Source organism: Anomaloglossus baeobatrachus, chromosome 8, assembly GCF_048569485.1.
Source record: "Anomaloglossus baeobatrachus isolate aAnoBae1 chromosome 8, aAnoBae1.hap1, whole genome shotgun sequence".
NCBI classification, from domain to species: Eukaryota; Metazoa; Chordata; class Amphibia; order Anura; family Aromobatidae; genus Anomaloglossus; species Anomaloglossus baeobatrachus.
Window position 1 is genome coordinate 245880777 of NC_134360.1, and position 108245 is coordinate 245989021.

The 108245-nt window shown below is 50.3% G+C and overlaps 1 protein-coding gene across 1 annotated transcript; it reads left to right on the forward strand.

Moving 5' to 3' along the window:
- The first annotated feature begins 10856 nt into the window (after positions 1–10856).
- On the forward strand, positions 10857–106088 carry ZSWIM5 (zinc finger SWIM-type containing 5). The gene is made up of 14 exons (XM_075321187.1): positions 10857–11357; positions 91269–91625; positions 91704–91852; positions 91944–92094; positions 93964–94137; positions 98139–98315; positions 98566–98712; positions 100260–100397; positions 100560–100820; positions 100948–101083; positions 102588–102745; positions 103033–103196; positions 103293–103374; positions 105078–106088. Exons 1-14 carry the CDS (start codon positions 10868–10870, stop codon positions 105938–105940), a joined length of 3447 nt encoding a protein of 1148 aa, XP_075177302.1. The 5' UTR covers positions 10857–10867; the 3' UTR covers positions 105941–106088.
- Positions 106089–108245: the final 2157 nt, after the last annotated feature.

A 108245-nucleotide genomic window follows, 5' to 3' on the forward strand; every position in this document is an offset into this window, starting at 1 on the left:
AGCCTCAACTAAAGGGGGTGTTCAGGACTATAGTATTGATGAGCTTTCCTTAGGATAGGTGAATAATATCAGTGTGGTGGAGGTCCGACATCCGTGAACTCTGCGATCATTAGAGGGTCTCATGTCAACCAGAGGTGCACAGCGTAGCGATACAGGACTGCACAGCGCCATACATCGTTTAGTGGCCATTCTCAGGTACTGCAGCTCATCTATTGATGTTTTGCAGAGGGGACACTACCGTGTCCAGAGATGCGCAGTTCTGGCTCTGTACATTACCCATTTCCACATTTGTGTCCTTTTTGTCTATTTTTTGTGGGGTTTTTTGCTTGTTTTTATATTTGTTGTGCAAATCATTTTTCAACATGCAACGTATTTGTTGTGCAAATCATTTCGAGACATTCTAGTGGAACATGCAACTTTTTTTGTTGTGCAAATCGCTTTGCAACATTTTAATGGAATGTGCAACTTTTTTGTTGTGCAAATCATTTTGCAACATTTTAGTGGAATATGCAACTTTTTGTTGTGCAAATCATTTTGCAACATTTTAGTGGAATATGCAACTTTTTGTTGTGCAAATCATTTTGCAATGCTTTAGTGGAACATGCAACTTTTTTGTTGTGCAAATCATTTTGCAACATTTTAGTGGAACATGCAGCTTTTTTGTTGTGAAAATCATTTGGCAACATTTTAGTGGAACATGCAACTTTTTTGATGTGAAAATCATTTTGCAACATTGTAATGGAACATGCAACTTTTCTGTTGTGCAAATCATTTTGCAACATTTTTGTGGAACATGCAACTTTTTTGTTGTGCAAATCATTTTGCAACATGCAACTTTTTTGTTGTGCAAATCATATTGCAACACTTTAGTGGAACATGCAACTTTTTTGTTGTGCAAATCATTTTGCAACATTTTAGTGGAACATGCAGCTTTTTTGTTGTGAAAATCATTTGGCAACATTTTAGTGGAACATGCAACTTTTTTTATGTGAAAATCATTTTGCAACATTGTAATGGAACATGCAACTTTTCTGTTGTGCAAATCATTTTGCAACATTTTTGTGGAACATGCAAAATGATTTTCACATAAAAAAAGTTGCAACATTGTAATGGAACATGCAACTTTTCTGTTGTGCAAATCATTTTGCAACATGCAACTTTTTTGTTGTGCAAATCATTTTGCAACACTTTAGTGGAACATGCAACTTTTTTGATGTGAAAATAATTTTGTAGTGGAACATGCAACTTTCCTGTTGTGCAAATCATTTTGCAACATTTTTGTGGAACATGCAATGTTTTGATGATAAAATGCTGCAAAAAAAGACTGAAGACAAAAAGAGAATTTTTTATTTTGTACAAAATTCATGAACCGCATGAGCAGCTTGAAAGAATTTGGCACAAAAAAAGCAATTAAATGCCACAAGAGAAAAAATGAAAAGTGATGAAGCAAAACAACACTCAAATGATAAGTCGGCCCATTGTATACAGTAATCCCTCACCTATAGCGGGAGTTATGATCTAGAGACCCCCGCGATAGGTGAAAATTCCGTGAAGTAGCAGAGTTATGTTTACATTATTTACCTGTATTTTTTGTATTATAAGATGCACTTTTCCTCCCAAAAATTTGGGAGGAAAATAAGGGGTGCGTCTTATAAACCAGATTTAGCTTACTGGGGGGTGGCGGAGAATGGTGGCAGGAGGCAAGGACAATGCTGTGGACTGTGCGCTGCGGAAGGTGAGGCAGGGGCCATCCTGAAATGTTGCGGGCTACAAATAATGGTGGCCGAAGTCAGCGCATGCGCAGATGGCGCTCTCGGCTCAAGATCTCATCAGCGCACGCTCCGCCTCTGGCCCATTAATCTCCCAGCAGCAGATTTAAGGAAAATTGCGCAAAATGGCTACATAAATATGTGCCCCTGGCAAACAGCGAGAACAAGAAGACTGCCGCCTCTCAGCTGTAGAGGGGTAACTCATGAAGGGTTTTGGGGTCCTGGCACGGATTCTATGGGGGTGCGGATTGTGTGTAATAATGATCCCGTCTCCTCCTGCCCCCCAGGGCTCAGTTCCTGGGTGAGCCGTGTGTGTCCGGCTGAGAGCTATGTAATCTCTGTATCAGGGAAGTGGGGGTCTCGGGTCACTCACAGGACGTGGGGCTGAGTCGGGTGGGTCATGATGACAGGTCTCCTCCACACAACTCCATCAGCAAAACCTAAGAGGGCAGGAAATGAGGAGAAAACAAACGCAGCAGAACAGAGCTATGATTGGCGGCACCATAGTGGCCGCAGGTTTCACAATCGCTTCCGGGCCCCAAAAAATAGAGGGCCCCATATAAAAAGACCAATACTATCATAAACCCATGATTATGGGGGGGCCTGTAGGAAATATTGCATTGGTACCCACAACTTACTCTAATGGCTCCAACCCATGACACTTATGGAGGAGGAAACGTTCTGCCTGACCCCAACAGATCTCGCTGTTATCAGCTGCGCGGAGGTGACAATTACTATGAAAGCGAATATGGAGCAGCCGCAGCGGTGATCCAACCTGGGGTCACACAGGTCACTAATGGGAAAAATGACTAAAAGACCACCACAGACCCCTCAGAAACCCCCGCACCAAACGCGCAGTAACATCCACAGAGCAGAATACTGGAAAGGACGGGAGAGAGCACTGTGTGCTCAGAACGAGTATCACACATCTTAGGGTTAGATACACAGCTCAGCACACAGTATCACACAGGAGAGGATTAGATACACAGCTCAGCAGACCGTATCACACAGGAGAGGATTAGATACACAGCTCAGCAGACAGTATCACACAGGAGAGATTAGATACACAGCTCAGCAGACAGTATCACACAGGAGAGGATTAGATACACAGCTCAGCAGACAGTATCACACAGGAGAGGATTAGATACACAGCTCAGCAGACAGTATCACACAGGAGAGATTAGATACACAGCTCAGCAGACAGTATCACACAGGAGAGGATTAGATACACAGCTCAGCAGACAGTATCACACAGGAGAGGATTAGATACACAGCTCAGCAGACAGTATCACACAGGAGAGGATTAGATACAGGTCAGCAGACAGTATCACACAGGAGAGGATTAGATACACAGCTCAGCAGACAGTATCACACAGGACAGGATTAGATACACAGCTCAGCAGACAGTATCACACAGGACAGGAGTAGATACACAGCTCAGCAGACAGTATCACACATCTTAGGGTTAGATACACAGCTCAGCAGACAGTATCACACAGGACAGTATTAGATACACAGCTCAGCACACAGTATCACACAGGAGAGGATTAGATACACAGCTCAGCAGACAGTATCACACAGGATTAGATACACAGCTCAGCAGACAGTATCACACAGGATTAGATACACAGATCAGCAGACAGTATCACACAGGACAGGATTAGATACACAGCTCAGCAGACACTATCACACAGGACATGATTAGATACACAGCTCAGAAGTGTCACACAGGAGAGGATTAGATACACAGCTCAGCAGACACTATCACACAGGATACGATTAGATGCACAGCTCAGCAGACACTATCACAAAGGACATGATTAGATACACAGCTCAGCAGACAGTATCACACAGGAGAGGATTAGATACACAGCTCAGCAGACAGTATCACACATCTTAGGGTTAGATACACAGCTCAGCAGACAGTATCACACAGGAGAGGATTAGATACACAGCTCAGCAGACAGTATCACACAGGATAGGATTAGATACACAGCTCAGCAGACAGTATCACATAAAACAGGATTAGATACACAGCTTAGCAGAAGGTATAAGACATGATAGATTTAGATACACAGCTCAGCAGACATGATAGGATTATATACAGCAGACTGTATCATGCATCATAGCATTAGATACATAGCTCAGCTGACAATATCACACATAATAGGATTAGATACAGTGGCTCAGCAGGCAGTAACACACGATAGGATTAGATACAGTAGCTCAGCAGGCAGTATCACATATATGCATGGGATTATTTTTTCTTTGAAACTGAAGAACAATACATGATGGGAATGTGGCAGTGTGTTTTTCTCATCAGACTGTATCACACATTGTAGGCTTAGATACACTGACTGGGTCCATTGTGCTGAAGACCAGAGAATAACAGCAACACTGAGTAAACCTGGGAGAGATAAGGGACAGAGGAGAATGTGGCCGGACAGGGGGGCTCATTACACAGGAAGGTGCAGAGGGCGGAGGGGCCGGGAATGTCTGGGGCTGCTGAGCGGGGTCATCCAGGGTCTCCATTCTACACCCCATGTTTACACACACAGGGGCCGCCCTCCCCAACACTGAAGGATATGACATATGACATCCTGCTCAGAGGATATGAGAGGAGGGGGGGTATGCTGCTGCAGATAAGTGTGTCCCTGCACCAAGCATGTCAGCAAATCCAGGGAAATAATAGCATTAGATTGTGAACCCCTGAGAAATGGGATGATACATTGTGTGTGATGGGGGATCAGATTGTGAGCTCCTGGGGACAGGAATAATAGGATTATGCTGGGTTCACAGTCATAAGGTGCTCCAGACTCTGCTGACCACTACATCGGGGGAAGGAGCCATTCACTCTATAAAAGTCTAAAACAGCAAACTATGAATTATCACATGTGGAATGAAATACTTAACAAAAAAGTGTGAAATCTGAAAATATGTCTTATATTCTAGGTTCTTCACAGTCGCCACCTTTTGCTTTGATTACTGCTTTGCACACTCTTGGCATTCTCTTGATGAGCATCAAGAGGTAGTCACCGGTTATGGTTTTCCAACAGTCTTGAAGGAGTTCCCAGAGATGCTTAGCACTTGTTGGCCCTTTTGCCTTCACTCTGCGGTCCAGCTCACCCCAAACCATCTCGATTGGGTTCAGGTCTGGTGACTGTGGAGACCAGGTCATCTGGCGTAGCCCCCATCACTCTCCTTCTTAGTCACATAGCCCTTACACAGACTGGAGGTGTGTTTGGGGTCATTGTCCTGTTGAAAAATAAATGATGGTCCAATTAAATGCAAACTGGATGGAATAGCACGCCGCTGCAGGATGCTGTGGTAGCCATGCTGGTTCAGTATGCCTTCAATTTTGAATAAATCCCCAACAGTGTCACCAGCAAAGCCCCCCCACACCATCACACCTCCTCCTCCATGCTTCACGGTGGGAACCAGCCATGTAGAGTCCATCCGTTCACCTTTTCTACAAAGACACGGTGGTTGGATCCAAAGATCTCAAATTTGGACTCATCAGACCCAAGCACAGATTTCCACTGGTCTAATGTCCATCCTTGTGTTCTTTACCCAAACAAGTCTCTTCTGCTTGTTGCCTGTCCTTAGCAGTGGTTTCCTAGCAGCTATTTTACCATGAAGGCTGCTGCACAAAGTCTCCTATTAATAGTTGTTCTAGAGATGAGAAGGTGTGTCCAAACTTTGGGTCTGTAACATATATATATATATAGGGACGTCAAACTATATACAGTGCTGTGCAAAGGTTATAGGCAAGTGTGTAAAAAATGATGCAAAAAATGTTATAAAAAAATGATACTCTGATATCTGCGATCCGATGTCTTATTCCAGAAAAATCCACATTTTTCTAATATGTAAATGAGTTGTTAAGATCTATAAGCTGAACATACTGTAGATCTCCCTGAGAATCTGCCTCCAGTGATTATTTTATATGACTCATGGCATTACCAGTGTGAGACATGTAGGTCAGGAGAGCAGACTGTCAGTCATTACATGTCTCACACTGGTAACACTTCCCTTCATATAACAGCCTCTGGTGGCAGATTCTCGGGGAGATCTATATCCGGCCCATAGATCTTAACAGCTCATTTACATATTAAGAAAAACTTGGATTTCCCTGAAATAATACAGCAGATCGCAGATATCAGGGTATCATTTTATTCAGTTTCCTATGACCTAGATGCCCCTATACATGGCTTACAATGGCTGATCCTATGTTTGATCCTTCTTTTTAAGTAATGAAAAAAATTGTAAGAATTTTTTTTTACGTCGCTATTTTCCGATACCAGTAACATTTTGATATTTCTGTTCATGGGGCTTAGTCTTTGTGCGGCGATCTGATGTTTTTCTTGATACCAGTTTTGTGTGCATATGATGCTTTGAATGCTTATTATTACTTTTTTGGGGAGTGGAGGTGACTTAAAAAAATGCAATTTTGGAGTGTTTAATTCTTTTTTTCTCTTTACAGCATTTACCAATAAAGTTAATGAGGTTCATATAGTAATCGATTGGACTTTTATAAATGCGGTGAAACCAAATATATTTTTTCCTTTCTTTTTAATGGATGAAAAGGAGAATAATTTGTATTTTTATATATTTTTTTTAATTTTATTGTCTAGGGGACTTGCACATGGTATCAGTTATACTATATACTGCAGTATATTGTGAAAATATCCATCTCCCATGGAGCTCAGATTATGGTCTATGGTCTCTGCAGACTCCAGGTGTCAGAGTGTCACGGGGGCGACTGGGGTTGGTGCGGGTGGGCACCTGCGCACATCCATTTAAATCCCACAGTCAATGATTGATGCTGGCTATGTAAAATAGCCGGTATCTGCCTCATATGGAGGGAGCTCAACTTCTGAGCCCCCTCCACACCTGCGGACCCTTTCCCAGGATGTTAATGCACATCTTTTTTCTCACCTGCCTAAAACTTTTGCACATCACTGTATTCAGTAGGTGACATGTGGGGGTCCTGGACCATATGCTAAATAGGGGCTCAGGAGCTTCAATTTACACCTCTGTATGTTACTATTCAGGAAGGTGTCTGTAGTACGATCCAGTCTCACAAAAGTGAAGTTCCCGTGTCTCCAGCGCTCGCCCTCATTACACTATTTACACGCCACATATGTAACTACTTAACCTACAAGTGGCAAATACACTTCCCGGCACTGAAGTGACATGTGACCTCATTATACAAACACGAGACGCACAACGTCATCGCCCTGATAAGGAGAGAAATAAATACGTGTGATGAATTTACTCCATTTAGTTGTTACTTTGAGCTCCTGCATGTGTTACAGAAGCTGAGTGACAACCACTAAGTGCAGCCACTGACGAGTCCAGGAAATGTGTCACCCGGCTGCCCACGATTTATAAAGCTGTGTATATGTATAGCTTACTTGATGAGCTATACATACCTGGTTCTGTATATATACCTGGTGCTGTGTATATGTATAGTTCACTTGGTGAACCAAAACCAAAAGTTTGGACACACCTTCTCATTCAAAGAGTTTTCTTTATTTTCATGACTCTGAAAATTGTAGATTCACATTGAAGGCATCAAAACTATGAATTAACACATGTGGAATGAAATACTTAACAAAAAAGTGTGAAACAACTGAAAATCTGTCTTATATTCTAGGTTCTTCAAAGTAGCCACCTTCTGCTTTGATGACTGCTTTGCACACTCTTGGCATTCTCTTGATGAGCTTCAAGAGGTAGTCACCGGAAATGGTTTTCCAACAGTCTTGAAGGAGTTCCCAGAGATGCTTAGCACTTGTTGGCCCTTTTGCCTTCACTCTGCGGTCCAGCTCACCCCAAACCATCTCGATTGGGTTCAGGTCTGGTGACTGTGGAGGCCAGGTCATCTGGCATAGCACCCCATCACTCTCCTTCTTAGTCAAATAGCCCTTACACAGACTGGAGGTGTGTTTGGGGTCATTGTCCTGTTGAAAAATAAATGATGGTCTAACTAAACGGAAACCAGATGGAATAGCATGCCGCTGCAAGATGCTGTGGTAGCCATGCTGGTTCTGTATGCCTTCAATTTTGAATAAATCCCCAACAGTGTCACCAGCAAAGCCCCCCCACACCATCACACCTCCTCCTCCATGCTTCACGGTGGGAACCAGGCATGTAGAGTCCATCCGTTCACCTTTTCTACAAAGACACGGTGGTTGGATCTAAAGATCTCAAATTTGGACTCATCAGACCAAAGCACAGATTTCCACTGGTCTAATGTCCATTCCTTGTGTTCTTTAGCCCAAACAAGTCTCTTCTGCTTGTTGCCTGTCCTTAGCAGGGGTTTCCTAGCAGCTATTTTACCATGAAGGCCTGCTGCACAAAGTCTCCTCTTAACAGTTGTTCTAGAGATGTGTCTGCTGCTAGAACTCTGTGTGGCATTGACCTGGTCTCTAATCTGAGCTGCTGTTAACCTGCGATTTCTGAGGCTGGTGACTCGGATAAACTTATCCTCTGCAGCAGAGGTGACTCTTGGTCTTCCTTTCCTGGGGCGGTCCTCATGTGAGCCAGTTTCTTGGTAGCGTTTGATGGTTTTTGCCACTGCACTTTGGGACACTTTCAAAGTTTTCCCAATTTTTCGGACTGACTGACCTTCATTTCTTAAAGTAATGATGGCCACTCGTTTTTCTTTACTTAGCTGCTTTTTTGTTGCCATAATACAAATTCTAACAGTCTATTCAGTAGGACTATCAGCTGTGTATCCACCAGACTCTGCACAACACAACTGATGGTCCCAACCCCATTTATAAGGCAAGAAATCCCACTCATTAAACCTGACAGGGCACACCTGTGAAGTGAAGACCATTTCCGGTGACTGCCTCTTGAAGCTCATCAAGAGAATGTCAAGAGTGTGCAAAGCAGTAATCAAAGCAAAAGGCGGCGACTGTGAACAACCTAGAATATAAGACAGATTTTCAGTTGTTTCACACTTTTTTGTTAAGTATTTCATTCCACATGTGTTAATTCATAGTTTTGATGCCTTCAATGTGAATCTACAATTTGCAGAGTCATGAAAATAAAGAAAACGCTTTGAATGAGAAGGTGTGTCCAAACTTTTGGTCTATACTGTGTACATATATAAAATATATATACATATATATATATACACACACTTGATGCTGTATACCCATTGATCATATATTCATATATACCTGGTGATATCTATATATCTATACAGATATATATATATATATATATATATATATATATATATATATATACAGTGCTGTACATAAATCTGGGGCTGTATATATTTATACTATTCATGTTGACTATATAAACCCAGTGGTCTATATATATATATACACACACACACACGCCAGGTGCTGCACTTATATCTGGTGCTGTATATATGTATGATATACCAGTTGATTATATCAGCCCTGTAAATTATATATAAACTCAGTGATAATATATACCTGGTGCTATACATATATCTGGTGCTGTGTATATTTATAATACCTGGAGATTATATATACCCTGTGACTATATGTACTTGGTGCTGCACATATATCTAGTGCTGTATATATGTATACTATTCCCGTTGATTATATATACCCGGTGACTAATGTATATACCTAGTGATTTATGTATATACCCAGTGCTGCACATATATCTGGTGCCGTATATATGTATACTATTCCCGTTGATTATATATACCCGGTGATTTATGTATATACTCAGTGCTGCACATATATCTGGTGCCGTATATATGTATACTATTCCCATTGCTTATACCCGGTGATTTATGTATATACTCAGTGCTGCACATATATCTGGTGCCGTATATATGTATACTATTCCCATTGCTTATACCCGGTGATTTATGTATATACTCAGTGCTGCACATATATCTGGTGCTGTATATATGTATACTATTCCCGTTGATTATACCCGGTGATTTATGTATGTACCCCGTGATGCACATATATCTGGTGCCGTATATATGTATACTATTCCCGTTGATTATACCCGGTGATTTATGTATATACCCAGTGCTGCACATATATCTGGTGCCGTATATATGTATACTATTCCCGTTGATTAAATATACCCGGTGATTTATGTATATACCCAGTCCTGCACATATATCTGGTGCCGTATATATGTATACTATTCCCGTTGATTAAATATACCCGGTGATTTATGTATATACCCAGTTCTACACATATATCTGGTGCTGTATATATGTATACTATTCCCGTTGATTAAATATACCCGGTGATTTATGTATATACCCAGTGCTGCACATATATCTGGTGCCGTATATATGTATACTATTCCCGTTGATTAAATATACCCGGTGATTTATGTATATACCCAGTTCTACACATATATCTGGTGCTGTATATATGTATACTATTCCCGTTGATTAAATATACCCGGTGATTTATGTATATACCCAGTGCTGCACATATATCTGGTGCCGTATATATGTATACTATTCCCGTTGATTAAATATACCCGGTGATTTATGTATATACTCAGTGCTGCACATATATCTGGTGCCGTATATATGTATACTATTCCCGTTGATTATACCCGGTGATTTATGTATGTACCCCGTGATGCACATATATCTGGTGCCGTATATATGTATACTATTCCCGTTGATTAAATATACCCGGTGATTTATGTATATAATCAGTGCTGCACATATATCTGGTGCCGTATATATGTATACTATTCCCGTTGATTATATATATACCCGGGGATTTATGTATATACCCAGTGCTGCACATATATCTGGTGCCGTATATATGTATACTATTCCCGTTGATTATATATATACCCGGTGATTTATGTATATACCCGGCCCTGTACATCTGTGTACATTGAGCTCTGGGCTTTGACAGCTGCTGAGTGTCACATTCCTCCCCGGCTTCCTGGCCTTTCTTGTCACCAGCCAATCAGCAGCCTTCTTCACTGCGCGTCCCCGACTATTGACCAATGAAATAACAGTTTCTGGAGAGGCAAGCCAATCAGCGGACGTATTTGCGGTGCTCGCGGACGCGCTGCTCGGGCCCGGCGCTTAGTCAGTCAGAGAGCGCAGAGCGGACATGGCGGAGGGTGAGAGAGCTCCGCCGCCGCCGCCGCTCCAGCTCCCCCCGGCCAAGCGGCTGTGCTCCCGGAGCTGCCAGCCCCCCCAGCAGTGTCCGCAGCAGCGAGGGGCCGCCGCCCGGCCGCTCTACCAGCCCGAGTCTCTACTGGACTGCGCCGCCAAGGCGGTGGCGGAGAAATGGGCCTTCGAACGGGTGGAGGAGCGGTTCGAGCGGATACCGGAGCCTGTTCAGCGCCGCATCGTCTACTGGTCCTTCCCCCGCAACGAGCGAGAGATCTGCATGTACTCCTCCTTCCAGTACCGAGGAGAAGAGCCGGGGGCCCCTGCCGGGGGGCCTATAGGAGGGGCCCTGGGGCCGGGCCAGAGCTCTACCCTGCCGGGCATCGGGGGGCCCGGGGCCCCGGGGACCGGAGGAGGCGAGGGGCTGCCGTTCCGTCGGGGGATACGGCTCCTGGAGAGCGGCTGCGTGGAAAACGTCCTGCAAGTCGGTGAGTGGCCCTAAGACTGCAGGGAGGGGGCCCCAGTGCTGGAGGAGGTGACCACAAGGATGGGGGCCGGGACCAGGGAGTGCTGGGCTGGTCCAGGACCCCCGATTCTGGCTGGATCAGGTCAGGACCGTTTTCTTCTAGTTCTGAGACCGGGTCAGGACCTCGGGGAGATGCTCGGCCCAGTTTGGACCACAGCTCGGTGGTTGGACTGGATCAGGGCCGTGATGAAGACTTAAAATTACTTGATCATGTTGTTGTAACTGGTGCACGACTTACTGGCTGCATAGATTGGTTTAAGACTCTGATTGGTTGTCAGGACCCTGGTTTGTTGTCAGGACCCTTTTATGACCCTAGTTGGTTGTCGGGACCTTTTTAAGACTCTGGTTATTGAGACCCTTTTAAGACACTGGTTGGTTGTCAGGACCCTTTGAAGACCTTGGTTGGTTGTAGAGACCCGTTTATGATCCCGGTTGGTTGTAGGGACCCTTTCAAGACCCTGGTTGGTTGTCAGGACCCTTTGAAGACCTTGGTTGGTTGTAGAGACCCGTTTATGATCCCGGTTGGTTGTAGGGACCCTTTCAAGACCCTGGTTGGTTGTCAAGACCCTGGTTGGTTGTAGGGACCCTTTTAAAACCCTGGTTGGTTGTAGGTACCCTTTTAAAACCCTGGTTGGTTGTAGGGACCCTTTTAAAACCCTGGTTGGTTGTAGGGACCCTTTCAAGACCCTGGTTGGTTGTCAAGACCCTGGTTGGGTGTAGGGACCCTTTTAAGACCCTGGTTGGTTGTAAGGAACCTTTTAAGACCCTGGTTGGTTGTCGGGAACCTTGTAAGACCCTGGTTGGTTGTAGGGACCCTTGTAAGACCCTGGTTGGTTGTCGGGAACCTTTTAAGACAGTGGTTGATTGTAGGGACCATTTAAAGACCCTGGTTGGTTGTCGGGACCCTTTTATGATCCTGGTTGGTTTGTAGGGATCCTTTTAAGGATCTGGCTGGTTGTTAGGACAATTTTTAAGACCATGGTTGGTTGTCAGGACTCTTTTAAAGACTGTTGTCTGGACCCTTTTAAAACCCTGGTTGGTTTTCGAGACCTGTTTAAGACCCTGGGTGGTGGATGAAGCCTGTATAAGACCCTGGTTGATCACCAGAACCCATTTAAGACTTTGGCTGAGGGCTGGAAATGGTTCAGGACCACGGATGAATTCTGTTCCAGATTAAGGTCCACTTTGCTGGTAATGTTCATCCCATTCAGGACCACGGACGATTGACAGAAGCAGGTCCAGGCGTTGAGTGATGTGACAGGGAATGAAGGGCATGGGATGAGTTCAGGGGCGTTCTGGTCGGGCTAGGACAGGTCAGCGGCTCGGAACAAGGACAGGGGAATCTGATTGATTTTGCTCGTGAACATTCAGAGCATGGATGAGTAATGAGATATTCAGCTCTGTAAATGAGGTGTGGGACTGAGCCTGGGGACGGTGAACTAATCACCGCTCAGGCTGCCTATAATCTCCCTGACAGGTTTCCCTCCAGAGCTTCCTGTCATGTGAACCTTTTGATGCTTGTGTCTGGATCAGTCCTGGATCTTCTGACCCTGTTAGACACTGTGTCCTTCTCTAAAATCTGTGAAATTGATCTTTGTTTTAGAATAGCCTGTAACGTGGATTATATTATCTATTGTCTGTGCTTTATTTTGCCTTTTTATTGTAGGGGGGGGGGGGTGATAGGATATAAAATATTGAGTTCATCAGAATATTCATTGCGTATCCTTCCTCTCTGATGATTTTGTCCTTGATATTCCATTATAATCCTGCATCGGGCAGATCTGCAGGTCCATGTATTTTTTTATATAAATATTTACATTGTATATATTTGTTGTTTTGCTTTCTATCTTTGTTACAATCGATTAGAATGTTCCTCATCACCCTCATCATACTCATCATCATCCTCATCATCATCCTCATCATCATTCTAATCATCATCGTCTACTCCTTCTAAGCATTTTTGTAATTATGTTTGTTTCCAAGGAAGCTTTTGCTAATAAGTGACATTCTCCAGACAAGCGAAGAGATTATCCCCCCTCCCCTCCACCTTATCAGCAATGGATTGACTCTAACAGGCTTTGTAGGGTAAAATCCCCAGGCCAGACAATCACAAGGCTGTCAGCCTGACAAAGCAATGACTGCTCTTGCCTGCAGTGTCAGAGGGCATTGGAGCTCTATCTGGCCCTTTTCCTGGGGGGTTGGGGGTGCAGAAATCTAATTGAAGTGGTGTTATTATTTTAGTCTCTGATGGCGGCCAGCTGTTTATCTCTCCTCAGTCTTTTTTTTTTTTTTTTCGGGTTATTTTTTGAGATGGAGTAAATCAATTCATTGGGGGCGATCACTGCTAGAATTTTACATTGTTTATTTTCAGTTATTGGAAAAAAAATGAATGAATGAATGCGGATGGATGAGTGGAGCGTTATTAGTATTGATTCCTCTATCGCCCGCTCTGAAAGTCACTAATTCGGCGAAATCTACGCACGTTGGTGGCCTTGAAGTACCACGTATCACTCTTACCAAGCTGCAAGGTTGGAAATATGTAGATTGTCAGCGACAACCTCACCTAAAGATCCCACTCGTGGATAATGACTGTCAACTATCAGTCAGAACTGATCATTGATTTTACAAAATGATTGATTCGTCATTGGTTATTGATTCATTATAGTCATCAACCCTGAATCAGTGATGAAGCCAGCGCCGCATCATTTACTTTGCATTTTCAGCATCTGAATTTTTTTTTTTTCTAGTATGGGCTGTAATAATAATAATAATAATAATAATAATAATAATAATAATAATAATATAATAAGTTTTATTTCTATAGCGCCAACATATTCCGCAGCGCTTTACTTGCTGTCTATGGAGAGTGACAGTTCGCCAACTAATCCATTAATCATCGCTCTATATCTTTAAAGGGAAAAGTGCAATTAGATATCTGCAAAAATCTGTGGGATACTTGTTTGATTGGGGGTTTATACACGTCGTCCTCGGCTGTTAAGTGACTGCTGATTGGCTACATGAAAACCGATCAGCGGACATTTACTGGCCTGTTTAGACAAGCCGACCACAATTCTGTGCCCACAGAACGATCGTTACTACTATTGCTGAGAACGGGGCTTTAAAGGGAACCTGTCAGGTGCAATATGCACTCAGCCACGAGCAGTTCTGGGTGCATATTGTTATTCCCTGCCTAACTGACCCTGTATACACTAGCCTAGATAAAGAGATCTTTACTAAAGGTATTTCTAAAGATTTTTAATCATATGATAATAAGTGTGGGGACTAGTCCCATGGGGTTGCTTCCCTTGCTAGCCCCTGCGGGCGTACTAACATGCTAATGAATGCGCAGCATCACAGGATGCTCTCACTCACTTCTCCGCTGCCATCACCGACCGATGCAGGATTTCGGCTCAGTGCGCATGACCCCGGACTTCCGTCATGCACACTACTTCAGTTTGAAGCCAGGACACGTACACCCGGCTTCATAGTGCGCATGACCGAAACTCCAGGATCATGTGCACTGAGCCGAAATCCAGCGTCTGGCGGCAATGGCAGCGGAGAGGTGAGTGATATCATCCTGTGATGCTGCACATTCATTAGCATGATAGCACGACCACAGGGGTGTACTAACATGCTAATGGGGCTGAGTAGCCAGGTTAACTAACGTCCTTGGGACTAGTCCCCACACTCATTAGCATACGATAAAAGATCTTTAGAAATACGTTTTCTAAAGATCCCTTTATCTATGCTAGTGTATACAGGGACGGTTAGGCAGGGAATAGCAATATATACCCAGAACTGCTCATGGCTCTAGGTGCATATTGGACCTGATAGGTTCCCTTTAAAATGCCTCATTGTGTTGGGCTTATGGCCATGCACATGGTCCACCGCTCCATTTATTGTGTGTTGGACTACCGGAGGTGGTTGGGTACGGCGCTCGGCTTTTCCCGGGAATGGAGCATTCATTGCTTGACCATTGCTACATTTGGATGGGGGATTTCAGATCTTCTCTGGATCAATGGGGGTCTCAGCAGTCGGACCCTCACCTGTCAGATGGAAGCTGATGACGTTCAGGGTTTGGAACAATCCCTTTACTCATGGCGTGGTAAACACCAGTGGTCTCTAATCTGTGACAACCCACCCTGCAGCCTTCACTGGAGATCTGCATGTTGGAGACCGCCGAATTGAAGCCTCTTAGGACTTTGTATATAAAGTCATAGCGATTGTAACACACAATGAGGACATTTGTATCATCATCTGATATCTCGCTCTTGTCGTAGGCAGGGCTCCCCCTCTAAAGTTTCCACTTATGTAATTCCCAAACGCCCCACCGATGGGAGCCATGAAAGGGTCACTTGTTTATAAGCAGACACCCTTCCTATTTTTTTTTCCAGGGTTATGGAATTTCGTTAACTTCTTCCAGAACCCAAAAGCCCCTAAAAATCTTAACATTTGGCTGCAAGTATCCAGGGGGAGGGAAGGCGAGAACTCCAAAGCCTTCTCCCTCCATCCGCTGAAAAACTTTTAAATGCAGTTTCTTTCATCCCTCAGAGAGGCTTTTTTTTTTTCTCTAAATTCCCAGTACCAGATTCAAAGGGATTTAATTAGGCATTTAGAAAAAAAAGAGGAACAAAGCGGCTCAGAAAGAGGCCATCAGCGTTTGTAGTGTGCGGGGCTGGCTGTGTGCAGGGGATGTGCAGTCACAGGCGTTTCCACGCTGCTTGTGCCACCATCCAGGTTTCCGTAAATGATCTCTGCTTCCGACGATCACCTCCGCCGTGGCTGCCGCTAACCACAGACCACACACAGGTCGCACCACTTAGTAATTTGGGGTTTACATTCAGCAGTTTTAGCCCCAGTCACCTGGACGTCCAGGGTCTTGCTCAGTTCAAGTTTTGCAGGCAAAAGGAAAAATTGTTAAAAAAAATAAATTTATATATTGGTTACATACTGGGGGTTTTGTGCTGCTTTTTTTCAAACATTTTGGCAAAACTGTTGCATTTGCTGTTCATTAAAATAGCATAAAAAAATCATGAATAAAACCGAATAATGTTCCTGGACTCGAGTCTGCAAGTATTCCCAACGGGTCGTGATTCATAGCTGCGTGCACATCAAATAAACTTTATGTATGAGTCGTATCAGTCTGACCGGAACAGGATGCTATATTATGGCAGTATAAGGAAGTGCCTTATATTTCAGCATTTTATAGAGCACCATAGGGCGGTACAGCAGCTGACGTATAACCTACAGAGCCACTTCCACAAAGCCCTAAATTGTAAGGCTGCTTTCACACAGCCGGTTTTTGCAGTGCCGCTCAAAAACCTATGCAACGGATCCGTTTTTTCCGCCGCATCCGTTTTTCCATGCAGCCTGATACTGAGCATGCTCAGTGCAAAAAAACGCATCCGGCGGCAAGATGCGATCTTTGCCGCATCCGGCGTCCATAGGCTTACATTGTAAATTGGACCACATCGCGCTGAATCTGGCGCGATGTGTTTTTTTCGCTGCACAAAAAACGTGCCAGGCAACGTTCTATCTGGCTGCCGCATGGGCTAAATATACCGCATCCGGCAAAAACCGGACGCAACGCAAGGCCATGTGGCACAATACGGCGCTAATGCAAGTCTATGCGGCAAAAAACGCAACCGGCGGCAAAAAAAAAACGGTTGCGTTTTTTCTGCAAAGCGCCGTATTGTGCCGCTCAGCAAAAACCGGATGTGTGAAAGCAGCCTAAGCTCTTGTGGTCACAATCTTTGTTACTAGAATTGTTATTATTAGCAGATTTTTGCGTGCCTTTTTAGAGCTTTTGTAATTCTGGATTAAAAAGCATAAAACAAAGGGAAAGCATCAGTTTTTACAATGTGGTTACTTCCTGCATATTGGCGTAGAAATGTTTCATGTATAAAAAAAACTTGCGCTGTTTTGCATCAGTTGCAATCCATTGTGTGACTGATGCAACGGATGCTTACAGATAGTGCCACAAGTGATGCGACTGATGCTGCAAAAAAAGTGATCCGTTGCAGCTTTTTTTTTTTTTCCGGAATGTACTCATCTGAGCATGCTCAGTTAGTAAATGACGGATCCGTCAGAGGAATCCGTCCAGTGACGCATTCTAACGGATTCCACTCTTATAGGCTTCCATTATAAAAACGACGGATGCCGACAAAATCCTGCACATTGCGTTTTTTCGACGCTCCGAAAAACGCTACAAGCTGCGTTTCTGCCGCCCGATGGTTAGTCATTCCACGACTGATCCGTCACGCGGCAGATGCAACACAAGGCCATCAGTCGCAATCCGTCGTCCATTCAAGTCTATGGGGGAAAAACGGAATCCTGCAAAATATCAAGGCAACGGATTGCAACTGATGCAAAATGACGCAAGTGTGAAAGAAGCCTTACCTAAAACGGTACTGCACAAAAATGCAAAAAAATATGGACAACGTTTACACCCAGCCTGAGGCTAAGTTCACACACGGGTATAAAAAGATCATCCGAGTTTCATCCGGGAAACACTGGCGATTTCTTTTTTTCTCAGTTGTCCTTCGTGTGCAATCCGTTTTTTTTACAACAGCTGTTATTAAGCGTTTATAATTCCTATGTATCCGTATAAATCAGAAGCTACACGGTGGCGCTTTATGGAATCCAATGTTTTTTCCTCCTCCATAGACTTAAATGGGTGAGTCTCATCTGACACATGGAATAGCGCACGCTGCCACTGTTTTCACGTGTAGATTCGTTTTGTGCAAAAAAAAAAAAAAATCGCTCATCTGCACTGCCCCATTGAATAGCATTGTTTGTTTTTTTTTCTGGACTGAAAATACGGTTGTGTGAACTTGGCCTTATGGAAATATTTGATAAATAAGGGGGAGGGCACAAATGCGTCTGGAGCGCGCCGATGTGTTCAATGGGCGCCCAATTTAGTGGTTAAATAATGTTGCGGTTGGTGGAGCCGGTAGGTTTCCATCTTTATAGTCTCAGATCCTTATGGCCGGTGAATTGGGAAACTGAATCTGGTGAAGCAATTGGCTCAGTAGTGAGTGCATAATGTGAATAAATACTCTTCATAACCTCTTTCTAAAGGAAAAAAATACTCCGATACTGGAGGTTTTTCCATGTTTTTGTATTAGATGGGATTGGACAAGAAAAAAACAGTAACATGCATGGAGCAGCCTGCAATCTAAAGCTGCCGACAGCTTCACGATGGGCCCAAATAATCTCCTGACAGCAGATCAGACGCTGGGTCCTGAATATTGAGCAGCACTGATTGTCAGCAACCCCCGGTGGTCACATGGTCATAGCTGCCAGGATAGCTGGCATGGGGCCCAACGACCGAGGGGCCAATGTCCCCTGTGATATAAAGTGTGGTCAGTGGAGATGAGTGAGCGGATTGCCATGCTGCAGCCATGATATTGTGATGGGCCTAGAAATCACAAGAGGCGGCGAAAAGTGCAGCAGGTGGTTTTGCGGGGATCCCGACCACGGATTACGGTCGTGGCCTCTGGACAAGGGTCCGGTGAATCAATTAGCTCAGCTCTAGTGGTTAGTGATGAACATAGGCAGCAGAAGGGGTGTACAAAATTGAAATATCTGTACATTAAGGGTTTGACTGTTTTCAATAAAGCGAGTGAGTCGCTGCCAGACACTGGATATGAGCAAATACATTGATAGGTCCCCGGTAGTAGAAGGTTCACATGGCGGAATATAGACCGGGCCGATGAGTAAGGGTTCTGTGAATCAACTGGACACTTAGGGGTACTTTGAACGTTGCGACATCGCTAGCATCGGCTAGCAATGTCCAGCGCGATAGCACCCGCCCCCGTCGCACATGCGATATTGTGTGATAGCTGCCGTTGCGAACATTATCGCTACGGCAGATTCACACGCACTTAGGCTGCTTTCACATATCAGTTTTTTGCCATCAGGCACAATCCGGCAAAAACATGAAAAAAAGGATCCGGCGTTTGCTGCCGCCAGATCCGTTTATTCCCCCATTGACTTTCATTAGCGCCGGATTGTGCCGGATGGCCTTGCGTTTCATCCGCATTTTTGCCGGATCCAGCAAAATTGACTTGTCCGGCGGCCGGATGAAACGTTGAAGTAAACGTTTTTGTGTCCGGCAAAAAAAAATGGATCGCGCCGGATACGGCGTGTTTTATAATGGAAGCCTATGGACGCCGGATCCGGCAAAAAACGGATCCGGCTGCCGGATCCGTTTTTTTAAACTGAGCATGCTCAGTATCACACCGGATCTGTCAAAAAACTGAAGGAACTGATGGAAAAATCTGATGTAACTGATCCGATTTTTCACCGGATCCGTCGCATCAGTTTTTTCGCCGGATCATGCCTAATGCCAAAAAACTGATGTGTGAAAGCTGCCTTACCTGCTCGGCGACGTCGCGGTGACCGCCGAACAATCCCTCCTTCAAGGGGGAGGTGCGTTCGACGTCATCGCAACGTCACTAAGCGGCTGGCCAATAGAAGCGGAGGGGCGGAGATGAGCGGGACATAACATCCCGCCCACCTCCTTCCTTCCGCATTGCCGGTGGACGCAGGTAAGGAGATGTTTGTCGTTCCTGCGGCTTCACACACAGCGATGTATGGCGCTGCAGGAACGACAAACAACATCGTACCTGCGGACGCACCGACATTATGGAAATGAACGACGTGACACAGATCAGCGATTTTTGACTGTTTCAGGCTCGTTCATCGTCGCTCCTAGGATTTACACATTGCGATGTCGCTACCGGCACCGGATGTGCGTCACAACAACCGTGACCCCGACGATATTTCGGTAGCGATGTTGCAACGTGCAAAGTACCCCTAAAATTCGATATTCCCGATCCTTCTAGCAGGAAAGAGTTGGGAGTCTCCCTATACATATCGGTGGTCGCCCGGCCTTGCCAAAATCGTCAGCTTTGGCTGATTTATGTGTCTGTGATTTAGGTTACTACATAGCCCCTTTGGTATCTCGCTTACAGTCATCATCATTCTTCCTCTGTGGCATTACTGTGTGCATTATTCCTGTGCGATGACTGCCCTGACTGATGAGTCAGTGAATCAGCCGCTCCTGAGACACCAGAATGCCGGCATGTGTCATCCTCATATATCTATGCTGTGATGTCACAGGGTAGTTGGTGACTTCTTCTGTCTTACTCCACTGCTGTAATATTACAGTATGTGTTACCCATGCGCTGCCTGTACCCCATAATCCGGAGGGCCTGCATGGAGCGTGTTTTCTCTTCTGGAGACGCTTCCATCCTGTGCGGGAGAACGCGTCGTCTGTGCACATGATCCAGATTACGGACACAGCGTATTTTCGCTGTATCTCCAGCTCAGAGCACTAGCTTCTACCCAAGAATAAATTGACATTCTGCGGCTTGGAAAGCCGTGCCACAGGTCAGATACCGAGCGTCTAAAAGGAAGCACAAGGGGCAAGAGATTTCTATAAATACCATCCACTGTGCGTCTACTGTACAATGTAGCGTTTTTTACATAGTGAAAACACTTTGCATCCAAAACGCTGGTAACACTGATTGTGTGCACTCACCCTTACTATAATTCTTGTGCTCTGATGTCACAGTGTGTATTATCCCTGTACTGTGACATCACTGGGTGTATTATCCCTGTACTGTGACATCACTGTGTGTATTATCCCTGTACTGTGACATCACTGTGCGTATTACCCCTGTACTGTGACATCACTGTGTGTATTATCCCTGTACTGTGACATCACTGTGTGTATTACTCCTGTACTGTGACATCACTGTGTGTATTATCCCTGTACTGTGACATCACTGTGTGTATTACCCCTGTACTGTGACATCGCTGTGTGTATTACCCCTGTACTGTGACATCACTGTGCGTATTACCCCTGTACTGTGACATCACTGTGTGTATTATCCCTGTACTGTTACATCATTGTGTGTATTATCCCTGTACTGTGACATCACTGTGTGTATTACCCCTGTACTGTGACATCACTGTGTGTATTATCCCTGTACTGTGACATCACTGTGTGTATTACCCCTGTACTGTGACATCATTGTGTGTATTATCCCTGTACTGTGACATCACTGTGTGTATTACCCCTGTACTGTGACATCGCCGTGCGTATTACCCCTGTACTGTGACATCACTGTGTGTATTACCCCTGCACTGTGACATCGCCGTGCGTATTACCCCTGTACTGTGACATCATTGTGTGTATTATCCCTGTACTGTGACATCACTGTGTGTATTATCCCTGTACTGTGACATCACTGTGTGTATTATCCCTGTACTGTGACATCACTGTGTGTATTATCCCTGTACTGTGACATCACTGTGTGTATATTATCCCTGTACTGTGACATCACTGTGTGTATTATCCCTGTACTGTGACATCACTGTGTGTATTATCCCTGTACTGTGACATCGCTGTGTGTATTATCCCTGTACTGTGACATCGCCGTGTGTATTATCCCTGTACTGTGACATCGCCGTGTGTATTATCCCTGTACTGTGACATCGCTGTGTGTATTATCCCTGTACTGTGACATCGCTGTGTGTATTATCCCTGTACTGTGACATCGCTGTGTGTATTATCCCTGTACTGTGACATCGCTGTGTGTATTATCCCTGTACTGTGACATCGCTGTGTGTATTATCCCTGTACTGTGACATCGCTGTGTGTATTATCCCTGTACTGTGACATCACTGTGTGTATTATCCCTGTACTGTGACATCACTGTGTGTATTATCCCTATACTGTGACATCACTGTGTGTATTATCCCTGTACTGTGACATCACTGGGTGTATTATCCCTGTACTGTGACATCACTGTGTGTATTACCCTTGTACTGTGACATTGCTGTGTGCATGATTTCTGTACTGTGACATCACTGTGTGTATTATCCCTGTACTGTGACATCACTGTGTGTATTATCCCTGTACTGTGACATCACTGGGTGTATTATCCCTGTACTGTGACATCACTGTGTGTATTATCCCTGTACTGTGACATCACTGTGTGTATTACCCTTGTACTGTGACATTGCTGTGTGCATGATTTCTGTACTGTGACATCACTGTGTGTATTATCCCTGTACTGTGACATCACTGGGTGTATTATCCCTGTACTGTGACATCACAGTGTGTATTATCCCTGTACTGTGACATCACTGTGTGTATTATCCCTGTACTGTGACATCACTGGGTGTATTATCCCTGTACTGTGACATCACTGTGTGTATTACCCTTGTACTGTGACATTGCTGTGTGCATGATTTCTGTACTGTGACATCACTGTCTGTATTATCCCTGTACTGTGACATCAGTGTCCATGTTTTCTCTGCACTGGCTCAGAGTGGAGTCCTGTTTCAAGTTTTGTTCTAGGGTCCCATGGTTATTTGTTATGGCCCTAATAGAGGTAAACCTGGTCATCATGGCAAAAAAATCCAACCCTACCGCTAAATTAAAATGACATGAGTGCTCGCTATAAACCCTTTCTTGCCCCTATAGACACAGTCCCGTCCTATCTGACTCTTGAGCACAGTGCTGCAGTCGGTGAATCCATCAGATAAGGATGATATCGCACGGCAGAGTATCTGTGAGCACAAGGACGATCCTCCGATCTTCATCACCCTCGCTGTCTGCCTCTGCTGGGATCCTCCGATCTTCATCACCCTCGCTGTCTGCCTCTGCTGGGATCCTCCGATCTTCATCACCCTTGCTGTCTGCCTATGCTGGGATCCTCCGATCTTCATCACCCTCGCTGTCTGCCTCTGCTGGGATCCTCCGATCTTCATCACCCTCGCTGTCTGCCTCTGCTGGGATCCTCCGATCTTCATCACCCTCGCTGTCTGCCTCTGCTGGGATCCTCCGATCTTCATCACCCTCGCTGTCTGCCTCTGCTGGGATCCTCCAATCTTCATCACCCTCGCTGTCTGCCTCTGCTGGGATCCTCCGATCTTCATCACCCTCGCTGTCTGCCTCTGCTAGGATCCTCCGATCTTCATCACCCTCGCTGTCTGCCTCTGCTAGGATCCTCCAATCTTCATCACCCTCGCTGTCTGCCTCTGCTGGGATCCTCTGATCTTCATCACCCTCGCTGTCTGCCTCTGCTGGGATCCTCCGATCTTCATCACCCTCGATGTCTGCCTCTGCTGGGATCCTCCGATCTTCATCACCCTCGCTGTCTGCCTCTGCTGGGATCCTCCGATCTTCATCACCCTCGCTGTCTGCCTCTGCTGGGATCCTCCGATCTTCATCACCCTCGCTGTCTGCCTCTGCTGGGATCCTCCGATCTTCATCACCCTCGCTGTCTGCCTCTGCTGGGATCCTCCGATCTTCATCACCCTCGCTGTCTGCCTCTGCTGGGATCCTCTGATCTTCATCACCCTCGCTGTCTGCCTCTGCTGGGATCCTCCGATCTTCATCACCCTCGCTGTCTGCCTCTGCTGGGATCCTCCGATCTTCATCACCCTCGCTGTCTGCCTCTGCTAGGATCCTCCGATCTTCATCACCCTCGCTGTCTGCCTCTGCTAGGATCCTCCAATCTTCATCACCCTCGCTGTCTGCCTCTGCTGGGATCCTCTGATCTTCATCACCCTCGCTGTCTGCCTCTGCTGGGATCCTCTGATCTTCATCACCCTCGCTGTCTGCCTCTGCTGGGATCCTCCGATCTTCATCACCCTCGCTGTCTGCCTCTGCTGGGATCCTCCGATCTTCATCACCCTCGCTGTCTGCCCCTGCTGGGATCCTCCGATCTTCATCACCCTCGCTGTCTGCCTCTGCTGGGATCCTCCGATCTTCATCACCCTCGCTGTCTGCCTCTGTTGGGATCCTCCGATGTCATCTTCATCACCCTCGCTGTCTGCCTCTGCTGGGATCCTCTGATCTTCATCACCCTCGCTGTCTGCCTCTGCTGGGATCCTCCGATCTTCATCACCCTCGCTGTCTGCCTCTGCTGGGATCCTCCGATCTTCATCACCCTCGCTGTCTGCCTCTGCTGGGATCCTCCGATCTTCATCACCCTCGCTGTCTGCCTCTGCTGGGATCCTCCGATCTTCATCACCCTCGCTGTCTGCCTCTGCTGGGATCCTCTGATCTTCATCACCCTCGCTGTCTGCCTCTGCTGGGATCCTCTGATCTTCATCACCCTCGCTGTCTGCCTCTGCTGGGATCCTCCGATCTTCATCACCCTCGCTGTCTGCCTCTGTTGGGATCCTCCGATGTCATCTTCATCACCCTCGCTGTCTGCCTCTGCTGGGATCCTCCGATCTTCATCACCCTCGCTGTCTGCCTCTGCTGGGATCCTCCGATCTTCATCACCCTCGCTGTCTGCCTCTGCTGGGATCCTCCGATCTTCATCACCCTCGCTGTCTGCCCCTGCTGGGATCCTCCGATCTTCATCACCCTCGCTGTCTGCCTCTGCTGGGATCCTCCGATCTTCATCACCCTCGCTGTCTGCCTCTGCTAGGATCCTCCGATCTTCATCACCCTCGCTGTCTGCCTCTGCTGGGATCCTCCGATCTTCATCACCCTCGCTGTCTGCCTCTGCTGGGATCTTGCGTCTGCCCCCTGGGGTGGTAGTGCCTCACCTCGGCTTTCGTGCAGGGCACTGTTAGTGCAAGCTGCCGGGACTTGCTTGTAGAACATACTTTTCATAACTTAACCCCTTTCCTGCCCTAAGCGTAAAGAACAGGAGACGCGACGTGACGCTGGGTGGGCGCAGTCCCAGTAGACCACAACATTACACAAGTGCCAATCCCAGCTTGGCGCATGGTTTTATTAACAGCCCCCTCCCCCGGCGCTCCGCATTATGCTCTGTATACACAGCGACTCCGCGGCTGTATATATAAGAGCTGGCTTTTCTTGTTACTGCTCCCTGGAATGTATTTTTTTTTCCTCTTGAGATTATCGGAATAAGGTGAATATCGCAGGATTAGCGCCTCCGCCTTCCAAAGTCATATATCATACACAGAAACGTCTTAATAGCGTGCGATTCTCTTATCTCCTTCCTCACAAGTGAAAGGGACGGCGCAGACGTCCGGCCAGATACTTTGTAGTGGAGTGGATAATGACAGAAGGTAATTTCTTCATGTATTTGGTGTCTGCAGGCCGGAGGGATAATCTTACCGCCTGGTAACAGAATAGCGCAGCACATTACTGAAGCTGAGCGATACTGGACAAAGGAAGATTTATCAACATGGCGCATTTGGCGCAAGTTACCGGAACGCGTTTCTCTTCCTGTCGAACGTCAACGGCAAAAATGGCGCCAGATGACATTAAATCGGGACTGAACCTTTGATCTTACGTTTCACCGCTTTGTTGCATTTTTTTAACTGCTCCACCAGAACTCGCGTTTCACAGTTTCTACAACATAGATTTCGTTCCATACGTGTGAACGCTTCCGCAGCAGGTGCATCGTTTTCTGCAAACCTGATCCAGATGGGTGACGTCTAACCTGAGATCTCGTATATCGTTTTATTACCCGGTTTACCAGAAACCAGATGTATCGCAGCAATTAAAACCTGACAGAACTTGGGTACAATCGTCGATTGATCTTTTGTGTTGTCGGCGTATTGAGCAAAGTATTTTTCAGGCGCGGGCGTTTCGTATCTCGGCTTACCATGATCACTGATGCAAGTGGGTGATGGAAAATTGTCGCTTGCACAATATTCCGCAGATCAGACCTACACGTTTTCTCCAAAAAGGTTACCCGCACCCCTGTGAGTCACCAAAGCCCTAGTCCACAGTCCCCAGTCATTAATCATATTCTAAAAAGTTGTAGTTATTTATTTTTTTTATTTTACAAGATCTCTGCTTGCTTTCAACAAAAACATAGGACATATTTATTCCCACCCAGAAGCTGAAATCCTGCTCAGGCCAATACAGGAGATAGATTACTATATGTTTCAGTTTATAAAACGCACTGGTTAGAAGACGCACCCCAAATTGAGAGAAAAAAAAGAGTGAAAGAAAAGGGGGGGTGCATCCTGTAATCCAGTGGTGTCTTACCGGAAGGGGGCGGCAGCGATGGTGGAGCGGGGTCACAGGAGACAGTTTCTGCCCCTGGCTGCGGTGGGGGCTGTGCTGTGCTGGGGCGGCTGTGCTGGGGCTGCAGGCAGTGCGGGCTTCAAAGAAATGGTGACTGGAGTCAGCGCATGTGCAGTTTGAGCTCTCGGCTCAATGAGAAGCAGAGATCTCATCTGCGCACGCGCCACCTCCGAGTGCCATTTTCCTTAAGTCTGCTGCTGGGAGATCAATGGGCCAGAGGCGGCGCCTGCGCAGATGAGATCTTGAGCCAAGAGCTTCATCTGCGCACGCGCCAATTCCGGGCGCAATTATTTGAAGTCCTGACCGCTCGCAGGCACAGCCCAGTCGCCGCAGCCTCAGCCTAGCCGCTGCAGCCCCCACAGCCTAGCCGCTGCAGCCCCACCAGCCCACCCGCCGCAGTCCCAGCCCAGCTGTCACAGCCCCAGCACCAGCCACCGCAGCCCCAGCCCAGCCACCACAGCCCCAGCACAGCCGCCCCAGCCCAGCCGCCACAGCACCAGCCCAGCCGTCGCAGCCCCAGCCCAACCACCACAGCCCCAGCCCAGCCACCCCAGCCCAGCCACCACAGCACCAGCCACCACAGCCCCAGCACAGCCGCCCCAGCACAGCCGCCACAGCACCAGCCCAACCGCCGCAGCCCCAGCACCAGCCGCCGCAGCCCCAGACCAACCACCACAGCCCCAGCCCAGCCGCCGCAGCGCCAGCCCAGCCGCCGCAGCACCAGCACAGCCACCCCAGCCCAGCCCAGCCACCACAGCACCAGCCACCACAGCCCCAGCACAGCCACCCCAGCCCAGCCGCCACAGCACCAGCCCAACCGCCGCAGCCCCAGCACCAGCCGCCGCAGCCCCAGACCAACCACCACAGCCCCAGCCCAGCCACCGCAGCACCAGCCACCACAGCCCCAGCACAGCCGCCCCAGCCCAGCCGCCACAGCACCAGCCCAACCGCCGCAGCCCCAGCACCAGCCGCCGCAGCCCCAGACCAACCACCACAGCCCCAGCCCAGCCGCCGCAGTGCCAGCCCAGCCCAGCCCAGCCACCACAGCACCAGCCACCACAGCCCCAGCACAGCCGCCCCAGCCCAGCCGCCACAGCACCAGCCCAACCGCCGCAGCCCCAGCACCAGCCGCCGCAGCCCCAGACCAACCACCACAGCCCCAGCCCAGCCGCCGCAGCGCCAGCCCAGCCGCCGCAGCACCAGCACAGCCGCCGCAGCACCAGCACAGCCGCCCCAGCCCAGCCACCACAGCACCAGCTGCCACAGCATCAGGCCAGCCGCTGCAGCACCAGCACAGCCGCCCCAGCCCAGCCGCCACAGCACCAGCTGCCACAGCACCAGCCCAGCCGCCGCAGCACCAGCCCAGCCGTGCCAGCCCCAGCCCAGCCGCCGCAGCGCCAGCCCAGCCGCCGCAGCACCAGCCCAGCCGCCGCAGCACCAGCCCAGCCCAGCCCAGCCGCCCCAGCCCAGCCACCACAGCCCCAGCACAGCCACCACAGCACAAGCCCAGCTGTCACAGCCCCAGCACCAGCCGCCTCAGCCCACCCGCCCCAACTCCGCAGCATTGTACCTACTTCCTGCTACCCCTCTCCACAACCCCCCGATAAGCTACATTCGAATTCTAAGACGCACCCCTCATTTACCTCCCAAATTTTTAGGAGGAAAAGCGTTTGATAATCCTAAAAATACAGTATGTTCATCTGACAAAGAATTATTCAGACTAAACACATTGTAACACACCTTTCAGCTGTGCGAGCAGCTCCAGCTCAGGATAAGGGCCTCTGGATGTAAACTATCAGGGTTTCTAAGATAACACAATGTATAATAGATATTTGCAGAACTTTCTCATTACTTAATAATAATAATAATAATAATAATAATAATAATAATAATCAGGCTTGGCTGGACCGACCCTTTAAGAATCCAATTAGGGCTTTAAATGCTGTGCACCCCTCCCCCCCCCCCCCAAAAAAAAAATTATATTTGTTAATTTACACAAGTTGGGTAATTCCTTTTGAACTAATTGGTTTCTGAGCAGCTTTCTGTTTACGAGATTAACCCCTTTCATATAACAGCAGTTTGGCGAGAACCCTTTATAGCTGTCCGGATGATTAGGTGTCCTGATTATGGAGCAGCAGATGTGGCCGTACGTGGTTAATCCTGCCCGAGGTAACGCAGAGAACGTCACATATCGCCATCCGAGTAGTAACCTTCATATCCTTGCGGCCTGATTTCTCAGATCTGTTGACTTTTTTTTTTGAGTAGAAACTAGATTTTGGACCATATTAAAGATATATGTGATAATATCTCTGTATGGCATCAGCTCCATTTTTGCGTGACTCTCCCAATGAGGAATAGGGGAAAGTAGGATGGGGCATGTTGAAGTTCAGCATGCCTGATCCTTGTTTCCATGGAGGATAAGCTGCCGCCAGAGGGATCTGGCAGCCGCTTATTTCCATTTCTTTATTGAGATCAAATGCATGCTCATCTGAATTGAGAGTGCATATGTATAGGGGTCAGGAGGGAGCTATCTAAGTCGTATGGCCCATCTCTCGCAAGTGTGACTCCGGCCTAAGGTGTGAAGTCTGATGTTTGACAATGAGGTGGAGCTAAGCCGTTGTCTATTTCCATGGGCATCCAGCAGCATTTACACTAATGACTGCCCCCGCGCTGCACGCATGGCGTCTGGATGCTTTATGAATATGGAGCGCAGTCAGCACCATATTTATTCCCAAAAAATCTAGTCCTGTCTAATGCATCGAGCTCGGATGTGCATGAATCATTTGCTGTATATAATTAGATATGTTTTTATTCTTAACTTCAAAGCTTTAATAAGTAACAAGATCCATTGCCACAAGACCAGCAAAGCAGCATCGATCCGCCAGTGATTAGGATTTGTGCTTTCTCGGGTAGCCGGTAATTAACGGGTAAACCTAATCTCACAAAATTGCTGTTATCTTGAGCATTCGGAATAATTTGCGGGCCGCTCCTTATCTATGAAAGATGGATTACCAGTGTTTAGGGAATGGACTCAGGGGGGGGATGTGAAGAAGAAAGTGCGTGGAATTTAATTAAACGCCCAGAGATTATGAATATGGATGAACTTTGGGATTGTCGCGTCTCCAACCTTTGGAATAGAATCAAGTCGCCAGGACAGATCTTTAATCTGAACACATTAACCATAGTTACTGGTGTAAGTGGCAGCGGAGCCGCCGCCTCTCCTCCACCGGATTCACTATCGGTGCTCCCGACCCGGCCGGAGCCACCGCCTCTCCTCCACCGGAGTCACTATCGGTGCTCCCGACCCAGCCGGAGCCGCCGCCTCTCCTCCACCGGATTCACTATCGGTGCTCCCGACCCGGCCGGAGCCGCCGCCTCTCCTCCACCGGAGTCACTATCGGTGCTCCCAACCCGGCCGGAGCCGCCGCATCTCCTCCACCGGATTCACTATCGGTGCTCCCGACCCGGCAGGATTACATGTACTGCTATCAATGCGAGTGTCTTATATCCTTATAGCTCAGGCAGTGTTCAGATGAAGTCGTGGATATGTCCCTTGGGAGCGTTCTGCACCTAACAAAGCACTCAGCAGTCAGAAGTATTAAAGGGGTTTCTGACTTGTCCAAAAATTGGGCAATGGGGGCAATTTGCATAAAAAAATGAAACACACGTTACTTTAAATTTCCTTCCATTATTGCACCATTGATCCTATGTTTGGGAACTGATGTCTAAGAAGTAGAAATCTGCGGCAGACCCCATCCAGTATCCAAAAGTGCTTTATTCCATTATTAAGTGCAGTTAAAAGTAGCAGGGATAGAGCTGGGTGCAGGCCTCCTTGTGGACGACGGCCGTTTCGCACTTCCATGTGCTTCAACGGGTCCCTATGTTTGGGTACCGCTGAGGCCATTGATTATCTGCAGTGGTCATGTTAGGGTATTCACACAGCAGTTTCTGCTTTTCATATATTCCCCTTACATAGTCACTGGTGTGCATACCTTCTCTCCATATAATGTTAGGGACATGACAGTCCGGCGGGCAGCACTGGAACATCAGCGCTGACCAACAACAGATTGATCAAGAGAGTAATGTGCCTCATTATCCTAAAGGGAATCTGTCACCACATTTTTGATCCCTCATCTGAGAGCAGCATAATGTAGAGACAGACCCTGATTACAGCGATGTGACTTACTGAGCTGTTTGCTGTCATTTTGATAAAATCAATGTTTTCTCTGCTGCAGATCTGGAAGTTATACAGAGCTCATGAATATGCTGGACTACCTGCAGGACACCAAGTAGTCCTGTAATGATAATATCCTTTTGATTAAACTGATTTTTATCAAAACTATACTAAGCTGTTGAGTAAGTGAAACACCACTGGAATCAGGATCTCTGCCCCTACGTTATGCTGGTCTCAGATTAGGTGGCAAAAACCTGGTGACAGATTCCCTTTAAATTTCTTCTCTTGGACCAATTTCAATACCTGTCATTGATAAAGGCTTGATACAATTGTATCCATCTCTGTCCTGACTTGCTACATTTCACTTGTACTTAGTATACATTGTATCAGTCTGGAGTAAAGGAAGATGGTGTAGACTGGACACCACTACTATCCCTCAGCTGTGAGCAGTATCTGATCAGACTAGGCCCGTGGTACCAAAATGTCACAGACACCGAATTGCAACACAAAGTGCAGTATAATGAGTGTTTTTTAGATCCTGTTATAACTTATTTTTTGGAATTTTTTATATGATGCTGTTTTTTGTTTTTTTTTTATCATACATTGTGTTCTCTTAATACATTTACTTTTTAAAATTTGGGGCCATCCCCATAATTCCACCCAGCAGAATGCCGCTCCCTGTGATCGGAGAAGACTGCATTGCCAAATAATTGTCACTTGCTTAATTTTGTAAAGTTTGGTTTATTCGATTTTTACCTTTTTTTTGAACATTATTGTCTAGAGATTGTCGTGAAGCCAAAGCACTAAACACGGCTTCTGACGGAAAAGCCTCACAACGTATAAGCAGAACTATACATTGAGCAGGAAGGATGGGTGCAATCGCTGGCACTAATGAATGCTGGTTTCTCGGTGCCCCCTGGTATGTAGCGCAGGCCTGTACTCCCCCTCGGGTCCCTTCTCCTGCTCTCCGCTCTTCTACCTATCCTAATGAGTTATGGCAACAGCTAGTAAGGGCTGGGGGGGACTGTGCGGCCGCTCTGACCCACTTCATGGACATCCTCACCGGAAAGCTGTATGAGAGCAGGACGCCGCTGACAGCTGGGTTTACGCTTTTCTTATCCATAATCCCGGGCAGTTCAGCCATTTGCAACATGAAGCAGCAGCCGCCGCAGCACAGCGGCGTAGACATTGATTGTTGTCAGGGATCATATATGATGGCAGACAGGCCTGCGCCCCCCGCACATGACAGCCACATACATTAATAAAGACTTCGGGGACAAAAGCTCCCACACTGCCAGCTCTGAATGACAGACAGATGTCTGCTGATTGCAGCCGGGAAGCCATTGATGCCCACATGCAGAATTAGACATTTATAAATTAGCGGTTTTGTTGTTTTTTTTTTCCCCCAATGTTGGTTTGCAAAAAAACCCAAACCTTAAAATGAAAGGATTGGGAAGATTGATCTCTGCAGTTAGCCGCCGGTCGTCTTTTATCACGGGAGTTGCATGTCGGCTGTAGGGGTTAATGAAACCCATCTGAAATAATCCCAATGCATTGGGTGAAATAATTGCATTTGGTTATGCTTGGACAGCCTTAATTAAAGACGTGGCCTGAGCTTTCTATGAAAGGAGACGTGATTTACTTGGGGATCTCCGTGGAGGCCGGGGTTCCAGGATTCTTCATTCCATATGTGCTGGATCAGAGCACTGGAGCGGAAGAAGACCTAGGCCTAAATATATCGTGTATATATATATATATATATATATTATATATATACATACACACACACACACACCGGTATATATATATATATGTAATATGGGGGTAAAGTATCCTCTGATGTCTCTTGTTCCCATAGTCAGATTGCCGCTTCATTCAGCCAAATCGCTATCTGTTTGTTCGCTAAGTAACAGATACCCCTTTAAAACAGATGGACCCATACAATCTGCTGCTGATTTTAATCTCTGCCTCATTAGTACACATGTATGATCTTCAGTTCAGCTGCATTGTCTATTTGAGTCTGGGGTCTAAAATCCATGTTTCAACAGAAGCCCCATGCTTTACACTGCAGCTCTGTTCTTTATTTTATTTTTTTTTCAGATTGTTGTCTAAGAACAAAAGTACTGCAGCAAATCAGTATATCGAGGGCTGAGGATGGGATGATTATGTAATATATATAGCTGAGTGTATGCATGTGTGTATGTCCGCTAAAGGAATCCGCACCGTCGCCTTTACAATCACGAAATTTTGCACAGACGCCCCATGTGACTCAGAGAATGTCATATACTATGTTTTGACAGGAAAATTTAACCCTGCGCTTTACAGTAAAGGGTGCTTTACACGCCGCAACATCATTACCGATATATTGTCGGGGTCACGTCATTAGTGACGCACATCCGATGCGGTAGGGACATCGCAGCGTGTGACACCAAGCAGCGACGATCAACGATCGCAAATTATTTTTATTTTATTTATTTATAAATCGTTCAAAAACGAGGATCGTTGACACATCGATCCTTTCCTTAAATATGCTATGTGCCCACGCTAGAATGTCCCTGCGGATTTTTTTGCCTGAAAATCCGCGACTTTCGCGGCAAATCCGCACCCGCGGATTTGCCGCGGATTTTTTTTTTTTTTTTTCCCCATTCAAAGCCAAAAATCCGCACCAAATCTGCACCAAACAATTGACATGCTGCAGATTTTTCCGGATCAAAATCCGCGGCAAATCCGCCGCGGAAAAATCCGCAGCATGGGCACAGCATTTCCAAAATGCCATTGAAATGGCTTGGAAGTGCTGCTGCTGCAGATTTTCGGCAAATCCGCGGTAAATCCGCGGCAAAATCCGCGGTAAATCCGCGGTAAATCCTGTAGCGTGGGCACATAGCCTAATATCGCTGCTGCCACAGGTACGATGTTGTTCTTCGTTCCTGCGGCAGTACACATCGCTGTGTATGAAGCCGCACGAGCGACGAACATCTCCTTACCTGCCTGCACCGGCTATGCAAAAGGAAGGAGGTGGGCGGGATGTTACGTCCCGTTCATCTCCGCCTCTCCGCTTCTATTGGCTGGCCGCTTAGTGACGTTGCTATGACGTCGAACGCACCTCCCCTTTGAGGGAGGGATTGTTCGGCGGTCACAGCGACGTCGCTGTCAAGGTATGTGCATGTGACTCTGCCGTAGCGATAATGTTCGCTACGGCAGCGATCACCAAATGTCGCACGAGCGACGGGGGCGCGTGCTAGCAATCGCTAACGATGTTGTAGTGTGTAAAGCACCCTTTACTCTCCAAAAAGCCTGCCTCCATTAAAGTCAATGGAGCTGTGAGCTACAGGATATTAATAGGAGCTGTGATTGGTTGCTGAAGGAACAAAGAAATAAGATGTCGGTGGAGAGACGGATAGAGAGAGACAGAAATAGACAGACAGATAGAGACAGACGGGGAAAGAGACAGAGACAAGGAAAAAAACAGGGAAAGACATAGACAAGGATAGTGACTGGGAAAGAGACAGGGAAAAAGACAGGCAAAGAGACAGAGGCGGGCAAAGAGACAGACAGACACAAAGAGATAGAGAGAGACAGACACAGAGATAGAGACAGACAGAGACTGATACAGAAACAGACAGAGACAGACACAGACAGACAGACATGGGTAGAGACAGAAACACAGAGACAGACAGGGAAAGAGACAGACAGAGACAGACGCATAGAGACAGACAGACAGAGACAAACACATAGAGAAAGACAGAGACAGACAGACAGAGACTGGGAGGAGACAAGAGACAGTTATTATCCCGGGCAACGCCGGGTACTACAGCTAGTATAATATAAACGGAAATTATAAAAACGATTATTGCTTTTTGAGGAGGAGCCACAATAAGGAGGAGGAGCCTAGTGATCTGTCCGTTTAGGTTCCCAGTGACGCAGACACATCCATCATGAGTGATGACCCGATCCGTGGCAGCACTGGAAACGCAAGTTGCCATTTCATTTTCCAAACAGTATTTAATGTCGTCAGCCCCCCCCCCCACCCCCATTGAACAGGCATAAATGGTTTTCTAAAAAAAAAAAAATCCATGCAGCTCCAAACTGAAGGAAAATTGGAAATGTGAACGTAAAAATAAAATGTAGAACCCCCGGGGGCTGTGGAGTTCCTGTCTGGTGTGATTAGCCATGGCGGCCCCCCAGGCTCCTGCATCCAGGACCTCAGGAGAGCAGTGCCCTGCCTGACACATCAGCACTTCCAGCGCCCGCACCGCTCTCCTGACAGGTGGCATTTATTTCGGGTTATTTTGGGTGCTGCGTATGGTCCACAGATTTTGCTGTAGAGGAGCCTGGAATTGCATTAGACTCCGGCTGACCACATTCACATGGGAGGCGGATGGCTTTTCTGGGAAATTTGTGGCTTTTGTTGTTGAAAGCCTGTTTTTAGGTCCAGCAGCATGTAAATAACACACCCCGGCCTTACCATGGAAACTAAGAGCAATGCAGGGCCTGGTATATTCATCCTGGGCTGGGAGGAAGGGGGGGCTGATAACTGCGAGAAGCTGTGAATGGGGAGGATGAGAGATAAGTGCAGGTTCCCTGCCAGAAGAGAAGCTTTTTGACACTCTCTGCATCACAATAGGAACAATATCTGTTGGCCTTGGAAATGAGAGGTGGCAATTGTAAAGCAATGAGTGTTGGACAAACCCCGGGAGAATATCGCTCTTCAGTATCTGAGAAAGGCTTTGTGAGGCCTGCGCTCATCAGAATGGTTCATCGGCTCCCCTTGCATCGCTCCTGCTCCTTTCAGACTTGTTTACCATCACACACAACATTTCCCCATCGTCATCTGATACGGAGGGCGATCTGAGAACTCGCGACCGAAAGCAGAAACGACGGATCTCCCTAAGACCAGTAGGACATCACGTGACCTCAACAGAAGGCACCAAAAGCCGTCATGTGTCATGGGAGTCCACGGTGGGACCGAGCCACCAGGCCACCATTTATCACCTCACCTGTGGCCTGTTCTTGGAAGAACCTAAATCTTCCACGGGAAGAAGGACAAGGCATTTTGCATTTCAACATATAATAATAATAATAATAATAATAATTTATTCATTTATATAGCGCTATTAATTCCGCAGTGCTTTACATACATCAGCAACACTGTCCCCATTGGGGCTCACAATCTAAGGTCCCTATCAGTATATTTTTGAATTGTGGGAGGAAACCCACGCAAACACGGGGAGAACATACAAACTCCTTGCAGATGGTGTCCTTGGTGGGATTTGAACCGAGGACCCCAGCGCTGTAAGACTGCAGTGCTAACCACTGAGCCACCACAAGACTGCAGTGCTAACCACTGAGCCGCCGTGCCGCCCAAACATATCGAATCTTCTGGCGGCGTCTAATTCCTCTTGCCCTATTGGCAGCAGATGAAACCTCGGCCGATCTGTACATGGGGCAGTCGGGAAGAAAAGCTGACGACTGAATGAGCCGCGAGTGTTTGCTCACCTTTAGTGCGTCTACAGGGGATTGTATGTAAGGAGAGGACCCCAATATTGGGCACATCCTGATCTGCAGTTTGAGCAATGGGGAATCTTAGCACTGAGTACAAGCGTGGTGCAAAAATCTGCACATGTTCCAACATTTAATCTGCTGCGATGGAAAGATCCCCCTTTGTTTCGCCGCCACAGACAAAGCAATTGTCAGGCCACTCCGCTATACCCTAATGATGGTAATATCTGTGATCGCCCTATTCTGAGACCTGCATGGACGGGGTTTTGTGCTCGGCTCCCCCCCATGACATCCCACGTGGTAAGCCTTAAATATAAATATACATATATATCATCTCCATACGGCTCCAGTGATTTGCTGATGCCTGCAGCCTGGGAACAAAGGAGACCAACCACAGCCCGGCCTCGTAGAGCCTCGTTCTCTTTTGAACCCCCCCAACTCCATTCAGCCCCCCCCCCTCCTGCTAATTAATGTAATTACTACTCAAGTGAATATTCATAAATGACTCTGGCTTTAATTTGTCTGAAATGACAGGCTGCTCACCCCCTGAATGATTGAAGAGGTCCGCGATAATTCCATGTGATTAGGCTCTTTCACCTCTGCTTTCCGCCTCTGTTAGTTTCATTACATTCAGTGTTTGTTTAAACTGCTCACAGGAGAGCGTCCTCACCCCTGCAGAACCCCCACAACTGTGCCGGACCCCCACAACTGTGCCGGACCCCCACATCCCTGCAGAACCCCCAGAACTGTGCCGGATCCCCACAACTGTGCCGGACCCCCACATCCCTGCAGAACCCCCACAACTGTGCAGGACACCCTCATCCCTTCAGAACCTCCACAACTGAGCAGGACCCCCACATCCCTGCAGAACCCCCACAACTGAGCAGGACCCCCACATCCCTGCAGAACCCCCACAACTGTGCAGGACACCCTCACCCCTGCAGAACCTCCACACCTGAGCAGAACCCCCTCACCCCTGCAGAACCCCAACAACTGTGCAGGACACCCACATCCCTGCAGAACCCCCACAACTGTGCAGGACACCCACATCCCTGCAGAACCTCCACAACTGTGCAGGACACCCTCACCCCTGCAGAACCTCCACACCTGAGCAGAACCCCCTCACTCCTGCAGAACCTCCACAACTATGCAGGACCCCCACATCCCTGCAGAACCTCCACAACTGAGCAGAACACCCTCACCCCTGCAGAACCTCCACAACTGAACAGGATCCATTCACCCCTGCAGAACCTCCACAACTGTGCAGGACCCCCACATCCCTGCAGAACCTCCACAACTGTGCAGGACCCCCTCATCCCTACAGAACCTCCACAACTGTGCAGAACCCCCACATCCCTGCAGAACCTCCACAACTGTGCAGGACCCCCTCATCCCTACAGAACCTCCACAACTGTGCAGGACCCCCTCATCCCTACAGAACCTCCACAACTGTGCAGGACCCCCTCATCCCTACAGAACCTCTACAATTGTGCAGGACCCCCACATCCCTGCAGAACCTCCACAACTGTGCAGGACCCCCTCATCCCTACAGAACCTCCACAACTGTGCAGGACCCCCTCATCCCTACAGAACCTCCACATTCCTGCAGAACCCCCACATCCCTGCAGATCCTCCACAACTGTGCAGGACCCCCTGATCAATGCAGAACCTCCGCAACTGTGCAGAACTCCGTCTTCCCTACAAAATCTCCACAACTGAGCAGGACATCTGTGCAGTATTTCCACAACTGTGTAGAATCCCCTCATTGGTGCAGTATCTCCACAACTATGCAGGACCCCCACATCCCTGCAGAACCTCCACAACTGTGCAGGACCCCCTCATCCCTACAGAACCTCCACAACTGTGCAGGACCCCCTCATCCCTACAGAACCTCCACAACTGTGCAGGACCCCCACATCCCTGCAGAACCTCCACAACTGTGCAGGACCCCCACATCCCTGCAGAACCTCCACAACTGTGCAGGACGGACCCCCACATCAATGCAGAACCTCCACAACTGTGCAGGACCCCCACATCAATGTAGAACCTCCACAACTGTGCAGAACTTTCTCACCACAGAAACATTTTTACAACTGTGTAGGACCCCTCACTCCAAACATCCATAACTGTAAAGATGCACCCTACGACATTGCAGGTGCGATGTCAGTGGGGTCAAATCGAAAGTGACGCACATCCGGCGTCGCTGGCGACATTGCAGTATGTGAATCCTTTTTACTACGATTAACGAGCGCAAAAGCGTCGTAATCGTATGATCGGTGTAGCGTCGGTCATTTCCATAATTTCGGAAGGACCAATGTTACGATGTTGTTCCTCGTTCCTGCGGTAGCACACATCGCTGTGTGTGACACCGCAGGAGCGACGAACATCTCCTTACCTGCCTCCACCGGCTATGAGGAAGGAAGGAGGTGGGCGGGATGTTTACGTCCCGCTCATCTCCGCCCCTCCGCTTCTATTGGCCGCCTGCCATGTGATGTCGCTGTGACGCCGCACGACCTGCCCCCTTAGGAAGGAGGCGGGTCACCGGCCAGAGCGACGTCGCAGGGCAGGTAAGTGCGTGTGAAGCTGCCGTAGCGATAATGTTCGCTACGGCAGCAATCACAAGATATCGCTGCTGTGACGGGGGCGGTGACTATCGCGCTCGGCATCGCTACCATCGGCTTGCGATGTCGTAGTGTGCAAAGTACCCCTAAGTCTCAACAGCCGTGCAAAGCCTCCTGACTAATGATGAGCGAGTTTCTAAATACTCGGATTTGCGATGCTCGTAACAAGTGCTGTCTATGCAGTCTGAATAGTGTGCAATGCAAGTCACTGGGGAATACTCGCAATATAACGAGTGCCGCATATTCAGGTTACTCGTTACATTGCGAGTATTAGACAGTACTCGTCACAAATCCGATTATTTGGAAACTCGCTCATCATTACTCCCGACTCCTGCAGAATGGCCTCGCGCTGCACAGCCCCCAGTCCCTGCAGAAACCCCTCTCCCCATTAGTCACCACTTATTCTTGCAAGACCCTGTCTCATGAATTCAAGGCCCCCTCAGACCCTGCAGGACCCCGGCAGCATTGTGACCCTGCAGGACCCCGGCAGCATTGTGACCCTGCAGGACCCCGGGAGCATTGTGATCCTGCAGGACCCCGGCAGCATTGTGACCCTGCAGGACCCCGGCAGCATTGTGACCCTGCAGGACCCCGGTTTTCCGCTTGGGGTGTTTTTTTTTCCAGGCACTGATTGCTTCATCTTCCTCTCCTCATCCTTCCCTGCTCCTTCACTTTACACCTTCTCTCCGGAGTCTTCGCTGCTTTCCTGCCACTTCTCACTTTCCCATCATCTTGTCACATTCCTCAGGGCTTGGGGCCTCCCCGCCGCTTATTACAGTGCGACTTTTTATTAGCACATTGATTCTTCCCTATTGTCCAGGACACATGTTACATTGTGCAGGGTAAATGCCTGCCATTATTTACCGAGCCGGACGACTCGGGGGCGTGAGATCTGTTCACATTACATAGGTAACAGACAGCCAATAATGGCATTCTTCACTGTGTCTATGGGGTCGTCACCCACATTTCCCCTGGCTCTTTATAGTCAATGACATTGCATTGTTATACAGAGGTCTCACTCTCTGGTGAGTGGCTCCAGTGGTCGTTAAGTCCGCAAAATGCACCAAATACCTGTGTGTCCATGATCAGGGATCTGTGCAGGGGATGCAAACAAGGGCCAGAGCCATTAACATGGCAGGAAACAGGGCCTTGTACTGTTTGGCACATAAGGATACATTGTGATGAGCCACAAACCCTAACCTCGCCCAGTTTTGTTGTGCGCCCTCTCAGACACTGTACCCCTAGTGAAGCCCTTTTGTCTCCCTATTCACTATGGTACCCCTTACATTGCCTCTTACTGCGTGAGGAGGCATAATGCCATATCATGCCCTCAGTGCCCAACCACAAGACCCCTATGAGGACCACACAGTACCCTTCACACATGATGTCCCCAGAAGGCCCCTAATACAGTATGATTCCCACACAATACCCCTCATATATGATGTCCCCACAAGGCCCCTCACACTATGATGCCCACACAATACCCCTCACACATGATGTCCCCACAAGGCCCCTCACACATGATGTCCCCACAAGGCCCCTCATACTATGATGACCACACAATTCCCCTCACACATGATGTCCCCACAAGGCCCCTCATATACTATGATGCCCACACAATACCCCTCACACATGATGTCCCCACAAAGCCCCTCATATACGATGATGCCCACACAATACCCCTCACACATGATGTCCCCACAAGGCCCCTCACACATGATGTCCCCACAAGGCCCCTCATACTATGATGACCACACAATTCCCCTCACACATGATGTCCCCACAAGGCCCCTCATATACTATGATGCCCACACAATACCCCTCACACATGATGTCCCCACAAAGCCCCTCATATACGATGATGCCCACACAATACCCCTCACACATGATACCCCCACAAGGCCCCTCATATACTATGATGACCACACAATACCCCTCACACATGATACCCCCACAAGGCCCCTCATATACTATGATGACCACACAATACCCCTCACACATGATACCCCCACAAGGCCCCTCATATACTATGATGACCACACAATTCCCCTCACACATGATGCCCCCACAAGTCCCCTCATACAGAATGATGCCCACACAATTCCCCTCACACATGATGTCCCCACAAGGCCCCTCATATACTGTGATGACCACACAATTCCCCTCACACATGATGTCCCCACAAGGCACCTCATATACTATGATGACCACACAATTCCCCTCACACATGATGTCCCCACAAGGCCCCTCATATACTGTGATGCCCACACTATACCCCTCACACATGATGTCCCCACAAGGCCCTTCTTATACTATGATGCCCACACAATACCCCTCACACATGATGCCCCCACAAGGCCCCTCATACTATGATGACCACACAATTCCCCTCACACATGATGCCCCCACAAGGCCCCTCATATATGATGATGACCACACAATACCCCTCACGCTATGGAGGCCGCCATGTTGTGGGCGGAGCGAGCAGATATTCCAGGTGAACTCAGAATCGGGTCACAGGCCTGAGGTGCAAGTCGCCGGCTCTAGTGCAAAACGGAGGGGGAGAAAGCAACTTCCAAATAAGCAGGGACGGAGGAGCAGATCGTTGGCGGCGCTGAGCGTCTGCCCCAGGGGCCGCCCGCAGCGCCTTCGCTTGGATGGAGACTCGTTCTCTTTCCTCTTCAGCAATCACTTAGCTTCCATGTCCTCACGTCCCGGTCGTACTTGTCACATGAAAGGCTGCGGCCTCGTTCATCAGTGGCATTTACATGCACGAGAGGCTCCTGAGTGTTTGTTGTGGTCCTGTACTTGGGGCCTCATTCATGGCTGCGTCCGTCCTCCTCGTCCTCGCTCGCTGCATTACATCTCTCTGATTTGCCCCCTTGTTTCTGCCTGCACAGACCACTTGAAGAACAATCGCTCAGATTGGAACCTGTGAGCGCTAATGAATGCAGAGTACGAGGCTATATCAGGCTGCTCGTAACCATTTATGTGCTGGTGCCACAGTGCGCAACGTCTGGCTGTCATCCAGCTTTCCTAGACTACAGAATGGCAAAGCTGCAAGAATATGAATGGGAGAAGGTGGGTATAGCTGCAGGGGCACTGGGTGGGGTCCTCGCAACCTGGGGGGATCCACATACTGCCCTTGCTCAGGAGTTCACTGCATACCTAGAAAAATGACCCCCGTGGGTCCCTGTAGTTGGCACTATAGATATACATGGCCACTCCTGATTATATTCCCACTCATGGAGACTGGTGGAGGTTTGTGTTGTCACCATCTTGTGGCAAAATTTGAGAAGAGTACGGGGCGAGTCTCTGCATAAATCCTCACGCCCTAGGAACAGCGGCTGCCCGGCAAGCTGGGGATATAATAGATTAAAGGCAGAAGTAAGAAGATTTCTTGTTGCTGGGGATTTGCCTTATCTATTTCCTTTATATCTTTCTGACCAAAAGCAATTAAAATGATTTCCTTAAAAATGAAAAACATTTTCCTTTGATCTCATCAACCAAAGAAGAAAAAACAACACAAAATAATCCCCGTAAGTTCTGTACCTCCATTGGTTATGACTCCCAGGACCCTGGACTGCGAGCGTCCTATACATTGTGCTTGTTGTTGGGTTATATCAGATCCCCAGACTCTTCCCTCCCAGGTTTCAACTTCCTGCTGAGCTTGTGCCTAGCATTCAATCAGAACAAGCAGAGCTGCAGTGTAAAGCATCATTGAAGGACAACAACGGAGCTTGAGTCAGTGGAGAAGAGAGATGGGATTTACACTGTTTCAGAGTCCAATAGGCAGAGCTAAGTGGGAATCATTAATTCTAATGGAGCACAAATAAAAGGGACGGGTACCTGTCACGGGATGTAATATGTTAAGCAACAAGAACAGAAAAAATGGGCATCTGAGCGACTGGGACCAAATTGTGGTATCTGGACTAGTGATGAATGAGCACTACCATGCTCGGGTGCTCAGTGCTTGTAACTAGTGATGAGTGGGCACTACCATGCTCGGGTGCTCAGTACTTGTAACTAGTGATAAGTGGGCACTACCATGCTCAGGTGCTCAGTACTGGTAACTAGTGATGAGCGGGCACTACCATGCTCGGGTGCTCAGTACTCGTAACTAGTGATGAGTGGGCACTACTATGCTCTAGAGCTTGGTACTCGTAAATAGTGATGAGCGGGCACTACCATGCTCGGGTGCTCTGTACTGGTAACTAGTGATGAGCGGGCACTACCATGCTCAGTACTGGTAACTAGTGATGAGCGGGCACTACCATGCTCGGGTGCTCAGTACTCGTAACTAGTGATAAATGGGCACTACCATGCTCGGGTGCTCAGTACTCATAACTAGTGATGAGTGGGCACTACCATGCTCGGGTGCTCAGTACTCATAACTAGTGATGAGTGGGCACTACCATGCTCGGGTGCTCAGTACTCGTAACTAGTGATGAGTGGGCACTACCATGCTCGGGTGCTCAGTACTCGTAACTAGTGATGAGTGGGCACTACCATGCTCGGGTGCTCTGTACTGGTAACTAGTGATGAGCGGGCACTACCATGCTCAGGTGCTCAGTACTGGTAACTAGTGATGAGCGGGCACTACCATGCTCAGGTGCTCAGTACTCGCAACTAGTGATGAGCGGGCACTACCATGCTCGGGTGCTCAGTACTCGTAACTAGTGATGAGTGGGCACTACCATGCTCAGGTGCTCAGTACTCGTAACTAGTGATGAGTGGGCACTACCATGCTCGGGTGCTCAGTACTCGTAACTAGTGATGAGCGGGCACTACCATGCTCAGTACTGGTAACTAGTGATGAGCGGGCACTACCATGCTCGGGTGCTCAGTACTCGTAACTAGTGATAAATGGGCACTACCATGCTCGGGTGCTCAGTACTCATAACTAGTGATGAGTGGGCACTACCATGCTCGGGTGCTCAGTACTCATAACTAGTGATGAGTGGGCACTACCATGCTCGGGTGCTCAGTACTCGTAACTAGTGATGAGTGGGCACTACCATGCTCGGGTGCTCAGTACTCGTAACTAGTGATGAGTGGGCACTACCATGCTCGGGTGCTCTGTACTGGTAACTAGTGATGAGCGGGCACTACCATGCTCAGGTGCTCAGTACTGGTAACTAGTGATGAGCGGGCACTACCATGCTCAGGTGCTCAGTACTCGCAACTAGTGATGAGCGGGCACTACCATGCTCGGGTGCTCAGTACTCGCAACTAGTGATGAGTGGGCACTACCATGCTCGGGTGCTCAGTACTCGTAACTAGTGATGAGTGGGCACTACCATGCTCGGGTGCTCAGTACTCGTAACTAGTGATGAGTGGGCACTACCATGCTCGGGTGCTCTGTACTGGTAACTAGTGATGAGCGGGCACTACCATGCTCAGGTGCTCAGTACTGGTAACTAGTGATGAGCGGGCACTACCATGCTCAGGTGCTCAGTACTGGTAACTAGTGATGAGCGGGCACTACCATGCTCGGGTGCTCAGTACTCATAACTAGTGATGAGTGGGCACTACCATGCTCGGGTGCTCAGTACTCGTAACTAGTGATAAGTGGGCACTACTATGCTCTATAGCTTGTTACTCGTAACGAGTAGGTCGGATGCTTGGATTTGTGTTAAGGGGGTTTTACACGCAGCGACATCGGTACCGATGTCGCTTGTGAAAGCACCCGCCCCCGTCGTTTGTGCATCACGGGCAAATCGCTGCCCGTCTCACACAATATCGCTAGGCCCCGTAACGGGCTTACCTGCCTAGCGACGTTGCTGTTGCCGGCGAACCACCTCCTTTCTAAGGGGGCGGTTCGTGCGGCATCACACAGCAGGTGTCCAATAGCAGCGGAGGGGCTGAGAGCAGCCGAAAGAAAGTGACGCCCAGCTCGTTGCCGGCGGGACGCAAGTAAGCTGTGTTCGTTGTTCCCGGGGTGTCACACGTAGCGATGTGTGCTGCCACAGGAACGATGAACAACCTGCGTCCACAACGACCAACGAGATTTTGAAAATGAACGACGTGTCAACGATCAACGATAAGGTGAGTATATTTGATCGCTAACAGACGATCGGAGCTGTTACATGCAACGACGTTGCTAACGAGGCCTGATGTGCGTCACAAATTCCGTGACCCCAACGACATATCGTAAGATACGTCGTTGCGTGTAACGGGGCCTTAAAGGGGGCTTTACACGCAACGATATCGCTAACGAGATATCGCTTGGGTCATGGAATTTGTGACGCACATCTGGACTCGTTAGCGACGTTGTTGCGTGTAACAGCTCCGATCGTCTGTTAACGATCAAATATACTCACCTTATCGTTGATACGTCATTCATTTTAAAAAAATCGTTGATTGTTGTGGACGCAGGTTGTTTGTCGTTCCTGAGGCAGCACACATCGCTACGTGTGACACCCCGGGAACGACGAATAACACCGTACCTGCGTCCTCCGGCAACGAGGTGGGCGTCACTTTCTTTTGGCTGCTCTCCGCCCCTCTGCTTCTATTGGACGGCTACCGTGTGACGTCGCTGTGACGCCGCATGAACCGCCCGCTTAGAAAGGAGGAGGTTCGCCAGTCACAGCGACGTCGCTAGGCAGGGAAGTCCGTGTGACGGGGACTAACGATATTGTGCGCCACGGGCAGCAGTTTGCCCGTGACACACAAACGACGGGGGCAGGTGCTTTCACGAGCAACATCGCTAGCGATGTCGCTGCGTGTAAAGCCGCTTTAAGGAAGGAGAGTCGGTCATCCTGAGGCCAGGTCTTGGGCGTCCATGGGTCATTGATGACGGGACTGTAGGCTAGTCCTGCACAGCAGATCCGGTAGCACAAATTGCTGACATTTTTTATGCCCGTGTTGACTTCCGTCCATCACTAAAAGTGGCTACATCATATCTGGATCACGGATCAATGAATGGATGCGACCTGGGCTGAGAAATCACATGTACTTTTGTTATGTCTGTGGCACCTGGATATTTTCTGAAAAGAAGACAATCCAGCGGAGGCAGAGTGATGCCATGGCAAATCTAGGGTCCGGGAATCATTTGGATGAGATGTACCTAACTAAACAACCCAAGTGCCCCTTGTTACAGGCAGGAATATTCCTTAATGGCAGTGCCCTCTATCAGGATAATGCCCCTGGTGGAAACTATTCAGGAGGAACATAACAAAGAGATCAAGGTGATCATATGAGATCTCAATCCGTTTGAGGATCTTTAGTGGAAAACCAGTCCGATCCATGGAGGCCGCACCGAGCCACTTCCAGGACTTATATTATGCTGCTAATGCCTTGGTGCCAGATACCGCAGGGCACCTCCGAGGTCTCCTGGAGTCCATGCCTTGATGTGGGGCACAATATACATTACGCAGGCGGTTTTGATTGTGCATTGTCGTGCCCGTATGGAGGCGCTCGCACTTTGAAGCCACCATCTTTATTAGGGTATGTGCGCACGTTGCTTTTTACCTGCTTTTTACCTGCTTTTTTGCTGCTTTTTCTTCTGCGCTGTTGAATGCCAAAATGGATGTGTTCTTCTATTCAAGCAAAGTCTATGGGAATTTGGGTTTCTTGTTCACACTATGTTGTTCAAAATGCTGCCTTTTTGTGGCAGAACTCTGGTCAAAAACTCAGCTTTGCAGTGCAAAACCCAAATGGCAAAAACAATTGACATGTTGCTTCTTTGAAAAGCTGAGTTTTTGACAAAAGTTCTGCCACAAAAAGGCAGCATTTTGAACAACATAGTGTGAACAAGAAACCCAAATTCCCATAGACTTTGCTTGAATAGAAGAACACATCCATTTTGGCAATAAACAGCGCAGAAGAAAAAGCAGCAAAAAAGCAGGTAAAAAGCAGGTAAAAAGCAACGTGCGCACATACCCTTAAGCTAATTGCGCGCACACAAACCTCCAGATGCTGAACGAGCGAAACCCGACTTCGGTCTCCCATCCGGCCAAAAGCCGCAGATAAAATTTCACCCTCTGCCTTTTATCCGGCTGCCTCCTCTGGCTTTTCGGGGCGGCTCTTCTTGGGTTACAGGCTGCGACATGCGGGCAGCCTTTCATTAATGCTCGCCAGCAGGTCTCAGAAGAGCAGCCATGGGAAGTGTGCAGAGTGCGGTCACGGGGAATCGAGTTGCAATTTTCCAGGGATTGCTAATGCAGAAAAGCTGTTGTGAGGTTGGAGCAGGATTCCCATTAACTCCATGTCCAGGTCACTGGGGCTTGTAGTCCTCATTGCAGAGATGCTTTATGAAGTGGAACGTTATACTCTGCATAGGCAGCCAGCCGCCAGCTCTTATACACGGGGGTCACCTTTATGCTTCCTGCACCCGTTATAGGATACATTCTCCCTTTGTACATTATTATTGGTTTCCATTTGATCCATCAGATCATTTTCATTGTATTTTTATCCCCAGTAATTGATTATTGATCAGGACAATATCCATTCTCCACCGCTCCCAGTAACCACACACTGATCTAGAATGTGATATGAAAGGTGGGGGCTCATCCCAATTCCTCAGGACATTACTATCCATGCTGATCGATTTTAGTCACATTTGTCAATGGACAACCAATAAAGCCGCCATCATGTCACCCATCCGTCCCATAATGCTGAACACCCTGGAACACTAAGGGAAGGGGTCAGTGCTACATAATTAGATGGGTTTTTTAACATGGGTCTTAGGCTAAGTTCACACATCCTGTGTTTTCAATCCGTCAGGTCCGTCAGCAACGGATCAGTCATTTTCAAGATGTCAACTGATGCAACTGATGTGTTTTTCACAGGATTCCTTTCACAGGAATCCTGTGAAAAAACGGATCAGTTGCGTCCGTTACATCCGCTGTGCGTCCGTTTTTTGACGGATCAGTCATGATCCGTCTGTGTTTGGGACAGCCCAGTGGGCGTGCCAAGCATGCTGGGCATGCTCAGAAGAGCATGACGGAATCCTGCGCTGGATTCCGTTGTAAGACGGATTACGACGGAATCCAGCACCATAGACATGCATTACAAGCTTGACGGATGGCGACGGATTCCTGCGCGGCGCGTTAATTTTGACGGCCCGAAAAACGTTACATTCTGCGTTGCTCCCCGCTCGGCGGTCAGTCAAAAACGACGGACCGCGACGCAGCGGATGCAACGCAGGGTCATCAGTTGCAATCCGTCGCTAATAGAAGTCTATGGGGAAATACAGGATTCCTGCAAAATATTTTGCAGGTTACCGTAATTCCCCAAGGCGACGGATTGTGACTGATGCAAAACACAGGATGTGTGAACTTAGCCTTAGAAAGTTGTTGGATGATCCCCCCCCCCCTTGCTGTCTTAGCAGTAATTGGCAGCCATATTGGTTGCTAATGGTAAAAAGTTTAAGCAGATGAGGTGAAGGGATGATGTGGGCCGGGCGCCTGGTGCACGAGCCCCTGGTGTGTGCCGTGTTGTTCTGCGTCCTCAGCGCTCGTACATTTTGTTGCATCAGATCGGGCTATTTATATTCTCAGGGAAAGACTCCTTAGGCTGCAATATTAATGAAGCATCGTCCAATTAAGACAGATGAGGCCTCTGTTGTAAGGTGCCTGCTTAGTGCGGCCGCAGGTACTGCTGACTACAAGGCTCCCCTCCTGGGGACACGAATAACAGGTCTCCGAGTTCTCTGATATTAGATGTTACAGCGGCTTCACATCCACTCGGAGCAGAAAAAAAGATTAAAAGTCCTCCCAAAATCTCAGTCCTGCAATTGTCTTCTATTCACATGCCCTCTCTGCTTCTGGGAAAGCTGGGTGACAACCAAAACTTCCACAAAGGTTGTCAGAGGGTCTCCCCAAGGTCTGCCTATTATTTAGCAAAGCCTTCCCTCTGCTCTAGTGATGAGCGGGCACTACCATGCTCGGGTGCTCGGTAGTTATAACTAGTGATGAGCGGGCACTACCATGCACGGGTGCTCAAAACTGGTAACTAGTGATGAGCGGGCACTACCATGCTCGGGTGCTCAGTACTGGTAACTAGTGATGAGCGGGCACTACCATGCTCGGGTGCTCAGTACTCGACTCGTAACTAGTGATGAGCGGGCACTACCATACTCGGGTGCTCAGTACTTGTAACTAGTGATGAGAGGGCACTACCATGCTTGGGTGCTCGGTAGTCGTAACTAGTGATGAGTGGGCACTACCATGCTCAGGTGCTCGGTAGTCGTAACTAGTGATGAGTGGGCACTACCATGCTCAGGTGCTCTGTACTCGTAACTAGTGATGAGCGGGCACTACCATGCTCAGGTGCTCAGTACTCGTAACTAGTGATGAGCGGGCACTACCATGCTCAGGTGCTCAGTACTCGTAACTAGTGATGAATGGGCACTACCATGCTCAGGTGCTCAGTACTGGTAACTAGTGATGAGCGGGCACTACCATGCTCAGGTGCTCAGTACTGGTAACTAGTGATGAGCGGGCACTACCATGCTCTGGTGCTCAGTACTTGTAACTAGTGCTGAGTGGGCACTACCATGCTCGGGTGCTCAGTACTCATAACTAGTGCTGAGTGGGCACTACCATGCTCGGGTGCTCAGTACTCGTAACTAGTGATGAGCGGGCACTACCATGCACGGGTGCTCAGTACTTGTAACTAGTGATGAGCGGGCACTACCATGCTCAGGTGCTCAGTACTGGTAACTAGTGATGAGCGGGCACTACCATGCTCGGGTGCTCAGTACTTGTAACTAGTGCTGAGTGGGCACTACCATGCTCGGGTGCTCAGTACTCGTAACTAGTGCTGAGTGGGCACTACCATGCTCGGGTGCTCAGTACTCGTAACTAGTGATGAGCGGGCACTACCATGCACGGGTGCTCAAAACTGGTAACTAGTGATGAGCGGGCACTACCATGCTCGGGTGCTCAGTACTGGTAACTAGTGATGAGCGGGCACTACCATGCTCGGGTGCTCAGTACTCGACTCGTAACTAGTGATGAGCGGGCACTACCATGCTCGGGTGCTCAGTACTCGTAACTAGTGATGAGCGGGCACTACCATGCTCGGGTGCTCAGTACTGGTAACTAGTGATGAGTAGGCACTACCATGCTCTGGTGCTCTGTACTCGTAACTAGTGCTGAGTGGGCACTACCATGCTCGGGTGCTCAGTACTCGTAACTAGTGCTGAGTGGGCACTACCATGCTCGGGTGCTCAGTACTCGTAAGTAGTGCTGAGTGGGCACTACCATGCTCGGGTGCTCAGTACTGGTAACTAGTGATGAGCGGGCACTACGATGCATGGGTGCTCAGTACTCGTAACTAGTGCTGAGCGGGCACTATCATGCTCGTGTGCTCAGTACTCGTAACTAGTGATGAGCGGGCACTACCATGCTCAGGTGCTCAGTACTCGTAACTAGTGATGAGCGGGCACTACCATGCTCAGGTGCTCAGTACTCGTAACTAGTGATGAGTGGGCACTACCATGCTCAGGTGCTCAGTACTGGTAACTAGTGATGAGCGGGCACTACCATGCTCGGGTGCTCAGTACTTGTAACTAGTGCCGAGTGGGCACTACCATGCTCGGGTGCTCAGTACTCATAACTAGTGCTGAGTGGGCACTACCATGCTCGGGTGCTCAGTACTCATAACTAGTGATGAGCGGGCACTACCATGCACGGGTGCTCAGTACTTGTAACTAGTGATGAGCGAGCACTACCATGCTCAGGTGCTCAGTACTGGTAACTAGTGATGAGCGGGCACTACCATGCTCAGGTTCTCAGTACTGGTAACTAGTGATGAGCGGGCACTACCATGCTCAGGTGCTCAGTACTGGTAACTAGTGATGAGCGGGCACTACCATGCTCGGGTGCTCAGTACTTGTAACTAGTGATGAGCGAGCACTACCATGCTCGGGTGCTCAGTACTTGTAACTAGTGCTGAGTGGGCACTACCATGCTCGGGTGCTCAGTACTCGTAACTAGTGCTGAGTGGGCACTACCATGCTCGGGTGCTCAGTACTCGTAACTAGTGATGAGCGGGCACTACCATGCACGGGTGCTCAGAACTGGTAACTAGTGATGAGCGGGCACTACCATGCTCGGGTGCTCAGTACTGGTAACTAGTGATGAGCGGGCACTACCATGCTCGGGTGCTCAGTACTGGTAACTAGTGATGAGAGGGCACTACCATCCTCGGGTGCTCAGTACTCGTAACTAGTGATGAGTGGGCACTACCATGCTCGGGTGCTCAGTACTGGTAACTAGTGATGAGCGGGCACTACCATGCTCGGGTGCTCAGTACTCGACTCGTAACTAGTGATGAGCGGGCACTACCATGCTCGGGTGCTCAGTACTCGTAACTAGTGATGAGTGGGCACTACCATGCTCGGGTGCTCAGTACTGGTAACTAGTGATGAGTGGGCACTACCATGCTCTGGTGCTCTGTACTCGTAACTAGTGCTGAGTGGGCACTACCATGCTCGGGTGCTCAGTACTTGTAACTAGTGCTGAGTGGGCACTACCATGCTCGGGTGCTCAGTACTCGTAACTAGTGCTGAGTGGGCACTACCATGCTCGGGTGCTCAGTACTCGTAAGTAGTGCTGAGTGGGCACTACCATGCTCGGGTGCTCAGTACTGGTAACTAGTGATGAGCGGGCACTACGATGCATGGGTGCTCAGTACTCGTAACTAGTGCTGAGCGGGCACTATCATGCTCGTGTGCTCAGTACTGGTAACTAGTGATGAGCGGGCACTACCATCCTCGGGTGCTCAGTACTCGTAACTAGTGATGAGTGGGCACTACCATGCTCGGGTGCTCAGTACTGGTAACTAGTGATGAGCGGGCACTACCATGCTCGGGTGCTCAGTACTCGACTCGTAACTAGTGATGAGCGGGCACTACCATGCTCGGGTGCTCAGTACTCGTAACTAGTGATGAGCGGGCACTACCATGCTCGGGTGCTCAGTACTGGTAACTAGTGATGAGTGGGCACTACCATGCTCGGGTGCTCAGTACTGGTAACTAGTGATGAGCGGGCACTACGATGCATGGGTGCTCAGTACTCGTAACTAGTGCTGAGCGGGCACTACCATGCTCGGGTGCTCTGTACTCGTAACTAGTGCTGAGTGGGCACTACCATGCTCGGGTGCTCAGTACTCGTAACTAGTGCTGAGTGGGCACTACCATGCTCGGGTGCTCAGTACTGGTAACTAGTGATGAGCGGGCACTACGATGCATGGGTGCTCAGTACTCGTAACTAGTGCTGAGCGGGCACTACCATGCTCGGGTGCTCGATACTCGTAACTAGTGATGAGCGGGCATTACCATGCTCGGGTGCTCAGTACTCGTAACTAGTGATGAGCGGGCACTACCATGCACGGGTGCTCAGTACTTGTAACTAGTGATGAGCGAGCACTACCATGCTCAGGTGCTCAGTACTGGTAACTAGTGATGAGCGGGCACTACCATGCTCAGGTGCTCAGTACTGGTAACTAGTGATGAGCGGGCACTACCATGCTCGGGTGCTCAGTACTTGTAACTAGTGCTGAGTGGGCACTACCATGCTCGGGTGCTCAGTACTTGTAACTAGTGCTGAGTGGGCACTACCATCCTCGGGTGCTCAGTACTTGCAACTAGTGATGAGTGGGCACTACCATGGTCGGGTGCTCAGTACTGGTAACTAGTGATGAGCGGGCAATACCATGCTCGGGTGCTCAGTACTGGTAACTAGTGATGAGCGTGCACTACCATGCTCGGATGCTCTATACTCGTAACTAGTGATGAGTGGGCACTACCATGCTCTGGTGCTCAGTACTCGTAACTAGTGCTGAGTGGGCACTACCATGCTCGGGTGCTCTGTACTCGAAACTAGTGATGAGTGGGCACTACCATGCTCGGGTGCTCAGTACTCGTAACTAGTGCTGAGTGGGCACTACCATGCTCGGGTGCTCAGTACTGGTAACTAGTGATGAGCGTGCACTACCATGCTCGGATGCTCTGTACTCGTAACTAGTGATGAGTGGGCACTACCATGCTCTGGTGCTCAGTACTCGTAACTAGTGCTGAGTGGGCACTACCATGCTCGGGTGCTCAGAACTGTTAACTAATGATGAGCGAGCACTACCATGCTCGGGTGCTCAGTACTTGTAACTAGTGCTGAGCAGGCACTACCATGCTCGGGTGCTCAGTACTTGTAACTAGTGCTGAGTGGGCACTACCATGCTCGGGTGCTCAGTACTCGTAACTAGTGCTGAGTGGGCACTACCATCCTCGGGTGCTCAGTACTCGTAACTAGTGATGAGCGGGCACTACCATGCTTGGGGCTCGGTACTGGTAACTAATGATGAGAGGGCACTGCCATGCTCGGGTGCTCAGTACTGGTAACTAGTGATGAGCGGACACTACCATGCTCGGGTGCTCAGTACTGGTAACTAGTGATGAGTGGGCACTACCATGCTCGGATGCTCTGTACTCGTAACTAGTGATGAGTGGGCACTACCATGCTCAGGGGCTCAGTACTGGTAACTAGTGATGAGCGGGCACTACCATGCTCGGGTGCTCAGTACTGGTAACTAGTGATGAGCGTGCACTACCATGCTCGGATGCTCTATACTCGTAACTAGTGATGAGTGGGCACTACCATGCTCTGGTGCTCAGTACTCGTAACTAGTGCTGAGTGGGCACTACCTTGCTCGGGTGCTCAGTACTGGTAACTAGTGATGAGCGTGCACTACCATGCTCGGATGCTCTGTACTCGTAACTAGTGATGAGTGGGCACTACCATGCTTGGGTGCTCAGTACTCGTAACTAGTGATGAGTGAGCACTACCATGCTCGGGTGCTCAGTACTCGTAACTAGTGATGAGCGGGCACTACCATGCTTGGGTGCTCAGTACTGGTAACTAGTGATGAGTGGGCACTACCATGCTCTGGTGCTCAGTACTCGTAACTAGTGCTGAGTGGGCACTACCATGCTCGGGTGCTCAGTACTCGTAACTAGTGATGAGCGGGCACTACCATGCTCGGGTGCTCAGTACTCGTAACTAGTGATGAGCGGGCACTACCATGCTTGGGTGCTCAGTACTGGTAACTAGTGATGAGTGGGCACTACCATGCTCGGGTGCTCAGTACTGGTAACTAGTGATGAGTGGGCACTACCATGCTCTGGTGCTCAGTACTCGTAACTAGTGCTGAGTGGGCACTACCATGCTCGGGTGCTCAGTACTCGTAACTAGTGCTGAGTGGGCACTACCATGCTCGGGTGCTCAGTACTGGTAACTAGTGATGAGCGGGCACTACGATGCATGGGTGCTCAGTACTCGTAACTAGTGCTGAGCGGGCACTACCATGCTCGGGTGCTCGATACTCGTAACTAGTGATGAGCGGGCATTACCATGCTCGGGTGCTCAGTACTCGTAACTAGTGATGAGCGGGCACTACCATGCACGGGTGCTCAGTACTTGTAACTAGTGATGAGCGAGCACTACCATGCTCAGGTGCTCAGTACTGGTAACTAGTGATGAGCGGGCACTACCATGCTCGGGTGCTCAGTACTTGTAACTAGTGCTGAGTGGGCACTACCATGCTCGGGTGCTCAGTACTTGTAACTAGTGCTGAGTGGGCACTACCATGCTCGGGTGCTCAGTACTCGTAACTAGTGATGAGTGGGCACTACCATGGTCGGGTGCTCAGTACTGGTAACTAGTGATGAGCGGGCACTACCATGCTCGGGTGCTCAGTACTCGTAACTAGTGATGAGTGGGCACTACCATGGTCGGGTGCTCAGTACTGGTAACTAGTGATGAGCGGGCACTACCATGCTCGGGTGCTCAGTACTGGTAACTAGTGATGAGCGTGCACTACCATGCTCGGATGCTCTATACTCGTAACTAGTGATGAGTGGGCACTACCATGCTCTGGTGCTCAGTACTCGTAACTAGTGCTGAGTGGGCACTACCATGCTCGGGTGCTCTGTACTCGTAACTAGTGATGAGTGGGCACTACCATGCTCGGGTGCTCAGTACTCGTAACTAGTGCTGAGTGGGCACTACCATGCTCGGGTGCTCAGTACTGGTAACTAGTGATGAGCGTGCACTACCATGCTCGGATGCTCTGTACTCGTAACTAGTGATGAGTGGGCACTACCATGCTCTGGTGCTCAGTACTCGTAACTAGTGCTGAGTGGGCACTACCATGCTCGGGTGCTCAGAACTGTTAACTAATGATGAGCGAGCACTACCATGCTCGGGTGCTCAGTACTTGTAACTAGTGCTGAGCAGGCACTACCATGCTCGGGTGCTCAGTACTTGTAACTAGTGCTGAGTGGGCACTACCATGCTCGGGTGCTCAGTACTCGTAACTAGTGCTGAGTGGGCACTACCATCCTCGGGTGCTCAGTACTCGTAACTAGTGATGAGTGGGCACTACCATGGTCGGGTGCTCAGTACTGGTAACTAGTGATGAGCGGGCACTACCATGCTCGGGTGCTCAGTACTGGTAACTAGTGATGAGCGTGCACTACCATGCTCGGATGCTCAGTACTGGTAACTAGTGATGAGCGGGCACTACCATGCTTGGGGCTCGGTACTGGTAACTAATGATGAGAGGGCACTACCATGCTCGGGTGCTCAGTACTGGTAACTAGTGATGAGTGGGCACTACCATGCTCGGGTGCTCAGTACTCGTAACTAGTGATGAGCGGGCACTACCATGCTCGGGTGCTCAGTACTCGTAACTAGTGATGAGCGGGCACTACCATGCTTGGGTGCTCAGTACTGGTAACTAGTGATGAGTGGGCACTACCATGCTCTGGTGCTCTGTACTCGTAACTAGTGCTGAGTGGGCACTACCATGCTCGGGTGCTCAGTACTCGTAACTAGTGCTGAGTGGGCACTACCATGCTCGGGTGCTCAGTACTGGTAACTAGTGATGAGCGGGCACTACCATGCTCGGGTGCTCAGTACTCGTAACTAGTGCTGAGCGGGCACTACCATGCTTGGGTGCTCAGTACTGGTAACTAGTGATGAGCGGGCACTACCATGCTCGGGTGCTCAGTACTGGTAACTAGTGATGAGCGGGCACTACCATGCTCTCGTGCTCAGTACTCGTAACTAGTGCTGAGTGGGCACTACCATGCTCGGGTGCTCAGTACTCGTAACTAGTGCTGAGCGGGCACTACCATGCTCGGGTGCTCAGTACTGGTAACTAGTGATGAGCGGGCACTACCATGCTCGGGTGCTCAGTACTGGTAACTAGTGATGAGCGGGCACTACCATGCTCGGGTGCTCAGTACTGGTAACTAGTGATGAGCGAGCACTACGATGCACGGGTGCTCAGTACTGGTAACTAGTGATGAGCGTGCACTACCATGCTCGGATGCTCTGTACTCGTAACTAGTGATGAGTGGGCACTACCATGCTCTGGTGCTCAGTACTCGTAACTAGTGCTGAGTGGGCACTACCATGCTCGGGTGCTCAGAACTGTTAACTAATGATGAGCGAGCACTACCATGCTCGGGTGCTCAGTACTTGTAACTAGTGCTGAGCAGGCACTACCATGCTCGGGTGCTCAGTACTTGTAACTAGTGCTGAGTGGGCACTACCATGCTCGGGTGCTCAGTACTCGTAACTAGTGCTGAGTGGGCACTACCATCCTCGGGTGCTCAGTACTCGTAACTAGTGATGAGTGGGCACTACCATGGTCGGGTGCTCAGTACTGGTAACTAGTGATGAGCGGGCACTACCATGCTCGGGTGCTCAGTACTGGTAACTAGTGATGAGCGTGCACTACCATGCTCGGATGCTCAGTACTGGTAACTAGTGATGAGCGGGCACTACCATGCTTGGGGCTCGGTACTGGTAACTAATGATGAGAGGGCACTACCATGCTCGGGTGCTCAGTACTGGTAACTAGTGATGAGTGGGCACTACCATGCTCGGGTGCTCAGTACTCGTAACTAGTGATGAGCGGGCACTACCATGCTCGGGTGCTCAGTACTCGTAACTAGTGATGAGCGGGCACTACCATGCTTGGGTGCTCAGTACTGGTAACTAGTGATGAGTGGGCACTACCATGCTCTGGTGCTCTGTACTCGTAACTAGTGCTGAGTGGGCACTACCATGCTCGGGTGCTCAGTACTGGTAACTAGTGATGAGCGGGCACTACCATGCTCTCGTGCTCAGTACTCGTAACTAGTGCTGAGTGGGCACTACCATGCTCGGGTGCTCAGTACTCGTAACTAGTGCTGAGCGGGCACTACCATGCTCGGGTGCTCAGTACTAGTAACTAGTGATGAGCGGGCACTACCATGCTCGGGTGCTCTGTACTGGTAACTAGTGATGAGCGGGCACTACGATGCACGGGTGCTCAGTACTCGTAACTAGTGATGAGCGGGCATTACCATGCTCGGGTGCTCAGTACTTGTAACTAGTGATGAGCGGGCACTACCATGCTCGAGTGCTCAGTACTGGTAACTAGTGATGAGCGGGCACTACCATGCTCAGGTGCTCAGTACTGGTAACTAGTGATGAGCGGGCACTACCATGCTCGGATGCTCTGTACTGGTAACTAGTGATGAGTGGGCACTACCATGCTCAGGTGCTCAGTACTGGTAACTAGTGATGAGTGGGCACTACCATGCTCGGGTGCTCAGTACTGGTAACTAGTGATGAGCGGGCACTACCATGCTCGGGTGCTCAGTACTGGTAACTAGTGATGAGCGGGCACTACCATGCTCGGGTGCTCAGTACTCGTAACTAGTGCTGAGCGGGCACTACCATGCTCGGGTGCTCGATACTCGTAACTAGTGATGAGTGGGCACTACCATGCTCGGGGGCTCGGTAGTCGTAACTAGTGATGAGCGGGCACTACCATGCTCAGGTGCTCAGTACTGGTAACTAGTGATGAGCGGGCACTACCATGCTCGGATGCTCTGTACTGGTAACTAGTGATGAGTGGGCACTACCATGCTCAGGTGCTCAGTACTGGTAACTAGTGATGAGTGGGCACTACCATGCTCGGGTGCTCAGTACTGGTAACTAGTGATGAGCGGGCACTACCATGCTCGGGTGCTCAGTACTGGTAACTAGTGATGAGCGGGCACTACCATGCTCCGGTGCTCAGTACTGGTAACTAGTGATGAGCGGGCACTACCATGCTCGGATGCTCTGTACTGGTAACTAGTGATGAGTGGGCACTACCATGCTCAGGTGCTCAGTACTGGTAACTAGTGATGAGCGGGCACTACCATGCTCGGATGCTCTGTACTGGTAACTAGTGATGAGTGGGCACTACCATGCTCAGGTGCTCAGTACTGGTAACTAGTGATGAGTGGGCACTACCATGCTCGGGTGCTCAGTACTGGTAACTAGTGATGAGCGGGCACTACCATGCTCGGGTGCTCAGTACTGGTAACTAGTGATGAGCGGGCACTACCATGCTCGGGTGCTCAGTACTCGTAACTAGTGCTGAGCGGGCACTACCATGCTCGGGTGCTCGATACTCGTAACTAGTGATGAGTGGGCACTACCATGCTCGGGGGCTCGGTAGTCGTAACTAGTGATGAGCGGGCACTACCATGCTCAGGTGCTCAGTACTGGTAACTAGTGATGAGCGGGCACTACCATGCTCGGATGCTCTGTACTGGTAACTAGTGATGAGTGGGCACTACCATGCTCAGGTGCTCAGTACTGGTAACTAGTGATGAGTGGGCACTACCATGCTCGGGTGCTCAGTACTGGTTACTAGTGATGAGCGGGCACTACCATGCTCGGGTGCTCAGTACTGGTAACTAGTGATGAGCGGGCACTACCATGCTCCGGTGCTCAGTACTGGTAACTAGTGATGAGCGGGCACTACCATGCTCCGGTGCTCTGTACTGGTAACTAGTGATGAGCGGGCACTACCATGCTCCGGTGCTCAGTACTGGTAACTAGTGATGAGCGGGCACTACCATGCTCGGGGGCGAGTACTCAGCAGAGTAGTGCTCACTCATCACTAGTCATTGTGTCTAGCACACTAGGGGTCACTCAGCTTTCCCAAACGCCATAGTAATGCAGCAATACTGAAAATACCTGTATTGAAGGTATAATATAGGTCAGATTTAACCCTCGCTGCTCTGGATACCCTCTACCCTCACGTTACCATGGTTGTGGGGGGGAGTAGGTTTATTTGCTCTGATTGAGGATTGCCCCATAATTGCAGATTACCCAGCAGCAGTGGATCTGGAGGTCACTTGTCATTGGTGTGTGCCCCTCCGGTCCTGCCCGTCATGTGCCCGCTCATCTGCTGTGATCGCCTCCTGTTACTGTGGTGCTGAGCCCAGGATGGCAGAGCACTGTTGCCATGTCACTCCACAGCACAGGCAGCGGGAGCGTAATCCGTTCCGGGCAGGACAAGCTCATCCATCTGCCTGCGAGGACAGGACGCTTCTCTGGTTTGCTGGTGACTGTAGATGCTATTAATTCCACCTTCATTTCAAGGTCAGAGAAGGCGAAGCAACATTTACTATAGGGCGGGTGCAGGGGCGGACAGATCAGTGGTGCCACAGGGGCCGGAGAGGTCAGGGGGCCCCCAACACCTCCAAAGCAGGTGGAATTGTGCATTATGATGAGTTCTGGGACTGCACGGGCCCATATAGTGTCCTTACACCGGGACCTCTCCTGTCTGTGTCCTCCAGGGCCAAGTGTGAACAGCGCCAACCTGCTGCAGTCAGATGGGAGGTATAGTACACTATATAATAAACCCCTATTACATTCATCATACCCAGCACTGCGGGGGTAGCCACTGCGCAACCCGAAACGCCAGATAACAGGGAGCAATAGAGTTTATTAATTCATCTATCTGAGGCCCTGTGCACACTAGAAAAAGGATTTCTTGAGAGTCTGAAATATTAACGCACTTGCGTTCAAAAACGCACCGAAAAACGCATATGTTTTTTCCGCAGGTTGGTCCCTGCGGTTTTTTACCATTATCTATGGCAAAAAACGCAGGTACCTGCAGAAAAGAAGTGACTGCTCATTCTTTTTCTCAAGAAATTCTGCAGAAAGAATGTTCTTGTGAAAAAAAAAACGCAGTGTGCGCAGCATTTTTTTTTCCCCATAGCTTTTGCTGGGGAATGTCTGCAGAAAGGTTATAACCATTTTCTCTTCTGCAACAAAAACAAAAAAAAGCAGGTAAAAATGCAGTGTGCGCACAGGGCCTTACACTCACTTTCTACTCTGTCTGACGAGCTTGCCCATTGATGTCAGTGGTTCTGTAAAAAAAAAAAAAAACATCAAAAAGATGCCAACCTGATTAAAAAAAAGCACTCATCAAAACAAACAAACAAACAAACAAACAAACGGCTAGAAGTGTGAATTGCACCATAAAACGCATAGTAATAAAGCTCACTCAATGTAGAAAGAAGTTCAGTAAGTTTCTATTAACACTTTGGCCCTGGTTCATCACTTTTTTTTTTTAAGTGATTTTTCTTTTATACTTTGTAAAACTTTTTACTTTGTAAAAAAGAAAAGCTTTTTTTGTGCTTTACATTTTTTTTTTATATTGTCCGGAGCAAAAAGTGACTGGATCCTTGAAAATGTCACATATTAGTCTTCAACTGTGCAAAAAAAAAAAGAGGTGCAAAGACCATAATGAATCGGAGCCTCTGTGTCTATCTTCTTTATTTTTTTTTTTTATATAGCGCTAACATATTCCGCAGCGCTTTACATATTCATTCCTCAGGAACACTGTCCCCATTGGGGCTCACAATCTAAATTCCCTATCAGTATGTTTTTGGAGTGTGGGAGGAAACCGGAGTACCCGGAGGAAACCCACGCAAACACGAGGAGAACATACAAACTCCTTTCAGATGGTGTCCTTGGTGGGATTCGAATCCAGGACCCCAGCGCTGCAAGACTGCAGTGCTAACCACTGAGCCGCCACAAGACTGCAGTGCTAACCACTGAGCCGCCACAAGACTGCAGTGCTAACCACTGAGCCGCCACAAGACTGCAGTGCTAACCACTGAGCTACCACAAGACTGCAGTGCTAACCACTGAGCCACCACAAGACTGCAGTGCTAACCACTGAGCCACCACAAGACTGCAGTGCTAACCACTGAGCCACCACAAGATTGTAGTGCTAACCACTGAGCCACCACAAGATTGTAGTGCTAACTACTGAGCCACCACAAGACCGGAGTGCTAACCACTGAGCCACCACAAGACTGCAGTGCTAACCACTGAGCCATCACAAGACTGCAGTGCTAACCACTGAGCCACCACATGACTGCAGTGCTAACCACTGAGCTACCACAAGATTGTAGTGCTAACTACTGAGCTACCACAAGACTGGAGTGCTAACCACTGAGCCACCATGCCACCGTCTATCCCCCCAGTGGTAACATCTCTGCGCTGACAGGGAATGCACTGTCCTGACATAACAGCTGAAGGTTCGTTACAGTTGGATCAGTAACATTTGTAGCAGATTTGCTTTTCCTCTAATGATCTTCCAGCGGTGAGATGACGAGGCCCAGAGCGGATTTCCGGGAAGCTGTGAAATTCCATCTTTTTCTCCTCTGCGTTCATTTAGAGAGATTACTCCTAAGACGAGGCATCAGGGCAGGGATTTGGCAGCGAGCCTGTCACTCATTTCCTCGCCGGGCTTTGTTGTTGCCATGTGAATAGTTGTCCAGAGCCAGAGGAATGCACATAAAGCCTTCGCATAGGGCAGATCACCGCTGGGGGCATTGTACGAGGAAACTCTGGGGCATCTCAAAGGCTTCTGTGACTATAAGTAGGGAGTTCCCGAATGTCTGGATTTCTGTAGGTCGTGGCTTTCAGGACGGACACGGTTCCCTTTGCACATACATCACCATCAGACTCCCCCGTGGCACCATCATTGTCCGTCCTTCTGTCTACGTATCCATGGTTACAGACTACAAACAACCCCGTGTAGTCGGATTCTGCAGCCCCATGTTACGCTCTTCCATTTGTGCTATAGCAAGAAATGGGGTAAGAGGGATGAAAGGATCAGGTGACCGCAGGATCAGACTACACAGTTATATCTATATTAGATTTTATGACAGGGTGTTGATCCAGGGAACTAGTCTGATTGCCGGATGTGGAGTCAGGAAGGAATTTTTTTCCCCATTGGAGCTTATTTGACACATTGGTTTTTTTTTGCCTTCCTCTGGATTAACATGTTAGGCTACGGGTTGAACTAGATGGACTTAGAGTCTCCCTTCAACCTTAAAAACTATGAAACTATGAAGTTTGTTTGTTATCTGTTACCATGGCGACAGGTGCAAAACAAAAGGACATTTTAATTAGGACCAAATTTGCTTCATTTTTTTGATAGGTGTTGACAGAATTGATGAAAATGGACTTTATTCCAGTGATCCAGAAAGTCTGGAAATCTGTCAGATAGCTGTAACATAAGGAGAATGAGCGAAAGTAAAAGAAACAACGAAGGAAAACAAAGGGGACCAACTGCGCGGTAACATCTAACTACCGGTTGCAAAGTGATTAACGTCCCCGCAGATTCCCGCGTTTTTGTCCCCTGTGATCCGGTTTGGGAACTGCCGGTCTGCAGTGTATTCCTGCTGTTTAATTAACATCATTCGGAGGAGGAGGTTGTAAGAGGCCATTCTAAGTGACAAGGAGCCTGGGACTCGGCCCCAGCGGACCGAGCGCTCCATCGCCCTGAGCATCCGCGCTCACTGGCTCCGGCTGGGCTGATGCAAGAAATGGAAACAGATCGTGTCAGCCGAAGACAGGAGCCAAGCGTCCTGCAGGGGGAGCTGCGTGCGCGGGTCCGGCGGCTCCCCTAGATCACACCAGCAGGGTTAATGCACCTGATTTACTGGATTCTTCCCTTTTCAAATACAAAATATCTTCAGTAAATATTATTGATCATGTTGCAAGTTATGACTGCAATTTTTAATTTTTATATCACCTAGGATAAGCTAAAGGCCGCTTTACACGCTGCGATATCGGTACCGATATCGCTAGCGTGGGTACCCGCCCCCATCGGTTGTGCGACACGGGCCAATCGCTGCCCGTGTCGCACAACTTTGCCCAGACCCGTCACACGGGCTTACCTTCCCTGCGACGTCGCTGTGACCGGCGAACTGCCACCTTTCTAAGGGGGCGGTTCGTTCAGCGTCACAGCGACGTCACAGCAGCGTCACTGAACCGCCGCCCAATAGAAGCAGAGGGGCGGAGATGAGCGGGACGTAACATCCCGCCCACCTCCTTCCTTCCGCATTGTGGCCGCACTGGCCGGGACGCAGGTAAGGAGAGCTTCCTCGTTCCTGCGGTGTCACACATAGCGATGTGTGCTGCCGCAGAAACGAGGAACAACTTCGTTACTGCTGCAGTAACGATATTTGAGAATGGACCCCCATGTCACCGATGAGCGATTTTGCACGTTTTTGCGACGATGCAAAATCGCTTATAGGTGTCACACGCAATGGCATCGCTAAAGCAACCGGATGTGCGTCACAAAATTCATGAACCCAACGAGATCACTTGAGCGATGTCGTAGCGTGTAAAGCCCGCTTAAGTGTCAACCATAATGGCCGCCATTACTGCCCAAAAGCAGTCACATCCCCGGTGCACAAAAGCAGCCACATCCCCGGTGCACAAAAGCAGCCACATCCCCAGTGCCCAAAAGCCGTCACATCCCCGGTGCAGAAAAGCAGCCACATCCCTGGTGCCCAAAAGTAGTCACATCCCCGGTGCACAAAAGCAGCCACATCCCCGGTGCCCAAAAGTAGTCACATCCCCGGTGCCCAAAAGCAGTCACATCCCCGGTGCCCAAAAGCAGCCACATCCCCGGTGCCCAAAAGTAGTCACATCCCCGGTGCCCAAAAGCCGTCACATCCCCGGTGCAGAAAAGCAGCCACATCCCTGGTGCCCAAAAGCAGTCACATCCCCGGTGCCCAAAAGCAGTCACATCCCCGGTGCCCAAAAGCAGCCACATCCCCGGTGCCCAAAAGCAGCCACATCCCCGGTGCCCAAAAGCAGCCACATCCCCGGTGCCCAAAAGCAGCCACATCCCCGGTGCCCAAAAGCAGCTACATCCCCGGTGCACAAAAGCAGCCACATCCCCGGTGCCCAAAAGCAGTCACATCCCCAGTGCCCAAAAGCAGTCACATCCCCGGTGCACAAAAGCAGTCACATCCCCGGTGCCCAAAAGCAGCCACATCCCCAGTGCCCAAAAGCAGCCACATCCCCGGTGCCCAAAAGCAGCCACATCCCCGGTGCAGAAAAGCAGCCACATCCCCGGTGCAGAAAAGCAGCCACATCCCTGGTGCCCAAAAGCAATCACATCCCCAGTGCCCAAAAGCAATCACATCCCCGGTGCAGAAAAGCAGCCACATCCCCGGTGCAGAAAAGCAGCCACATCCCCGGTGCCCAAAAGCAGCCACATCCCCGGTGCCCAAAAGCAGCCACATCCCCGGTGCAGAAAAGCAGCCACATCCCCGGTGCAGAAAAGCAGCCACATCCCTGGTGCCCAAAAGCAATCACATCCCCAGTGCCCAAAAGCAGCCACATCCCCGGTGCAGAAAAGCAGCCACATCCCCGGTGCATAAAAGCAGCCACATCCCCGGTGCAGAAAAGCAGCCACATCCCTGGTGCCCAAAAGCAGCCACATCCCCGGTGCACAAAAGTAACCACATCCCCGGTGCCCAAAAGTAGTCACATCCCCGGTGCAGAAAAGCAGCCACATCCCTGGTGCCCAAAAGTAGTCACATCCCTGGTGCCCAAAAGCCGTCACATCCCCGGTGCACAAAAGTAGTCACATCCCCGGTGCACAAAAGCAGTCACATCCCCAGTGCAGAAAAGCTGTCACATCCCCGGTGCAGAAAAGCCGTCACATCCCCGGTGCAGAAAACAGTCACATCCCCAAAATTCCAAATCCTTTGCTTTGTTCATGTTTTCAGAAATGCTGGGCACTCACCAATATGGTCGCCTTCATGGGGACGGTCTCTCCACCTCCTCACGCTCCTGAAATGCAAAGCAATGGAGGCCGCTTAATCCCTGTGCAGCGGTAATTTTGTCGGAGTTTGCACCAAATCACTTTTTTTTTTACTTTCTAGTTGAAATTTTGCAATTGCAGCAAAAAGGCAAAGGCGCGATGGGGAGGGGGGAGTCATTAACACACTGAGGAGGTGAGTGGGCAGTTCACTTATTTTTCAATGCTATTATCTGACCTTTATAACCGTTAACTCTGCAAATAACGAGGCTGAAACCAAAACTGCGCCCGAGGTTTCCTGTCTGGTATAGGCTCATTCACGCTTCTGTTGTTTGCATCAGTAAGAACAAGAATTTCTTATGAAATGGATGTAGTTATTACACTGGAGCATTGGATCAGGGGTGCAGAAAGAACATAACAGGAAAAAAAATGGCCTCCTCAGCCCCACAGCCTTCTCATGTCTTGGATGCAAGTTGTTACCACCTATAGACTGGACTGGAAAACCCATTGTTCCCACTTTTGGGGTTGGGTCATAATATGAAAATAAAGCTCCTCGATGGGTCTTCTTCATATCCTGACCCCACCTTTGCCCCTGTATATACTATCAGTGTACCGTGCCCCATATTTTATAATCACTCCCATCATCCATACACCCAGGAGGTCATCATCTACGTCACGCAATGTATCGCCCCTTCATCTCTGTCCCCAACTCAATCTCCTCTAAGGCCTCTTTCACACGTCCGTGAAAATCACGCACGTTTTTCACGGACGTGTCAAAGGTGCGTATTGCCCTCCGTGTGCCGTGTTTATGGCACGTGTGTGTTCTCCGTGTGTTATCCGTGATAACACACGGAGAATGGGATCTTTCTGCTCACCTGTCCCAGGCGTCGTTGTCCGTGGTGCTGATCTTCGGTCTCCGGTCCTGCCTCCCCGCTGTTGCTTCCGGCCGTAGTGAAGTGAATATTCATGAGCATAATGAGCGGGAGTCGGAAGCAAGTGACAGCAGCGGCAGAGACTGCAGGGCTGGAGAAGGGGAGTATAGAAATTATTTTTTTTTCACAGACACGTGTGTTTTCTCCGGTGTGTGTCACATGGATCACATCCGTGCGGTCCATGTGACACCCGTGATGCCGGAGAAAAACGGACATGTCTACATGTGGAGCACACGGGCACACGTATGCTCCACGCGTACACACGAGCCATGGTAAAACACGCACGTGTGCGCAGACCCATTGATTTTAATGGGTCTACGTGTGCCCGTGTCTCCGGTACGTGAGGAAACGGACCAAACACGTACCGGAGACATGGATGTGTGAAGGAGGCCTAACACAAAGTATCACTCCCATTATCCCTTCCTTCTGGAGCTCACCAAGTAATCTCTGCCTGCTGCGCCATTTCCATGGTCATCACTTGTGTGGCGCCCTGGACAAGCCAAGTCGTCACAGGTACTGCAACAACACACCCCACACCCCGGTTAGTCACATCAGCCGCACACACAAAATCCTTGTTGCCTCCCTCCAGGGGCTGATGTCCACACCAGGTGGGGTGGAGCCAGGCGGTTGGCTCCACCCACCGAGGAGTTCACAGTCCTGGAGGCGGGAAAAAGAGGGGAGTTCGGAAAGGAGAGGAGTGAAGTGGTATTGGAGGAGACTGACCGTGTCCGGGTACGTGGCCCGGGCACCTACGAGCAAGGTTGGCAGACGGTGGTGACCGTCTGCAGGCGAGGCCGATTGACGTACAACCATAAGGACTGGGGATGGGCGGTGGCCCACCGGTACCGGACCGGGGAGCGAAGAGAGGCCAGCACCATTCGGCAGGGCCTACGGACCCCGACCAGGCTTGGAGTTGCCGTTAAACCGGTCAAATCCGTCAGCGACGGGAACCTCCGGGGTTTCCCAGCAGCAAAGGCCCGACTAAAGGCAACCGCTCAACCGTGAAGGGAAATACAGCTACCGCCACAGCTAGAGTTCCCAGGGCCAGCGCCTGCGGGCAAAAGGGGCTCCTCCGGCAACTATACCACTGGGGAGCGGGTTACCGGTGGGAAGCCATCGAGGCCGAGAGCACAACACCGGTGCAGGGAGAGACAGTTACCGCCAACCTACCAGGAGTGACCGTCGCAGCCGTCTGTGGGACTCGTCCATCCAGCCGTTTGTTTTACCAGAGACTCCGTGTACGTTACTGGCTAAGTACCACCGTGCCGTCTGGCACTGCGCTGCCCCCGCGACCCTGCACCAGGCCAAGCCCCGCAATCCACCTTACAGTCAACAACTCCAGGCCCCGGGACTACCAAAATCCCCCTACCCACGGAGGGGAGGAAAAACATCCCAGCTGCTCCCCGTCATCGCTCCCGGGATCCCCGTACAGAGCAGCGGTGGTGCCCCAACCTCACCACACACCGTGGGTGGCGTCACAATCCGACATCCCAAACCCCAAAAGACCACCAATTTCACTCACGGGCGAGGAGCGCCGCTCGAGGTCCCGGGATCCGGCCCACCACTCCAGCCACCGAGCAGATGCAGCCGCCGGACCCGAGCCACAAGCGTGGTTGAGCAGCGCACCCCCCGGCCGCGACACTTGCACCCCCCAATGTGTCACTTTGTGGGTGCAGATTTTTTCTCCTTTTCCTTTTTTTCTCTATTTCAGCCCAAACCAGAATGTAAATGGTGTCGCTCGGGGATTGTGAAGCCTCCGATTGCGTTGGGCTTAACGTCCTGATTTTGCAGCCTAGATAAAACGGCTTAGACAATATGGGGGAGGGGGAGAAAGAGGAAAAGAAACATGGCGTCCTGCGCAAATGTCAAACGCGTGGAGGACAGGACAGGAGAAAGTTTCCATCCTCTGGCCTCGACTCCTCGAGCGTGCCGCCATAAGTAGTGGTGGGGAGAGTAGGGATGTGGAGACTTTTACAAGTGGTCAGGTCTGACAATATGGCTGACAGCGGCACGTTGCGGATGACTGGACGGTGAGGCGGCAGCAGGGGGCTCTACAGACATTGCCTCTGCATAAACGAGGACAATTCGGGAGGGGGATGAGGGGAGGGAATGTCCTTAACTCTGCTTCTCCCAGGACAGATGGAAAGCGAAGGGCCCCGGCTGCACGGGATTAACAGCCGGACAGGGGCCCTCACGGCTGATTTGAGGTTAACAGGAGTGGAAAGGAGGGACGTTGCGTTTTGCAGGAGGTGTCCCGGGTGTGGAGCAGATGGTGAGGACAAGCGTCCCTCCAGCTTCTCAGCTGCTCAGGGAAGCGCCACCTCCGGCATCAACAATCCCACAAACAGACCCTGCCTGTCTTCTGAACCGTTCCCAGTGTCCGCTGTCCGCCCCTGCCCCATTTATAATAAGAGCCGTGGATCCGACCGGAAAGAAAATACAAAAATACAGTCTCACTTTTCTCTTAACCCTTAGTTCGTCACCTTAAAGTCTACTGGACCCCAAGCGAAGTATGGATGATAGGTAACCATCCGTTTCGGAACGTCCTCCCCTCCTCCGTGCAGCCGTGGATCCGACCAGAAATAAAAAATACAATCTCAGATTATTTTTCTGTAATTAGTCACCTGAGGTCCATTGAACCCCAGGCGAGATTGTTTGTGGCATATTTCCGAAAGTATGGAAAGTAGGTAACCGTGCGTTTCAGCAACTTCCCAGCTCGGGCGCCCTCCATCCTCCGTGCATTGCAAGATGTCGCAACCGTTCTGGAGACCGAAAAACCCAAAGCAAATGTTGTAAATGCCGAAAATTCTGTGCAAAGAGAAGAAATGTGATTCTTCTGCCCAATAATTACTTGTTTTTTTTCATAGTACATAAGTGGATGTTCAAATTTTGCTTATTACTTAAGGTGCAAGATCTGAGCTAAACGATAATGTAACATTTTAAGTAATTAGCAAAATTTGAAAAAGTAATGAAGTAAACAATCTTCTTTAATATCTGTTGTTTAGTTTTCGATATGAACACTGTTGCCCCTCACGACTAAAGGGTGCTTTTACACGTTGCGACATCGCTAGCATTTGCTGGTGATGCCGAGCGCAATAGTCCCCGCCCCCCTCGCACGGCCGATATGTGGTGATCGCTGCCGTAGCGAACATTATCGCTACGGCAGCATCACACGCACATACCTTGTCAGTGACGTCGCTGTGACCGGCGAACCACCTCCTTTCTAAGGGGGCGGTTCATTCGGCGTCACCGCGACGTCACTGAACCGCCGCACAATAGAAAAGGAGGGGAGGAGATGAGCGGCCGGAACATCCCACCCACCTCCTTCCTTCCTCCTTTTCCGATGGAGGCTCCTGTGGTGTCACACACAGCGATGTATGCTACCGCAGGAACGGCGAACAACATCCTACCTGTAGAAGCGCCGATATTATGGAAATGAGCGACGTGTCAACAAGCAACGATTTTGCACGTTTTTGCGCTTGTTGATCATCGCTCATTTGTTTTACACGCTGCAATGTCGCTACCAGCGCCGGATGTGGGTCACTAACGACGTGACCCCAATGATATATTGGCAGTGATGTCACAGCGTGTAAAGTACCCCTAAAGGCCGCTTTACTTGCTGCGATATCGTGACCGATATCACTAGAGTGCGCACCCGCCCCCATCGTTTGTGCGACACGGGCAAATCGCTGCCCATGGCGCACAAAATCGCGCGGACCCGTCACACTACTTACCTGCCTAGCAACGTCGCTGTGACCGGCAACCCGCCTCCATTCTAAGGGGGCGGTTCGTTCGGCGTCACCGCAACGTCACTAAGCGGCCGCCCAATAGAAGCGGAGGGGCGTAGATGAGCGGGACATAAACATCCCGCCCACCTTCTCCCTTCTGCATTGCTGGCGGCCGCAGGTAAGGAGATGTTCCTTGCTCCTGCGGCGTCACACACAGCGATGTGTGCTGCCGCAGGAACGACGAAGAACTACATACACGCTGCAGCAACTATATTTGAGAATGGACCCCCATGTCACCGATTAGCGATTTTGAACGTTTTTGCAACAATTCAAAATCGCTCCTAGGAGTCACACGCAACGACATCGCTAATGCGGCCGGATGTGCGTCACAAATTCCATGACTCCAACGAGATCGCTGGAGCGATGTTGTAGCGTGTAAAGCGGGCTTAAGGCCACGTTCCCACAATGAGCTTTCGATGTTGCAGAATTTCTACTTCTGTTGTGCAGATTAGGTTACTTTCATTGAGTTTTTGACGTGTTTTGGGAAAATCTGCGCAGAAAACTCATGCAAAGCAGGTCAGTTTATGCTTAGTAAAAAAAGAAGCGCAGAGTGCCGGAGATTTCTAGAAATCCATCCACTTTGCATCGAAAATAAACAGCGGTTAATACTCTCCAAAAACTGTGAGAATAGTCTAATAGTGTAATTATTTTGGCAAAACTAACTGCAGGTTAGAGGACATCTCAAATGTTCTGTAAGAACATACATTCCCATCCCCCACCCATGGCAATATGGCCGCCATTACAGCTCCAAAGTGGGTCGCCATGATGCTTTTATTAGGGTATATTTTATATGAAACTTTTTAGATCCTGAGGCTAAAAATGGATCAAAACCGTCAGTCTTAAGGCTACTTTACACACTGCGATATCGGTCCCGATATCGCTAGTGTGGGTAGCCGCCCCCATCTGTTGCGCGACACGGGCAAATCGCTGCCCGTGCCGCACAACATCGCCCAGACCGGTCACACATACATACCTGTCCGGCGACGTCGCTGTGACGGGCGAACAGCCTCCTTTCTAAGGGGGCGGTCCGTGCGGCGTCACAGCGACGTCACTGAACCGCCACCCAATAGCAGCGGAGGGGCGGAGCTGAGCGGGACGTAACATCCCACCCACCTCCTTCCTTCCTCATAGCAGCCGGGAGGCAGGTAAGGGGAGCTTCCTCGTTCCTGCGGTGTCACACGCAGCGATGTGTGCTGCCGCAGGAACGAGGAACAACCTCGTTACTGCTGCAGTAACGATATTTGAGAATGGACCCCCATGTCGCCGATTAGCGATTTTGCACGTTTTTGCAACGATGCAAAATCGCTTATCGGTGTCACACGCAACGGCATCGCTAATGCGGCTGGATGTGCGTCACGAATTCCGTGACCCCAACGAGTTCGCATTAGCGATGTCGCAGCGTGTAAAGCCCGCTTTAGGCCCCTTCACATGTCCATGATTCCAGTATGTATAAAGTCCATTTTCACATGTATTAGAGACACGGACATACACACACCCATTAAAATCAATAGACAAGAGACAAGTCCATTTTTTTCCAGCAACATAGCTGTTTTACAGACAACACAGAGATGTGATCCGTGTGACACGTAGCGGAGAAAACGTGTGTCCTTGAAATAAAATGATTTTTTTATACTCGCCCGTCTCTAGCCCATGTGTCTTTGGTGCTGCTGTCACTTGCTTCTGAGCTCGCTCATTATGTTCATGAATATTCACTGCACCGCGGACCCGGAAGCAGCAGCAGCGGAGACAGCAGCGGCAGGGACAGGTGAGTATAGTAGTTCCTGCTGTCCATGTGCTAGCACATGGAGAACACACTGACAGCACACAAACACGGAACACATATATGCACCCACACCACGGACCGTGAAAAACATGCTTTTATCACGGACATGTAAAGGGGGCCTTACTCCAGTGTGGCTTTTGTTTTCCAAAATCCGCACCATTCATTGTGGGTTTTTTAATTATTTTTGGCCTTTCATTTAGAAAGTCGGGCTGTGGCTGTACGGTGACTTTGGCCGCGACACGGTTTGCACAGCCAAAGATCGTTCTGGTGATGCCGGTGAATGGGATCACATTGCAACCCGCAAGGTACCAGCAAAAGAAAACAAAAAGTCGGCACCAGTCAGGTTATTTATACGACCCTATTCACCTGCATTATTCTGCGAGGGAGCATGGATTAGTCGCAGCCTAAGGCTATGTGCGCACTTGGCGGTTTTGCGCATTTTTCTTCGGCGCTCCATTGGGAGACCCAGACGATTGGGTGTATAGCACTGCCTCCGGAGACCACACAAAGCAATTACACTAAAAAGTGTAAGGCCCCTCCCCTTCTGGCTATACACCCCCAGTGGGATCACTGGCTCACCAGTTTTCTGCTTTGTGCGAAGGAGGTCAGACATCCACGCATAGCTCCACTGTTTAGTCAGCAGCAGCTGCTGACTATGTCGGATGGAAGAAAAGAGGGCCCATACCAGGGCCCCCAGCATGCTCCCTTCTCACCCCACTTTATGTCGGCGGTGTTTGTTAAGGTTGAGGTACCCATTGCGGGTACGGAGGCTGGAGCCCACATGCTGCTTTCCTTCCCCATCCCCCTGAGGGGCTCTGAGGAAGTGGGATCTTACCGGCCCCCAAGCCCTGAGGCCGGGCTCCATCCACAGACCCATGGAACCTGATGGATGCGGAGCTGGGTACCGTTCAGGGACAAGGCCCTGCGACATTAAGGTACTCTGTGTCCCCGTATGTACAGGCACGCACACCCCAGGCTTGCTGGGTGTGCTAGTGCGCCGGGGACAGTAGCGCTGAGCGCTGGGGTTATAGTCACTACAGTTTTCTGAGTGACTTTATGTGTTGGGGGACTGCCGCGCCGACCGCCCCTAGAGCGGCGGCGCAGCTGCGACTTGTAGTGCGCCGGGGACTTAGCGACGGCCGTGCTTTTACGACGGCGTCGCTTATAAATTTAGTCCCCGGCTTCTGCGGCCTAGCTCCGCTTCGTTCCCGCCCCCACCCTGTCAATCAGGACAAGGGAGAGACGCTGTACGATAGTCAGCGCAGAGGGCTGGAGTCTTTTTTACATACTCCAGCCCTCTCACTGGGCACAGTGGGACGCCAGTTCCCGCTTTTTGTCTGCACACGCCCAGGGCCCGCCCCTCTCCATAGGACGCCGGCAGCCATTACTACATGCAGTCTGGCTGGAGAACGGACACAGGCTCTGGGAGACCCAGACAAGGGATTTCTGGCGACCACACACCCGCGTTAAGCGGGCGGTAAGCAGCACTTAAGTGCTGGCCCCACTAGTGCCACAGTGTTATATTTGTGTACTTTTCTCTGTACCATATATATATAGATATATTGCACTGTAAGGTCGCTTCTTGGCTGTATACCCCAATTGCTCTGAGGAGACAACAACATGTCATCTGCAAAACGCAAGGGTGCCAAGACACAGGCTGTGAGCGCTGCTTGTGCCGCTTGTGGGGCTGATCTACCGGCAGGTTCCAATGACCCCCATTGTGTGCAATGTGCGGTCCCTGTGCCACTTCGTCAGCCGGAGTCTGTGGAGGTAGTGACCCAGGCAGAGACACCTGTGAACCCTGTCCCGGTGACGGGGACAGAGTTTGCAGTTTTTGCTGACAGGATGTCTGTCACTATGACAAAAATCCTAGAGACCTTGCAGGCCAGGCCAGTTACTCAGTCCATGGACACTGCTGCGGCAATGTTCCCCGGTCCCCCTCAGTTGGAGTTAATCCGAGCTTCAAGGGGGTCCCAGGCATCTCAGCCTGACGGATCTGATTCAGATGACAGTCCCGGGCAGCCTAAGCGAGCTCGCTGGGAGAGACCCTCCACGTCATCACGCGGATCAGGGTCTCAGCGAGAAGAGTCTCTGTATGATGAGACAGAGGAGGGGGATCAGGAGTCTAATCCTGAAACCGCTCTCAATCTGGATACTCCTGATGGTGACGCCATGGTAAATGACCTTATAGCGGCCATCAATAGACTGTTGGATATTTCTCCCCCAGCCCCTTCTGCAGAGGAGGCAGCTGCACAGCAGGAGAAGTTCCTTTTCAGGTATCCCAAGCCTAAACTGAGTACTTTTATGGACCACGCTGACTTCAGAGATTCAGTCCAGAAACACCATGCTTGCCCAGATAAGCGTTTCTCCAAACGTCTTAAGGATACACGTTATCCCTTTCCACCTGACGTGGTCAAACGCTGGACCCAGTGTCCAAAGGTGGACCCCCCAATCTCCAGGCTTGCAGCTAGATCCATAGTTGCAGTGGAAGATGGGGTTTCACTTAAACATGCCAATGACAGACAGATGGACCTTTGGTTAAAGTCTGTCTATGAAGCTATCGGCGCGTCGTTTGCTCCAGCATTCGCGGCCGTGTGGGCACTCCAAGCTATTTCAGCTGGCCTGGCACAGGTGGACTCTATCATATGTCCAGCAGTGCCGCGAGTAGCGTCCCTAACCTCGCAAATGTCTGCGTTTGCGACTTACGCTATCAACGCTGTCCTAGACTCTACAAGCCGTACCTCAATTGCGTCTGCCAACTCTGTTGTCTTGCGCAGAGCCTTGTGGTTAAAGGAATGGAAAGCAGATTCTGCTTCCAAAAAATGTTTAACCAGCTTGCCACTATCTGTAGATAGACTGTTTGGTGAACAATTGGCTGAAATCATTAAGCAATCCAAGGGTAAGGACTCCTCCTTACCCCAGCCCAGATCAAGCAAACCTCAACAGAGGAAGTGGCAGTCGAGGTTTCGGTCCTTTCGAGGCTCCAGCAAGACACAATTCTCCTCGTCCAAAGGGACTCAGAAGGAGCAAAGGAGCTCAGATTCCTGGCGGGCTCATTCACGCCCCAAGAAGGCAACCGGAGGAACCGCTTCCAAGGCGGCTACCTCATGACTTTCGGCCTCATCCCTCCGCATCCTCGGTCGGTGGCAGGCTCTCCCGCTTTTGCGACATTTGGCTGCCACAGGTCAAAGACCGGTGGGTAACAGACATTTTGTCTCACGGGTACAGGATAGAGTTCAGTTCTCGTCCTCCGCCTCGGTTCTTCAGAACCTCCCCACATCCCGACCGAGCAGATGCCCTTCTGCAAGCGGTGTGCTCACTAAAAGCAGAAGGAGTGGTGATCCCTGTTCCTCTGCAGGAACAAGGGCAAGGTTTTTACTCCAATCTCTTTGTGGTTCCAAAAAAGGACGGCTCGTTCCGTCCTGTTCTGGACCTAAAGCTCCTCAACAAGCATGTGAACGCCAGGCGGTTCCGGATGGAATCCCTCCGCTCCGTCATTGCCTCAATGTCTCAAGGAGATTTTCTTGCATCAATAGACATCAAGGATGCTTATCTCCACGTGCCGATTGCTACAGAGCACCAACGTTTTCTACGTTTCGTGATAGGAGACGACCATCTCCAGTTCGTAGCTCTGCCATTCGGTCTGGCGACAGCCCCACGGGTTTTCACCAAGGTCATGGCGGCAGTGGTAGCAGTCTTGCATTCTCAGGGACATTCGGTGATCCCTTACTTAGACGATCTACTTGTCAAAGCACCCTCTCAAGAGGCATGCCAACACAGCCTGAATGTTGCGCTGGAGACTCTCCAGACTTTCGGGTGGATCATCAACTTTTCAAAGTCCAACCTGGCACCGACTCAATCACTAACGTATCTTGGCATGGAGTTTCATACTCTCTCAGCGATAGTGAAGCTTCCGCTGGACAAGCAGCGGTCACTACAGACAGGGGTGCAGTCTCTCCTGCAGGGTCAGTCGTACCCCTTAAGGCGCCTCATGCACTTCCTTGGGAAGATGGTGGCAGCATTGGAGGCAGTCCCGTTCGCGCAGTTTCATCTGCGCCCACTTCAATGGGACATTCTCCGCCAATGGGACGGGAAGACAACTTCCCTGGACAGGAAAGTCTCCCTTTCTCAGGAGGCCAAGGACTCTCTGCAATGGTGGCTTCTTCCCACCTCATTATCACAGGGAAGATCATTCCTGCCCCCATCCTGGGCAGTGGTCACGACAGACGCGAGTCTGTCAGGGTGGGGAGCAGTTTTTCTCCACCACAGGGCTCAAGGGACGTGGACTCAGCAGGAGTCCACACTTCAGATCAATGTTCTGGAAATCAGGGCAGTGTATCTGGCCCTATTAGCCTTCCAGCAGTGGCTGGAAGGAAAGCAGATCCGAATTCAGTCGGACAACTCCACAGCGGTGGCATACATCAACCACCAAGGAGGGACACGCAGTCCGCAAGCCTTCCAGGAAGTCCGACGGATTCTGATGTGGGTGGAGGAAAGAGCATCCACCATATCAGCGGTTCACATCCCGGGCGTAGAAAACTGGGAAGCAGACTTCCTCAGTCGCCAGGGCATGGACGCAGGGGAATGGTCCCTTCACCCGGACGTGTTTCAGGAAATCTGCCGCCGCTGGGGGGTGCCGGACGTCGACCTAATGGCGTCTCGGCACAACAACAAGGTCCCGTCCTTCATAGCGCGGTCTCGCGATCAAAAAGCTCTAGCGGCAGACGCCTTAGTGCAAGATTGGTCGCAGTTCCGGCTCCCTTATGTGTTTCCACCTCTGGCACTCCTGCCAAGAGTGTTACGCAAGATCAGATCCGATTGCGGCCGCGTCATACTCGTCGCCCCAGACTGGCCGAGGAGGTCGTGGTACCCGGATCTGTGGCATCTCACGGTCGGCCAACCGTGGGCACTACCAGACCGTCCAGACTTACTGTCCCAAGGGCCGTTTTTCCATCGGAATTCTGCGGCCCTGAACCTGACTGTGTGGCCATTGAGTCCTGGATCCTAGCGTCTTCAGGCTTACCCCAAGGGGTCGTGGCCACCATGAGACAGGCTAGGAAGTCCACTTCTGCTAAGATCTACCACAGGACGTGGAAGATTTTCTTATCCTGGTGCTCTGCACAAGGAGTATCCCCCTGGCCGTTCGCGTTACCTGTCTTCCTTTCCTTCCTGCAATCTGGGTTGGAAAAGGGCTTGTCGCTCGGCTCCCTTAAAGGGCAAGTCTCGGCGCTATCCGTGTTTTTTCAGAAGCGTCTAGCGCGACTTTCTAAGGTGCGCACGTTCTTGCAGGGGGTGTGCCATATCGTACCTCCGTACAGGCGGCCGTTAGATCCGTGGGATCTAAACAAGGTCCTTGTTGCTCTCCAGAAGCCGCCTTTCGAGCCCCTGAGGGATGTGTCACTTTCTCGACTCTCACAGAAAGTGGCATTTCTGGTAGCGGTCACGTCTCTTCGGAGAGTGTCTGAACTAGCAGCGCTATCATGCAAAGCTCCTTTCCTGGTGTTCCACCAGGACAAGGTTGTGCTGCGCCCCATTCAGGAGTTTCTCCCTAAGGTGGTATCCTCTTTTCACCTTAATCAGGATATCTCTTTGCCTTCGTTTTGTCCTCATGCAGTTCATCGGTATGAAAAGGATCTACATTTGTTGGATCTGGTGAGAGCACTCAGAATCTACATTTCCCGCACGGCGCCCCTGCGCCGTTCGGATGCACTCTTTGTCCTTGTCGCTGGTAAGCGCAAAGGGTCGCAGGCTTCTAAGGCCACCCTGGCTCGATGGATCAAAGAACCAATTCTTGAAGCCTACCGTTCTGCTGGGCTTCCGGTTCCATCAGGGCTGAAGGCCCATTCTACCAGAGCCGTGGGTGCGTCCTGGGCATTACGACACCAGGCTACGGCTCAACAGGTGTGCCAGGCAGCTACCTGGTCGAGTCTGCACACTGTCACCAAACATTATCAGGTGCATACCTATGCTTCGGCGGACGCCAGCCTAGGTAGAAGAGTCCTGCAGGCGGCAGTTGCCTCCCCGTAGGGGAGGGCTGTCTTGCAGCTCTAACATGAGGTATTTCTTTACCCACCCAGGGACAGCTTTTGGACGTCCCAATCGTCTGGGTCTCCCAATGGAGCGCCGAAGAAGAAGGGAATTTTGTTACTTACCGTAAATTCCTTTTCTTCTAGCTCCTATTGGGAGACCCAGCACCCGCCCTGTTGTCCTTCGGGATTTTTGGTTGTTTTTCGGGTACACATGTTGTTCATGTTGAACGGTTTTCAGTTCTCCGACGTTACTTCGGAGTGAATTTGTTTAAACCAGTTCTTGGCTTTCCTCCTTCTTGCTTTTGCACTAAAACTGGTGAGCCAGTGATCCCACTGGGGGTGTATAGCCAGAAGGGGAGGGGCCTTACACTTTTTAGTGTAATGCTTTGTGTGGCCTCCGGAGGCAGTGCTATACACCCAATCGTCTGGGTCTCCCAATAGGAGCTAGAAGAAAAGGAATTTACGGTAAGTAACAAAATTCCCTTCTTTGGGTGCGTTTTTTGCGTTTTTTGGCTCAAAACTGCATGACTTTGCTTCCCCAGCAAAGTCTATGACTTTTCATTTTTGCTGTCCGCACACGACTTTTTTTTAGCTGCGTTTTTGAGCTAAAAAAAAAAAGATCATGTCAATTCTTTCCTGCGTTTTTCACCCATGCAATGCATTGGAAAAACATGCAGAGATCAAAAATGCACCGAAATGCGTTAAAAATGCATGCGTTTTTACGGCGGGTGCTTTTTTTTGCGTCTTTGTGCGTTTTTTGTGGCCAAAAACGCAGTGTCAAAAAAACGCTGTGTGCACACATAGCCTAAAAGTTCCTGTGATCCCCACCACTTCTGAGGCAGGATAAGGCTATGTGCGCACTACGACGTTTTTGCACTTCTCAAAAATTCTGCGGTTTTGGCTGCAAAAGAACGCACAAAAACGCACCCGCGGCAAAACGCAGCAGTAAAAACAGTGTTTTTTGGTTGTGTTTTGCTGTGTTTTTGACCACTGCGTTTTGCTGCATTTTTCCAATGCATTGGATGGGTGGAAAAACGCAGCAAAACGCAGGAAAGAATTGACAGGTCCATTTTTTTTCTTTCACTTCAAAAACGCAGCTTTAAAAAGAAGCTGTGTGCGGACAGCAATAATGAAAAGTCATAGACTTTGCTGGGGAAGGCTGCTTTCACACCTCCGGTTTTAACAGAACCGGCCAATCCGGCTCTAAAACCTATGCAACGGATGCGGCGACAATACCGCATCCTTTGCATAAGTTTTTGACACGCGGCCCGTCCGGTTTTTGCCGCTTGCGGCAGGCTACTGAGCATGTGCAGTGGAAAAAAAACGCATGCGGCGGCCGGATGCGGTGTTTGCCGCAGGACGTCGCATGTGGCATCCATAGGCATGCATTCCAAATCGCGCCGCATCCGTTTTTTTTTGCCGGACAAAAAAAGTGCCAGGCAACGTTCCATCCGGCCGCCGCATTGGCTAAATCTGCTGCATGCGGCACAATACGGCACTAATGTAAGTCTATGCAAAAAAAAAACGGTTGCGGTTTTTCTGCAAAGCGCCGGATTGTGCCGCACTGGAAAAAACGGATGTGTGAAAGCAGCCGAAGGAAAGTCATGCAGCTTTAAGACCAAAAACGCACCTGAAAAACGCGGTAAAGAATGCCTAGTGGGTAAGTGCGCACCCAACTCCTATCTGACTGATAAAAGACGCCCGTGAGTAGCCGTACGGCAAGCTGTCTGGTCCCCGCTATATCCAGGAAGATTCCTCACCCAGCTTTCCCAAGTCTCTGAATGGCACATCTGGCTCTGCGGATGTTCCTGTATTGCTCGGCAGATTTTTGGTGATCTGTGCATCATGGGGTGGTTAGCGGCGGCAAAACAGAGACCGACCTGCGACCCTCTCCCCATTGCTGACCTCTGACCTCGCCATTTCCCTTCTCTGTCACCAAGTCCAGTGACAAAGTGAAGTGTCAATGATTGCTAACATTGTAATGAATGGGAAACATTGATTTATCTGCTGCTAACCCTCCAGCTGCGCAGCACCGGTGTGTGAGCGCTCGCCCCGGGGTAATCACGGCTGGACGAGGCTCACAGATCAGTCTGATCATGGTTCATTGATTATTTGGTCATTACCTATGGAGGAATGCGAATGACTAACGATCGGGTGCGTCATCCCCGGGTCATACCATAGTCACACGGGGCGACCGGACCGTCCGGCGCTGCGGGCCCGGAGTCTGCGGTGGATGTGGATTATTTGGTCTGCGGTGGATGTGGATTATTTGTATATTTTGGGTTTCAGTTCCTCATCATTCTCACACTTGATGTCAATAAAAAAATGATTTCATTAGAAAAATAAGAGAATACGACATTTCCATTCTCTGGATCTATGGTTTTACCAGCGTAGACATAATGATTTTTTTTTTTTTTTTATAATGGTCATTTCATCCGCAGTCGCCTCTTCCAGTGTTAGTCACGCGCGTCTAATGCAGGTTAGTCATGGGATGCCATATTGTCCTCCTTGTGTCAGTCTGCACTGCATGAATCAGCAGGCTCAGGATGAGCACCAAGTCTTTCCTGGACTCGGCAGTGCCTTTGGGCACGAGATTGTAGTGTAACTATGTGAGGTAAATCCGGAGATATGACGATAAATCATGACATTCAAGTCATGTCAGGAAGCCCTCTCCTGGTGTCACTACCCCCTTCCCTTCACACAACTGGTTTAGCAACAAATCCATGGCCATGTCCTGTGATATGGAAATGAGGTGGCTTAGGGACAATGGACACAGGATGACTCCCTGCCGTCACCCTGTAGTGGGGGCTGCTAGCTAGTTAGCAAGGCTATGGAAATAGCCAGACAGAACGACTCCAGTAAAAAATGGTTCATATCTCGCAAGCCATATTTCCGATAAATATGGCAACCATAAAAATGGTGTCTCCGCATGTGGACGATGCCGGCACACCCTTTTTATGGGAGCAGGACATTGGGAAATGCCCCAGGCGTGATATCAGCCAATGGGGAACTGGCAGACAGGTCATGAGTCCCCTCGTTCTGTAGCTAAATTCATAACTGTCACAATGAGAGCATTGGCGTCCGCCTACGACGCTCCCAGGCAAAGTTATGGCCAATATCCCCTTGGCTGGATAATTCTGATCCATGCAGGGGGAGTGGCAGTGCTTCCCTGTGAGGTCACTAAGGTAGGAGGGGACCTGGATCTGCCCAGGTTGATAACCCTACTTCGGCCATTTTCCAGCGTTCTTCTGCTCGGGGGCCTGGTTGGGACAGACCTGTGAGAGAGTTCCTGGAAACCTGGTCTACAGCGCCCCCCTGTGGCCAGACGCACAAGGTAACTGATTGAATTGCATACCTGTTGTAAACCATGCTTTATCTGTAACTGTACTCTGACATATGTATATTCTGTAGATTCCCTATTGTATATATTGTAGTTTCTAGTGTGCTTTAGGCGATTAAATTATATAATTAATCTTGGGCTGTTCTGTTATCTCGATCTTGAATCCCACGTCTGTGTGTTCGGCTAATAGTTACCGTGAAGCGGTTGGTGGCAGCGAGTTGTGCCAAGGATTATTGTGGGGAGGCCAGTGAGATTCGGGGAGATTTTATATATTCCGCCCGCGGAGGTCGGGGGAATATATACCTTACTCTCACCGGGGACCCTTCAATAATCGGCATAAGTAGTATAGTGGCCTCCTTGCTTATTGTCGGGCAATTCCATAATTGGCCTGACTATAAGAGGGGCGCTAGAGAGCGCGTCACGTGCTCTGTCTGTCGGTCGGGAGGTATAAAGTAGGGGTGACCCCCACTTGTTACCCCCCGATTGTGACGTACTGGTAGCCAGCGCGGGGGGATTTCTGAGTGACCCCCCGGTGGTTTGTGACATATTGGTGGCATAGCGGTGGGATCGAGATAATAGTGTGTGTGAGTGTGAGACCCATACTCCCAGACACTAAAGACTGCCTGCAGCAGCTGTGGCTGCTGGGGTCTTCAGACTAGCTCAACACTAGAGTGTCAGAGTGCAGATACTGTAAGGTGTGTGGAGGCATCAGGTGTCAGTTCTGTGTCAGTGACCAAAAGTCTGCAAGAATGGCTGATGGCACCAGGAGCAGAGCTATGCAACTGGCCAATGCTAAAGCAGGAGCCGAAGAGAGGGAGGACGGTGCTGTGGACAGCAATGAGGAGGTTGCCCACGAGTCCTCCAGGAGCTCGACGCCAGAAAACAGCTCTGCAGAGGACATTGCACAACCGGGCACTGCTGGACAAGATGAGGAGCAGCTCGCCCAAGGGTCCTCAACGAGCCAGATGCCAGCCCTCCGCTCTGCAATGGACAGTGAATCACCAGGCTCCGCAGCGGGCCGCAGATCACCACGTGCCATTCCACCGAGCCTGGGAGGCTCGGATAGCCTTCTTCAAATGGCTATGGCCCTACGCCAGGCTGGAGACCGGGAGGGCTACAAGGAACTCATGGCCGAGCGTGAGCGGCAAGCAGCGCGTGAAGAGCGCCAGGCAGAGCGTAACTACCAGCTGCAGCTAGCTCAGCTCCAGCCCTCATCAGCCACACGTGACCTTCCAGACACCAAACTTCCAAAGGTCCGTGTTGAGGACTTCCCAGTGCTGGAGAAGGATGGAGACTTGGACTCTTTCTTGACTGCTTTTGAACGGACTTGCTTGCAGCATCATCTGAACAAGGACCAGTGGGCCAAATACCTGACCCCCCGTTTAAGGGGTAAGGCCCTGGATATCCTTGGGGACTTGCCTGCTGAGGCGGATCAGGGCTACGACACCATCAAGCGGGCCCTGATCCAACAGTACAACCTCACCCCGGAGTCCTACCGCAAGAAGTTCCGGACGCTGCAGAAGGGACCAAAGGACTCCTGGGCTGACCACCGGCGGGCACTTGCCCGAGCTGCCGACCACTGGACCCAAGGCCTGCAGCCTTCCACCGGACCGGAGATCCTGGACTTGTTCATCACGGAGCAACTCTTGTGGAACTGCCCTGAGGATCTCCGCCAGTTCATCCGAGACCAGAAGCCAAAGGGATCCACGGCTACAGCTGCCCTGGCAGATGACTACACCAACAATCGGGCTCCTGAAGCCAGGAGAGCAGCCACCAGCAGCACCTGGAGAGGGGGTAAGATGAACTCTGCGACTGCCCCACCTGCCCCTAGACTGCAGGGGGTGTCCCCCTCAACTCCCCTCTCCAGGCCCGTGGCAGAGCCAAGACGGTGCCACCAGTGCAACCTACCTGGACACTTCAAGGCCATGTGCCCTCAGCGTCCCAAGGCCCCGGCTCCGTCCCCGTCCCAAGGGCCGCCCAAGGTGTATTGTGTGGGTGGGGGTGGTGGTAGGTCCCTGGACAGCTTCCAACCTGTCACCGTCGGCCAGTCTGTGACCATAGGACTGCGAGACAGCGCCTCGGAGGTGACTCTGGTGCGGCCTGAGATGGTGTCCCCCCAAGACTTGATCCCTGGAAAAACCCTCGCTGTCTCCGGGATTGGAGGCATTGACCCGGCGCTGCCTGTTGCTGACATTTATGTGGACTGGGGCGCAGGGCGAGGGGTGAGGGAGGTGGGGGTAACTGATCGGATCCCTGCAAACGTGCTACTTGGGACAGATTTGGGGCAGATAACCTCCCAGTTTGGGCCCCAACCAAGGGCTGAACCTTCAGCCAGTACTGACATGACTCCTAACAATGTTAATGTGTTATCTATGAATGATGTAAGGGAGGAGGGAGTGAACTCTGATATTTCTGCTTGCACAGACACCATAGACACACACTCAGCTGCAGCTGTGACAGGGGAGGGGGTCAGAGAAAGGTGTGACAATGCCTCTACAAGTAATCAGCCTGTGAGCTGGGATCTGCTGCCCTCTGCAGGGATAAGCAGAGAGCAGGGTGCTGCAGGGGGAGGACCAGTGTGTGGGGTGGGGGCTACCACAGCAAATGTGGGGTCCCCAGAGATTTCACAGCGGGGTTCTGTTGCTGCAGGGGGGGAACAGGCAGGTGAGATTGGGGCCGGTCCAGGAGCGGAAGTGCTCCCAGGTAAGATCTCGGTGCAGGGTTCCCCCACAACCGGGGTGTCAGGAAGCCAGGTAGGTCTGCCTGAACCGGCGACTTGGTCAGGAACGGAGGAGGAGCAGGCACGACCCACGGTCGCAGCGGCTGTGGCCGCTGTCACCCGCAGTGGGAGTGCTGGAAGCCAAGGGGCCTCCCGGAGGTCCGATAGCTCTTCCCCTTCTGACCAAGTGGCAGCCGAGTCAGGTGGAGGCCAGGACACAGGTCCCGGGGTACTGACTGAAGATGTGACAGTCTCGTCGATTCTGGCCACATCTAGTCAGGAGTTTCAGGCAGCGTTAGAAGCTGACGACAGCCTGAAAGCTCTAAAGGAGCAGGCGGCACAGCCTCCCTCGGACTCGGACCCGGAGCGAGTGGTCTGGGACCAAGGACGGCTGTACCGGGCCACGGTCCAGCAGGGTTCACCGGAGGCGTGGCCCAGGGACCGACAGTTGGTGGTACCCTATCCGTTCCGGACGGAGTTGTTGCGGATCGCACATGAGATTCCGATGGCCGGACACCTAGGGATCGCTAAGACCAAGGCCAGGTTAAACCAGCATTTCTACTGGCCAAAAATGGGGGCCGATGTGGCTGCCTACTGCCGTTCGTGTGAAACCTGTCAGAGAGTGGGGAAGGCGGGGCCACGCCCCAAAGCCCCACTGGTATCTCTGCCAATCATCGATGAGCCTTTCAGGAGGGTGGCTGTGGATCTGGTCGGCCCGCTGGCCATCCCCAGCAGCTCCGGGAAACGCTTCATACTGACGGTAGTGGACTATGCCACCCGGTACCCAGAAGCAGTGGCCTTGTCGTCCATTCGGGCTGACAAGGTGGCCACCGCATTGCTGGAGATTTTCTCCCGAGTGGGTTTTCCCCAGGAAATGCTTACCGACCGGGGGACCCAATTCATGTCCCAGCTGATGGAGACCCTCTGTAAGCAAGTCCAGGTGCGACATCTGGTGGCCAGCCCGTACCATCCACAGACTAATGGCCTGTGCGAGCGGTTCAATGGCACCTTAAAGCAGATGCTTAAGATGTTGGTCGACTCCCATGGGCGTGACTGGGAGCGGTATCTCCCACACCTGTTATTTGCTTACCGGGAGGTTCCACAGGCCTCAACAGGATTCTCACCGTTTGAGCTCCTGTACGGGCGACGTGTGCGGGGCCCCCTGGCTCTGGTGAAAGAGGCTTGGGAAGGGGATTTGGCCACCCCTGGAGTGTCGGTTATCGAGTATGTCATGCGCTTCCGGGACAAAATGCAGGCCTTGACGCAACTGGTACACGACAATATGGCTCAAGCCCAGGCCGATCAGAAGCGTTGGTACGACCAGAACGCTTGTGAGAGGACCTACCAAGTGGGTCAAAAGGTGTGGGTACTGGTCCCCGTACCACAGGACAAGCTTCAGGCAGCCTGGGAAGGCCCATACCTCGTGTACCAGCAGCTCAACCCTGTAACGTACCTGGTCACCCTGGACCCTGCCCGTGGAAGGCGGAAGCCCTTCCATGTGAACATGATGAAGGCACATCATGAGCGGGAGGCATGTGCGCTCCCCGTGTGCAACCTGCCCGAGGAGGGAGAAGCGGAGACCCTCTTGGATATGCTAGCCCAGGTTAGGGCAGGCGGATCCATTGAGGATGTGGAGGTTGGCCACCAGCTCTTGGAGGACCAACGGTCCCAGCTGTGGGCCACCCTACACCCCTTCCGGGGGTTGTTTACCAACCAGCCCGGAAGGACTGACTTGGCTGTCCATCACGTGGACACTGGGGATCATCCCCCGATCCGGCGTTCAGCATATCGGGTCTCCCTGGAGGTGCAGCAACACATGCGCCAGGAGATTGACGAGATGCTGAAGCTGGGGGTGATCCAGGCATCCAACAGCGCTTGGGCCTCGCCTGTAGTCCTCGTCCCTAAGAAGGACCGAACCACTCGGTTCTGCGTGGACTACAGGGGGCTCAATGCTGTCACGGTCGCCGATGCGTACCCAATGCCACGCATCGATGACCTGCTCGATCAGTTGGCCGGGGCTCAGTACCTGACCATCATGGATCTGAGCCGGGGATATTGGCAGATCCCCCTGACTCGCAAGGCCAGGGAACGCTCTGCCTTTATTACCCCATTTGGACTGTACGAGTCCACGGTGATGCCATTCGGGATGAGGAATGCCCCTGCCACTTTCCAGCGGATGGTCAACACCCTGCTCAAGGGACTTGAAGGGTACGCGGCCGCGTACCTGGATGACATTGCCGTCTTCAGTCCCACCTGGGAGGACCACCTAGAGCATCTAGCACAGGTGCTCAGGCGGATCCACCGGGCAGGTTTGACCATCAAGCCGGGAAAGTGTCAGCTGGCCATGAGCGAGGTCCAGTACCTCGGTCACCGGGTAGGTGGGAGAACACTGAAGCCCGAGCCTGAGAAAGTGGAAGCCATCGCATCCTGGCCCACCCCCAGGACCAAGAAGCAGGTGATGTCCTTCTTGGGGACCGCTGGGTACTATAGGAGGTTTGTTCCATGCTATAGTAGCCTGGCAAAGCCCTTGACGGACCTCACCAAGAAGAAGCTGCCCTCTGCAGTCGATTGGACAATGGACTGCGAGACAGCCTTCCGGGCCCTAAAGGACGCCCTGTCCAGCCCGCCCGTGCTACAGGCAGCCGACTTCACGCGGCCGTTTGTAGTACAGACCGACGCCAGTGACTTCGGCCTCGGTGCGGTGCTCAGCCAGGTGGACTCTGCGAGCCAAGAGCACCCAGTCTTGTACCTGAGCAGGAAGCTGTTACCAAGGGAAGTTGCCTATTCCACGATGGAGAAGGAGTGCCTGGCCATAGTGTGGGCCCTGCAGCGTCTGCAACCCTATCTATACGGGCGCCACTTCATCGTGGAGACGGACCACAATCCCCTCAGCTGGTTGCACACCGTCTCTGGGACGAATGGGCGATTGTTGCGATGGAGCCTTGCGCTCCAGCAATACAACTTCACCATTCGCCACAAAAGGGGCCGTGACCACGGTAACGCAGACGGGCTGTCCCGACAAGGAGAGGTCGCGGACGGGCGCACGGGGGAACACCGGAGTGTGCTGCCCCCTAGCGCCCTCAAAAGGGGGGAGGTGTGAGGTAAATCCGGAGATATGACGATAAATCATGACATTCAAGTCATGTCAGGAAGCCCTCTCCTGGTGTCACTACCCCCTTCCCTTCACACAACTGGTTTAGCAACAAATCCATGGCCATGTCCTGTGATATGGAAATGAGGTGGCTTAGGGACAATGGACACAGGATGACTCCCTGCCGTCACCCTGTAGTGGGGGCTGCTAGCTAGTTAGCAAGGCTATGGAAATAGCCAGACAGAACGACTCCAGTAAAAAATGGTTCATATCTCGCAAGCCATATTTCCGATAAATATGGCAACCATAAAAATGGTGTCTCCGCATGTGGACGATACCGGCACACCCTTTTTATGGGAGCAGGACATTGGGAAATGCCCCAGGCGTGATATCAGCCAATGGGGAACTGGCAGACAGGTCATGAGTCCCCTCGTTCTGTAGCTAAATTCATAACTGTCACAATGAGAGCATTGGCGTCCGCCTACGACGCTCCCAGGCAAAGTTATGGCCAATATCCCCTTGGCTGGATAATTCTGATCCATGCAGGGGGAGTGGCAGTGCTTCCCTGTGAGGTCACTAAGGTAGGAGGGGACCTGGATCTGCCCAGGTTGATAACCCTACTTCGGCCATTTTCCAGCGTTCTTCTGCTCGGGGGCCTGGTTGGGACAGACCTGTGAGAGAGTTCCTGGAAACCTGGTCTACAGCGCCCCCCTGTGGCCAGACGCACAAGGTAACTGATTGAATTGCATACCTGTTGTAAACCATGCTTTATCTGTAACTGTACTCTGACATATGTATATTCTGTAGATTCCCTATTGTATATATTGTAGTTTCTAGTGTGCTTTAGGCGATTAAATTATATAATTAATCTTGGGCTGTTCTGTTATCTCGATCTTGAATCCCACGTCTGTGTGTTCGGCTAATAGTTACCGTGAAGCGGTTGGTGGCAGCGAGTTGTGCCAAGGATTATTGTGGGGAGGCCAGTGAGATTCGGGGAGATTTTATATATTCCGCCCGCGGAGGTCGGGGGAATATATACCTTACTCTCACCGGGGACCCTTCAATAATCGGCATAAGTAGTATAGTGGCCTCCTTGCTTATTGTCGGGCAATTCCATAATTGGCCTGACTATAAGAGGGGCGCTAGAGAGCGCGTCACGTGCTCTGTCTGTCGGTCGGGAGGTATAAAGTAGGGGTGACCCCCACTTGTTACCCCCCGATTGTGACGTACTGGTAGCCAGCGCGGGGGAATTTCTGAGTGACCCCCCGGTGGTTTGTGACAGTAACTAAGTAGGATGTATAGATGTATAAATTATAAATGTGATAATCATCAGTCAGGAATGTGGGGCCTCCTGGAATGGCCCTTTAATTATCTGATTTTATGACCTTTCCTAATTATCGACTGTTCCAGGCCGGTTATCATATGTCACAGAGAAGGGTCTCATTCCTCCTGCCCCCTACTCTCCAGCCCTGAGACCCTGCATTGTGTCCGTCTGCCTGGAGCGCCGCAGCTGGAGGACGGTGACGTGTGCCTGGCACTGAAGGGGTGCATTCTTCACCCTGCCCAGGGAGATTACTGGAACAAAGCCCCTCTCCATTCTTCACATGCCTCCAAAAGTTCAGAAACTAATATGTTTTCCTACTGCTTGTTTAAACACAGTTAATGAAGCGGTGACCGGGATGTGAACCGTGCGGTATCTAATCTATATGTATCTGATAAACAGTGTATCTGATCAGCAGTGTGTCTGCGTATCTTATTAGGAGTATATCTATGTGTGTCTGATCAGCAGTGTATCTGATCAGGAGATATATGTATCTGATCAGCAGTGTATCTGATCAGGAGATATATGTATCTGATCAGCAGTGTATCTGATCAGGCGATATATGTATCTGATTATCAGTGAATTTGATCAAAAGAACATCACTGTGTAGCTGACCTAGCCAGCAGCAGGATATCTAAGTGTATCTAACCTGCAGCAATATATCTGATTAGCCATTTTTGTGTATCTAATCTTTCGGCTGTACCTAATCCAAAAGTGTGCCTATTCGTATCTAACTAGCAGTGTGTCACTTTTTATCGATCCAACAGTTTGTACCAAACCTTCAGGGTGTATCTGATCTGCATTCTGCCAGTTTGCATCTAATCTGCAGAGTGCCTGTGTGTATCTCATCTACAGTGTAAATGTGTATCTGATCTGCAGTTGTCAGGGTGTAGCTAATCAGCTTTGTTAGGGTTATCTAATTTGCAGTGTGTATCTGATCTGCAGTGGCAGTGTGTATCTGATTGGCAGTGTGTATCTGATCGGCAGTGTGTCAGTGTGTATGTGATCTGCAGTGGCAGTGTGTATGTGATCTGCAGTGTGTATCTGATCTGCAGTGTCAGTGTGTATGTGATCTGCAGTGTGTATCTGATCTGCAGTGTGTCAGTGTATATCTGATCTGCAGTGTCAGTGTATATCTGATCTGCAGTGTCAGTGTATATCTGATCTGCAGTGGTAGTGTGTATCTGATCTGCAGTGGCAGTGTGTATCTGATCTGCAGTGGCAGTGTGTTGTGATCTGCAGTGTGTATCTGATCTGCAGTGGCAGTGTGTATGTGATCTGCAGTGTCAGTGTGTATCTGATCTGCAGTGTCAGTGTGTATGTGATCTGCAGTGTCAGTGTATATCTGATCTGCAGTGGCAGTGTGTATCTGATCTGCAGTGGCAGTGTGTATCTGATCTGCAGTGGCAGTGTGTATCTGATCTGCAGTGGCAGTGTGTATCTGATCTGCAGTGGCAGTGTGTATCTGATCTGCAGTGGCAGTGTGTATGTGATCTGCAGTGTGTATGTGATCTGCAGTGTGTATGTGATCTGCAGTGTGTATGTGATCTGCAGTGTCAGTGTGTATGTGATCTGCATTGTGTATCTGATCTGCAGTGTGTATCTGATCTGCAGTGTCAGTGTGTATCTCATCTGCAGTGTCAGTGTGTATCTGATCTGCAGTGGCAGTGTGTTGTGATCTGCAGTGTGTATCTGATCTGCAGTGTCAGTGTGTATGTGATCTGCAGTGTCAGTGTGTATGTGATCTGCAGTGTCAGTGTGTATGTGATCTGCAGTGTCAGTGTATATCTGATCTGCAGTGGCAGTGTGTATCTGATCTGCAGTGGCAGTGTGTATCTGATCTGCAGTGTCAGTGTGTATCTGATCTGCAGTGTCAGTGTGTATGTGATCTGCAGTGTCAGTGTATATCTGATCTGCAGTGGCAGTGTGTATCTGATCTGCAGTGTTAGTGTGTATCTGATCTGCAGTGTCAGTGTGTATCTGATCTGCAGTGTCAGTGTGTATGTGATTTGCAGTGTCAGTGTGTATCTGATCTGCAGTGTCAGTGTGTATGTGATCTGCAGTGTCAGTGTGTATGTGATCTGCAGTGTCAGTGTGTATCTGATCTGCAGTGTCAGTGTGTATCTGATCTGCAGTGTCAGTGTGTATGTGATTTGCAGTGTCAGTGTGTATCTGATCTGCAGTGTCAGTGTGTATGTGATCTGCAGTGTCAGTGTGTATGTGATCTGCAGTGTCAGTGTGTATCTGATCTGCAGTGTCAGTGTGTATCTGATCTGCAGTGTCAGTGTGTATGTGATTTGCAGTGTCAGTGTGTATCTGATCTGCAGTGTCAGTGTGTATGTGATCTGCAGTGTCAGTGTGTATCTGATCTGCAGTGTCAGTGTGTATCTGATCTGCAGTGTCAGTGTGTATGTGATTTGCAGTGTCAGTGTGTATCTGATCTGCAGTGTCAGTGTGTATGTGATCTGCAGTGTCAGTGTGTATGTGATCTGCAGTGTCAGTGTGTATGTGATCTGCAGTGTCAGTGTGTATCTGATCTGCAGTGTCAGTGTGTATCTGATATCCAGTGTGTCCAGTGCAGGGGTCCATGGCTCCATCTTTTTCAGGGGATCTGGCCACTGTTGTAGTACATGGAGGGTGATCACCCAGCTTTCTGAGGGTCCTGATTATCAGATTGGCAGTGTAGCGCATTCCTCTCCCTTAAGGGGTCTAGGAAAGCCGGACCACTACTCCTGTCCTATCTGCGGGCGGCGGACGTGAATTTGCACATACTGACCTCACGGCGGTGTCGTTTAGCGTTTTTTCGTTTTCTCTCTCATTGGCAGTCATCGACCACAGACATGCAAGGGGTTAACAGAGACTTTATCATTGTGGGGCTGTGCATGGCCGGTGGCAGGGAAGTAGCAGGGGCAGCCTCCAAATATAACCCTCCATCGTTACCCCGCGACGTGCACCCTTTCATTGGGAAAGTCACAGCGGAGTGCTGCGTCCTGGCCTCAGGAGGGGGTAATTAACCCTTCCATGACCACTGTATATGAATCGCAGCCATATCCCAGAATTAGTCGTGTCGGTCGGTGACTGGATGTGGTTCTCTTCCCAATGCCAGGCGGCTGCCACCAAGCTACATGTGCTATTGAGCGAGCCCCTGCCCCCGGCCATTATCATCCGCACTGCATTGATTATCATTATCTCCAGGCCGAGCCCGTCAGTACATCCTCATCACCCCTCCCAATTTCCGTTTGGACTCCCTCAAGGTTTCAGGCCCGGCCTCGCTATTTTCCTTTTTTCTTTTCTCAGTAGAGGAAATTATTTTTGGCGGTGATTGTTGCCTTGTGCCTGCAGATGGGCGATGTGGTGTCCCCTATCCATCACTGCAGAGAAACCTCCGCTGCGGCCACGATAATGACCAATAGCCAATACAAATAGAGCCGCAGTCCGAATTCGGACCTTTCGGATCCTTACCTCCCCCGACATCATCCGTCGGTGACAATCTGAAGCCCCCCATACAATCAGACTGTCGGCCGAGCTTATATGTATGGGGGTCTGGAGCTGGATCTGTAAATACAGGAATGTCCGTGTAAAGTTCTAACGTCGTCTTTTCTTCTGCTTCTAGGCTTCCACCTCAGCGGCACGGTGACGGAGCCAGCTACACAGTCGGAGCCGGAAGCCACCTACAAAGTGGCCATCAGTTTTGACCGCTGTAAAATCACCTCGGTGACCTGTGGTTGCGGCAACAGGGACATTTTCTACTGCGCCCACGTGGTGGCGCTCTCGCTGTACCGAATCCGCAAACCAGACCAGGTCAAACTGCGTCTTCCCATCTCAGAAACCCTCTTCCAGATGAACAGAGACCAGCTGCAGAAGTTCGTGCAGTACCTGATCACGGCGCACCACACGGAAGTGCTTCCCACCGCCCAGAAGCTGGCCGACGAGATCCTGTCCTCCAACTCGGAAATCAACCAAGTGCACGGTAATGCCCCCCTATACAGAGAGGATACCGCCCACCGGTGCCCCGGCATGTCCTACTCACTCTGACCTCTTCCTACAGGTGCCCCCGATCCCACCGCCGGAGCCAGCATCAACGACGAGAACTGCTGGCATCTGGACGAAGAGCAGGTCCGGGAGCAGGTGAAGCTCTTCCTCTCTCAGGGAGGATATTACAGCTCCGGGAAGCAGCTCAACTCCATGTTTGCTAAGGTACGAGTCCATTACACGGCATAACCAGATACGCCAGGCCAACGCCAGATCCGGTGATTCTGTGATGACCCCATTGTACCCCGTCCCACAGGTGAGAGAGATGCTGCGGATGAGGGACTCCAACGGTGCCCGCATGCTGACCCTAATTACAGAGCAGTTCATGGCAGACCCCCGGCTGGCACTGTGGAGACAGCAGGGAACAGGGATGACGGACAAGTGCCGACAGCTGTGGGATGAGCTTGGTAAGTACGGCTGCCATGATGGTTGTTTTCAGTGCCCTATAGCTGACCATTCACCTGCCCGTCATCTCATGGGGAAGAAAACGAGGAATGAACTAAAGGCCCCCATACACACTAGAGTAATGTCAGCTGACGCCACCAATGTGTAATTGGGCGCCGGCCAACGTGGTGGGAAGAGATCATCGCACATGTTTGACCGATGGGTCAGTCAGTGGCTTTCTTAGACCTCTTTTGCACGGTCCGTGGTGTAGGTGTGTATGTGCGCCCGTGTGTGTTCAGCATGTGCTGTCAGTGTGCTATCCGTGTGACATCCACATAGCACACGGACAGTATGAACTTCTATACTTACCTGTCCATGGTGCTGCTGTCTCCGGCGCTGCTGCTGCTTCTGGTCCTCGGTGCAGGGCATATGCAATGAGCATAATGAGCGGGGGTCAGAAGCAAGTGACAGCAGCACTGGAGACAGGGGAGTATAGAAAAGCATTTTATTTCTCAAACACGTGTATTTCACCGGTACGTGTCACACTGATGTCACACGGACCACATCAGTGTGCGGTCCGTGTGACATCCATGCTGCCGGAGAAAAACGAACATGTTGCCGTGTGGAGCACACGGACACACGTATGCTCCACACAATCTATGGGAAAACATGCACATGTGCACAAACTCATTGATTTTAATGGGTCTATGTGTGCCCGTGTCTCCAGTAAGTGTGAAAACGGACGTCACACGTACCGGAGACATGGATGTGTGACGGGGACCAGAGTCGGCTCGGATGGCTGCAGAAGCATCGTTCAGACGACAGGCCATTATTTTGTGTTGTTTTCCACCGTGTTCAGTTCTTTGCTCCTCCATATCTGCCGCTGCTTAAGGCCATGTGCGCACTAGAAAATGGCGTTTTCTTAAGAAAAATCCGCATCCTCTGGCAGAATAACGCACCCGCGTACTTGCCGCTGTTTTTCCGCGGGTTGGTCCCTGCAGTTTTTTACCACTATCTATAGCAAAAACCGCAGGGACCTGCAGAAAAGAAGTGGCATAAACATTAATTCCGCAGCGGAAATTCCGCGGGTAAATCCGCAGGTATAAAAAAACAGTGTGCGCACAGCATTTTTTTTTTTATCCCCATAGGTTTTGCTGGGAATGACTGCAGCAATGTAAAAGCCGCTTTACACGCTGCGATATCGGTACTGATATCGCTAGTGTGGGTACCCGCCCCCATCTGTTGTGCGACACGGGCAAATCGCTGCCCGTGCCGCACAACATCGCCCAGAGCCGTCACTTTCTAAGGGGGCGGTTCGTTCAGCGTCACAGCGACGTAACAGCAGCGTCACTGAACCGCCGCCCAATAGAAGCGGAGGGGCAGAGATGAGCGGGACGTAACATCCCACCCACCTCCTTCCTTCCGCATTGCGGCCGGGACGCAGGTAAGGAGAGCTTCCTCGTTCCTGCGGTGTCAGACGGAGCAATGTGTGCTGCCGCAGGAACGAGGAACAACTTTGTTACTGCTGCAGTAACGATATTTGAGAAGGGACCCCCATGTCACCGATGAGCGATTTTGCACGTTTTTGCGACGATGCAAAATCGCTTATAGGTGTCACACACAGCAACATCGCTAATGCGGCCGAATGTGCGTCACCAATTCCGTGACCCCAACGAGATCGCTTGAGCGATGTCGTAGCGTGTAAAGCCCCCTTTAGACACATTTTCTGCGGCAGATCCGCAGCGTGCGCACATAGCCGAACCTTTGCCACTAGCTATGTTTATAGGACCCTGAAGACCCCCGATCAGCTGGCATCTGTGCTGTGACCGGGGGGATGATTAGCAGTTCTTCTATGTTTATCTCACAGTCCTCTTGTTTGGGTCCCTCTTTAGGGGCGCTCTGGGTCTGCATCGTCCTGAACCCCCACTGCAAACATGAGGAGAAAGCCTGCTGGCTGCGACAGCTGAAGAAGTGGAACGACATGGACGTGTGTCCTCTGGAGGATGGAAATTATGGCAACGACCTACCTAACATCACCAACGCCCTCCCTCAAAGCAACGGCCACGGTAAGGCCACAGGACGCTGCAGAAAACTAACACAAAACTAAAATTTCAACTTCCTACTTATAGAAAGTTCTGCAGCTTGTTACTCCTCCACTACAACCTCCATGAGGATGAGCCTCCACTGACACAATGAAGCCACCACTGCAGGCTGTCCGGGCATGCTGGGAGTTGTGGTGTCACTGCAGGCTGTCCGGGCATGCTGGCAGTTGTGGTGTCACTGCAGGCTGTCCGGGCATGCTGGGAGTTGTGGTGTCACTGCAGGCTGTCCGGGCATGCTGGCAGTTGTGGTGTCACTGCAGGCTGTCCGGGCATGCTGGCAGTTGTGGTGTCACTGCAGGCTGTCCGGGCATGCTGGGAGTTGTGGTGTCACTGCAGGCTGTCCGGGCATGCTGGGAGTTGTGGTGTCACTGCAGGCTGTCCGGGCATGCTGGGAGTTGTGGTGTCACTGCAGGCTGTCCGGGCATGCTGGCAGTTGTGGTGTCACTGCAGGCTGTCCGGGCATGCTGGGAGTTGTGGTGTCACTGCAGGCTGTCCGGGCATGCTGGGAGTTGTGGTGTCACTGCAGGCTGTCCGGGCATGCTGGGAGTTGTGGTGTCACTGCAGGCTGTCCGGGCATGCTGGCAGTTGTGGTGTCACTGCAGGCTGTCCGGGCATGCTGGGAGTTGTGGTGTCACTGCAGGCTGTCCGGGCATGCTGGCAGTTGTGGTGTCACTGCAGGCTGTCCGTGCATGCTGGCAGTTGTGGTGTCACCGCAGGTGGAGAGCTGCAGGTTGCAGACCGCTCATCTGCAGCTTGTTTCCTGCAGAATCCTCCTGCGACCACCTGTGGTCTTCTCCCGTGTCTCCAGATGTTTTTCACATCGTGCAAGAAGTGAAGTGCGGCGCTTAATAAACCTGCAGAGTTTTTTTTTCTCTTTTTTTCCTAAGAGCTCTTTTGTGACCTCAGCAATCTCATCCTCCCCCCAATCATCTGATGAGCCGCACAAATCAATGTCTGAGGCCTCGTCAGACGCACTTGTCCTGATTGCCCTGCGTGCCGCGCTCTTGCTAGGAGGACAGGAGGTTGATTAAAGCTCAGCATTTACTTCCCCGTAGAGTTTTCTTCTGTTTAACTCTTCCACTCAGACAAAACTTATTCCTGTTCTGTAACCAAAGGCAGAAGACGTGAGAGTCGCTGCTGACGCACTTTCCTGTTAGGCTACCTTCACACATCAGTTTTTTCCCATCAGGCACAATCCAGAAAAAAACGGATCCGGCGCCGGATCCATTTTATCCCCATTGATTTGTATTACCGCCGAATTGTGCTGGATGGCATTGCGTTGCATCCGGCTTTTGCCGGATGCGGCGTAATTGGCTAATGCAGCGGCCGGATGGAACGTCTCTTGTAACATTTTTTGTCTCTGACAAAAAAAAAACGCGTTGCGCCGAATCCGGCGCGATATGGCGTCATTTACAATGGAAGTCTATGGACGCCGGATCCGGCATAATGCAGCAAAAAAACGGATGCGGCCGCTGGATCCGTTTTATTAAACTGAGCATGCTCAAATTTATTGTAAAAAAACTGATCCGGCAAAAAAACGGACGAAACGGATGCAAAAACGGATGTGCCGGATCTGTTTTTTTGTTGGATCCGGTGTACGCATCTGTTTTTGCATATTTTGCACCAGATCTGTTGTATCAGGCACACGCTGGATTGTGCCTAATGCCAACAAACTGATGTGTGAAAGTAGCCTTGGGCGGGCTTTGCACGTTGCAACATCGGTAACAATGTGTTACCGATGCTGCAGCGATAGTCCCGCCCCCGTCGCACGTTCGATATATAGTGAAAGCTGCCGTAGCGATTATTATCGCTATGGCAGCTTTACACGCACATACCTGCCGTGCGACGTCCCTCTGGCCGGCGACCCGCCTCCTTCCTAAGGGGGCGGGTCGTGCGGCGTCACAGCGACGTCACACGGCAGGCGGCCAATTGAAGCGGAGGGGCGGAGATGAGCAGGATGTAAACATCCCGCCCACCTCCGTCCTTCTCATTGCAGCCGGCGGCAGGTAAGGTGAAGTTCCTCGCTCCTGCGGCTTCATACACAGCGATGTGTGCTGCCGCAGGAGCGAGGAACATCATCGTACCTGTCGCTGTACCGGCATTATGGAAATGTCGGAGGCTGCAGCGATGATACGATAACGACGCTTTTGCGCTCGTTCATCGTATCAAAAAGGATTTACACGTTGCGATATCGACTGCGACGCCGGATGTGCGTCACTTTCGATTTGACCCCACCGACATCACACGTGCAATATCGCAACGTGCAAAGCCGCCCTTAGGCTGCTTTCACACATCCGGTTTTTGCAGTGCGTCTCAATCCGGTTCAAAAAACCTATGCATCGGATGCGGCAAAAAACCCGGATCTGTTGCATAAGTTTTTACATGCGGCCCGTCCGGTTTTTGGCGGTTGCGGCTGGATACTGTGCATGCGCAGTGCAAAAAAAACACATGCGGCGGCCGGATGCGGTTTGTGCCGCATCCGGCGTCCATAGGCATGCATTAGAAATTGCTCCGCATCAGCCGGATGCAGTTTTTTCGCCGCACAAAAAAACGAGCCAGGCAACATTCCATCCGGCTGCCGCATGGGCTAAATATGCCGCATCCGGCAAAAACCGTACACAACGCAAGGCCATGCGGCACAATAGGGCGCTAATGCAAGTCTATGCAGGAAAAAACGCAACCGGCGGCAACAAAAAAAACGTTTTTTCAGCAAAACGCCCCTATTGTGCAGCACGGCCAAAACCGGATGTGTGAAAACAGCCTTAGTCACAACTATAAGACAGGATTAATTACTTAATGCAGCATCTCTATATATTGCTTTATTTTGTATTTCATTACTTACAGCAAAGATGGAGCTGCAGCTGTACACTACCTAGGCCAAAAATCACACACACACTTCCAAAACATGGAGGGGGCGATTGCTGGATGGTAAAACTGCACACTAGTGGCTTTCATAGAGCGCTGTTCACACAAGCAGACGCACAGTCACAAGCCCGCAGCCTATTAGGTGACGCCCATACTATTAGATCAGGCGGGCTGCCAAGCCATACTCTATCTGTACACTATACAGGGACAGGAACTCCTTTTGTTAGGCCTTGCATATTAGAGTTCCTGTCCCTGTATGATGCACAGTTGGGGTACGGCTTGGCAGCCCACCTGATCGCATAGTATGGGCGTCTCCTAATAGGCTGCGGGTTTGTGACTGTGCGTCTACATGTGTGAACAGCGCTCTATGCAAGCCACTAGTGTGCAGTTTTACCATCCAGCAATCGCCCCCTCCATATTTTGGAAGCGTGTGTGTGATTTCCTCCTCCTGCACCTGTGATGCCTCCACCTAGTAGGGGCTTAGCTGTATCCTCCTGGAGTAGTAGTTTTTGGCCTAGGTAGTGTACAGCTGCAGCTCCATCTTTGCTGTAAGTAATGATATTTATACCTCTTTTTGTTACTTTATATTATTTTGTTTTGTATTTCAGTAAAATTCCTGAGATCCAGCAATAACGGGGTATTTGTAGGTGCAGAATTAATAAACGAGACGGTCATAGTTGTACGAAAATTATTTGGTCTAGTAACAAAATTGCAAAGTCATTAAAAATAACCTTTCAGGTAACAAAAAATGCTATTAACCTGCAGATATGGGGTTATCTGCAGGTTAGTAGTGTTCTGAAGCTGCCCGGCACCGAGAGCCCCGCTGCCGGGAGGAAATTAACTTTATTCCTCCCAGCAGCCTCTGGCTTTTAGCCACAGCGGTGTGGTGCCGGCGCAGCTTCAGTCACTACTCAGTACGCTCCTCCAACACTGACTGACAGCCAGCGCTAATGCTGAGCCAGCTGTCAGTCCGTTAGTAACCTCATATCAGGCGAGATATCCATCAGGCCTATAAACATGAATTTGTCAGGATCTGCCATATTATACAGATTTATTTTGCAGCAGTGAATTATATCTGTGTCTTCTCTCTTTACTTGTAGACTCTTTGGTGCGTCCGAGGAGGACCGTGTTCACCCGTGCAATTGAAGCGTGCGACTTGCACTGGCAGGACAGTCACCTGCAGAGGATAATCAGCAGTGACTTCTACCTGTCGCCTGCCTGCCAGAGGGACGGCGAGAGCCTGCTCTTCAACTCCCAAGGACAGCCCCTGTGGCTGGGTGAGTATGGAGCCTGTCACATCGGTGCAGGGGAGGCTATAGTGCTGCCATGTAGTGCACCTACAAGCTCCTGCCACCAGGACGTGGCATTACAGAGCAGGCGTCTTGTTCTGCCGACCATAGACTTAAAAATACTTCCCCCAATCTAAATACCTATTGATTTTGGGGAAATATACACGATATTAGTGATTTTCAGCAATGGTGTAACACTGTATGCCTGCATTGTATGATTTTTTTTGTTTTTATCTAGAACATGTTCCTACAGCGTGTGCAAGAGTTGACGCCCTGCGATCCCACGGCTATCCCAAAGAAGCGTTACGCCTGGCAGTCGCCATAATCAGCACATTGCGATTACAGCAGCAGCGTCAGCTGGAGATCTACAAGCAGCAGAAGAAAGGTTAGTGACGCTGATCATTGCCGCCGGTGCATCGCTTATTTGTATTGGGCTGCTCGGGAACAAGAATCGGATACGTGACACATTGCAACTGGGATACATTTATGGCACTGGGTGTCGGGGGTTTGGTTAGTATATGGCACTGGGTGTCTGGGCTTTGGTTAGTGTATGGCACTGGGTGTCTGGGCTTTGGTTAGTCTATGGCACTGGGTGTCTGGGCTTTGGTTAGTATATGGCACTGGGTGTCTGGGCTTTGGTTAGTATATGGCACTGGGTGTCTGGGCTTTGGTTAGTATATGGCACTGGGTGTCTGGGCTTTGGTTAGTATATGGCACTGGGTGTCTGGGCTTTGGTTAGTATATGGCACTGGGTGTCTGGGCTTTGGTTAGTGTATGGCACTGGGTGTCTGGGCTTTGGTTAGTGTATGGCACTGGGTGTCTGGGCTTTGGTTAGTATATGGCACTGGGTGTCTGGGCTTTGGTTAGTGTATGGCACTGGGTGTCGGGGCTTTGGTTAGTGTATGGCACTGGGTGTCGGGGCTTTGGTTAGTGTATGGCACTAGGTGTCTGGGCTTTGGTTAGTATATGGCACTGGGTGTCTGGGCTTTGGTTAGTATATGGCACTGGGTGTCTGGGCTTTGGTTAGTGTATGGCACTGGGTGTCAGGGCTTTGGTTAGTATATGGCACTGGGTGTCGGGGCTTTGGTTAGTGTATGGCACTGGGTGTCAGGGCTTTGGTTAGTATATGGCACTGGGTGTCTGGGCTTTGGTTAGTATATGGCACTGGGTGTCTGGGCTTTGGTTAGTATATGGCACTGGGTGTCTGGGCTTTGGTTAGTATATGGCACTGGGTGTCGGGGCTTTGGTTAGTGTATGGCACTGGGTGTCGGGGCTTTGGTTAGTGTATGGCACTGGGTGTCGGGGCTTTCGTTAGTGTATGGCACTGGCTGTCTGGGCTTTGGTTAGTATATGGCACTGGGTGTCGGGGCTTTGGTTAGTATATGGCACTGGGTGTCTGGGCTTTGGTTAGTGTATGGCACTGGGTGTCTGGGCTTTGGTTAGTATATGGCACTGGGTGTCGGGGCTTTGGTTAGTGTATGGCACTGTGTGTCTGGGCTTTGCTTAGTATATGGCACTGGGTGTCGGGGCTTTGGTTAGTATATGGCACTGGATGTCTGGGCTTTGGTTAGTCTATGGCACTGGGTGTCTGGGCTTTGGTTAGTATATGGCACTGGGTGTCGGGGCTTTGGTTAGTGTATGGCACTGGGTGTCGGGGCTTTGGTTAGTGTATGGCACTGGCTGTCTGGGCTTTGGTTAGTATATGGCACTGGGTGTCTGGGCTTTGGTTAGTATATGGCACTGGGTGTCGGGGGTTTGGTTAGTATATGGCACTGGGTGTCGGGGCTTTGGTTAGTGTATGGCACTGTGTGTCTGGGCTTTGGTTAGTATATGGCACATGTGCTATAGAACTGAGTTCCACATGTCGTTGGGAATCAGGTGTCCCAGGGTTTATCGACCGGAGAGACATTTCTGACCTTCTTATTTTTGCAGAACTGATTCAGAGAAACACAACCACGATCACCAATCTGGAGGGATGGGTGGGCCACCCGCTAGACCCTGTTGGATGTCTATTTACCACTCTGACAGAAGCGTGCCGTGTGGACGAGGAAAATACCATGGAGGTGACAGGTGAGAAATGGTAAAACGCCTACAACCAGGGTCTGCTGAGGACTGATGAAGTGCCGCCATAGCTGACCATGCTCAGGGCTGGATGAACTCTGCCCCCCCCCCCCGACACACTTGTTATTTTTTTTTCATCATGGCGGCTTCAATTGTCTCCTCTCTTTACAGAAAGCACCGAGTCTCAGCGCCCGAACTACCAACACGTGTGTGTACTCAACGACTGCATGGAGAACGGAGAATCCTACCTTTCCTTGGCACTGGAGGTGGCTCTGATGGGCATGGGGCAGCAGCGGCTGATGCCGGAGGGGCTGTATGCACAGGATAAAGTGTGCCGCAACGAGGAGCAGATCATCGCCCGCCTGCAGGAGCTGGAGCTGGATGCTGTGCTGGTGCAGACCCTGCGCAAACAGTGCATACTGCTCCTGGAGGGTAAGAGCGCCCTCCTCTATTACTAGAGAATAGTGCGGGTCAGGATCTGAGACCTTCAGCTGATATTGGAATATGCGGATTCCTTGTTTCCGGCTATGCTATTTTCTCACACAGTTTTCTGTTTCAGGGGGTCCGTTCAGCGGTCTGGGAGAAGTCATCCATCGAGAGAGCGTCCCCATGCACACGTTTGCCAAATACCTCTTCTCCGCATTGCTGCCCCACGATGCGGACTTGGCCTATAAACTGTCTCTTCGGGCTATGAGGTAAGTGCGGGGAGAGGTGTATGAGGATATACACCGTGTGCAGAATTATTAGGCAACTTAATTAAAACCAAATCTATTCCCATCTCACTTGTTTATTGTCACCAGGTAAACCAATATAACTGCACAAAATTTAGAAATAAACATTTCTTACATGCAAAAACAAAACCCCAAAAAATGAGTGCCCAATATCGCCCCCTTTCTTTCTGATGACACTCAGCAGCGACCATCCATAGATTCTGTCATTGCTTGATCTGTTTACGATCAACATTGCATGCAGCAGCCACCACAGCCTCCAGACACTGCTCCCAGAGGTGGATTGTTTTCCCTCCCTGTAGATCTCACATTATATGAGGGACCACAGGTTCTCTATGGGGTTCAGATCAGGTGAACAAGGGGGCCATGTCATTATTTTTCATCTTTTAGACCTTTACTGACCAGCCACGCTGTGGAGTAGTTGGATGCATGTGATGGAGCATTGTCCTGCATGAAAATCATGTGTTTCTTGAACGATAGCGACTTCTTCCTGTACCACTGCTTGAAGAAGTTGTCTTCCAGAAACTGGCAGTAGGTCTGGGAGTTGAGCTTCCTCCATCCTCAACCCGAAAAGGTCCCACAAGTTTATCTTTGATGATCCCAGCCCATACCAGCACCCACCTCCACCTTGCTGGCCTCTGCCCTTTACTGATCCAGCCTCTGGCCCATCCATCTGGCTCATCAAGAGTCACTCTCATTTCATCAGTCCATAAAACCTGGGAAAAATCAGACTTAAGATATTTCTTGGCCCAGTCTTGATGTTTTATCTTCTCTTTCTTGGTCAGAGGTGGTGGTTTTCAGCCTTCCTTACCTTGGCCATGCTCCTGAGTATGGCACACCTTGTGCTTTTTGATACTCCAGTAACGTTGCAGCTCTGAAATAGGCCAAACTGGTGGCAAATGGCATCTTGGCAGCTTCACGCTTGATTTTCCTCAATTCATGGGCAGTTATTTTGCGCCTTTTTTGCCCAACACGCTTCTTGCGACCCTGTTGGCTATTTGCCATATAACGCTTGATTGTTCGGTGATCACACCTCAAAAGTTTGGAAATTTCAAGACTGCTGCGTCCCTCTGCAAGACATCTCACAATATGGACTTTTCAGAGCCTGTCCAATCTCTCTTCTGACCCTTTTTGCCAAAGGAAAGGAAGTTGCCTAATAATTAAGCACCCCTTATATAGGGTGCTGATGTCATTACGCCGCACCCCTCCTCATTACAGAGATGCACATCACCGGATTTACTTAATTAGTAGTTGGCTCTCAGCCTATACAGCTTGGAGTAGGACGACATGTATAACAAGTATCATGTGATCACAATACTCATTTGCCTAATAATTCTGCACACAGTGTAAGATATATTGCTGGGGGTCTAGAATATGAGGGTATGGATTAGATGTCCCTCTACAGGGGATGGCGTGAGTGCACTTGGCATATATTATGTCACTTCATTGCTGGCGTCATTCTCTTCTTCAGGCTCCCGGTGTTGGAGAGCAGTGCCCCCTCAGGCGATGTATCCCACCCTCATCACATTGTGTCTGTGGTGCCGAGTCGGTATCCCCGCTGGTTTACCCTGGGGCACCTGGAGTCACAGCAGTGCGAGCTGGCCTCCACCATGCTGACCGCTGCCAAAGGTGAGACCTGCTGCCCCGAGCAATCACACATTTAACATTTGTTGCATTCCTTTGTTTGTTGTTTTTCATGATTGCTGCTTGTTGTCAGTGAATTGAAACAATCCTATTTACAGCCAGAGGTTTACAGCTTCTGCAGAGATGAAGAAGCCAAAGCCATTATCAGCACAAATCTCTCCTGTACTATACCTCTATCCAGGGCTTATAGCTACTACATTCTTCATTGGCTTATCTGTGGGGTCAGTTTCCCCCCATTGATGCAGACGTGACACTTTCTCTCCTCTCCACAGGTGACATGCTGCGACTCCGCACTGTTCTTGAAGCCATACAGCGGAATATCCATTCCTCCTCCCTGATCTTTAAGCTGGCACAGGACGCCTTTAAGATCGCCACGCCAGCCGACAGCAGCTCGGACACAACGCTGCTCAATGTCGCCCTGGAGCTCGGGCTGCAGGTAAGAGCTGGAGCCATTTATTTAATCTTCCTGATTTAGTGATACGGTGTAACCCTTTTAAGAACCGTGTAAATCATTGACTCCCTCCACCTTCAGGTCATGAGGATGACGCTCAGCACCCTGAACTGGAGGCGCAGGGAGATGGTGCGGTGGCTGGTGACTTGTGCCACGGAAGTCGGTAAGTGTTATTGGTGACTATGCACAGGGCGGCACATTGCAGACTCCATACATGCGGCCGGGACCAGAATCTGTACATCGGGGCATCGGCCTGAAAGTGCTGGAGGTCCGGCCCAGTGTCGACTGTCTACTCTGCATGCAGAACATGGCATCGGCCTGAAAGTGCTGGAGGTCCGGCCCAGTGTCGACTGTCTACTCTGCATGCAGAACATGGCATCGGCCTGAAAGTGCTGGAGGTCCGGCCCAGTGTTGACTGTTCTACTCTGCATGCAGAACATGGCATTGACCTGAAAGTGCTGGAGGTCCGGCCCAGTGTCGACTGTCTACTCTGCATGCAGAACATGGCAATGGCCTGAAAGTGCTGGAGGTCCGGCCCAGTGTCGACTGTTCTACTCTGCATGCAGAACATGGCAATAGCCTGAAAGTGCTGGAGGTCCGGCCCAGTATCGACTGTTTACTCTGCATGCAGAACATGGCATCGGCCTGAAAGTGCTGGAGGTCCGGCCCAGTGTTGACTGTTAAACTCTGCATGCAGAACATGGCATCGTCCTGAAAGAGCTGGAGGTCCGGCCCAGTGTTGACTGTTCTACTCTGCATGCAGAACATGGCAATGGCCTGAAAGAGCTGGAGGTCCGGCCCAGTGTCGACTGTTCTACTCTGCATGCAGAATATTTATAAAATGATACAAACACACAATTCCAATGTCTACCATACATAATGTAATAGATAAAGTACAGTATTACCCAAATCACGCACAATCCCGTCCCCCCCGCCCATCCTATATCCTATGGTGGGATAGAAAAAAGGGGCAGAATTTCCTTCTTCCCCTCATTCCCCCTTCTCCTCCTCTAACCCCTCGATTATATTGATGTCTTTACGTGACTTTCATCACTTGGTCCATGGATCCCAGAATTTCTTGCATATTTTCAAACTTCCTTTTCTTAAATGATGCTAGGCTGCTTTCACACATCTGTTTTTTGCTGAACAGCACAATACGGCGCTTTGCAGAAAGAACGCAACTTTTTTTTGCCGCCAGTTGCGTTTTTTTTCTGCATAGACTTGCATTAGCGCCATATTTTGCCGCATGGCCTTGCGTTGCGTCCATTTTTTTGCCGGATGCGGCATATTTAGCCCATGTGGCGGCCGGATGGAACGTTGCCTGGCACGGTTTTTTTGTGTGGCGAAAAAACCGCATCCCGCCGAATCCGGCGCGATTTACAATGCAAACCTATGGATGCCGGATGCGGCGTCCTGCGGCAAAAAACGCATCCGGCCGCCGGATGCAGTTTTTTGCACTGCGCATGCTCAGTATCAAGCCGCATCCGTCAAAAAATGGACGGGCCGCATGGAAAAACATATGCAACGGATCTGGTTTTTTTCGCCGCATCCATTGCATAGGTTTTTGAGCCGGATTGAGCCGCACTGCAAAAACCGGATGTGTGAAAGCAGCCTTACGTGTATCGTCCGACTCCTCCATATACCAGAGCGCTGATCACTCCCGTGTCCTCTATGAGAAAGCTGCTGTCGGACATCTCCGGCGGGGACTCATCTCTTGGAACACAAAGCGATCTGCAGTGTAAAATTGAACATGTCAGATCCTTCCCTCCCCTGGCTGTCATCTCTAGGGGGCCCCAATACATATTAGACTTTCGTCATTGTATGTAGTGGTGATTGGTAAAACCTTGTTTTTTGCTCTCCCTGCAGGCGTCCGTGCCCTTGTGAGCATCCTCCAGACCTGGTATACGCTTTTCACCCCCACAGAAGCCACCAGCATCGTAGCAGCAGCCGCCACGTCGCACAGCACCGTCCTGCGACTAAACCTGGACTATGCACAGCGGGAAGAGCTCGCCAGCTGCGCAAGGACCTTAGCCCTGCAGTGCGCCATGAAAGACCCACAAAACTGCGCCCTGTCGGCACTGACCTTGTGCGAAAAAGATCACACGGCTTTCGAGACGGCCTACCAAATTGCGGTGGACGCCGCCTCTGGGGGGATGACCTACTCACAGCTCTTCACTATCGCCCGCTATATGGAGCATCGGGGATATCCACTGCGAGCGTTCAAACTCTGCTCACTTGCAATGAGCCACCTCAACCTGGCGTACAACCAGGACACGCACCCTGCCATTAACGACGTCCTGTGGGCCTGCTCCCTCAGCCACTCCCTGGGGAAGAATGAATTGGCGGCATTAGTGCCTCTGGTGGTGAAAAGTGTGCACTGCGCCACTGTCTTGTCAGACATCCTTAGACGATGCACGCTCACGGCTCCGGGATTGGCCGGAATTCCTGGCAGGCGGAATTCTGGTAAACTGATGTCCACAGACAAACCACCCTTGCGCCAATTGCTGGACGCCGCCGTCGGCGCCTACATTAACACCACTCATTCCCGCCTCACACACATCAGCCCCCGGCATTACGGAGAGTTCATCGAGTTTCTCAGCAAAGCCAGGGAGACCTTCCTCCTGGGCCAGGACGGTTTACTGCAGTTTGCCCAATTTATAGACAATTTAAAGCAGATCTATAAAGGCAAGAAGAAGCTGATGATGTTGGTCAGGGAGAGGTTTGGCTGAGGCTCGTTCCTCTCCCGTCTCTTTACACTCACGTTTTGAGGAGCTGTCTGCTTTCTTGTCTATGTGGACCCCTGATATCCAAAGGGTCAAACTACGACCGTCACAGCAGGAGCCTTTCATCACACCTGCCAAACATTTCATCATTCTCTTTGGGGGAGGGGATGTTGCGGGGGGGGGGCACAGTGTCAAGACAGTTCAGAAGTGTTGCCAGCGCCCGGCCTCTGATTTGGTTCTTACGAGCGTTGATTTTTCGGTTCTTTTTTCGGGGGGGGGGGAGGGGGGGGTGGTAATTGGAAGGTTGCTACTGCCAGCATTGCCTTTTCCACCAGGTGGCGCTGCAGTAGACCCCGTGCATCACTCTAAGGGGTGACAATATAGTTCCATCTGTTGTAAGGCGGCGGCTGGGAATCACCAGGTTGGGATTTCCAGTATAGCTGGGGGGTCACGTCAATGACGTCTGATTCTGCATCACTCAGGGTTGACTAGTCTCATTCCTAAACTGAAGCACCACCGGTTACACCAGGGAGATGCTACCGTAACCTGTGCCTCTCACACACCGTGACATGTCCCAACCATTAGATGAGAAAACCAAACCCACCCCTGCTGCCAAATGACTCCCTAACGAGTTACCAAAACCCCTCAAATTTCTCTTTACCTGCTGTAATGAGTCCGATCTTTCCAGACATCCAGCTATGGAACTACAAGTCCCAACATCTCCAAAGAAGTGCAGCAGTCTTGTATCTAGTGGCTCCAGGTATAGTACTGCACCGCAGAGGTACAAGAAGAGGGGAGGGCGACCACAATCTGGCCTTGTCCTTAGAAACAAATTATCAAGACATAGATTTATACAGTGTGTCCACCCATATCCTGTCCACCGCCATTAACTTGAGAACGGCGGCAGCTATAGGCATAGAAGTGGTGTCTAGGTATAGTAAAGGAGCCATGCGCTATGCAATAAAACCACCTATAACGCCACCTGGTGGAAAACAACGGAGTTAGCATTTTTATCTCGAAAACGGAACGAAATGGAGAAAAAAAGTGAGTTGAAAAATTGTAGGGCATCATCAATTCAATACAAATCAACACCTTGCATACAGAAATGCTATGATATGAAACACATGATCCCCCCCAAAAAACATTGAATGCTGGTCACGCATATGGCGCTCATTAAACTTTGACGCTCAAAGTGGCCCCCGTCAGCTGCAATGCACATCTGGCCTCTGCACAGCATACTGTATCTTGCTGCAATGCACATCTGGGCTCTGCACAGCATACTGTATCTTGCTGCAATGCACATCTGGCCTCTGCACAGCATACTGTATCTTGCTGCAATGCACATCTGGACTCTGCACAGCATACTGTATCTTGCTGCACGTTGTGCAATATGGTGGGTGACACGTTTGCACAAGCATCTGTGATACGTGGTCGTAGGTCCTGCAATGTTGGTGGAGGGGTCGCATACACCTGCTGTTTGATGTGACCTCACAGAAAGAAGTCCAATGGGGTCAGGTCAGGTGAGCGGAGGCCGCTCCACACAGCCACCATACCCAATGACTTGTAGGAAGGTCTCCATGAGGTATCGCTTCACGTCCGCAGCCTTGTGAGTTTTATACATTCTAATCACAGCATTTCTGTGTGCAAGGTGTCGATTCGTATTGAATTGATGATGCCCTACAACTTTGTAATTCACTTTTTTTCTCTATCTCGTTACGTTTTTGAGATAAAAATGCTAACTCAGTTGTTTTCCACCAGGTGGCGCTATAGGTGGTTTCATTGCGTAGCGCATGGCTACTTTACTATACCTAGACACCACTTCTATGCCTATAGCTGCCGCCGTTCTCAAGTTAATGGCGGTGGACAGGATATGGGTGGACACACTGTATAACATTTGATTAGTCCAGGCACTGGCCTGTAACAAGGTGATCTGCACCTTACAAGTTATCGGTGACACCGCACACCTAGGTTTACTTATATGAGTGCAGTACAGTGCAGTGACCACTAGAGGCAGACGTCTCTGTAACACTGGGTGCCAATCAGTGACGTCAGACCCCGGTATATGGAAGTTCAGTCTCGTGAATATCGTTTATTCATCATATATTGCAAAAGATCCAAAACTTTCCAATCATCTGTGTTTTAATTTCTCACCATTTCCAGGGTCTCTGCTTGCTTTCAAGGAATGGAAACCTTCTATGCTTAGAAACCAAACCCGTACAGATTAATGCATCTCACAGGTGAAGGTTAGTTACAGAAATCTTAAGAAATTAGTTTGTCTTGACTCCACAAAGTAATGATACATTGTAGCAAT

Excerpts from the sequence above, each read along its gene's own strand:
- ZSWIM5 (XM_075321187.1), top strand. The coding sequence starts at position 10,868 with ATGGCGGAGGGTGAGAGAGCTCCGCCGCCGCCGCCGCTCCAGCTCCCC. Across the intron at positions 91,626-91,703 it reads GGAAATCAACCAAGTGCACG|GTGCCCCCGATCCCACCGCC; the intron begins GTAATGCCCCCC and ends CTCTTCCTACAG. Across the intron at positions 98,316-98,565 it reads AGGACAGCCCCTGTGGCTGG|AACATGTTCCTACAGCGTGT; the intron begins GTGAGTATGGAG and ends GTTTTTATCTAG.